Source organism: Rhipicephalus microplus, chromosome X, assembly GCF_043290135.1.
Source record: "Rhipicephalus microplus isolate Deutch F79 chromosome X, USDA_Rmic, whole genome shotgun sequence".
NCBI lineage: Eukaryota > Metazoa > Arthropoda > Arachnida > Ixodida > Ixodidae > Rhipicephalus > Rhipicephalus microplus.
The window spans coordinates 54237128-54381306 of NC_134710.1; the positions used below are offsets into that span (position 1 = coordinate 54237128).

Sequence of the window (144179 nt, forward strand, 5' to 3'; positions counted from 1 at the left end):
CTTTCTCTCTTTCCATGTCTTTCTTTCTATTTGTATCTCTTTTTCTTTTTTTCTCTGTATTTGTCTCGCCTTCTTGGTCTTTCTTTCTCTCTCTCTCTCTGCAGTTATTCTCCTACTGTCTGCTTTTCTCTTTCTTCGTTTTTTAAAATCTATTTCCCTTCTCTGTTTTTTTTTTATTTTGTCCCTCTCTGTAGTACTTGTCTCGCCTTCTATCCTTTTCTCTCTTTCTCCTCTTTCTTTCTATCCGTCTTCTCTGGCCCCGCCGCGGTGGTCTAGTGGCTAAGGTACTCGGCTGCTGACCCGCAGGTCGCGGGTTCGATTCCAGGCTGCGGCGGCTGCATTTCCGATGGAGGCGGAAATGTTGTAGGCCCGTGTACTCAGATTTGGGGGCACGTTAAAGAGAACCCCAGGTGGTCAAAATTTCCGGAGCCCTCCACTACGGCGTCTCTCATAATCAAATGGTGGTTTTGGGACGTTAAACCCAACAAATCAATCAATCTGTCTTTCTCTGTACTCATCTCATCCTTTCCCCCACCCTCATTTGCATTTTGCACCACTTGGCGGCCGCGGCGATGTATCGGTGCTCGGCTGCTGACCCGAAGGTCGCGCTTTCCATCCCGGCCGCCGCGGTCGCATTTCGGTTGAGGCGAAACAGAGGCCCGTGTAGTGTGCGATGCCAGTGCACGTTCAAGAACTCCGGAGCCTTGCTTCCTTCTGCGAATAGGTAAAAGAAAAAAAAAGCAGCCCATGCAGCATTGATTGAATTTTTTAAAGAAACTAACATCCGCTTTTCTGTAAATTGAGCAGGTTTTTACTTCGACGTCTTGTCACCCCTCGCGCGCGGCTAGAAACATCACATATATCGGGTGGAGGTGAACGCTTCAAATGCACTACACGTACTGTCAGCGTCAAATGAAACCCGAACAGCGACAAGCCTTTGCGAAAGCCGATAGTGTGTGTCGTCCAGTTATCACGATCGACAGGTGCGCGCATCCTGTTCGGCAGCTTTGCGCATATACGCGTGCCTCTTCGTATTGATAAGTGGACGGCGCACACTATACTATCGCGAAGGCTTGGCGCTGTTCGGGTTTCATTTGACGCTGATAGTACCTGTTGTAACCAGTGTTCGTCAGCGCCTACCTGCGGGGACGAGCAACGTACTGCGAGGCTGATGCGTAACAGCACGCATACGATAATAATTACGTTGGGATCATATATAATAGCAGATAGCCAACATTAGTCTATATCATTCATCAGTGGTAGTCAATAGTCAGCCACCACTAGGCAACAAAAACAAGTATTCCGCAACACTCGCGGGCACTGATAGCCCGCGTGCGAACGGCTAGTGAAGCCAAGCCAATATCAGCCAACACTGGTTGACAGTAAAACTGCGCTGGTATTAGAAGAATCGGTAGTTTACGTGCCATAGTATGTATGTCGCGTGATTCTTGTTGAAATGCGTAATCTTATAAGTCAAATCCTAGTTGACGAAATAACGATGTCACATTTTACAGTTTGTGTTATTGACTGCATGATAGTTGTTCACTATACATGCAGAGCATGAATAATTAAAGAACGGTTATAGATGCACTATAAGTGCCCTCAGTTAAAAAAAAATGCAGCTCATCAATTTACGAAATATTTCTCTCCTATTCGTTATGATTAATCCCTTATTTCTTTGTCATGGGCATATCGTCATCCTTCACTGCCTAGAACATTTTCTCAGAGGTGTTATACCCCTAAACGACAAGCTGTCATCTTTGAGCATTTCCGCAAAGTCTGCCCGAGCACAAGTCTGCCCCGGCACTAACGTCAGCGAACCCCCCCCCCCCCCCCCCGAAAAAAAAACTCTGCGCACACCTATGCGTATTCTTGTCCACCGAAGTGGCACCGAAACCGGTCATTGGTTTCTGACTCGGAGGTCGTGGATTTGAACCTGGCCGCGCTGGTCGAATTTCGACAGAGGCCAAACGCTGGAGCCTTGTGAACAGTGCGACGTCAGTACACGTCAAAGAACACCAGATGGTGTAAATTTCCGGAGCCTTCTACAATGGCATGCCTCTTAATCATGTCGGGGTTTTGGCGTGTTAAACTCCAGATACTATACTATGTCATATTCTTGAAATCCTGAAGTTGTGTGGGCCTTATTTGACTATAGAGCAGCATGGATGAGAGCGTCAAAGCATTATTTATGAAAGCATGTTCCGACATGAGGCATAAATAATAAAACCATCGTGCTTTTCACCGACACAAAAAGACAGCATATATATTATAGGGTTTCATGCGTCACTACCAGGATACGATCGAGGGGCACGCCGTAGCATTCGTAAGGATGAATTATGACCACCTGGGGTACTTAAACGTGCGCTGTAATCAAAGTAAACAGGTTTTCTTGCACTTCGCCTCCTTCAACATGGGGAAATATGGGCGCCCCTCCAGTGTATGAACGCAATCATACAGTATTTAGCTGCGGCCATTGTATTCTTACTGCTGGAGGTTGCTACATCAGGCGTAGTGTGCTCTGTTAGCACTGCTAGCGAACTGATTGGTGATGCTGATGAGTGTAATGATTTCTTCGTTGAAGCACGTAAACACCTTGAAATCAATAAATGACTGCTCGTTGGTACGGATTCATCTGGAAAACGCAAGGCTAATTCAAACACGGTCTAACAAACATCTCAAAAGGACTACCACTAGTGTACATATTTTGTCGGATTGTGTATTTATTGTGTTGATTTTTACTTATTACTGTTAATTACTAATAGCCAACTAATACATGTTTATTCAATATGTAGTAAAGAGAGAGTTTATTTAAAATAAAGGAGGAGAACTAAGCTCGATATGAGGCGCGAGGCTTTACAAGTGCGTTGATCTTTTCACTGGATTTGTGACTGACTGGAGCACAGTTAGCACAGTCACGCTGTGGTGAATAAGCGGCTTTCGTTTTCCTTTTGAGCACCAGGTTGATGGCTTGATTACCAGCTGCAGTGGCCATGTTTTATGCAAAACAAAAGACTCTCAGATGTCATGTTCGTTGTAAATCTTTGTTTTTTTCTCGGTTGATATTTCTCATAGCCGAGAATGCAGATTGGTGAGAGCAGTACTATCCCTTCAACCTAATTTTATTTCATGTCAGTATTGAATATGCACACACAGGAATCTGACGCTGACAGAAAAATAACGTACGCACTCAAGAAGTGATTTTCTAGATGCATGACATCTTTTACGAGGGCATATATATGGTACCACGGCCGGTGGATGACGAAGCGCCAGCGGCCGTGATAGTGGTGCAGTCTGACGAAGTGCTCTAAGGGTGGGTAGTTGTGGGCATGAAAAACTAACGTATGCGCATAACTTGATTTACAGTCCAGTAGACTAACAATAAAAGTGCAATATGGCATATTTAACGTGCTCATAGATGGCTTGCACGTGTCGTCATGGACGCAGCTTTCCGAAGGAGCGGAGACTCTTTGATGGCGGCTTTGATGACAAACAACTTGTGTGTAGGTGAAAACGCCACTTCAGGAACGTCTCTGTGCGTGAATAATGAAAGAACCTGCTTGTGATGTCTTGATAAGATTAATGTGAAATCAAAAACGTCCCGTCCCAGCATGCTGATGCTCTCACGTGGCGCTTTCAGTGACGTCAGTTCAAGCCATCTATACGCAAGGACATAGGACATAAAGAAGCGTGTCGGACTGGAAAGTGTTTTAAACGCGAGTGGCTCTCCCCGGTGCGTCTTAAGCGCTTGATGCTCCGAAGTAGGACGCCTGTTTTTTTGAGAGTCCTGCGGCACAGGCGGCCGCCACGCAGTTGCCAAAACACTAGCGGAAACGGTTTGGAAAGTTTTTGTTTAGCCGCCGGAAAAGCAATTAAAGTGACAAGCTAATTAATGAGTGGCCGTTATTTGCTGCCTTTACCGAGAATAAGCACGCTGCTCCCGTTTTCTCAAAATAAATAAAGCGGCAGAGGGCGAAGCCCCCCACCGCTTGTTTTTCGATTTATTAGTGACCACAGATTATGGCCGATGTATATCACTCGCTTCGTCACTGCTGCTGCTGCAGACTGCCCTACGGTCAACGAGCACCGTCATTTAGCACGTGCGATGAGAGCGAGTATAAACCACTCAATCATGCGTGTTTTGTTCTCTGCGTTTCACGTCACACGCTTCACCGTACCAATGTTTAAAAAGGCTCCATTGCACTTCCTCATCCGCTGTCTCAACCAGCTTCCCCACAAAAAATGACTGTGGGAACTTGGGCGCTGCGATCGTTCAGCAGAACCAGGCAATGACCTGTGCCTGCGTTTACTAACATTTGTGGCACCAGACCATCACCATGCGATTCGAATGAAATACAAAGTCGAGCCTGCATTTGCATAACTATCGCTTTTGTGCCAGTGTCAGTGGCTGGCCAGTGTTTCTCCGGGGGCCAGTAACCTGCAGCACGTGCTGACTCGCCTTGCTCCGACCGCAGCGTTACCCCACCACCCGCACGCCAACGGCGATCCCCGTCTCCGCGTCGCCGCTCGGGGACGCCACCACCTCTGGGAAACTAACTGGTGCGACCAATGGGGGCGAGGCCGCAAAATCATCTTCCGCAAGACCCCCTTGTGTTGTAATGGTTGAGAACAGAGTGAGTGTTTTTGTAGACAATGTGAGTACTGCTGCACTAGTTGATACCGATGCTGCCGTTTCCATAATGAGCATGTCTTTTAAAAATCGCCTTGGGACGAAAGTAATGTTTGCTTGGAATCGGAGTGCTACGTTCCGCGGCGTAGGGGGAGAAACGTTGAGCCCGGTTGGAGTTTGTTCTGTTTTACTTTCTGTAGGAAATCAAACGTTTAGAGCTGAACTAACGGTGCTTGCACGAGCGACCCACGACGTCATTCTAGGTATAGATTTTTTGCGGGAATGTGGTGCAACTCTAGATTGTGGTAGTGGTGGGATTAATTTTCGTCCCGTGTTGCCGTCTCTATTGACGAATAATACCGTTGATGACTGCTTGGAAGTGTTTTCCGTGTCTGAAAACGTCTGCTTGGCCCCGCATAGCGCAATGTTTGTGCGTGTAAACTCTTCGCGTTCTTGTGCGGGTTCTTACTACGGTTTAGCCGAGCCGAAATTCAGTAACGCACTTAAGAAAAACGTTATTGTGCCTCGTTGCTTCGTGCTCACCGTTGATGGTTGTGCCGATTTGTGGACTGTGAACGTTTCCGCGCAGCCCATATATTTGCCTGCAAGTCTTGAATTGGCAAGCTTTCAAGAGCAGAGTACTCTTACCATATGGTCACTCCAACTGTCGGTGGATGTAAAGAAACCCCACACCAACTTGTACCCCGACTATTCTGCCAGCATTGACCGTATGATTAACAAGTCACTTCCATCAACTGAATGAATGGTCGCTGCTGCAGGAGGTGATTGCACGCTACGCCTCAGTCTTTGACTTTGCCCAAGACGAGACGTCTACCGTTACGCCACCGTCTTCACGTACGCAACGCCGCATCTATACAGGCCAAGCACCACCAATACGCCAGAAGCCCTACCGTGTATCGCCTTCTGAAAGGAAAGCCATCGCTGAGCAAGTTGAAGACATGCTGAAGAAGGGCGTCATACAGGAATCGTGTAGTCCATGGGTAGCTCCTGTCATTCTAGTCAGGAAAAAGGATAATTCATGGAGATTCTGCGTGGACTATCGTCGCCTAAATACCATCACAAAAAAAGACGTATACCCTTTGCCACGTATAGATGACGCCGTGGACTGCCTGCAATCTGCCTCCTATTTTTCTTCTGTTGACTTGCGTTCTGGGTATGGGCAAATTCCTATGCATCCCTCAGATAAAGAAAAGACGGCCTTTGTAACACCAGACGGTCTCTTTGAGTTTAACGTTATGCCCTTTGGTTTGTGCAATGCTCCAGCGACATTCGAGAGATTTATGGATACAGTACTCCGTGGATTAAAATGGGAAATTTGCGTGTGCTATTTAGATGACGTGATTATCTACGGCAAGACTTTTCAAGAGCATAACCACCGCTTGTCGCTTGTTTTTGAATGCTTACGCGAAGCTGGCCTTGTTTTAAACTCAAAGAAGTGTCATTTTGGAGAACGTCAAGCCCTCGTATTAGGCTTTCTCGTGGATAAAGAAGGCGTGCGACCAGACCCACAGAAGACCGCAGTGGTTCGCAACTTTGAACCACCACGAACAGTGAAGGACCTGCGAAGTTTTCTGGGTCTGTGCTCATATTTCCGTCGATTTATTAAGAACTTCGCACAACTTGCCTCCCCACTGACGTCCCTTCTTCATAAGGACACACCGTACTTGGGGGATGATAAATGTGAGGCTGCATTTCAACAGCTGAAGTTTTTATTGACCTCAGGACCCACCCTAAAGCATATTGATAAAGCATGTTGTTTGACTGAACTTCATACTGATGCTAGTAGGCTAGGTGTTGGTGCTGTGCTGGTCCAACTCTGCAACAGCCGTCAGCACGTCGTAGCATATGCCAGTCGGACACTGACCCGAGCAGAGAAGAACTACACCGTCACCGAGCTCGAGTGGTTAGCAGTCGTCTTCGCCATTCAGAAGTTCCGACCGTATCTACATGGCCGCGAGTTCACAATAGTGACCGATCACCACTCACTATTCTGGCTTGTGGGACTTCGTGACCCGTCTGGCCGGCTGGCTCGTTGGGCGTTGCGCCTCTAAGAGTACAGCTTTTCTGTTACCTATAAGAGCGGACGATGTCACACAGATGCCGACTGCTTATCCCGCCTTCCTTCAGTACACACCACGCTGACGACGATGACATTGATGACTATTTAGTTTCTGTCTCGTCCGACTTCCCAGATACCAGCAGTTTCACATGTGAGCAGCAGCGCGACCCTATATACTCAGAAACCCTTGCTCGAAGCTGCACATAACTCCGTCGACGAGCACTTTAAAGTTTGAAATGTCTTGCTGTGTAAAAGAAACTATTCAGCCGATGGCCTCCCGTTGCTTCTAGTGGTGCCAGAAAGCCTGCGCCCGGTCATCCTTCGTTCTGTGCACGATGACATAACATCCGGTCATCTCGGTTTCACAAGTACGCTACATCGACTACGTGAGAGGTTCTACTGGCCGAAAATGTGGAAGACCACAAAACAGTACGTCGCCAGCTGCGCTATATGTCAGCGCCACAAGTGATCCACCACTGCCCTGGCAGGTTATTTGCAGCCCATCCCTCCACCGACATCCCCTTTTGAAAAAGTCGGCATCGACTTGCTTGGACCCCTTCCTGAGACCCCATCGGGCCACCGATGTGTTATAGTGTGCGTGGATTATTTAAAGCGTTATACGGAAACGGACGCACTGACATCGGCCACAGCAGCCGCTGTTTCTTCTTTTCTGTTACAACGGGTCATACTGCGTCACGGTGCTCCACGGGTTGTCATCAGTGACCGTGGACGACAATTTATCGCCGATGTGGTTGAAGAAATTTTGCGCCTCTGTGGCTCCTCGTATCGCCACTCCACCCCTTACCATCCGCAAACTAACGGTCTCAATGAGAGAACAAATCGAACTCTCACGAATATGCTATCAACATACGTTGATGCTGACCACAGGAACTGGGACGCCGTCTTACCGTTTGTTACTTACGCGTATAACACCGCCGAGCATAAAGTTACTGGACATTCGCCCTTCTTTCTGCTTTACGCACGAAATCCACCGAGTTTTCTGGACATTCTATTACCTTTCTCGCATCAGGAAGATCTGTCCATCGCTCAGACGTTGTGTCGCGCTGAAGAAGCACGTCAACTAGCGCGCCTTCAAACATTGTCTTCGCAAGAACACAGCAAGAGTCGCTACGATGCCAAGCACATCCCCGTAGAGTTTTCTCCTGGTGACTATACGTGTGACTGTGGACTCCTGTTCGTAGAAAAGGATTGTACAGGAAGTTTCTAGCAAACTATTCCGGCCCATTCGTGATAGTCACTCGTCTCAGTGACGTGAATTACGTTGTCGCCCGAGTGGCAGCCAATAACCGGCGTTCGCGCACTGCGCTAATTGTTCACGTAGCCCGCCTCAAAGAATACCATCATAGGCCTATTTAACTCGCTCGGCGAGCTTCGTCTGCCGCCGGGGAAAATGAAACGAAGATGTGCGAGCTACGGGGCGCGGAAGAAGAAGAGTAGTGGAGCGGCGCTTGGACTGTGTGTTTGGGTGAAGCGTTCTAGGCCTGTCTCAGAAATATATATATATGTGCAGCAAGGAAGTAACACTGGCCCCGGTAGAATAAGGAAAAATAGAGTACGACGCACGTTGGTTTTGCACGGTATATTCTGACAGACGTTTCGGCTGGTGGAGCAGACTTTGACAAAGGCTGGTCCACCAGCCGAAACGTCAGTCAGAATCATCATCATCATCAGCCTGACTGGCCTCACCCATGTTCCGCCAGTTTACCCGGTCCTGTTCTTGTTGCTGCCAATTTATACCCGCAAACTTCTTAATCTCATCTGCCCACCTAACCTTCTGTCTCCCCCTAACCTGCTTGCCTTCTCTGGGAATCCAGTTAGTTACCCTTAATGACCAGCGGTTATCCTGTCTACGCGCTACATGCCCGGCCCATGTCCATTTCCTCTTCTTGATTTCAACTATGATGTCCTTAACCCCCGTTTGTTCCCTAATCCACTCTGCTCTCTTCTTGTCTCTCAAGGTTACACCTACCATTTTTCTTTCCATTGCTCGCTGCGTCGTCCTCAATTTAAGCTGAACCATCTTTGCAAGTCTACAGGTTTCTGCTCCGAAGCTAAGTACCGGCAATAGATACAGCTGTTATATACCTTCCTCTTGAGGGATAGTGGCAATCTACTTGTCATGATTTGAGAGTGCTTGCCAAATGTGCTCCACCCCATTCTTATTCTTCTAGTTACTTCAATCTCGTGGTTAGGCTCTGCGGTTATTACCTGCCCTAAGTAGACAGTCTTTTACAACTTCAAGTGCACTATTACCTATCTCGAAGCGCTGCTCCTTTCCGAGGTTGTTGTACATTACTTTCGTTTTCTGCAGATTAATTTTAAGACCCACCTTTCTGCTCTCCTTGTCTAACTCCGTAATCATGAGTTGCAATTCGTCCCCTGAGTTACTCAGCAATGCAATGTCATCGGCGAAGCGCAAGTTACTAAGGTATTCTCCATAAACTCTTATCCCTAACTGTTCCTATTCTAGGCTTCTGAAAACCTCCTGGAAGCACGCGGTAAATAGCATTGGGGAGATGGTGTCCCCCTGCCTTACACCCTTCTTGATTGGTATTCTGTTGCTTTCTTTATGAAGCGCTATGGTAGCATTTGATCCCCTGTAGATTTCTTCCAGGATCTTTATATATACTTCATCGACGCCCTGATTCCGCAGTGTCAGTCAGAATATACCGTGCAAAACCAACGTGCGTCGTACTATATATATATATATATATAAGTTTCGAGAAAGGTGTTCGATAGTATTAGAAATTACAGAACGCACGTATCTGCGTGCTTCTTGCGGCGTTACCTTTACTGAGGCAGAGGGCATCTCGACAGATACAAACTTTAATTACGCCCTAATTACGCCCCCTAATTAGAGAAACCAAAACAATTAGGTTCTTAATCTCTGGAAATAGGCGGTCGAGTCAAGTGGGCGGATCCAAGTCCTTCCCGCGAATAGTCTTTAGCTGTTTTGACATTTCTTAAAGACGGCCTCTGGTATAATCACAGAGGAACGGTGAAATCTGGCTAATTCAGCTGGTGAAACCGAAACCGATGCAGCGATGAGCGCATCTGCCATTCACTTCGAGAACGCCCGACACTGTTTCTCTCAATGTTACTAGAACTTTGGTTTCTCTCGCATTGCGGGAGGGAAATAAGCGAGCGTCGTTATCAACCGTCAATCTAGATACCTATACTTTGTTTCGTGGAAACACTTTCCTACCGCATGGTCGATCGACCCTCGCTATCTGACGGCTGACCCGCTCTCTGAGCGCGCGAAGCTGCATTTTTATTTAAGGATGGCATTGCATAATACCATTGCATGCCCCCCTGACAGCAGTCACATCTTTAATACAGAACCAACGCAGCATTAGTTTGTTCAAGACATTTTCGATTCAAACCTTCCTTTCTGCCTGCCTTTAATCAACGCAGTGCGCAACAGTGATCGCGCCAAATAATCTGGGGAATACCTGATGGAGACGCGTGCTCCGGGTGGTTATTATCGCTTCTTCTGCAACTTAAGGCATCCGGAATGTAACCCTTGTCAAACGTAAACTTTTACATATAAAAAGAAGTGTGCTATCTGCCGTTCGCATCACACTACCGTGGCCGAGCTAAAAAAAAAACTTAACTGTACCCACAGCTTGTATATTACAAAACCTCGTCCTCTGAAACACCCACTGGTGCTGCGTGCGTTTTTGCTCCGCGTTAAATCGCGGGACATTAATAACTTATCATTATGGAAGCCGCGTCATGCCAAAGAATGCGCACGTTTGCACGAAGCTGCTGCTCAAAAGCGGTGCCGATTCTTCTGAATGTGCGCATAAGCAAGAGTGAAAGGAAATACTGACGGACTTTTAGATCATCCGCGAGCACAAAATGCGCGGGCCAAACGAAAGTGCGAAATCGCTGCCCGCGGATGCCCCGGCAGCGTGACAGAAATAAGTGAATAGGGCCTTCGCGTGAAATTCCGGGGCAGAAAGCACGGGGAGTCGAAGCACGTGTCTTTTGCCCTTTCCGCGCGCGAGCGGAGGCCCGTAAGTAAATGAAAACAAGAGGAAAGGCTGTTCGAGGAGTCACAGGATCTGGCCGCCAGCTCCTCCTCCGAACGACTTTCTCAGCTTTGGTTTTGATTCCGGTGTGACTACGATTGCCCCAACTGTCTTCTGAAGCAGCTCCACGAGATTACGCGTTCAGACACACGAAGGTGGGTTCAAGGCTGCCCCCATAAAAATATTAACTTCACATAAGCGCCTGTCAAGGGGCGAGCATTATAGATAAATCGCCAATAATTGTTTGCAGGTGCGCTGCATACCTGGAGCGCTGCCCCGGCGTGAGAGAGAGGGAACTCTGCGGTGGGGGCGAGGGAGCAGCACATTTCCTTTCCGCAAATGCCGAGCGCTTATCGAGGCTGCCCATCGGCCGCAAATAAAGCTCCGGTGTCCGCGCACGGGGGCAAAGCGGGCGAATTAGGAGGAGGAAAATGCCGGCGTCAAGATCCTTTTGCACTTATTCGCGGCGGTCGGAGATAAAGTAAACACCCCGTGCCAACTTTCGGGCCGCGCTCTCGGCGGCGGAAACTTTACGCAGCTGCGGGCGTCGATGAAGAGGACTAGATACGCAGGCCGGCCTTTCTGGGGTGGCAGCGTAGGGAGCCTCCCCGCGGGCTTTTGGGGAAGGGCGGCCGCTACGATGCGGCATTGGGTGACGCCACCATTGTCCCTCCTGACAACGTGGCCTGCATAGGGCCGATAATCATCGAGCAGCACTCGGAAGCAAGGCCAGGTGGGAACACCGGCTGTGGTGCATCTCGACCTTCTTCCTTTAATCCAGCCCGTGCTGGCAGTAAGCAGATGCATACCAGCGACGGCACCAAGCAACAGCGTGCGCTAACTATACCACCAGGACTGATTGGCCGACGACGCGCGCGAAGGTGACTCCCGCCTCCGGGGCCGTCGTGAAACGGCAGCGTACATCTCGTCTCCCGAGAAACAGTTGAAACCAAAGGCGGTGATTTCACCGCTGTTCCATATGGGCAGTCCACTGGCGGCCGGTTATGGGCCGGGACGGCGCACGAGCGGTGCGCGCTGTAATCTGGCCAGAAAGGAACGCATAACAAAGGGAGCCCCCTCCAAGCCAATCAACAAGTCTGCAGAGACTTGATTCTTCTCACGCTCCAGAGTTCGGGTGGCAGAGGAGGTCAACGCTGGCCGCTCGATCGGCAGGAGGCGTAACTGAAGACCACGAGAGCGCGACTCCGGACCTTGGGGAGGCGTTCGAATGCGCACTTCTTTGCCAACGAGCGTCTGTGCAGGTGCGCGCGGAGCGGAAATGGATAATTTAAAAACATGTGGGGGCCGGGTTCCCGCACTCTATGGACCGGTTCCATGCTTTCCGAGGAGCCTGGTGCCAAGCCACACTGAACTGCACGGCCGTATAAAAAATAAAGCTTGCTTGAAGCCACTTACGCGTTATTCATAGCATGTGTGTTTAGGCCAAGCATTAACCGCTATGTGGCTGAGTACAACTTTTCTAACTAATCAACTATACTTCCGAAACCAGCATTAAATTCTGAATTTATGGGCGCTCAACGAAGAAGGCTCGCCAAAAATCAAAACGGAAAGCGCATATCTCCACAAATCGCGGTGGAACCTTGAAGATTGTAAAGGTTGGAGAATCTCTGCATGAACGGGTGTGACTATTGCCACCGACATCAAGCGCTTATCGGTAAATATAGCATAACTCAAGTATAATAATATAGTAATGTACGCAGTAGCATGCTTTGACAGTCCGAGCGTGTTTCTTCTGGCCTATTGTGTAACGTTCGCCAACAATGGAAGGGTGCAAAACGGAATTAGCGTTCAAAACTTTCAGATGCTGTTGTCATGAATGTCCTTCCTTTAGGCAAACAGAATTCGTGGAAGTACAGAGGCGAATAACGAGTGGCGTTCCTTCACGCCTTTTGTTTCTGAACGCATTCCGCTGACTTCACTTCTGTGGTTGTGCACTGACCAAACAAAAAACATCAGCGAGACAATGGAATTCTTACTTGTAGCAGCTGCTGGCGACGTGTGCATGAATGGATCGGCATGCCTTATTAAGAGGCGAAATTCTGGCTCATAAGAGGCCAGCGCTCTCATTCGCATTGATAGAGGCCATGCATAGCCGCAACCACTCCTATCCGCAGTTCAACTGCACCCTGTTTTCTAATGAAGTGAAGCACTGTAGGAGTCCTGGCATTCCAACTTCAAAATCCACAGCTTTGGTGTGAGAAATGGGAATTTTCGCTCTAACACGATTACGTGCTCCAAAGACCGCATTTGCATCGATGTAACTTTTCCGAGACTTTGTATTGATGTTACGCTCACGCCAGGTTATATACGACCATGGCCGGTACATCGTCACCGTTGCAACAGTGACACGCAGGAAGTGACAGTTAACTCGCTTACTTTAGATTTTGCCGTGCATATATCTGAACCGTCTCGCCACCACCGCTCAACGGGCCTCAGGTCTGACCGACCATCCGACGTAGATCATTGACTGGAACAACTTGTTCCTCATGCTATACTTGTCCCAATCAATTTTCATCGCGTACATTCAACACTATTCTTTACAGAAATGCACCTGACGTACTAAACGCCCCACGCACAAAGCCATCGCATTAGATTTGCAGCATTTGTCTTTATTTATTTATGGGTTTTAGCGTTCCATAAGCAACATATGATAATGAGAGACGCCGTACAGGAGTACTCGAGAAACTTTGACCATATGGGGTTCTTTAACATGCACCTAAATCTAAGTATACCAGCCTCGAGCATTTTGGCCTGCACCGAAAATGCGACCGGAATTCGATTCCATGACCTGATGGTTAGCAGTCGAATACCATAACTATTAGACCACCATGGCGAGTCAGCTTTTGTCTTCTCTTTGTTGTTGTTCATGTTGTTGTTGCACACCATTGCTAAAATCTAGTAGCCAGTCATATCGTCAATCGACCATAAATAATGGAACGGTGCTGTTGGCTGTCTTGATCGTCGCTGAAATGCATTGGTGGGAAATCATAGGCCTGCTTGTTCGCTTCTTTAAAAGCACTACTGTACAGTGGCAAGGCACCGGTAAGATAGCACGATACCGCATTAAATCATATATAATTTTTAAAGTTAGGCAGTACCCATTGCATTTAAATTTAGACAGTACCCAATAATGATTGCTATTCAGCAATCATTATTAATCACTCTGAAGAATCGAAGTGTTACTAGGCATCTGTGAGGTCTTAGGCGCACTTTGTTAATTCTGTGCTAACAACTACGAAAAATTATCGCTGAACCCTGCGTAATTCGTGGTAAGCTTTAAGCTATACCGAGTTGTAAGGCGATTCGCGTTCTGTGACGCTTGCATGGTTGGCATTTTACTTTTCTATCACGCTTTATTGACTCTGTTAACGCGGTTCTTTGTCTGACATAATGCCTGCACATGGTATTTTTTGCGAAGGAATTGCAAGCAGCCCGGGCTGTATGGTCAGTAAACGGGGAAAAAACTTAGCAAAGTGCCTTTGTGGTAATACTTGACCACCCCGCAGAAGGAATTGGTTCAAATCCCGCTGAATCTTGGATTTGTATTTTTTCCATTGTGTGTGATTGCAGTTACGGACGCTGTGGTGGCAGCAGTGGTGATCTTTATCTGGTCTTTTTGGGACTGCTTCCCTATGTATGCGTGCATGTGTGTGTGTGTGTTTGTGTGTGTTTGTGTTTGTTTTGTGTGTGTGCGCGCGTGTGTGAGAGAGAGAGATACATCGTCAAGTAACTTTTTTTAGTCTCTAAAAATCATAGAACCTATATCGCGTTCTTAAGTTTGGAATTTCTCATCAGTGAGAATCGAAAAGACTATAATGTGAGTCCTAACACATCTATTTACCTTACGAAATAGAGTGTGACAACCACTTCACTGCTACGATCCGCTTTGTTCACGCTTCAATATAACGTACTTTCAAGAGAACGTGGTAGCCCTTAGGTTCGATAATCGGCTACACCAGCTGAAATTCATTTAATAAACCACATAATAATGTCGTCACTATTCGCGATATCATTATGGAGTGCGTCGAAGTAGGGGACACCAGAGTAGCTTAGGGCCGCTTGGTTTTTTACCTAAAGGAATATATTAGTTCACGTAAATTCTTAAACAATGACAACTAATGCTAGCCTGCTTACGAAAGGGAAGCAACAATCTTTCGGTTGTGCTTTTAAGTTTAGCGCAAAACGCCGTCGCCACATGAGTCTGCGGATCTCTGTCGTCCCTGTTTAGCGGAAGCGCCTATAGCGAAGCTTCCATAAAAGCTCATGCGTGCCGAAAATTATATTTTATGAGCACTTTATGCAACCCTGTCGCGGTGGTCTACTAGTTAAAGTACTCGGCGGCCGACCCGCAGGTTGCGGGATCAAATCCCGGCTGCGGCAGCTGCGTTTCCGATGGAGGCGAAAACGCTGTAGGCCCGTGTGCTCAGAGTTGGGTGCACATTTAAGAACCCCCATTGGGTCGAAATTTCTGTAGCCCTCTACTACGGTGTCTCTCATAATCATATGGTGGTTGTGGTGCGTTAAACCCCACATATAAATCAATCACTCAAGCTTAGCGCCATCTTTGTGTTAAAGAGGGAGTTTTGCCGGAGGCATAAATAAAACGGAAGTCAAAGCCTACTTGGTTAAAAGAAAAAAAAACCATGGTGTCACACTTCTCGTCAGGGACACTAAATTTGCTTTGTTTTTTGCTAGCTTGTGATTAGAGAGACATTTTTACGTATTTAAAGACGAGTCTACTATTTACCAAGCAGTGAAAATTTTAATCTTGACTCGATATGCATCGTATCAGGCTTCACCGACTTTTCCAATTGAGAGCATTATGAAACGTAGCCTTGTGCGCCCATAAGGCAGTTCAATTAAAGTTAGTTGCATGGAACTTTTCGCCTGGTTCTTAAGGCGAAGTTTACTAGAACTCTACGTTCGTGAGCGGACCGTTAGCTTGGCTTCTCCTCACAACTCATGATGGCGAAAGCCTCATATGCCTCGTGAGTAAAAAAAAAAAAATCTGGCCTCCAACGTTGACAACACGAACAATATACCAAAAGTCAAGTGTGGCGCATAACCACGTTTCCCAGGTGAGAATTAAATTAAGGTCCATTAAAGTGATGATTAAAAGTATGACGTGAATAAAATGTAATTTAAGGTGAATGAAATGTGTATGGAACTTGAAATAATGTTAAATTAAGGTGTATGGAATGTGAATAACAAGTAAAAAATATCTATGAGAACAAAGTGAATCAAACACTAGGGCATAAGCTTCCCCCTGCTCTCTCGTTAACGTCAGCTGAAGAGAATGTCTTTTTTTTTTTTTTTTTTTGCTAAGGCAGCCGGGCACCTAATGCATGTTTTCAATTGTTTCATTTCCTCTTGGCTATGCAGGACTTTTTTCTGGTGTAGCGTGTGCTCTGCATAGTTTAGGAGTTTGCAAAACTGATTTGTATTCACGAGAAAACTTCTGAAACACAACAGATCTTCGATTGGCTGGAAAGCATATAAAACATTGGCCCCGTATCTGCACGTTTCACTCCAAATGTGGTTGAAAGAAGATAGTCTTGCGTGTGGAGAGAGTGAACAAAACGTTGATGTTCGGCACGAGAAAATCGATGAAATGTATTCTGGAAGCAGTGTGTCAGTGAGTCTCGATCCGTGCAGTGAAGGCGAACAAGCGCGTTGAGGCACGTTGGGGCTCCTCGATGCACGCGCCCCCTTGGAGGGTGGAGAGCCGCCTTCGGATATGCAGCGGCCATTCGGCTTCCCCCGTCTCATTGCGGCTGGTTGAGTGAGACACGTGCGCGGCGTTTCCTCGGGCGAAATACCTGGGTGTTGCGTGCCACAGTGCACAAACCACTCTCGAAATGGCTACAGGGTGTTCAGATTTCCGAAAGATCCGAAAAGGCAACTCTTGTGGCTTGTGAAGATCAGGCGCGAGAAGTGGCATCCGACGGAGCGTTCTTGTTTGTGCAGCGCGAGTTATGCCGGATTTCAGCATTTCGAGAGTTCTTAATGCACTCTCATACGGGCCCTTTCTATCATGATAACTCCTGATGTGACTGACTCTCTTACACCAGCTGCAGAAGGGCTCCAGCCACTGCTGAGAAATTTGATTCCGATTGGGCTTAATTGCACACACCAGTGCACCTGGTGCAATACACGTTCATTTGCATAATGTGTACATGCGTATTTAACTCATTCCTTTTAGATGGCACAAAATGCGTTGTTCTTAATCACTTCTTGTATACAAGCAGCAATTGCGCGAAAATGTGCGCCTATACGTTGTGCGCTTGTTAACTGTTGCCGCCGCCTTCAACCATTTCTTTTAGAGGCAAAGCCCCTTACGCCGTGGGTCGTATGTCCTGTGTCATCGTAGTCGTAGTAACCGGTCGCATTGCATTGCATGTCAATAAAAACGGTGTCTCAGCATATCCACGGAGTGAAAGATGATGAGTGGGGCGAAGCGTCCGTCAATCCTCGCGTCTGTCCGTGCGTCCATCTGTGCGTCCATCCATTCGTTCCTGCGTCCATCCGTCCGTCATGTGTTCATTCATGCGTCGATCTGTGCATCCGTCCTTTCGTCCGTCCCTGGGTTCGTTTGTGCGTCTGTCCATCCGTCTGTGCGCCCGTTCCTAACACCTACGACATGAAATGCGCTTTGAAGTTTGCATGCGTCAACGAGTTTTTGCACACGCCGGAGAACTCTAGTAATGAAGATTATGACTCATCTGGTTGACATGATTGCCGAAGGGAAGATAGTGTGTCGTGGAGATGCTGAAGCGGAAGTTTATTATGGGAAAACTCTTTTCATTGAAACGTTGACTACAATATAGTGCAGCATTTTGCACCATATAGGTGGATTTCTTGTGTAAATAATTTGAAGAAAACGGACTGTGTGCAGTTCAGGGCTGCAATGAATAGCTTGGTGAGCCAATGACACGCATATTGAACTGCACTCAAGGAGTAGGTATGTTCAGGATGGTGAGAACTTGTGTTATCCGAGTGGTGAGGTTATGACCTCGCTCATATCTTGTTGAAAGAACTTTAAAGGAACCACATCCTGGACAGACAACCTGTTCACCCTGAAGCCCCCTCTCAAATCTTTAACTGAATAGTTAATCAAAAGGGCGAAGTGCAGCGTGCAGGCATGCCAGCAACACAAAGGGTCTTCAGGAAAAAAAAGGTTGATATCAAGTTATGCATGAGTAGTAAAGCAACGCATTCACCTGCGCCAGCTCGAAACAACGAGAACCAGTAGAAGTGGAAGCAAGACATGCGCTGCGGTTAACTTGCAGTGAGTTATATCGCTTGTTTTTGAAATATATTAAAGTTGTCGTCCAAATGAAGCTGTGGCATTCGAAAGCCGCATATTAAATGCAATTTGCTTGCTCATTGTTGTAAAGCTGTGTGATCGCTTCATTTTCAAGACATCATTGAACGCTTTATAAAAAAAATGCTAATTTACCATATACATTCCTTAGACAACATGCTAAACCAAGTTTTACAGTCAATGTCTGCGCGCGAGCCATGATTTATTGCTATAAAAGCCACATGTAGATCACCAAATAGTATGATACATTTTCTACATCTTTTTGCAAATCTGCTGTTTGCAGTAAGGTAAAAGAGATAACAGTAACTATAACGTGCCTTAGGTTTCCTATAGAGTTACTGTATACGCTACCTTTAAGTAGCAGAGTTGCGCATACCTTTTCTTTCGCCACTCACGCTGCTATTCGGCGAGCGCTGTCACGTGGTGCAAAGTGACGTGAAATGTTCCATTTTTCGCGGCAAAGCCAACATTAAATGCCGGATGGCGCAACACCCGTGCGTTTTCTGCCCGCGCCAACTTCATTGTGACAGCCTTTAGGAGGGGGGGGGGGGGATTATAATTGAAAAGAATAGAAAAGTGAGCCCCGTAACTGTCCCTTAGGGGGGGACACTTCAACTGTAGCTCATGAGGGGTGGGGGTAAGGAGAGATTAAAATGATAGGATTAAAAGGTATGGAGATAGAGGGAATGGAAGGAGAGAGCGAGGCGCAGGGACAGGCTCATACGGAAGTAAGGAGACGATAGAAAAGATGGACATGATCGCACGAGTCCGAGGACAGAGCACCACTCGGCGAGAGCTCTTGTGGGCGTCAGGAGATGGCGTAGGGTGAGCCAGTCGGCCAGAGCTGCGCTGTCGTCGGAGATCGCGGGGCACAACCGGTCGGCACGTAATCCAGCGAGCGAGTGGCTTTTAGCTTGTACGTATACTTACTTCTTTACGTTACCGTGTCACCGGATAGAATCTGTGCATGTTCGGGTGGGTCTTTACAGAACGTAAACCTTTACGTAACGTAAACTGCCTGCCGGATAGGCTTTACGTTGGCGGCGCTATCTCGCAAATCCCCATTTGTTCGTAGGAATTTGTGATATCCGCACTGCGGAGACTTCAGACATTCTGTCATAATAAGCAGGAGTGCGAGCACCCAGCGATTACATTGTTTCAGCCGCATTACCAAAACTAGAATGGCCAGAACACCGAAGCCGCAAACGGGTTTGCCCCCGACAGGCTGAATAGGTGGCGCCAGCTATTGGGGTCAAAACGTACCGAGCACTCAAAATTGTTATTTGAGAAACGTTGTGCATCGTATATTCGGTGTAAAAACTGTGCAGCGGCTTTATTTCGAATGAGTTGCCTTTTCATTTTCACCTAAGTTAAATAATTGTTCGGTTTAACGTCCCTAAACAACCACATCATAAAGAGAGACGTCGTAGTGGAGGGCTCCTAAAATTTCGACCACCTGGCGTTTTCGTAACGTGCACCTAAATCTAAGCACACGGGTCTCAGGCATTTCTTCTGCCCCGCGTGGTGCAGCAGCCAGCCCCACACAGAAGTGGCTCCTGCACCACACGGAAGGGATGTCACTTTAAAAAGTATTACATAAAGCTAGTTAGATGTATAAATTATTGATGTGTAATGCGTTAAACCTACAAAACTTTTACTAAGCAAGTGTTTAACGAGTCAATCAGCCTATGTTTGTTAATTAAACACATATTACACGTATTTTAAATACAGGGGACGCCATGGGCGCTGCGGCTGCGAAAGGTAAATACGAAATGGTAGCTGCCTGCGATGTGTGTAGGTGTTGAACACTCCGATGAAATCGTGGCCATGGCCTAGGCCGCCGACAAGGAGGACCGGAGACCCTGTGTCATCACTGCTTCATGTAATTGCTGGATGCCAAGTTGAACCTGGGGTTTGGAGCTAGCGCGGCCGTCCACCGTGCCACAGCTTTTTTTGAGTGTGTGTGCCATAAAGTTTCTTACTATGAAGTGCGGATTATTGTTGTTGGACGTACTGCATTTTCTAGGTTGCAGTGCCCAGCGCGGTGTTGTCAAAGGTGAAAGTTTTTTTGCTGCCAAGGTTTGCTTGTCGCGAAGAGCAACGTCGACGATGAAATAAATGCTTTTGCACAATGAACGTGTGACTGACCGGACGCACATGCATGAAACCCCACTGCGTCGGCGAAGTGTTCATACGATGAATGGAAACAACTTTACTGTAGTGTTCTTACGAAGCCTGTGATCTCCGAAGGCCAAAGCTACTGCATTGCCGGCTGTTTTGTTAAGCGCGAACACGTATGACCGTTCTCACCCGTTCCTACTTAAATGCTCCCGTGCTGTCACAGGCCGTGCGTGTTGTTCAGAAAGGCAGACAAGCTGTTTTGTAGTTAGATGGGCTAACGCTGTCGGCACTTCCTCTTGGGCATCGTTTATCAAGTGCTGATCGCCTAGACCATTGCGGTGGCACGTTGAAGCGGCCTGCCGGTTACCTCGTCAGGTGATGGTACACTGAGCGACATAAAAAAGTTTCTTTAGACTACATCGCAGTAAGCCTTTCTCTCATCAAAACTTTAATAAACCGTGGAAATCAACATTCCTGACACGTGTGCCGTAGAAACCAATGCAGCCCGCTGCATTTTAGTTTTTCGTGTCCTTTTGCATCTGGCCTATTAAAAGCAATAATTCGCAAAACACTTAATCACAATAAACATAGCGAATTCTGCGAGAGTCATCAAACGTCCAATATTAAAGGGCCTGTGGATAGGGCCACCACCACCAGCAGCAAGTCAGGCTGACGGGAGACTGATGAGGGGGCGAAAATGTTAAAACAATACATGCGTGAACAAAACACAAGAGAAAGTAACAAAACCTGCAATGGGGCTTGAATTACCGACCTCACCAGTTCTTGATGTGCAGCTCTAACCAACTACGCCACAGCTGCCGATCGATTTTGAATGGCAAAAAAAGCTGGTTTTGTATTGTTGTCACGCTGGACCTAACTAACATTTTCGTTTACTTTTACGTTTGGTCGTAACATAAACGGCTTTTATCGTTACGTTTAGACGTACCGCTAGACATTCCCGACTATTCAAACAAAGCGCCCAACCGGAAAAGTGCATGACGTCATTTCCGTGTGGCGCAGCAGCCGTTTTTGTGTGGAAGTGGCTCGTGCGCCGCGTGGCGCAGCAGTCTCTGCCCTGGCAATATACCGCCTCACTGCAACAGTGCAATCTTGCTCAGCGCGCGCGAATACGTCTGCGGCACGCTGCCGCGCCGCTACATCGCACCGCATTTTTCTCCTGCACGCGCGACGAGTGGCTTCACTGCACAACCATGGAACTTAATGGCGGACCTATGCGCAACTCTGCTTCCGTAGGGAGCATATACATGGATGGATGGATATGGCTGTACCCTTTAGATCGGGCGGTGGCTAGCGCCACCAAGCCGTAATACCTAATGAACCAAAAACTATATTTATTTTTTTTTCCTTAAAACGTGAGTTTGAGGATTCGTACTTTGCAGTGAAGAGTTTAATTTTCACTCGTGCCTTGACTTTAGCCACCAATCAGATAACCTCCTTCTAGTTAAGTCTACCCGCTTAAAGTTTATTTTGCCCTCCCGGTCCCTAAACCCCAGTGCTTTGAAAAACTCTGCGCCATCATACTGAACTATAGGGTGAAGCCCTTTACAGAACATTATCAAGTGTTCGGCAGTTTCTTCTTCTTCTCCACACGCACTGCATACTGTGTCTACCCCTTCGTATTTGGCCCCATATGTCTTGGTTCGCAGTACTCCCGTCCTGGCCTCAAACAGTAGAGAACTAACTACCCCGAGTATTATCATAGATCCTTTCCTTGGCAATTTCTTGCTTAAAAGTTCGATAGATCTCTAGTGCGAACTTCTTAATCATGCCCATTCTCCACATGCCAGTCTCCGTTTCCTTCACTTTCTTCTTAACCGATAGTTCTTTTTGGTTTGGCCACCTGCTGTTTTCTAAGTATTTACCAGTCAACTTCCTGGTTCGCCTCCTCCATTTTGTATCGACATTCTTCATGTGCAAGTAGCTGAAAACCTTCCTAGCCCAACGCTCTTCCCCCATTTCTCTCAATCGCTTCTCAAATTGTATCTTGCTGCTAGCTTCCCTGCCCTCAAATGATGTCCATTCCATATCACCTTGTACTCCCTGATTTGGTGTATTCCCGTGAGCTCCTAAAGCAAGCCTACCTATTCCACGTTGCTTAATTTCTAATCTTGCTTGAACTTCTGATCTCATGCACAAGACCACATTGCCGAACGTCAGCCCAGGAACCATGACCCCTTTCCATATTCCTCTCACAACATCATACCTATTGTAATTCCACAGTGCCCTATTTTTCATCACTGCTGCATTCCTGTTACCTTTAGTCGTCACGTATATTGCGTGTTCCCTGAGGTACTCGGTCCCATTGCTTATCCATACGCCCAGACATTTGTATTTATCTGTTATCTCTAGCGTGACCTCCTGTATCCTAAGCTCACTACCTTCGTTGCCAATGAAAATCATGACTGCTGATTTTTCCTTACTGAATCTAAAATCTAACCTATCTCCCTCATTACCGCAGATGCCCATCAATCTCTGCAAATCTTCCTTGTTGTTGGCCATTAGCACTATATCATCTGCGTAAATTAATGCTGGTAGTGCCTGATCAATAAGTTTTTCTTGTTTGAGTAAAGAGAGGTTGAAGCCCAGCCCACTTCCTTGTAATTTTGCCTCAAATCCTTGTAGGTACATCATGAATAATAAGGGTGACAGGGGGCACCCCTGCCTAAGCCCCCGTTTTACCTCTGCAGGCTTGGATACCTGTTTTTCCCACTTGATAACTACCTTGTTGCCTTTATAGATACCCTTTAAAAGATTAGTGACTACATGTTCCACGCCTAGTGTGTCCAGTATTCCCCACAATTCCTCTTGAACCACGCTATCGTACGCTTCCTTGATATCCAAGAATGCTAGCCACAGGGGCCTGTGTTCCTTTTCTGCTATTTCGATGCACTGCGTCAATGAGAACAGATTGTCTTCCAACCTCCTGTGTTTCCGAAACCCATTCTGCAGTTCCCCCAGCACCCCCTCATCTTCTATCTATGCCTGCAGTCTTTCCTTTATAATCTGCATCGCCAGCCTGTAGACCACTGATGTCACTGTTATAGGACGGTAGTTGTTTATGTCAGCTTTGTCCCCCTTTTCTTTATAGATCATGCTCATCCTGCTAAGTTTCCATCCATCGGGAACTTCACCATCGATTATTATTTTGCTCACTGCCTCTCTCAAAGCCTGCTTAGACTTCGGACCTAATGTCTTTATCAGCCTAATTGGAATGCCATCTGGGCCTGTTGATGTACTACTAGGAACCCTTTTTTCAGCCCTTTCCCACTCTCGTTGTGAAAATGGAGCCATTGCACCACTTGGTTCGTCCTTGTCTATTGTGGTGCATAAAGTCCTTCTTTGTTGAAATTTTTCTGTCACCCTTGTTCTCATATATTCAATAGCTTCGTCCCCTTCTAGCCCGGCACCTTGGGCTGTAGTTATAAAACTCTGCTCTAGGCTCGTCTCATTTCTTAGGGAGTTTAGATGGTTCCAAAATTTCGCAGCTGCCTTTCTATCTTTTTCATGTACTTCTGCCAACCATTGAGCTCCCTTTCTTTTAATCTGTTCATTGATCAGAAGGGATGCAGCACTTCTACAGCTTAGAAAGGTTTCTCATTTTCTTTCAACATCATCTGTCGGTTCACCCCGCTGCTTAGCATGTCTGTGTTCCCTAGAGGCTTTCTGACGTTTTGCTATGGCTCTTTTAACTTCCTCATCCCACCAACTTTTGGGTTTGTGTCTTCTTTTCCGGGGTGACTTGTTACGCCTCTTAGCAAGCTCTAGCTCAAAGAGTCTAATTAGATTCGTGTATGTCCACACTGTCTTAATATCCTCCGTGATTACTTTCTCAATTTGTTTAGTGACTATTTCAATTTGCCTTTCTGAATAAAAATTTTCCTGTAGTTGCTCATCTTGTCTCCTTCCCACTTTCACTGCTCTTCCAAAACTTAGCTTGATACGTTTGTGATCACTACCCAGACTTCTGGAGCCACCTTCATCTATGTGCATTCCCCTGAGCTTATCATACATCCTATGTGACATCAGTGCATAATCTATCGTCGACTGCAGCCTTCCTACCTCCCATGTTATTTGCCCTTCACACTTCTCGGTACTGTTGCAAATGATCAAATCAAGCCTTTCACACATATCCATGATCATTTTGCCTGTCGGGTCGGTATACCCATTCATATCTTCTATGTGCGCATTTATGTCTCCTAGTATAATTATCTCGCACTCTCTTCCTAACTCCTGAATGTCCTTTGATATATACTCTACCATTGCCTGGTTTTCCTCTCTGGCCTTTGCTCCCATCCACAAGTACACGAAACGAAGGAGTGTCATTTGACCTGCCACTTTACCTTTTAGCCATAAATGTTCCGTGCACTCCTGCTTGGCCCTTTGCCAGTCTGTACTTTTATGAATGAATGCCCAAATACCACCCCCCTTTCTGCTGCCTTCTGTTCTATTGCAATATTCCCACGCGTAGTCCAGATTGTTCGGAGGTTGTTCCATATCCCTGAGATGTGTTTCTACAAATACAGTAACTCTACAAGAGCGCCATCTGGCAGTTATCTTCGAAAACGAAGGAAGGCGTGCGCGCCCGCGTAGAAAGATGCGCCTGCTTCAGAGACGATAAGGTGTGGAATGCAAAGCGACGGGCAGGTGCCACTACCATGTCGTCTTAGCACAGCGTTGGAAACACGTGCCCTTTTGAGCCTCGTGTTGCACTGTCAGCGCAGCGTAATAAACGCTACGGTCCTTAGACTTACTTGTGGTGCCTTCTCTAGTATAAAGACAAACAAAACATCGGCGTGTTATGGTGCCGCAGATATGCGCAATAATTGCTTTTTAATTGACAATCGGAAGAGTACGAACGCAGAAACTTGAGCAATATTGGTGGACACTGCGTATGGGGTTGGCCGTTTGACGTATCCTTTGGTGCCGGTGTCGTGACCGCGGACAAACAGACAAATGTACAGAGAGACCGACCAAAATTATGGCGTCGAATGTCCCCAAGAAAAAATATCGTCTTTAAAAAAGCATTGCACACAGTATACAGTTGGCACTTACTGCAGCAACCCAAAACAAAAAAAAAAGTGCATCATAAGCACCACGCCGTCTCAAAAACGTCACACTCAATCAAAATGCGCGATAAACGTATTTAATACACGTGTACTCAATATTAGACTTGCCTGCCGGGTATAGTTTAGCAGGTGTCGCGCTGCTATAAGCTCGTGGTCGCAAGGTATCCTTACTATAGAGTGCAATAATTATGTCGTGATTTTGTCATGCAAAACTCCAGAAATTATAATTAAATATTAGACAAAAAAGATAAAATATTGCAGCGCATTGTAACTTAACATACCGATACAGCTGCCCGAATTCAAATGTCGCCCTCCACCTTAGATGTGCAGTGTAAATTTTTATCAACGGGAACAAGAAAGCGCATGACATGCGGTCTGTTGCGGTGGCCTACAGCACCATCAACCGACAGATAAAGTAAGCGCGACTGTTTTTCGCGTCATCTGTTGGCAAACAAAACAGGCCATGACCGTTGGACAAGCGCTGCTAAATTGTGCTCCCGCTCTGGTCTCGCAGCGGGCGATGCCGCCAAAAGCGGACGCGCTCTCTTTATCTATCGGCTGATGGGGCTGTATACGCAGCCGCCGCAGAGTGCAGGCCACGCGCTCGCGCGTTGAAAAATTGACACTGTACGTCTTATTTGTGATTGACAGCCAAGTAACAACGGTCTAGATTTATGTTGAGGGACAGCGTATAATGTTCCGGATGATACAGTTAATTTTACTACGCTTCAGAAAGGACAAATGCGTATTGCGAAGCGGAATTTTGTACTCGACCCTCCTTCAACTTTAACAAGCGATGAATTCACGCGAATCTTGGCGCGAGCACATGGGACTTCGCATCGTGAGCTTTCAATTGATTGCCGTCCAAGAGGGTGCGCGTTTTACGGCTTTGCACAGAAAGGTGATCGTGCAATCGATCAATACGTACCGATATCCTTGCATTCTTGGACACGTCATTTTTTCGAGCACAAAGGAAAATGTTGACTGCTCAGGGCAGAAATCCTCATTCCTTTGGCCACCGCACTCACGCGAAGATGCGAAAGCTGAAGACTACGTGTCCAGCTCACTTCACTTTTCAATCAAGTCCTTCCCTCGTGACGTAGCACACCTTGGAGAGAGCACTGTCGGCAAGCGTAAGGTCCGGTCCACCTATGACACACTAGAGCAAAACACGTAATTTGAAGGGGGCGTATGGCAGCGGACTAATTCATTGAGCGCGCTTTTCTTTCAGCCTGGGTGCGCACCCCCGTCCCAATCCACATTTTTTTTTTCCTTTTCAAGGGACCCTATCACAAAAAAGATATAGCTTTATAGTAAGAAAGTCAGAGGCAGTCGCATTTTTTTCTTGCATCAAATCAATTTAAAACTACCTAGCAATGGCATTTTGATTCTGCAAAATAAAGCTTGGCGTGATCTTTGTGGCAGAATTAATTTTTACTGTGTTTGTTTTCTTTTCCCCTAATCGCGGTTCAGTCGCGGCTTATAGGCAATTGATCTTGTTCACAATTTTTTATCTGGAATGCTTTTTTGTTGGAAGAGTTGTGATAAGATAAATAGTCCGCATTCACGCGCGAATGTTTCGAGGAATGATTGCTAGATAGTCGAACGCTGCAATTCCTCGTGACAGCAGATTTCTTGAGGGTGACACGCTGGGGATGGTGTGATGCGTGGCCTGACGACGGACAGCATGAAGAAAGCAGTATAAGCGAAAGCACGGATTTGCGGTCGCCGCAAACCCTGCCTAAATCATTCGATTGATGCCACATTAATATGCTCGTGCTTCTTTAGGATACACGTCAAACAAGCCCGAGTGGTTAAAGTTAATCCAGAACCCCCTAAACGGAGTCCTTGATTTGATTGATTGATTCGTGGGGTTTAACGTCCCAAAACCACCACATGATTATGAGAGACGCCGTAGTGGAGGGCTCCGGAAATTTCTACAACCTGGGCTTCTTAACGTGCACCCAAATCTGAGAACACGGGCCTACAACATTTCAGCCTCCATCGGAAATGCAGGCGCCACAGCCGGAATTCGATCCCGCAACCTGAGGGTTAGCAGCCGAGTACCTTAGCCACTACACCGCCGTGGCGGGGTAGACGGAGTCCTTACTGTAGCGTGTAAAACTAAACAAATAACTTAGATAGATAGATAGATAGATAGATAGATAGATAGATAGATAGATAGATAGATAGATAGATAGATAGATAGATAGATAGATAGATAGATAGATAGATAGATAGATAGATAGATAGATAGATAGATAGATAGATAGATAGATAGATAGATAGATAGATAGATAGATAGATAGATAGATAGATAGATAGATAGATAGATAGATAGATAGATAGATAGATAGATAGATTTTAACGTGCCAAAACCACCATATGATTATGAGAGACGCTGTAGTGGAGGGCTCCGGAAATTTTGACCACCTGGGGTTCTTCAACGTGCACCCAAATCTGAGCACACGGGCCTACAGCATTGTCGCCTTCGTCTAAAATGCAGCCGCTGCAGCCGGGATTCGATCTCATAACTTAGGGGTCAGCAGCGGAGTACCTTAGCCAATATATACCACCACGGCGGGCGAAACCACGTTATAATGATAACATTGCAAAGCTTTTTACGTACCAAAGCTACAATATGATTATGAGGCGCGCCTTAGTGGAGGTATCAGTAAGTTTCGACCATCTGGTGTTCCGACATCAAACGGGCCTCTAGCGTGTCACCTTCTTTGAAATGCGATCACCACGTCCCAGGAAAGAAAGGAGCCAATAATGTAAGCTAGAAATGTCGACTTGCACCCTCGGGGTTAGCTTATTTGTAAGCTTTCAATAAACATCTCTCCGTCTCTAACGCGGTGTCTTCAATAAATCGGTGTCTGTACTACGGCGAAATGTGAATCAATCCGCTTTTTTTTTTTCATTTCTATGCCCTTTACTACGCAGGCGAAGACCCTCGCAACCCGTCCTCAACTCCCGGCCACCGTGTGGCCTTTCGCTGTTTGGTGTCTGTTTTTAGCTGCCGAGCTGATGACAGCGTTTCCCGTAGTGACGAGCAGCCCCCCGCTGCGCTCGCCAAGGCCGTTTCCCTTCCTGTGATTCACTACAGCCGCGACAGCTATCATCACAGAGGTGACGTGAGACTCTGCACCACGTCACATGCGAAGTTTACATGACTGGCGATAGCGATCGGGCGCAAGTGGCGCGCGTTGGGCGGCCGAGAGGGAAAGCTGGCCAGTGCGCCGACCCTCCGCTCGCCGGCGAGCCGGGCGGGCCCAGGCATGCCCACGTGCTGCGTGACTCCCCCAGGCAGTTTCCGTCAAAGCATCCCGGGAGGCAAAAGAGACTCGCCGACGATTGTTGTGTCAAATGTTGGGCGCAGATGATTGTTTTACTCTCCAAGAGCCCACACGGCATTAAACACTTCCCGAAACAATGCGCGAGTATGAATTCGAAGCCGAAGCTGTCTATCTCCCAAATTTAAAAGCGCGATGCGATTCCACGAGCCCGGACCACTCGAAATCCACGGGGCGGACGGAAACGCAACGCTCACTTATTGTATTACCGAGCGTAAAGCATCCTGCGTCCTCGCCAATTGCTACGTGCGGCCATCAACTAAACGCTGCCGTTTGCGTAAAATCATGATAGTTATACAGCGGTAATGCGGCCCGTTTCTGCTAATGTACACTGGCACCGGTAGCGCGTATCACGCAAGCCACACAACAGGTACGTGTTTGGCCGAAGCTTTGCGGGACAAGGGCTTCGTCAGATTCAAAAATTCGCTTTCTAGTTATGCAAGCTATAGCTGCCCAGCGATATATATATATATATATATATATATATATATATATATATATATATATATATATATATATATATATATATATATATATATATATATATATATATATAATTTAACACAGTTTAACAAAACATCGCCCTGTAGTGGTGCCGAGCCTGAAAAAAAAAAGCGGAGCTGGGCAGCCTTTGTTTTTTTTCTTCAGTTCTTTCTGTATTTGCTGCTCTATACCTTTCTTGGTAATCTTTTCTTTTTTGTGTTTTCTTTTTTCCTCTTCATTTCGATGTATTTCTATTTTTCTTTTTCTTCATTTTTGTTTGTCTCCTTTTGCATTTCAATTTAAATACGTAGTTTGTGTTGTGTTTCTCAAGTCATCGCAGTGTTGACCGCGCACTTAATGTCGACATCAAGAAGTCACTCGAACAACAAGCGAAAGAACTTACTTCTCTTTGGTTCGAGCGCGCGCTCAATACACTACAGCTCGCTATATGATATACGCACGGTTTTGCCTGCGTTACGCGAAGCTACAGCAAACGACAGCCCGGAATCCGAGCTTTAAAAAAACAAAAAAAAAACAAAAGAATTTCTCGAGGGGCACTTCGACTTCGGCTGCAACGTCTGCGACCGCGCCTGTGGCAGCACGTTTCTGCTTCGATGGCTAACCGTCTGTACAGTGTGCTTCGGCGGTTTTTCTATGCGTGTAGCTTGAGTGTGTGTAAAATGCGTGCAATCGGGGAAAATACGTAGTGTTTACTTTTATGGTGCACCTTCAACTGGAAGGATTGCTGCAGATGTGCAAATTCATGCCTTTTCTTTCCCTTGTCGGCGCTTAAGAGCATATACTCATACATTGTTGTAAAGTACACGCGCTTCTGTCCAATACAAAAGTATTCATCGGCGATGAAGCAGCATGCGAGGCACTTCGTCAATCATGAAACTACGTTCGTGGTTGCACCTGATTATTACCAGCGCCCCCTGCAAAATATGCACTCGTTCTCGGCATTAAGGGTGTATCACATAAAAAGCAGAATCAGACACTGCCATGAACGCCAAGTCATTTTATACATGCACCCGCCTTTCTTTTTTTTTTTTGTTACTATTATTATTGCAACCGCTACGGGTACAAAATTAAGGACTATTCCGCTGCAAGCTGTTGTTAGAGCTCTCCGTTTCTTGGGAATCAGCCATCCAGTCTTGCAGATCGCTTTCATCGCCGACTGGCTTGCTTGTCGATGGCCCTATAAGGAAAAGACAAATTACACTTTAGTTGTTTGCCGCTCTCTACCTACTGCCATGATGTTTAGGTGTAAAGACATGTATAACAGAAACTTGCTTTCTGTCTATTTGGATGTTTGGTTTCTTGTAGTTTTGGGGTGCTTTAAAATTTGCAGGTGGTGAGTGGGTGCGAAACACACACACACACACAAACACGCGCGCGCGCACACACGCACACACACACGCACACACACACACACGCACACACACACACACACACGCACACATACACGCACACACACACACACGCACACACACACACACACACACACACACACACACATTTACACACACACCCATCCAACCATCTCCGATCCTACTCAATACTGAAAAAATTGTGCAGGCGTATATGACTGTGAGAAGTAGGTATTTAGGTGTTATATTTCGCAAACAAAAATTTTTGTTGCTTAAAGGGTGCTTTGAAATTTGAACACCCAAGTGACACTGTGTCGCGCAAGTTACAAAATATATGTAATATTGCTGGTCTGAGCAATTACAACGAAACATTTTTTTATTTATTTTCAAGGAACTGATACTTAAGGATTATGATAGTTTATTCATTTTTCTTTTAAATTTCTTTAGTTTTGGAATTTGCGAAAATTGCAATGTGCTGCATGTTTAGCCTTGTTTTATAAAAAGCACACATATTTTCATGAGTAATATACTCACAATATGTGTTTTGTGGGTTTCTATAATAAATTTTGCAAATGCTTCAAGAGCGTATGACGCAAAAACCTTGCCACAATATTGTGACAAATTTTCTTAATGTAGCGGTACAAGTTAAAATACGGCTTTTGTATTGTTGCATAGTATGATTTTTTACTAGGGCATATATAAAGTTGCGAAAGAGTAGTTTTTTTTTAGGGAAAAAAACATTTTCCAGCTGAACAACTACAAGGTAGGAAAAAGTTTGTCTTTACTTCGCCTTCACTGCATAGCTCGTCAGCCTAAGATTAGAGCGGGGGCTTTTAAGCAGCAGATAATGCATGTTACGCAACTTCTGTTCACTTGTTTTGGTAATACTGTTGCATAGCACGTCAAAAAAAAAAGGAATAGTAATAAAGTTATGGAACGGTATCCTTTATCTTTCTGCTTTGGACCCTCAAAAGGCAGGTTCTATACAACCGTTTGAAGTACCAAGGGTCAAAATAATAATCTAGTCGACGGCCTGTAGGACAGTATTAGGGCGTTGTGTTTCGCTTCTCATAATTAATGCACATTGTCTTAATATTATTTAACGACTCAAGCAAGGTATAATACTTTATTTAAGGTGTTTTCATGGTGTTTCAGGTAGAGGCACTGGTTTGCATGATAAAATGATGTATCCTAGGTGTATGCGTTAGACATGATTCGAGATCGTCTCACAAAATTAGAACTATTTCCGTTTCGCCCCTTTTCTGTTCTTTTGCTTCTATTCTGGAGAATAGAAGCTCTTATTCTGCAGCCTAAACCCACGAGGAACGATTGCTCTTTCGGGCTTTTAGCTTGTTCGTATACCTCTTTACGTGGGTTTAAACGTGGGTTCACGTGGGTTTATCGGGTTTAAAAGTTTACGTTTCCTGCCATATAGGTTTACGTTTCCTGCCCTATCTAGAGAATCCGCCTTCGTTCGTAGAAACTCGTGGTATCCGCATTGCGGGGACTCGACCGTCGAGCTGAAATAAGCCAAAGTGCGAGCACCAATAGCCATTACATTGTTTCAGTCGGATTACCCAAGCTAGAATGGCCTAAGACATAGACCTCGTAAACGTGCAAACTTCCAACAAGCTAGGTAGGTGGCGCCATCTATCGTGGTAATAATGAACCAGGTAATCACAAAATTGTAATTACAGAAACATCGTGCATTGTACGTCTAGTGCAAAACAAAAAACCGCGCAGTGGTGTTATTAAAAATGAGTTACCTTTTCAACCATTTTCACCCCAAAAACATTACGCGTAAGCCAACGTGTTCATGACTGTGGTTGCACGAAGTATCACAAGATGCCGACACCATCGTTGCGGTAGCCTTGTAATTTTAACGCTTTTGCGCATACGAGGATACTGTACGCGATAAAAGAATGTCTCGTGATTTCGCCACACTGGTGGTCCAATCATATGTAAGTGAAATGCAGTTTATATACAGTTAGCATCACCATTTATAGTTTGCGAAAACGCAAAGGTCTACACGTTTAAGTACGCACGCAAACGTTCACGTAGGAGGAGCTAAAACGCTGAAAAATATCCGTTCCGGTATGACGGTAAGCGCAAACAGGTATCCGGTAACACGCTAACGTAAAGAAGTATACGTAGAAGCTAAAACATCACTGCACGCGTCCGGTAATTGTTTTTATAAATAAGCTCGGAGAACAAAGCGCCAACCGCTTCTTTTTGTTTAATATTATACTTTATTTCAATTACTTAGGTGCAGCTACCAAAGTGGTATATTTATATCAGAATGCAGAATGTTCCAGCACTAAATGCTTAATCCTAAAAATGGGAAACTATTGCTTCAGAAAGTTTTTCCGTAAAGTAATGCATACGTTATACGCATACGCACGCCCATCACTTTTTTCAATTCTTTTTTTCAAGTACTGCAGCACTATACAGTGCTATGCAGCCATGGTGAATATTTAAACGAAGAACTAAAAAGAAGTAGCATAATATGAAAAAAAATGTAGTAACCTTACAACAGAGTTGCTATGAAAGTTCACACATGCATATACACGGCTTTTAAAAATTTATTATTATAGATCTGAAGCAACATGAAGATGCCTGATAATCGTGCAAGTAAAACCACAGTAAGGTAGAGAGGTGTGTGAGTTGGAAACGATGCATGCTTGGAAAAGCCGCACGAACACGACGGAGATGCAACACCAGAAGGACACGGTATACGAGCGCTGTCTATAAATTGAAATTTGTGGGAAAGAAACTGAACGAACGAAAAATTCTTGCTCACACCAAGCGTGAGCTAGAATATTAGATCATGTGAGATAATTAGCTAAAGGCCTTCTGTTTTGTTGGCTGCATTGCGTGGTACGTAAATTCAGCAATTTCTTTCACGTGACCTAAAATTCATGCGCACGCATGGTGTTAGCTTTGCATGCATCAGTTTTGTTTCAATAAACTTCAGTTAAGACAGCACTCGTACTTTATCCTTCTCGTCTGGTTTGATTGATTGATATGTGGGGTTTAACGTCCCAAAACCGCCATATGATTATGAGAGACGTCGTAGTGGAGGGCTCCGGAAATTTAGACCACCTGGGGTTCTTTAACGTGCGCCCAAATCTGAGCAAACGGGCCTACAACATTTCCGCCTCCATCGGAAATGCAGCCACCGCAGCCAGGATTCAAACCCGCGACCTCCGGGCCAGCAGCCGAGTACCTTAGCCACTAGAGCACCGCGGCGGGGCCTTCTCGTTTGGTTTGATTTTCAAGTGTAAATAAGACTGACTCCACAGCACAAATCCATTCTGAATTTCTGGCCCGTAGGTGCACCCTGCAACATACTAAGATGTTGCTCAATTATAAAAATCTGCCTATATTACAATAAATTTACGCATATTTAACAAGCACGATTTCAATTTAAAGTAACACAAATGTAAGGCAAAGAATGTGATTCTCGCAGCTGGTACCAATTTGTTAGGGTTTAACGTCCCAAAACCACCATATGACTGTGCGAGACGCAAGTAGAGGGCTCCGGAAATTTTGACCACCCGGGGTTCTTTATAACGTGCTCTAAAATTTACGTAAGCGGGCCTCAACAATTTCGCCTTTATCGAAAATGCGGCAGCCGCAACCAGGATTCGATCCCATGACCTGCGGGTCCACCGAGTGCCTTAGCCCCTAGACCAGCGTGGCGAGTCGCACCTGGTATTGGTGATGACATTGTGGAAGCAGCGTTCAGAGAGAAAACTTCCGCCTTAGGCTCCTTGTGGTCGCCATCTTTGCTTTGGTTGTCAACTGTAATCAAAATAACGCGACTTAGTTCACAAACTTAACGTAATCCTTATCTGATTATTTTTGTGTATGAGTTCAATGCGAGCATTGAATAGAGAGGGATAGAGAAAAAGAAAAATATAAGCCAGGTAGAAGATATATATATATATATATATATATATATATATATATATATATATATATATATATATAGAGAGAGAGAGAGAGAGAGAGAGAGAGAGAGAGAGACAGAGAGATGTGAATCACGAGGAGAAAACGTGAATGTCTGTAGACTTTTCACAGATATATTGTCAGGTTCACTCTTGTACAAAAAAAATTGTCGAACATTTTCAGAAAGTCGAACTGCTGAAAAGGATCAGAGTAAGTCTCCATCAAAACATTTTTCATAATACTTTAAATTTACAAATTTCGACAAAAGTGCCGTTCACCATTCTCCTATATATATATATATATATATATATATATATATATATATATATATATATATATATAAAATAAGGGAAAGAAGTGTATACCTAAGGGCTCGTTTTTCCGTGTTTTTAACACAATAATAATGAGATATAACAGACAGTAATGCCAAGGAATGTACAGGGGAAGTTATTAACATTAATGGAATGTAAATAAGAAGAAAGAAAAGTGGATGAAAAAATTACCAACTGTAAGCAGGAATCGAACCTACGACCTTCGAATTACGCGTTCGATGCTCTAACCACTGAGCTATTACAGCGGCACTCCCTCCATCCACTTTTTTGGGTTTATCTGTGAATTTAGAAGTAGGAGCGACAGTCAGCGCCATCTATAAGCCAAACAACGAGTGTGAAAACACTCTTATGCGCATGTTTGGCGTCACGTAGCACGTGAACTTATATATATATATATATATATATATATATATATATATATATATATATATATATATATATATATATATATATATGTATATATATATATAGGGGATACTGCCGGCTGAAAATGGAGACCTTGCAGGAGTGGTATTAGGGGTGAAAGAATCACAAACACTTGTACAAAAAAAAAGATAGTAATTTTCAATACACGCACAGGTATACACAATATGCTCACGTATACACACATATAACTAATATAGTCATACATGCACATGTACATAAGGCAATTTTCGATCAATAGTATTTTAAACTCATAATTTATTAGCAAGTATAATTAGGACAAGCCTAAGCACACGCATAACTTCAGACACTTATATATATGCTCATACATAAACTTGATTACGCAAACACATGCGTGTAATCGGTTGTAATTACAAGTGCACAAGAATATCTATACTTAATTCCGAGAAATGAAGCAGTGTTTTTTTATGATTTAATGGAGTCGAATGAGGGAATGTTTTGTACTGATTCAAGCCACTCAACTGGAAGAGCGTGCCAGTGTTTATGGTCCGAGAAAAAAGAAGAGCTTGAGTGTGTTGTGTTTGAAATGGTGTTATCAATTCGGCATGGCGATTTCTAGTTAGTTATGACGTCAAAGGTGATATGAACGGAGAAGCCTGCAGTGCAAAATGTTTCTTTTTTAAATGAAAAATGACCCTAAATATTAGGACTTTAAGGTGAAGTTGAAGTTCCTGTATTTCATTTTCTTGCATGATGACTGTCGGCGAGTCTGTCATGCGGTACTTAGACAAGATAGACCTAATGCATTTACGTTGAATCATTTCAATGGCATGGATGTTCTTTTTAGAGCATGGGTTCCAAATAATGCAGCATACTCTAGAGTACGTCTAATTGTGGTTTGATGGGCTAACAACAGGCTTTGGACGTCACATCACGGACAGACGCACAAAAGGTACTCAGTGGCCTCAAAGGTGCCACGTACCTCGCAATTTGGACTGTCTGTGCAGCTTGGAATGGGCTAAGGTATTTATATTTTTACTTTTTATGTCCCAACATACTACTACGGGGCGCCACAGAAGAATTCGATAGGGGAGAACACGATGTTTAAAGAGGCTCCAAAGTCAAATAACTATTTACGTCATATTGAAAGCTCAATGTATGACAACATCCAAAACGACGATAGTATCAACAGCAGTGCCCTACTTACCAATAAATTAAGGTAAATGCACAAGCATACATGCGCCTCAGTAGGTAATTCTCCAAATGATCCCGATGACGTCAGACGAACCGCCCACAATGAATCACTAGTAATTGATCTTGCTGTAGTAAATAAAGAACATTCCATGCATCAAGAGACGCAATTTAACGCTGCCTGTTCGTTTCTGTTTCATTCATGAAAAAAAAAACGGACGTTCTCATAAGGGATGTCGTGAGTGTTTCTAAAATTCAATTTTCGCGTGGTTAAACTGGACAGGTGATGCCATCTAGCAGAGCCCAGTTGAAACAAAACACGTCTGCTACCTCGGAGCCAGTGGCAGGAAATTGATCAGTGGTGGTTGCTGTGGCTCCCGCTGCTTTTGTTCTGCTGCTACTAGTGTCGGCGGCTGCGCAGTAAAGCCGGGCAATGTTGTGCACGGCAGCAGTGACGTGACACGTTATGCTTTTTGAGGTGGGTAATTTGAAGTGCGATAACCCGATGCGGATCACCAAAACCTAATTGTGTTACAAAATAGGCCCTTCCTGGCACAAAAGTAACACTACGAGGTTTCTGGACCGCAATTTCAGCAATCAATGTCGACTTCATAGTTGCCTTTAGTGTCCCTTTAATATCTAGTGCAGACTGGGCTCCATTTTGTACGCCTGCCTGTAAATCCATAGTAAATCTTCGCAGACGCTTTTATGTCCGCAACATTTTAATGGAGAGTGCGGATCCTCCCAGAATCAACATCCACGACAATTCAACGCAGCGGATGTTCCTTAGCTGCCTCTGCGATGGCTGATCACGACGAGAACGAGGATTCGTAGGAAACTTCACCAATCGTGCCTTTTTTTTTTAAATTAAGTGTATGTAAGGACAGGTTGGTGCCAATACATGGCGCCGGCTACTCCGCTTCTGCACAAAAGTCGACATCGTACATTTTGTAGCAAACACAAGGCTATACATATGTGCATAGCACAACACTTACACAATGAGTTCACGTTTTTCAACACTGAGTGTCCACACCACACATAAATGTGTCCGCACCACACTGGGTTTGTAAAAACACAAGTAATCGCGCCAATTTAAGTGTTCACAGAAAACGTGAAAGTTCAATAAGATGTCTAAGGTGATCTTGTCGCTTAAACACTGAACTGTTTTCAGAAACGTTTTCCCAAAAATATCGTACTGAAACACGAAAATACTGTTATGAAACATACCAGTTAACAGTGAAGTACATTTGTTTTTTGTTTAGTACTTCTGGACTATTTCTGATTCCTCCAGAAAGTGAACAACTGCATGCGCTGCAGAGGCTTGTAGCTTTCCTTTTTGGCCATGGACCCAAGATTTTTGCAATTGATGGAGGCCGCTTATCCAAAGAACTGAGTTGTTGAAAAGATTCTTTGGAAGTACGTCATGATTTTCACAATGCACAAGAATGTGCTCCACGTCTTCTTGAGCTTCTCCACATGAGCAGGTAGGACTGCCAACTTTTCTTATTCTATACACGAAAGCCTTCGTGTAGGCTTTACCAAGACGAAGCCTATAGATGACTGTTTCTACTGATCAGCTAACCTTTAACGGAATATTAAATTCTATACCGAGATTAATGTTATACAACACAGAGTTTTGCGCACCATTTTCGAACCAGGTTTCCGTAGACAGTTGACAGCTCAGCTTATTGATTAGACACCGTGCATCGCTCATCGACAGAGGTAGCAGTGATATATTATTTTCTTGATGTGCTGCATGTGCAATGGGATCAGCTGTGTCATTTCCTGTGATTCCACAGTGGCTTGGCACCCTCTGGAACATTAACTGTGGTTTATATTTTTGCTATAGCATACGTCCTCTGTATTTCATATGCGAGCTCACTAGCTTTGTTGCCCAAGCTGATTCCTTTTAAAGAAACTAATGAGGACTGTTAGTCACTGATAACTACCCATTGAAGTGAACCTGGCTGTAAACATATGAAACGATAAGCACAGAGTATTGCATAGAGTCCTGCCATTGTGAATGTTGTGAAATGGCTGAGTTTAAAAGCTCTTCTCACTTGGTATGCCAGTAAAAAGAATGCCGACGTAGAGCTTTGATTCAGACATAATAGTCTTCAATATAGTCTTCATAATTGGTGTAAAGGTGTGTTAAAGTTAATTGCTTTATTACAAATATGGGCATATCATTCTTAATATTTAATCCCGGAATCGAAGTTGTAATATCTAGGATAGAGAGTCGCCATGGTGAGTGGGATGCACATGGAGGCCAGTACTCGTGTGTAGGCAGTAAACTCTTGAATTCTACTCTAGTTTTATGTATTCTCGCAGCTTATCTCTCCTGAATAGCTCGGTATAGTGGATGATTAGCATGTTGAGTTGCGAACCGAAGATAATGCCGGCAAGTTTCCGTAAATCTCATAGCATGGACAGTCGGTTGAGGAGACCCCGCCATTACTAAAGCACTGGCAGATGCTCGCGGTACAACAAGACATATACGAAGGCTTCTGGCCAACAATCTTTGAATCCTCTCCTCTAAGTTACGTGATATCCCATGTAAAACCGGAGCAGAGTAAGCTATTCTTTTTCGAATGATTGCTGAATGTACACGCAATAAAGAAGAACATGAACTACCCCATCTCACTCCGGTCAGTCGACGTAATATATTGATTAGGGAGTTGACTTTGTCTTCTAATGATTTTATCTGTGGTGCCCAAGACAGACGTCTGTCTAAGATAACCCCTAAAAATTTGTGCTGTCGCACAAGTTGTAAGCGCTGAGAGTCTATCTGAAGTTTGAATTTCTTAAGGCATTTCCTTGTGAATTGAAGGACAGACGTTTTCTCATGAGAAAGAATCATGCCTCTGCTCTTAAAGAAGTCATTGATTATTGTCAGCCCATCTTGAAGTTTTTGCTGAACTGCTTGAATGCTCGTGTGTGATGCCCAAATGCACAGATCGTCTGCATATATGGAATATTTGAAGCTAGTAGGTAAGATATGGGATATTTCAGCCATAACGCAATTAAATAAAAATGGGCTTAGTACGCTACCCTGTGGAACTCCTTGACTAACTTCATGCTCTTTACTTTTACCGTCAGCTGTGTCAATGAAGATTTTCCTGTCTCTTAAGAATTCTGCAATCCATCTTAGTGTTCTGCCAACTATTCCCAACTGAATTATACCGTGTAGTACATGAGCGTGGCTGGTTGTGTCAAATGCTCACTTTATATCTAGAAATACTGCAACGACGATTCTTCCACAGCTCCTCTCATGATCTACATAAGTTACAATGTCTAGAATGGCATCCATGGTGCAGCGGTGTTTACGAAAGCCTGCCATATTTTCTGGAAGCACGTTCGTACATTTCACCCACCACTGAAGTCTAGCGTCTATCAACTTTTCCATAACTTTACATGGACAGCTAGTCAGGCTGACACGACGGAAATAATATATGGATAAAGGAGGTTTTTCGGGTCTGAGAATTAAGACCGCTCTTGCAACTTTCCAGGAAGGTGGAAGGCACTCTGTTGTCCATGCATCATTAAATATCTTCAACAAAGTATATGTGGCCACAGGACCCCGATTTTTTAATGCTGCATATGTTATCCCATCAGGACCAGCTGCTGCCCTTTGTCGGCACGCTGCAAGAGCGTTATTTAATTCTTGCAATAAAAACGGATGATCTAGGTCATCATGATGTCTATTGAGAGAAGACGTAATCAATGCTTCAATATCCCCAACAGACTTAATATATTCAGGCTTGTGCCCGGCTGCACTTGGCCGCGTAATATGCTGACAAAATTCGTCCGCAACGGTCGTTTCCGGTACATTCTTCACTAAATCTAAGGCTCTAAATGGTTGTTGATGTGTTACTGTCTCACTTAAAGAGCGTAGAACATTTCATTATTTTGACTCACGTGTAAGTGGCGTTAGTGAAATGCAGAATTCCCGCCAGCGCTTTGTGCCTAGTCTATCCAGTTGTCGACTCATGGGGTCATGCGTTTTTTGACAGTCGCGGTAATCTTCAAGTAGACCCCTGCGTCTGTATTTTCTTTCAGCTCTGCGGCGAATGGCCCTAAGTCTTTCGTATTCAGCGTCTACTCGAGCGTAACCTTCAGGAATTTTAACGAACTTGGAACACTGATTTAATTTGGTTTCTATGAGTGATACTAAGCTGTCAGTGTCAGTAACAGTATCAGCTTGGTGTGATATATGATAACGAAATGTTTGCCAGTTAGTTATCCTTGCTGAGGGGCTATATTTAGAAAAGCGTAGTTTTGGATGCTGTATTTGGATAGGTAAATGATCACTACCCATTGTTTCAATGTCTGTTCGTCATGAAGCCTCAGATGCAATATCATATGAGCAGAGCGTGAGGTCTAGGACACTCGAGTAATTGAAACCTCGTAGGAACGTCACTGAACCGTCATTTAACAAGCGCAATGAACTATCCTGAATTGCTTTTTGTAGGTCCTTTCCGCGACGATCGCAGTAGGCACTTCCCCACATGACATTGTGAGCATTGAAATCTCCGCAATATATCACAGCTTTCGTGTACGTCTGGAAAAGTGCTGTCAATGCAGAAAGCGAGATATTTGTGGAAGGCTGGAGATAAACGCTCACTACTGTTATATTTACTCGACCAAATCTAATCTCACATGCTACATATTCTGGATAATCCGATGATATAGCATTCAACTGTACTGATGGCAGATCTTTTCTCACACATATCATCGCTCTGCTCGGTCCTGTAGATCTATATAGAGGACATATACACAACGTAGTTCGATAACCGAAAAGTAGTGTCTACCCTGGCCTCTGTAATACATAACACTGGAAAGGAGCTCTGAAACACAAATTTTCTGAAGTCTGCACACTTAGTGTGAATACTATTCGTATTCCATTGGAAGATCGCGACATTTTGATAACAATTATTCATGTCTTGCCTGCGCAGTGACTGTTGTGGCTAATTGTAACTCTACATGTTCCATCGACAAGATGGCTTTGACCTCAGGAAGGTTGTTAGCCTGTGAGATCGCGGCTAGTACGGCTTTTGAAGCCGAGAATAACATTGGTATGACAAGATGAGCTATCGACACAGAGGAGTTTTCTGGTTGCGTTACACTTACTGGACGCGATGTGCTCGTGCTTTCTCGTATGTTAACCACATGGTTACTTTTCTCTCGAGGTGCCTCCTGAAACTCTTGTCGAGCTTGCTGCTGGCTTGTTGATGTCCCCGCACTTTTCTCTTGCTTTCGTTGTCCTCTTGCAGCTTGCGCGTACGTCATTACAGGGTGCTGATGTTTAGGTGCTTGCGGTCGAGGTGGCCATGCAGGGTTCATGATGTTCACGTTGGGCTCAGGCGCGTCATGCTGTTGTGTGCGACCGTAGATGATGTTATGTTGATATTGAAGAGAAGCCGCCTTGTTCTGCGGGCATCCAGAAAACGAAGGAGCATGACGCCCCTTGCAATTGGCACACTTAGGTTGTGTTATCGATTTGCAGTATTTGTGATGGTGGTCTTCGGCGCATATTTTGCAGCGCCTTGTTCCTTGGCAGTTTTTTGCCAAATGTCCGAACCTCTGACAATTATAGCAACGTCTTGTTGGGCCCAGATATTGCTCAAATAGATGGCTTGTAAATCTAAGGAATACTTTCTCTCGAAGAGGTCTGTCATACCTGAATTGTAAAATCACACTTCTCAGTGGGAGCGATGCTACAGTGCCATCTTCTTGTCGTATGTAACGAGTCTGGCGTCTAGCCAATATCACTCCTGCCTCTCTTAAATATTCTGTAAGTTGTTCTTCTGTGTACTCTAGAGGCACATGTCTGATTTTGCCTACATTTCGCATGTAGGACTCCGGAATGAATGTCTTCACCAGCAAGCCAGCCACCTGCGCACAAGACAACAAGCTTTTGGCTGAAGTAAGAGAGCTCACGGTGACTGAGAAACTTCCATCTTTGTTCAGTCAGAAAGAACGCACTTTCTCTTTAGCAAGTGCAACAATATCCGAGGCTACAACGTTTGGGTTTATTTTCCAGAAGGTTCTCGTTTCCTCTATCGGTCGGAATACCACAGGAATTCTCTCAAATCTACTCTTTTTAAATGTCACTTGAGTGAAAAACTCTGCTTCCTCATCAGGTTCAATATCTTCATCAATAAAGGAGTAGGTCGATGTCCTCTCTTGCATGTTGTCCATCTGTTCTTTCACTCTCACCTTTTTCGCAGAGCTTACTTCGTTCGACATATCCTCAGCTTTCCTCATCGCCTCCAAAACGAGTGTTGGTGCCCTGATGTAAGAAACCCTGGTAGAACCAGGTTGCCTTACATGCTCGTCAGTTCCAAAGCCACGCTGTGGTAAAGGTGGCCCTTGCCACACTTGCACATCCTGGCTGGTTCCGTCCGCCACGGTGACGGTGATACGTCGGCCCTCAGTACCGTCACACCACTTCCTGCTGTCAGGAGTTACAGCTGATGTTGTCCTCAACACTGTGAATAGCTTTTCACGGCTGTGAAAACCTTCACGGCTGTGAAGTAAAGAACGTTCTTCTATCACTTCGTCATCTTCATTTCGTGCCTTGTTTAACCACGCAGCAACCAACAGCGCCGTATGCAGCCGTCACTAACCGCACCGTCGTTGTAACCCTACCGCATTACCCAGGCGCCTTTTCCAACAGTGACGAGGATGTCAAAAAAATCGCTTCAGCTATACGAACGGGTGAGCGCACTATACAACTGCGACCCAACGCTCATGTTAGCCAATACTCTTTTTCACTTTCAGGGCACGGCCAAAGTTTGGTTTCCTAACCATGAGGAAGAGATCACAAGTTGGGACATTTGCAAACGGTAACTCATTGACCTCTTCGGCAAGCCAATTGGGCGTCATCGTGCGCCCCAGAAAGAACTCGCGTGCCGACTCCAGTCTTGCACCGATTCATACGTGCCATACATTCAACAGTGTGCTCACCCTCTGCCGCACGGATGACGATAAGATGTCAGAATCCGAAAAGGTTGTCCACATACTGAAAGAAATCGCGGATGATGTCTCTGCTCTTCTCGAGTTCCGCAACTCATCGACAGTGTACGACGTTATTAATTATTGCCGATGCTTTGAGGAAGCCAGAAGTCGTCGTATTATCATTCACTTTTCGCGTCTTCTTAACGCGGCTGCAACATACCTGCGAAGACGTCCATTCACAACTAGCCACTGCTCTTTCCGACAATATTGTGTGCATCGTCCACCATGAAATTGAGGCCACGTTTCCTATTCCTGATCAAGCCCGTGCCACTGACGATTCTCACGCAACAATTTCGTTAATCCACACCGTTGTGCGCCAGGCACTGGTCAACGCCGAACTTCAGACGCTCTGCCCAGTTAACAGACCCGACTGACTTCGCAGTGTACCTGATATGTCCTGCGGTTCGTACAACCGTCCACGTTACAGGAACTCGGCTGAATGGCATACCTCCGATGACAAACCGATCTTTTTCTGCTGCAGAGAGTCGTCCACATATCACTTCGTTGCCACAGTTGCTGGAATTGACAGCGATGGACGCACTATGCCAACAACCGGCACCCACCTAATCGTTCCCGCATACCGATACGCTGACCAGGACGATGATTCGCTATCCATGACCACTCAAGCAAACCACTCACCATCGCCATCCGGACGCCTGCCCCACTCACCTAAACATCACCGCTCTGCCTCACCACCGCCAGTCCTCGGAAAACTAACGGGCGCAGCTCCTAGTGATGAGCCTGCCTTGACGACCCGATCATAAATTCCTCTAGACACGCTACCAAGACACAATACCTTCATCAACGTAAATGTAGACGGCACAACTGTAATATAGCACTCATTGACACCGGCGCTCACATATCGGTCATGAACTGCAGCCTTCGGGCTCGGCTAAAGAAAGTGATCACCCTTGCTTCTGTCACTGTAGCCCGAGTAGTGCCACATCAGCTGTCACTGGGATGTGTGCCGCCCGCGTCACTGTTGCTGGACGTCATACCTCTGCTCTGGTTTACATCTTGGACAATTGTCACATGAAATCATTCTGGGACTAGATTTTCTGTCAGAGAATACCACCTTAATTCACTTTTCTGTTGGTGTGTTCTGCTGGTGTTGTTCCGAGATAGCGGGCGCGATCTCGGAGGCCATGTCTCGCTCCACCTAGATGCTGCTAGAGCTTGCAGAGGCCGCTGGTGTGGCCGTGTTGACGGGATGCCATGGCTGCTTCCACCGCGGTGCAGGTGGTGGTCTCCTCAAAGGCGCGTGGCATGGGTGACTGCCTGGGGTCGTTGTGGTGCTGCCTTCCGATGCACTATAGGTCGGCGAATGGTAGCTTACCAGCGAAGCCTCGTGATACGCGCTGCCGGACTTCTTAGAAGCTCAGGTTCAGTTGGAGTTTGATAGTGCGAATTCCTTTTTTTACAGTGAAAGCTGTTATGAGATCGAAATTCGGGTCCCGCGTGGTGCCGTAGCTGTCTGCATCCACAGCCTGTGTCCGTAACCACTGTCGCACGAAAGAAAAAAAATACCTAGTACAAAGGACACAATAAGGCTCGAAGCCGGGTCCGCTGCGTGCCAGCCCAGTATTCTACGACTGACCCACGCCGGAGCTTGGGACTTGCTCGCAAACTTCCCTTAGCTATACTTGTTGTCGGGAAATGAATCGCGTTACTTTGAGTAATGAAACATTTTAGAACAGCAAAAGAACAACCAGGCGTCACACAATGCGAATAGCGTAACGAGAGTCCAATGCTCTCACCCATTACAAAAGCTAGTTCTTGATCACCAATTAACTGTGGTGCATACCCACTTCAGGAATAATTCCTCATCGTCGTCAGTCTCTGCATCAACAATTGGCACGAAATTCCTTGCAAGTGTTAAGTGGATTCTACGCTTCTCAGAAGAATGACGAAGGATGGCATAGCGAATGCGGGCCTACTATACCGTATTATAATTAATGCCGTAGCGGCTACCCAGCAAGTGTGCTTGCAGCAGTTACCCCATCAGTGCTTAGAAACGGCTCTGAAAGGCCGCTGTGACTGTGCTGCGCCTTCCGCGCAGGCCTGGAGTTTTTTTTTTTCTAGCAAGGACACGATCTGAAATGCGCGGAAAGGGCTCTATCGCTGATGACAAAATGGGCCTGAGCCTCAACATAGCATTCATCAAAATAGTGTTTCACTGTGACACATTTTGTACAATTGAAATGCTCATGGCAAACGTATACATGCCCGAACATACGGTACTTGAAACAGCGCCGATGGTTCGGGATGTAGGACCTGGTACACCATTTGATATATCTTGTTTTCAGTACGCCTGGTAGTGTACTAGTTCCAAGGGTGAGCATTGCCGCCATTACTCAATCGTTGCGTGACCAGGAATGTAACGCAAAGGATAACTCTTCATTGCGTCCTAAAAAAAATATTATTTTTGTATTCCAGTGTAACGTGAGGGTCATCTATAGCCAGCGAAAATTGGGGAGGCGTGGGGGGGGGGGGGGACCCTTGTTAAATTCGAGTAAGCGCAGCAGGCGTCTGGTCGGTAGTCACCTCTCCTCATTTTCATCGGCTGCTCATGTACGCAATTTTTCTCCTTCCATCCGTCCAACAGTTCATTATCACAGAGACCTATGAAGTTATCGTCTGAAACGACACCGTTATGTTCATTGTGTGGTGTGCCCGAACAGAGATGGGGTTGTCGCTAAATGCCACAAAGCTTCTTCACTTTTCATGTTTGTCTTTGACTTCAGTCAGCAGGCCTCCACTCGCCAATTTGATGGCCTTGAAACCACTTCCAGTGGTTCTAAGTGAAGCATCTAGATAATAGGAATTAGGAGATATTAGTCATTTTCGTGACTGTATTACCTGGATGAATCACGTGATACATTGGATAGATTTCATTTTTGTTCTGCGGAAAGAATGGGGCTTCATCGGCGCTCCCTCTTCTACCAAAAGTATGATCAGGGAGGAGTGGAAATGCGTTCAAACCCACGAAAGATGATTTGATTTTGGCAGCGACTAAAGCCGCCCACCATCGAGTCCAACAAAGGGTCGCTACAATGCTGCAAAACTTGCAGGAATCTCAGACACAAGTTGTATGAGACCACCATAACCCCACATAGCATGTCCAATATTGAGTAGTATACACCAATTGAGGTAACCCTTGCTACCAGAAAAAAAAACAGAAACTGAAGACAATAGAAGAAAGAAAAGGTGAGGTGAAAGATGATAGACGAAAATATCAAGGGAAAAAAGAGACAGGAAAAGGTGGCTGCCAACAGCCCTTGGGTGGATCAGCCCAGGGGTGCCGTTTACGTGAAGCCGGGGCCAAAGAGGTGCGTTGGCTCCGCCAGGTGGCCTTATCGGATTAATCACCCGACATCGGCTTAACCCACACAATCCCCTTTTTTCAGGATACAGCAAAGCCACGCATGGCGAGGAGTGGGAGGATGTCGACCCTCCCATCCTTCTGGCTTGGGTCCGTTGTGACACCGCTCATCAAAAACCTGCTTGCACAAACGCCCCTGAGGGGTGGATGAAAAAAAAATATATACGTTCACATCAGGTTCCACAAGACACTGCTAGACAAAATATCTAATGCGAATAGCACAAGCATTTAGAGTGTCCCGCATCGTTTTTATGAGAGACCACAACCGCTTTGAGACTGAAAAAGGCATAGCCGTGAACTTGCTCTAGAATACAAACCAATGCGCCTTTCAGTGAGACGTATTGTCACCTAATCATTGACGAAGAAATAATCTGCGCTTTACGATAATGCGCTTCCCCAAACTAGTTGGCCGTCCTTCGTAAAAAGTAGCCGACAGCACGGTTCTCTTCCTGTTTGCAGATATCGTGGACTAAATTAATGGTACGTACAGTGAATATAGGTGCTTTCGGCTATAATATAAACATTTTTTATAGTGAAAGCCTCTAATAAAGGTGGCCTTTGGGCATTGTAGTTGGAAGCATATATTGAGACTCTTCAAACTTTGTTGCCGTCAGCGACATACCTGGTGCATCTAAAAAAGCAAAAGATTTGATTTTTTTGGCGTATTTACTGCAACAAGGCGGTGCTAGACAAGACACTACACGTCACTCAAGCATTCTTAGCTACGAATGAACAGCCGTCTCGTAGGCCTGCCGAATTATTCACGAATATATCACGCAGAAAAGCTCACCCTTGCCACTTGGCAGGTCATTCTGCGACAAGCACCGACCGTCAAGCACCTTCTCGAAGATGATGGCGATGAGTTGCTTGAGCCGGGCAACGTCCTTGAGAGGCGTCAGCTCCTTGGGCACCGGTGGCAGTTCATCGTCAGGCTGGCCCATCTGCAGCTGGTAACAGATGGCCGCCTCCAGCTTCTCCTCCCATCCCTTCCAGAGCGTACATAAACGGACAGGGGTTTTCGATGACATATGCAAGAAAACAACGTTCTTTAGGGTTAGGCCGGCTTCTCACCGAGGGACATGCAAATGCAACCTCACTGCGTTCAAAAAGAATTCATTGATGGGCTAGTTGGTACGTGTCTTGATATATAGCGAGTCCTCGTGCCTTAGCTCTGCAAGTACGCACGATATATCTGACTGCGTGCCTTACTTTTCATCCAATTTGGGTTAAATTTATACAGTTACTTTTTTTTCCTCTTCTCTCCATGAGCAGTGATGTTTTACATATGGTTGCGAAGCAGACAAATGTAGACGTCTGTAAATGTTCAGCTCAGAAGTATGCGCAGGTCCATATAGCAAGCAGCCTTGATAAAAGTATGTTCAGGACAAGCCCTTATTCCAACCAAGAAAATGCGACGCACTAGATAGAGTGATAGATAATAAGCTTAGAAAACTCAATGTACAAGAAGAAAGTAAAACATCATTATCGAAAGATTGCATCATGAGGAAAAGCGACAAAACTTTATATAGCCCTGGCCACCAGAGAAGCAACAACCCACGCAACTTTTCACAGTGATCTACAGCCGTCGATCTCCCTCTATCTCCCTCAAGGCTGTTTCAAATGTCACGACTGCTGCTGCAAAAAAAAAAAAAAACCATTCCGTTCGCTCTGTTCACAACCGCCGCTAATGACGGTTTCGTTTCACATGGGCTGCGAATGGTCGGCGATTTTCGCTCTGCGACTGGCACGGCGAAGAAAATTACCTGCTGCTGTTCATTGTGGCAGACACACTGCCCAACTTTTCAGACATAATGTGACAATGTGCTCATTATGGCATTATTGAGTTTTCAACGGTGACGAAAAGCACGCGGGTTTTGTCGCTTAAAAACACTTTATCGTATAAATATCATTTTTAAGTGCGCAACAACGGCCAACACCTAAGCAAACATGTCAACGCAGTTTTAAAGGCTTGGCCCGTCCGGCACTATTTCAACGGCTTCCTACCAAAAAATCTCTTCGCCGTTGTGAACAGAGCGAGAAATTTCCAACATGTTCATCGCTCACTGCTGACCCTGCATGCGGCAGGAGTGAACGTCCCTTCTTGTCGCTGCGAGTGAATTGGCAGCCTGAAAACCGCTATGTTTTGTGTAATGTGAAGCGGCCTACACTCTCTTTCCGGAGTGAAAAATTGACGGTGGTTTAACTCAGTTATGCCAAGCGTGCGTCTTGTTCTTCCTCCGTCTTCTCAGCTGTCTGGTTGCTTTCGGTTTCGTTCCGACGACGAAACATGAAGTCAGTCTCTGCGACTCACTTTCCGTATGTGCCGACGAATTCCAGCAAGCCCCTCTTTCTCTATTTACACGATGCAACGCCAGCTCCTAATCTGTTAATCTGTTGTTGCAACGTGGTTTCACCGGCTCCTCCTCTGCCGTCGCGACGGATGGCACGGCGAGCGACTCTGCGCCAGCGGTGGTGCCGAGCCGCTGGCGCAAATACTGACAGTGTCTAGAAATATTTCTAGATACTGACAGTATCTAGAAATGTTGCGGTCAATGTAGCTCTCGCTGCAAAACTTCACAGCTTTTTTATGGAGCCTTGGCTGCGACGCCCTTTATTAGTCATATTATTATTATTATTATTATTATTATTATTATTATTATTATTATTATTATTATTATTATTATTATTATTATTATTATTATTATTATTATTATTATTATTATTATTATTATTATTATTATTATTATTATTATTGTTGTTGTTGTTATTGTTCTTGTTGTTGTTGTTGTTGTTGTTGTTGTTGTTGTTGTTGTTGTTGTTGTTGTTGTTGTTGTTGTTGTTGGTGGTGGTGGTGGTGGTGGTGGTGGTGGTGGTGGTGGTGGTGGTGGTGGTGGTGGTGGTGGTGGTGGTGGTGGTGGTGGTGGTGGTGGTGGTGGTGTTGTTGTTATTGTTGTTGCATAGGAGAAGCTGTTGTTTTCTCCCAGCCGGGCGTTGAGCTATGGTATACCTCTATGGCTGCAAAATGCAGTGTAAATTTTTACTCTTTTGCACGAACTACCCCACATATTCCCTCATAACATGGTGCTTGCCTCTAAGCACTGAAATTATTGACACTACTACTACGGCTCAGCTGATTGACAACGAAAAGGCCGTCATTTAGCCGGAAGTGACACAACATAGTATCATGCGTACAAGGCCGTACCAATGTTTCTTTAGTTTTGAAGGGCGTTTTTCAGTCCCGCTACTTATTATTTTGTCTGAGCACGAAGACGATGTCTTTAGACCATATTCTGGAAGTGTAAAAGCCCGGCTTTTTTATTCAATTGACATAGCCTGCATGCAAATTTAACGCTGCATTTGTAAGAATGGCAGCTTTCGCCCAGAAATTATCTACGCAGGCATGAGAAATTGAAGCCATAGTGCATCAGTGTGGGGCATTTTTGATAGTGTAACTAAGCCGGTAGTTCATTCAGAGCAATACAGATGAGGAAGGGGGGGTCTACTTACGTAGTTGTAGAATACTCACTTTTTCAAAGATATCAAAAGTTCAGGGACAAGACACAGCTCATAAACTCCGAAGTGATGAATAAAGTATTGGAGCTCGTTTCGCAAAATTTCTACAAATTATATAAAGCAACATTAATTTTCATAACGTGTGATGATACAGCGCAGCCGAAGCCTTGTTGTGTACATAATAATACCCAAAAATTTTTTGTTTGACTACTTTTATTCATCATCTGCTATGCACATGCTGGTATCATATTTCATTCTGCGTATATTATCTATTAACAATAAGTATGAAACGCTGGTGAGTTTTGTGAACCATAGAAGCAAAAATTGACCCTACACCATTGAACACACTCCCGATTAATCAACTTAGACACCTGAAAGTTCTATTGAACTCGGACACTTCGCTTAATTCAAGGTACTGTCTGTAAACACCCAAAAACAACTGTGTTCAACTTGTGGTTCCTTACTTCATGAGGATTTCGGTTCTTGTGGTTAGGAATAAATATACGCGGTTACCCGTCTTGAAGTTGGCGCTGCCTCTAAAGGGATATACGCTATTTATTAAAAAAATAATTTTCTTTCGCCAAATGACACTTTCCATACCCACAAATTTTGTGCGCCCATCATGTCCTACAGGGCAGAATTGCTCTAATTATTAGCGTTTGACTCCTTGGATGTGTGTTCGCACCATTTCCTCACAACATGGTACACGTCTCCTGGTGCTAATAGGACCAGTGAGTGCAACTGAGCTTTATCTGATTCTCAACAAAAATATCACCATAACAAGCGCATAAACAAACACTCTGCGAATCACGCAGACAGTCGGAGAAACATCAGGCAAAAGTAGGGATGCACAGGTGCTATATCGTGGGTCCTCCAAGCCAAGTAAATGTCCTTATAAAGTCATCGTTTTTGTATCAACTCTCTCTGGGATAAACGTGGAATAGTTTTTTTTTTTTGTTTACCAGATTCCTACCTCTGTAATGGTTGCGTCCAGGTCTACATGAAAGATGTCTTGTAAGATCTTGTGGTCTTCAGTACTCATTTGGGTTTTCAGCTTCAGTAGTAATACAACCAGTTGACTCGCGGAACTGAGCTTCGAGAGCATGCGCTGGTATTCGCCCTTTGTCTCCACCGCGCGCTTACCCAGGCCGAGAAGCTGAAAAAAGAAGGGCGAAAGGTATGTATCGCAAATGTGTCATTTCGTATTTACAGAAGTCAATTGCATGTGATGGCTACAAGCATAGAACAGACCGATGACTGCCGTGCACGCTGTTTCGGGGAAAGAGAAAGAAGGCGGTCCGCAAGACAGACAGCCGACCATGTGTAACTCTCACCTCTCTCTGCGTAACTTCCAACAAGGAGTCTAAATTGTTCAGTGGAGTGGGAGTCTTGTCCTTGAGCTTGGTGAGAACACACTTTTGTACTACGCGAAATTGAGCTGCTCTTTGGCTTAGTAGTTCTTCAACTTCTAGTGCTTCCTGTCTCACCTGTGAGAATAAAAGAACCAATCACGGTTATTAGCGGTCGCTACCAAAGTCATGGTATTTACGATAACGATCAACCCATGACTGCGTCGTGCACCGCCTGGTGACACGGCCACAGTCGTCTAAACATCGCCCATTTATCGGAAGTCCCCATACCACCCTACTAAAGAGAGTCACAAAGCATCGCAGCAGCAGCCTTTTTAAATGCGATCACTACAGACTTCACCAATGTTTATGTTCTCACATAAGTCGCCAAACTCACCCATGACTCGACTGTCTCAGATTGAGTCAGATTAGTGCGAGCCGTGAGTATGAGCCTGAGGGAGTTTGGGTGAGCAAAATCTTCGTGGACTTGAGTTCCATTGAGTCCCGTTTTTGGTGAGGCTGAGTCAAAACGAGTGCAGGTTGAGCGAATTTGGGTCAGTCTTAAGTCAGACTAAGCCTTAAAGGCAAAATATATTTCTTGAGTGAGTCTGAGTGAGCTCCACGTTTTAAGGTGAAAGGCATTATTGTATCATGTTCAGGTCCGTCCGTTGGTCCGTGCCCTAGCACGATGCCATGGATGTGGCCACCGGGCGCACCCACGGACGTCGGGCTCTACAGTGCTTATGCCTTGCTTGCGTAGCGTCGCTGTGACCAGCGTGTCCAATCATGCGAGAAAGGAGAGTCGCGCATCGCGTTCCATTCTGACTGAGTCCGTCTCAAGGGACATAGGCGTTCGCCGAACACACTTCGGGATATACAACAGGTATTTCAATTTTTAGGAATAAAAAACGTTTATTACAGAAAAAAAGGAAATAAGGGTCAGAAGCAGGTGGGTGGAGCCCCAGTCAAGGGCTCCACTGGCCTCACCAATCCGCTGCTCCTGGTTCAGGAGCGCCACTTGCGCCTCCTTTTCTAGCTAGCGAGCAAGGTCTCCCACTGCTCCATCTTGAATTTTTTCGCCGGAATCTTAGGCATACTAATTTTGGCTGGCCTTAACTCACATTCCCATGTAATGTGGGCAAGTGCTGGCAGTCCTCCACACCATGGTGCACGGGCAAGAACCGGCGTATGCGGTTGGGTGCATCACATGTTTTAAACGTGGGTGCAGATATGTATAGATGACCTATGTGTTGTAACGTCACCAGTGTATTTACGATTACACTATGAATGACACAGCGCTGCAATAACAGCATACAACCGGACATCAGCTATCTAAAAAAAGACGCTTTCAAGCAGGTACTCAACACGTTTTGTCAAATATTTCACGTTGGCTGATCATGTATGCACAAATGCCGTAAATCGCCCCATTTATAGCAGGCATTGCAGAAAGCAAACAGCTTGTGACAAAAGCGCATGCCCTTGTTAACTTGCGGTGTGCACCAAATGGTAATCTAAGTTAGGGGTGGCTACACTCTTTTGTTTACAGCACAAGTAAAACTTACATCATATAGCGAAATGTTAAAAGATTGATATTAGAGACGTTAAAAAGTTATTTGTTAGTAAACCGGTACAAAATTGAATACGCTTGCACAGGAAGGAGTGCGTTGGGGATCACAGGGAGAGGCCTTCGTCCTGCAGAAGACATGTGATAGTCTTATTACGATGTTAATGAGCGTAATGATGATCATAAGCATACGGGAATACGGTGACGCGCACGCAGGTGACGACGCGTATCACAAGTCAGAATTGGTGCTTTAATCGCCAAATATGAAAATACCGCCTTTTTTCAGCCACATGATATCTTCTCACGCTCTCGTCTGTCGTTTTCTGCAGAAGCGACCGTGAGTTCACTGATTTATTTTGTTTTTTTTTCCAGCAAAACACATTCCGCTATTCCAATTCCATAATTCTAAACCATCATTCTGCTTCCATTATTAAGTTATTCCAAACTTCGACATCCGTAGAAAACGTACCTTCACATAATCGTCGATGACAGAAAAATACTCCTCAAGTGGTAAACTTGAGCTGTAACTGCACTTGAGTGGGTCGTCATTCGAGGAACGCTTATAATACTGATGCAATCGCCTCATGAGCTCCAGTAGAGGAATCCAGAGAACAGCAAAGTTGTCACTCTGTATTCTGTATTTTTCTGTTGAAAAATAAAAAAACAGCGTGAGAAAATACAGAATCGCAAGAAAATAAAATTAACGCTGAATTTTTATCGGAAGCGCTTAGAAATGAAATGAAACGTACAATAAGAAGTTTCTGTTTTTTTCAGCCTCTCGTGTATTGTATATGTACACCGTGAAATTGTGAAATTTCGCAATAACCATCCCCATATCGTGCCGCGCTGTACGCAACGACACAAAACATGTTTACAGTCCCTATGCGCATTCGGAAATTTTGAAATCTGAGCGCCTGGAAAGACCCCCTGTGCACCTTGAAGTGTCGAGTATATCTAAAAAGGTTATAACCTGTCGTCGCAGTGCTCAAGCAGGTTTCATTGGACCTTTTGCATATGTCGCATGCTAACTTAATCTATGCTTACACAGAAGATTCTGTCTCGGCAAGTTCGATGGGCTCCTTTGTGGTACCATCTCGATATATCATCTTCAAGTTCAAGGTCTGACACATCACGACATCTACAAATTACGAGCTCGCCACTCTTCAAGCCGCAATAGAATTCGTTATAGATACAAGAATTCCCTTGTATGTGGGCCATATTCTGCCACTCTTAAGGCAGTTCATGAAAGCTTGCGAAGTCTATAACAGTGAAACTACCATAAGCTTGTCCCTCACATAAATGAAATTTATCCAGAACAGGACGTAGCCTTACAAGAGCGGCCGGGACAGGATAAATGGTAACCACCTCGCCGACAACGCTGCCCGATTTGCTCACGGTGGAGCACCCACACTATTCATAGATTTGCCAAGAGTAGTCACTGCAAAAGAAGTCCACCACGCCACGCTATAACGCCACGCTATAACGCAATAACATTCTGCGCTAGACTCCGATCGCCGCCCAAAAAACCTTGATACACTGCTACAGATACAACTGCCATCCAAGATTTCTCAATGGGACTCTACAGTGCTACGTAGACTGTGAGTGTCGCAATGTGGAGAGAGCAGGACACAACACCCCGTTGCGACAAGGAAAGACAAGGTCTGTATCGACAGATTAAAAGAGCACACGCTAGAACGTCCTCTTTTTCGGAGGAACAGTGTTGCGCATGCACCTCACTTTGTTGCCCTCTGTCAGCCTGCCAGCTTTTAGTCATGACAACCATCTCCTTTCCAAGAAAAGCATCGTCCCGATGCTTCGTAATCACAGGGGTTTGTACAGACCATAGCAGCGCAAAAATTTATTCGAACAAATAGTATTTCATGCGAAATACGTGCGCGAGCTCTGGTGCATTAATTTGACGCCTTAACCAATGTGCGCTATCGGGAACAACCTCATGGTTTACGGCAGTGAGACGTCAGAGGACTTTACATGACCCGAACTACCGCTTTAACACCTTTTATGAAAGGTGATGGCGGCCAATGGGAGTACGAACAAAAGCTTTCTCTTCAGAATTGAAGGAGACTGGTCAGTAAAAAAGATTATACTAGCACTTCGAATCGTCGTCCTGCTAGCGACGAATACGTATGCGCGCAAGTTGTTGGGCTTCTTCGGCATGCTGTGTGATGTAATACCCCCTTTATTGGTGGTGCCTTTGCACTGATGTGGTAGCATCGCATCTATAGCATAGTTGTGATTTCGCGACCATGAAGAAGGAGAGATAGTGTCACTCGTGTAGTTTCTTGGTGAGCCATGTTTCATGCGATCTTGATATACGGCAAGATTTCGTCCCAGTTTTTTATACTCCACATTGACGTACTGTACGTGCAAAGCATATCCACAAGTGTCTTGTTTAGGTGCGCCGTCAGGCCATTCGTTTGCGGATGATAAGCCATTGTTCGCCGGTGAGATACGCCACTGAGTCTTAAAGCTGCCTGTAATTCCTTGGCTGTTAATACAGTTCCTCTGTCACTTATTACCACTCACGTAGCCCCATGCATCAGCACCACAGTCTCGACGAAAAATTGGACTGCTTCTGTTGCTGCGCCTCTCTCCACAGCCGCAGCCTTTGTTTCGGCGTAGCGAGTGAGGTATTCTGCTTATTCTAATCCATCGGCGGCCCACCAACGAAGATGGAAGTGGGCCTAGGAGATCTATTCGGACTTGAATGGAGTACCAGGTACGTCAATAGCAAGGAGGGGGCATTTACACATTAATTAAGCTATCGCATCGCTATGGCAGATTCATCCATGTGCGAATAACTGCGACTGCGTAGGAACTATTGATCATCTGTCGTGCAACTGTCTCCGATTTGAACAAGATCGTCTGGCACTCCAATGTGCCTTGAGGAAACTTGGTGATCGGCCCTTGACTGCAGCAAACATCTTGAGAGCCTAGTATCGCAGCACATCAGCCCAGAAAGCCACACGAGCCCTCTTGCAGTACTTGAACGCAAGAGCATTGAGCGAGCACCAAAACCCTACACTGCGCGTGTGTGTTGTGAAATGTCTCTCTCTCTCTCTTTCTATTTTACTCCCGTATTTTATTCACGTATTACCCCCATGTGTGGGGTAGCTAACTGGATTTAGTATAGTTAACCTCCCTACCGTTTCTATATTCCTTCTCTCTCCCTGAAACTGAAAATTCCTGTGACAATTGAATAAATATTGCGACAATCATTATTCATTATTTCGGCAACACGGAAAAAGAAAGACCACACCTGTGCTACGTGGTTGAAGCAGGGAACTCAATTCCTCGTAAAGATGAATCTATAAATCTGCGAACGTACAACATCTCCGCCACCACTCATGCTATCTTGGCCACAGCAAGCTTACACATGCTATAAGTACGGACTCTTCCGCCATATGTCCCTACCTCTACGTTTTAAAAACTGCTCTTTCATAAAGAATCTCATACGCTTTGAAAATATGCATGACGCGTCTTCTTTTTCTTGTTATTGTTGTTGTGAGGTTATGAAGAAGTGCAGTGACAGCAGTGGCATAGCTGGAAATGTTTTGCCGAATTTTTTTTCTAACTATCCTTCATGCATGCTCGTACGTGCGTTTGAACGCGTGCGTGTATGTAAAATTCTCGGAAAACATTTCCTCTCCCCGAAATTTTCAAAAACAGGAGAATCTCTCCCCTGGCTTCGTCACAACTTCAAAGCATAGCGGTCACATTATGTCAAAATATTTAAACACCGTATCCACGCAAGGTATGTTGGAATATAAAGTTCACCCGAGTAAAGTTTTTTTCTTGGTATAAACGACTTTATATTCTTTCAAATCGCCTTAAGCAAATCACATACTTTCGACCAAAGAAGATTTTCTCGTTGCTTCGCTGCCACTGGGATGCGCCACTCACCAGCGACGAGCTGGCAGATCAGCTTTAGGCCGTCCGACAAGCCAAAGATGCCGCCCGGGTCCAAGGACTTCGAGTGGTCACCTCACCTTAGGTACCGCAATCATCATCGACGGAGGGTGGGAAGAGACAGTAGTTAATCCCCTCTTCCTCCACCTCACCTCAAGGAAACTGCCGGATTTCAAATAAAGTCTATTTATTCATTCGTTGTTTTTTTTTTCCACTCGCCTCTTTATCTTCTTGCGCATCCTTACTATGGCCATCCCTCGCGCTTGCGTGCTACTGACTGCGCATTCCCTATACTTTTTAGCTCGAGCTCATTTACACACAATGGGAGACAAGCGCTGGTTAGGTGGCGCGCCGAAAAAAAAAAGCACCTGGCGGAGAGTCGGGACACAACTCAGCCGCTCGCGCCCAGACAACCGGCCGCGGTACGCGGTGAGAGCCCGTGCGTGCGCCGTTTCCCCGTGGCTCATTTTGGTACCAACAGCTCCAAAAGCAATTGCGCCAGTAATACAGCACCGTAGTTTATAAAGACAAAGAAAAAAGTCACAGCTTTGCCGCAAAGGCAAAGCAATGAACGCGATAGCAACCAATTGGAAGATCACGTGCAGAATGGCAAGCAGATCGAAACGTGCCCCGCGTTTCTCACGCACAAATGACGTACGAAACGTACTCACAGGTACAAATTAACGCGAATAAGCGTCTCAGTTGTTACTTCGCTGTGCCCGAAAAGCGCACCCTTTTTGCAAACGGAGGCTGTGCAACGATTGCAGTGGCCCGCCAGGTAATGACAACAGAATCGTTCCGGCGAAACCCAAAGGCTAGCCAAGACGTACGATTCTCCCCACTGCAAGGGCGCTCGATCAAGCGTACACCCCCTTATTCTCTACGCGGGCCAAACTACGCGTGAGAGATGAGAGCCGCCGCGCGCTCACTGCGCCATCTTGCTGATAATGCTGAAAAACCGATAGTTTCCCCCTCCCCCGAAATGCCCGCTAACAGCGGTAAGTAGTAGATATGAATAGCTTGCCGTTTGAACGTTGAAGGAGGTGGCTCTCGGTGGCGCAGTGGTTAACGCTTCGCATTCATGACGCGCAGGTCCCACATTAGATTCCGAGCTACGGAGTCTTCCTCCGTGGTTTTTTTTCTTGTGTTTTCATGTATATAGATACGTATACATATACGGTGCATGACATCAACGCCCACGCCGGCGGCAAAATCCAACCGAAAGTGTCCATATAATTGCTATCGCAATAAAAAAAACTTAGTCTGAAGGCTACTCTCACACAAAAGGACATAGGGAAACGGAGAAAAGCTCTGCAATACAGACTGTGCCTATGCATATGGCATCGAAGGAACAGTGCTGTGCCGTGATGGCGACTCCCTCCTTCTCAATTTTTTGTTGCGTGCTAGGTTTTGTATTAAGCTAGTGCAGGCTGACAAGCTCCCATTGAAGAACCCGCGCTGCGACGATGCTACGCTGCCCACTTATGTAGTAAAATGAAAAAAAGACAAAGAAAGAACAAGTAAAGGTTTAGCTGCGTCAATTTTTTTTTTTGGCGTCGAATGTACGTCCTGTCCGCGGTATGTATGCACGTGGACGTTGATCAAGCAAACCACCACGGCAGCATAGCACGTGCGGTGTCGCACTGCTATGCTTGGGAGCGCGGAATATATTCCCGACCATGGCGGCCACTAAGAACACCCTTGAACCAAGATATATGTTTCCATTGAAGAACCCCAAGCGGTCACAATTAATCTTGACACCCACATTATAGCGTGTCTCATAGTAATATCTAATTGTTCGGCACACGAAAGTCTAGCAATTCTCCATGTTGAACAGACACCTTTATTTTAAGCCGACAAAGGCAAGGGAAAAAAACTAAAACTGTGCGTTAAACGAACTAAGTGACGCGTGAAACTCGAAGGGAGTTTTTATATTTCTCTAGCAAAGCCCAAATTCACTTGCTACTTAGCCACGGCAGTCAGTGAAAAAGAAGAAAACTTGATTGATCTCTTTTTTTAGGAATTGGTTTAACAGGAAAGTGAAACGTGTTCTCACTGTTTTGCACTCATTGTGCATTGTTTCGCCGCAAAGGCACAAGAATGAATGCTGCAGTGGCAAATCGCAATGTCACACTAAGAACGGCAAGCAGGTGAAAACTCGCAGCGCACACCTCAAGCAGAGAGCACGGACGAAATGAGCATACACACGAGCACGGACAAGCAACTGTCACAATAATTACTTCGTGTGAGAGCCGCGCGTTCTTTTTGTATACACGGCAGCGAGCGAACTGCCGTTCGTGCTGTCTTGAACTGCTGTAACTTCCAAGCAAACTTGCGGTGCAAGCACAAGAAGTACAGAGCACCCGAATCCCGAGATAAGTGAGCCACTACGCTAGATAACGTATATACGCACTTTGACCACGCCATGTGGAGGCGCATGCGCACAGAGACGCGTAAGGTGGCTGCAGGCGCGACGTCCTCTAGAGCACACGCGCTCAACGCGCGCCCGCCGTGCCATCTCGCTACTGATTACGAAAATGCGCTGAAGTTTCTGACATCTGAGGACCGCTAGGGGTACACAGTGTATATAAATGGCCCGCCGTTAACCTGATCGAGAAGGGTCGCTCTGTAGCGTAGTGCTTATCATCGAAGACTAATAAGCGCGAAGTCAATGGTTCGACGCCCCTCTGCGGAACTATTCTTGTCAGTTTTGTTAACTTTGCAATCCGTACGTAAACATTTCACAACGCGTCATATCCGTGACGGAAATACGTCACGGAGCCATGTTGGGCCCCAGATAAAACACTCTCATGTTTAAAAAAAGTTTGCGGCATCAGCTGACTTCAGAAAGCTGAGCTTCGAGTAGTGAGCTGCTTCATTCGTAACAAGAACACTGTCTTTAGCACAAATTAAGTTGAACACAGTCATATCAGTATCGTGTATTCATCGCGAGTGTATCTTTTACAACAGTACAGGCCGACATGCCCCCGAAAACTTGTGGACAAAAAGCTTTCCTTCTCAGTAACTGTTAGCAAATAATGTAGACTACATGAAAATCATATTTACTTCACGCGGGGGCATCAGATGGAGTGCGGTGGTCGTGGTCAGATAAAAACATTGTTACGTATGTCATATGCTACATAATACGCGAGTTTTATTTTCGGCAAAACACCAGTTGAATTCGGCTGTTTAGTTCTCGTTTCCACTGGTGGCCATCCTCACTTTCGAATAAATTAAGTTGACACGCGCAATTGGCTTTAGAAACCAGACCGACACCACTATATATACAGGAGAGCGCGAGCACGACATACATAGCGCATCTGACCGCTTGGATGCAACGCCACCTCCTTTCTTATTGAAATGATTGAGAAGGAAAAACGTACGGCGATACATCTCCTTCCCACCCCCTAATTTCTACATATTGTCGCACATGACTACGCAGCAGAAGCACTAGCGCGCTTTGTTTTTGTTGCCTCTACCACCACCGCACTCATCTGCGGCCTGCCTCTACCAACCGCCGGACTCATCTGCGGGAGCGACTGTGAAGTGCGCGCCTTGACCGCCAGGGCATCGTGCAAACTGCAGCGCTGTTTTTCTATACGGAAGCTGACTTTTCAGCCAATACACTGCGAAAATTCTCTGTGAGCTGTGATAAATGAAAGTTGATCACATAAAAAATATAAAAGGTCGGAAGAATTCGCATCCCTTAAATTTACGCTTTATTTTATGAAGTCACACTTTTCGTAACATCTTGAAAAATATAACACATTCAAGTCTTGCAACGCAGAAAAATTACTTTCCTGGTCTTTGTTTTGTTTCACTTTTCACTATTGAGAGGGAGAATGGGGTGGGGGTGAATACCACGGTTTGCCATGCAGTCACGAGAACAAGCTCCTTTTGGGTGTGCACTCAAAAGGAGTTTGTCCTTATCTGCGCTTATTTATTTTCAATTGTTCACCCGATAGTTGCAACATAGTAAAACCGATACATTTGCTTAATGTTCGTAAAGGGGCACTGAAGGCAAATATCAAGTTGATGTTCATTGCTGAAACAGTGGTCCAGAAACCTCGTAGTGCAAAGAAAGTGCTTATTTTGAAATAATATCATGTTTTAGTGGTACGCATCGCGTTAGCACACTTAAAATTAGCCGCCTCAAAGTGGAAGCTTTCACGTCCCTGTTGCCGTGCACAAGGTTGTCCGGCTTTACTGCACGGCCGCTGACAGTATTAGCAGCGGAGCGACAGTAGCGAGAGCCAGAGCAGCAACAACGGCCATCGAACAATTTCTTCCATGGCATGGCCTCCTATAGAAGACGGGCTTGATTCAACTAAGCCCCGCTAGATGGCACGACCTGCCCAGGCAAATTTGATGATTGATAAGTGTGGTTTAATGTCCCAAAATCACTATAGGATTATGAGATACGCCGTGTTGGAGGGCTCCGGAAATTTTCGTCACCTGCAGTTTTAACGTGCACCCAAATCTGAGCACACGGGCCTACAGCATTTTTGCGGTTTAACCAGGCTAAAATTGAACTTTCAACCATCCGTGCCATTCCCCATAAAAAGGTCCGGTGGTTTTTTTTTTTTTTTCGTGAATCAAACAGAAACGAACAAGTAGCATTTTATTACGTCTCTTGATGCATGGAAGGTTATTTATTTAGTGCAGCTAGTTCGATTACTAGTGGTTAATTGTAGGCGGTAACTCTGACGTCATCGGGATAATTTTGCGAATGTCTTACTCGTGGCGCATAGGTTCTCATGCATTTACCTTAATTTCTCAGTAAGGAGGGCATTGCTGTTGATAATATTTTCGTTAAGACGTTGTCATACATTGAGCTGTCATTGTGACATAAATTGTTATTTGCCTTTAGCGTGAACCCTGGTGCATTCTTGGTGCATTCTTGCAATCAATCACTCGCTCAAAACGGTGGCAACTATCTCAGCAACGACGAATACGCAAAAGGACCACTTACGAGAGGATTTAGACACCAAGATGCTCGCTTGAGGGCCATGAAGGAACTGTATGCCAATAGTCTGTGACGTAATGTCGCAGGTGAAATCTGCAATTGGGATCCCATCAGAAGGTGACGTTAACCGTGCACTAATGGAGCTTCAAACAACACCACAATGAAAAAAAAAAGCACTAACCAGGAAAGAGCTCGTTAGAAGGAACAGAAGGTTTATTCGTTTCAATTGTCAACTTGTGCTCGTACGTCCTTTCGGGCACGCACGGACGTGCGATGAGCGCGAGGGGCAAATGCATGGACGCCTGCACCAGCTGCGACGCCCCTGAATCGAAATAGAGTACAAGAAACGGGTAAAACTTTACATCAAGGAAGGCTGCGATGTTAATAGAGAACCGGCTAATAAGGCTAAAAGGAAGTAAGTGCTCAGCACCGAGTCACTGAGTAATTATCTGCCATCAAAGAGTTTGATTGAAATTATTGACAGATTATTTTGTCTGCTTTGTGTACGACACTAATTATTCACTGCTACAAACGGCCTATAAATTTTTGTTACCACTTTGGCAGAGCACGGCAAAAGCGTTATTCACAGAGGGTTAAATAGGTGTGCAGCGGGAATGGGATCCCTACATATGATCAGACGTCTGATGGCGCTGCATGCAAGATTTAATAATGCATACCTTAGTTGCATACGCGGTGTGATGGAGACACTCCTCAGCTGGTCATGCCCGAAATATTTGAAGAATGCGGATAGCGCTTATTCGGCTTTCAGACGTTCAGTGCGTGTGTACAACGGTAGAAATTAACATTCGCCTAAAAACAACCCGTGTATGTCTAGGTTGCACCCAGGTGGTCTGCACGCAGTTGCATGCAGCCCATAAAATAGCGTGGCGACGGTTTTTGCTCACTCTAAAAATAAGCAGCGTGTTTTCTCGCGCTTTCTTCTGTCGAGTGCTCTTGGAAATGCGTAGAGCTGATGTTGCAATGAACGTTGCCTTGTCGTTGTGAAGCACGAATTTCACCAGCACAGGCAGGCGTCGATCGCTGCCCAGCTGCAAGCGACGAATTTCACTGTCGGACACATCTGGCATGCTTTTCGCCCACATAAAAGCAAGCTGATGATATTTCACCATGCATGGTTATTGGTAACCACAAACGCACAAATATTCGTCCTGTGTCGCAACTACTTCCTTCTGGTGGTTAAACAAATTTCGTCATATTCTAAGTTGCAGGATCTCAGTTTTAAGATTTGAGACATAGGAAATATGGGAAACTTAGAGACTTTCTTTAGTATTTGGTGTCGCTATAGCTACATTGCCACACAGCATTGCGTAATTTTCATGCTGTGTCGCACGTTCTTCAAGCGGCCCTTGAAGTGGGCTAAAGTTGCAAAAGGATTGATTGATTGATATGTGGGGTTTAACGTCCCAAAACCACCATATGATTATGAAAAGTTGCAAAAGGAGGCAATATATTCGTGACCGAATACGCGAAAACATACCAAACGAATTCTGGTAGAAAGCCGCCACTCTAAGGTCCAGGGAGCTCGGTAACATTGTCTCAGCCTGCTTCACTGTAAATGCCATTTGGTGGTGGTCCAGTAAAGTGGTGAGTGTGACGTCACTGTTCATAGCAACCAATGGTCTGGCAACATCCACCATGACGCGAACATCGCGCAGCGGTGCGGAGGCCTCGAGGTGGACCTGCGGGGGTAACCGTACAACGAAAGCATGCGGGGTTAAAATGCACATATTGTTGCCGACACGTCTTGAAAGGTTCTTGTTTCCTTATGCTGTACAGCGTAAAACTTTTCGTTTTAGCCAATAGAATAAAATAAAAGAGCCAATAACTATGCGCCTCAAGTTCTAGCCGCAAGCAGTTTCTAAAACCTATTTTAAAGGCTGCAGCCCGCAAATGCTGCTCTGGTCACCGAACTGCTTGGCATTTCCTGATGTTGCAAAAACAAAGTGGATTCATCTTCGAGAACAGTTGTAAGCATGAGCTCTTGATGCACGGTACAGTGTTTCACCAAGAACAGATTTTTAAAATTATTGACACATCCTATATCACAGCGGTGCCATGAGGCGCCCCGATTTTGACAACGTGCGGAACGTAGTGGCTCTCAACACAACTCAACACAATATATATATATATATATATATATATATATATATATATATATATATATATATATATATATATATATATATATATATATATATATATATATATATATATATATATATATATATATATATATATATATATATATATATATATATATATATATATATATATATATATATATATATATATATGCGTGTGTGTGCACGTGTGTGTTTGAGAGAACACGCCCTCTGATTGCAAGCGAGAATTCCACTGTCATTTCAAAGAAAGCAGCCGCGAAAGCGCGTGCATAGATAGCCTCGCTTACGTGCCTTCGACAATGTTTTGCATGCGACAACCTCAGTCGCTGCCCTAAGGGCGCGCACCGTGCGGGAAAGTTTGCGCAGCGCGCGTTTTTGCTTCGCTTTCTTTTTCTTTTCTTTTTTTCACTTGCGACGGCCAATTCGCAGTAAAAGGCGGTTCTCGGCACGGGCTCGAAAGCGAACCTGGCTTCGCAGCGGAGAAACTGCGCCAGAAGGTTGCAGTACAAGGCGCCGGCCGTTTGTGCTGAGCACTGCAGGCGTCGATGGCTCGCGGAGACAAAAAATAAATAGCGTGTGTGTGTGTGGGGGGGGGGGGGGGGGTTGAAGGGATTTGACGTCGCGCTAGCTCAAGAGCCGATGAAGTGTATGCAGCGCGAAAAGCTTAGTATTTAGAGCGGAATAAATTTATAGTGCGGTACTTTATAAAAGCAACTGGAACGCCAATTTCAGACATCCAGATGCAGTCTGACAGCGCTTATTCTAAGCCCGTTCCGCTTTTTATTTGCTACCTACAGCTTCGATTGCCCCGAAAGCTTTTGCCGAGGTGAGCTCTTGAAAACCGGAGAGGTGAAATCCGGAGATGCAGTTCGGCGTTGCACGTCGTTTTGCTACAACACGCAGACACTTTCGCACGCACGTGCCAATAGAGCTGAGGAAGATGCGGGCGTGCAAGAGAGCCGTAATTTCAAGGAACTACGGCCTAAGAAAGAAAAGGTGCTTTTATCAAGCCTGGATCAGTACCCCTTGTGCAATAAAGAAAAACGTTTCAAAACCTGCGCACACTTCGTTCTGGGCGTACTATAAATGTAAATGAGCTGTGTATATATCACGCGCACGAAAAGCGCTTTTCGCAAGAAATTCGCTTGTCTTAAAAGCTGGATCATGGAGTGGGCGTGAGTTTTTGTTCTGTTTTGTTTTCTTTAGAGGTTGTTTTTTTTTCTTTTTGTTTCACAATTTGTCGCATTGCTCTATGCAAAAAGAAAGGCGAACAAAAACTCAGCATATTTAAAAGAAGCTCTGCCCAGTGCCTAGCTTGAGCAGGGAGATTATACTAGGATCATTGTTTCTCAAAAGGTGCACAAAAGTGTGGGATATAGTACAAAAGCGTCACTTGCCTTCACTATAATCGATGGGATAAAAGTGCTACCATCTTCTGTTGACGCAGGGTTCTCGTCAGATTGCTTGAGCATTGAGGAGAAAAGACGTTGTAATCATCAATATGCTTCCGGCTCATGTCTCGGTTCTTTGAAATTGAAGGAGATCTAAACTATACGATGAGAAAACTAAAAGTGAGCACTTACGTAAGGGATCTCAGACATGGGTCCAGCGAAAACCTTCATCTTCAAATCAGTCTCCGTCTTTTTTCGCCCAAGGAGAGCTGGTAGAAAAAAAAAATTGAAAGTACTATCTTATTTCTGGTTAAAATTATCCGTATCACAAAGCCTATCGTCGTTCAATACCCCCCTCCCCCCTCAATATTCGTGCACACGAAGACGGCCGGTGCGTTTCCTCTCCGTTTTGGCCCCTATTGTCAAATGCCCTCGTACTGACATACAGAACAAAGTGCGGGCCAATGTTATCGCTTTTCTTTACGCGGTACTTCGCAGTGACCACGACGGCGATGGCTGCGGCAAAAAAGAACCTGGCGTGTTAAATTATAAAGGAGGAGGAGGAATAAACTTCATTATAAGAAACCAGCAGGTTTAGGTGGCCGGGCCTAAGCCTCCCATGAGGGGACGTCAAGGGCTTGCCTCGACGTTGCCTCATGGCCGTGCTGGGTCGCCCAGGTTTGGTCGTCAAGAGCGGGGCTCCGCAGAGTCTCATCGAGCTTCGACGACAGGGTCAATAAAGGAATTTACTGAATGATGACGAGTTGGTAAAGCTGTGGGTATCGTATTATATTTAAATTGTAAATTTAATTCGCCTTCCAGTCTTTAAGGCAAATCAAAGGAGGATTCGGAAATTGCTGGAAGAGAGAATATGCCTTGAAAGGGAATCCCAGAACCAACCTATTTTACCAGCGGCAAGATACCATTTCAATACGGGTAATATGATGGGACATACAGTTCTCGATATGTGTCTTCGTGTTACAAGTTTTCTTGAGAAGCCTCAACATACACACACCTTTGAGGCACATTTTGGTACAGGTAAACTCCGTCATCTTTTTCTCGATAGGTTATTTTCACCTGGAAGAGTGATTTCTCCCATTATCCGATATTGCCTGCGCTGAAGTCTATTGTAAAACCTTTTTTTTGTGTGTGTATCTCACATGTTTCGACTATATAGCAACGATTCTATACCATGAACACAATGAAAGATAAGGCTGTAAGTCCTAAGTAGCTTCGCCCCTAAAAAATGCGAAAAAAGAACCAATATTATTGCGAAAGAAGGAAACAGCGTTTAACAATTTCATTACCACGCCTATTCAAATCAATCACCGGCGATCAATGCTTTTGCATCATCGGTTTTCGCTTGTTAAATTTGTTTCTTGTGCAACCAGCACCTTACGGTAGTTAGTCCAACCGTGCACTCAACTTTTAGAATCAATTTGAATTTGCCCGTTTTGGCAACATAGTGATTTTGACAGATGTGCGTGCATTGTTGGAAAAGTGCCCTAGACTGGCGATCTTGACAAAAGTGCGTGCCCCTCGGGGTCATGCTGCAATAATATGTCAAAGTCATGAAAGGAAAGGAGCCTTTGAAAGCCAAATATCGAAATAAAGCGTCAGCTTCGCAATTTGACAGTGTTGAGCAGTAATAACTGCCAAACATTTATCCCAGCTCTTCAATAGAAAGCTGTTCCTAGGAGTCATGAAAAACTTGTTCTACAAAAATATTTACAAAGGTCCACACCGTGTTTAAAGTGCCGAGGTGACCTTCTCTGACATTTTCCAGCAGTTTTGGTCTTGCTTGCATCGTTACATCCGACGCAGGGTAGCATCTAGTGTCACTAGTCGCTCCTATGACGCCATCGTCACGTTTGTGCGTGGGTGCGCACCAGCACTGCAAAACACATGCGCTGCTCGAAACTGTCTTGAAACCCCACCTGGAATGAGTGACGAGCTTATAGTTCGAGGATGATAGCACCTCGGCTTGAAGATTTATGGCAACGACGTTATGCGCCAGCTTGAGAGATCCGCAGCAGTTCATGGGTTTGCTTTATTCACATCCTCAAGTTGCCTCCTCCACCGCAAGTGCGTATAGCGTCTGACCTCTGTGCACAATCGTATAGCTACTCTGGTAACGTACATACGTGGTCCGCACTTCGCTGGGGTGCGGTGTGCTGGCGCTGGCTGCAGAGCTTTTCTTCACGACAAGGAGGCCCCCAAAGCACATCTTGGCCCTGACTACGGAGCAGTGCGACATGTTTTAGAAGAGTGCACAATGTTGTCCTTTTTTTAATAAGATATGCGCGAAAATGCAAAGAAGTATGCTTGGATGCACATATTGAAACGCCAACCTATGCGGAGTGAAGGGGCTGATGGAAAGAGGTGACGGTAGGCGAAATAGCGAACTTCATTGGACATCTAGTTTATAGCGAGATTATTCACATCACGGGTATACATCTATATTAGAACACCTGGAGACAAACATTTACTGAGAAACGTGTACGAGTACACTTGTGTCTCACGAAAAACCAAGCAATGCTTCCCCGCACGGCACGAGCAACGAAGCAGCACCTTGGTTCCAATTTTCTTTGTCTATGTGAAGAGAAACATCTTGTACAACATTCATTATTTTTTATACTGTTTCTGGGTCATTTACCTACAAAATATATATTCTGACTTTTCTCTGTTTTAAATATTTTTGCACACATAGTGTTTTTATTGCCCTGTTTACCAGCTGGCAACCGAAAATTCTACACTTTTCACATTATTGTTAATTTTAAATGATTTTTGGTGTTCTACAACAATATGTGTTTTTAAAAGAGCAATTCAATGTGCAAAGTATCGTATGCTTTAACGTGTGCTGGAGTACTTTTCATACTAACAACAACGACCTTCCCTAGTCATATGAAGAGCAATCATTTTCGCGCGGTAACGAAAGAGTTAATGGATCGAAGATTCAGGAATAGACAATAGATGCACACGTATTTCCACATTTTGCGTCAGTGACCCGGCGTACACGCGCATCGATGTAAAATCAGACTATGTTTGATTGATTGATTGATTGATTGATTGATTGATTGATTGATTGATTGATTGATTGATTGATTGATTGATTTGTGGGGTTTAACGTCCCAAAACCACCATATGATTATGAGAGACGCCGCAATGGAGGGCTCCAGACTATGTTTATTGTGCTCTTTTTCACCAGCCGATAAGCCCGCTCGAATTCCAACTTGCGCAACAATCACTGAATCGGGGCGTTTCTCAGACAAACAAGCGTACGCACGCGCGGTAGGAGATATGAAGATAACACGCCGACACAACGACCGCAGTTCTCTTTTTTTTTTGTCGTTTTGCCACTGATGTACGGCTGCGACACTGGCAAATAGAGACGGTAAATGCTCTGTCTATTCGTAAAACGTTATCAGAATTTACTCCTTTGCAACGTTTCTTACTCCGCGTGCAATATGCGGCCTACGCAGAGTAGATGACGTGTCCTCTGCGATGAACCTATTTCGATAAAGGAATGCAAATGAAGTCAATAACCATGACTGTTTTGGAACAAGGAAAGGCAGAAAGAAAGAAAGAGAGAGAGAGAGAAAGAAATAGAGAAAGAAAGAAAGAAAGAAAGAAGGAAAGAAAGAAAGAAAGAAAGAAAGAAAGAAAGAAAGAAAGAAAGAAAGAAAGAAAGAAAGAAAGAAAGAAAGAAAGAAAGAAAGAAAGAAAGAAAGAAAGAAAGAAAGAAAGAAAGAAAGAAAGAAAGAAAGAAAGGAAGAAATGAGCGAGTGCACTTATTACGCAATGTCAACGCTGTGACATTTTGCGAGCAGCACTGTCATTGGCGAAAAAAGATGGTGAATATACCGAAAGCGTCATTGATTCTAAGAGCTTCGCTTGCAAAAGCTGTCGCCCGCGTCTCCGTGCACCGACCTCTGTCCTCCCACGTTGTGCTGTTTTTGAGCCGCAGCAGCCGCGTAGACGTATTCGAGCAGCAAAAACGTGGGTGTCACACCAATGCATGAACACCAAGTATAAGAGTTGCAGTGTACATCTGCACAAATCGAAGCCCGACCACGAGTAGTCAGACCAATGCGAACAGCACATTTACCTCTTCCACACGAACAAAAAAAAAAGAACTTTTTTTGTAAGATGTCATACACGAGGAGCCATTATCCTTAACGCAAAACATCGTGAGGATGAACTATCTCCCGACACGGTTGGTTGTTCCAGAGAGGCAGGAAAAGAAAACGTAACAACTATACCGATGCCGGGAAGCTTTCTATTCGCTGACAGGTCAGAATTTATAAGTATACCTTAATATGCAGGGGTCATACATTCCCGCAATGGCACAACAACAGCGCTAAAAAGCAAACTAGACATCGTACGGCCCAACCTTCGGAATATCTTTGCACTAAATAACTAAATATTTGTGCTCCATATCTGTAAGAAATAAAGCTTTCACAGAACACCGCAATGTCGCTTTTTATATTTTTGAGTGCAGTGGTTAGTGTTATTGCGTATGCACAGTCTGATGCATGCATTATACATCAGTGTACACGGACATGTGCTGGCGAACGCTGAATGCCAAACAGCCGGTCAATGATGAAGACCTCTTACAAACGAAAATCTTCGTTATGAGATTTCCAATTTATTCTACTTATTTTAGCCATATCGTTCAGGTCAAAAGAACCAGGAGGGGTGGGGTTACGTCATTTCAATAACTTATATCGTATTAGCCAATGCAATTTTTCGAAAGAAATATATACACAAAGAATAGGTATACGCCCCATTCTTGAGCACACGTACGTCAGCTAGATCTGAACGAAACTGCTAATAATCAGGGATGTAGAATGAAGTTGAGATTGAGAAACTGCTGATTGAGTAGGCTTGTCGTTCGCAGCTGCAATGAATGGTCATGGTGCTCGTTCTTATGAAATATTCTTGTGCATTAAGGCTTTTGTTAAACAAGGACCCTATTTTGCAAGGATTCTCCTTGATTCTGTTCATCTCGTACCATCCGTGACGGTGGTGCAAGACTCAATAACAAATGAATATATGTAAAACAGATGTTATTTATTACCTCCGGCCCATGGCAAAAGATTTGCCGATTACGGATTTAGTGATAGCACACACTGCCATTAAGCGACTGCCCTGTTCCCATTTGCGCACAAGTAAGGTATAAGTTCTGTTGTTTTTAATTTCCCGCAAGATAATGCTCAAAACATGTCACATTCGATAAGCCAACTGCGTCCATGTTAGGTGTCAGTCAGCTGGGGAACAAAAACTTCTGCGAAACAAACATAACTGCGTCAACCTCACATTCGGCATTAATGTTTTACATCTAGACCTTCTATAGGAAAGACGCAGAAACAGATTAGAAGTGGCAAACGAGTGTGTTTTTTTCTGTTCTCTTAATGGCCGTATTATCGAGTGTTATATGACCAATCATGTAATGGAAGTGACGATACTGTACTAGTCTATACTGCATTTTATGCACCACGTGCAATGCAATGTAAGCGTAGAAATAGCGACCGAGTCAATGTAAATACACACAGAGCTATAGAGGTCAATAAAATGAAGAGCAGATTAGCACACCTAATAGAGGCCAAGGAATTTCTACTGTCTCAATGGAAAACCCAGAAGCTCAATTGTACACTTAGGAAGAGACCAGCCGCGCGAAACAAGATAATAGTGCGACATTGCCAAGAGCTACACAGACAGCAATGGTATGAGATGTGTAACATGGTGGTTGAGCAGATGCGAATATCTGTGGGGAATGAGACCTGCTCAAGCATCCACTCCCCGAGAATAAGACAAAAAACAAATGATAATCAGGTGGTAGATCGAGTTATACATGCGGAAAGGCAGCACCATAGGGATGAAGGAATAGTCTCACGCTTGTTGCAGTGGTATAGTTTTCTGGCGGGCGATGTTGGGCCCATGGGGCCGGACTTACTACGATACGAGCGCCAATCGACCGAGGACCCAGAGAGGCCGTTTCAGGAGGCGGGCATTCGCGACGCCCTTCAGAAACTCAATGGCCGGTAAGCCCGGGACCGGATGCCGTGACCAAATGCTGCGCGATTGAGACGATAGGTCAAATAAGGGCATCACGGCAAAAATCAACCGTGTTTGAGACTCAGGTGTATTTCCAAATGAGTGTAAGGGTGAGTCCGTGATTCTCATTCCCAAGCCAGGGCGCAGCCCAGGGGCTGAGAACTTCTGGACATCTTCCTCACATCTTGTTCGAGCAAGGTGGTTGAGCATGTGATAAATGATTGATTCTCTAAGCACATTGAGGACAAGGGTCTTTTTCTAAACACGATGATAGGCTTCCACACTTCTCCACGCAGGACGTCATGCTTCTTACCAAAAATGATATATAAAGATACCGGAAACACGAGGGTCATTCTTGGTCTCGATCTGAAGAAGACTTTCAACAATGTACCACATGTACATATTCTAGACTAAATCTCCCGCCTTAACGTGTGTGAAAAATTTTACAGATTCATAGCTTTTTTTCTTGGAAGTAAGAGAGCCGCAATCAAACTGGGTGACATTAGATTGGAGCCTTACGATCTTGGACAACGGGCTACGCCACAGGGGTCTGTTATTTCGCCGCTATGGTTTAACGTACCAATTCAGGGCTTGGCCATCGAGCTTGAGCAGATGATGGAGGCGGAAATGTTGTAGGCCCGTGTGCTCAGATTTGGGTGCACGTTAAAGAACCCCAGGTGGTCTAAATTTCCGGAGCCCTCCACTACGGCGTCTCTCATAATCATAGAGTGGTTTTGGGACGTTAAACCCCACATATCAATCAGCTTGAGCAGATGAATGGTATTGGCTACTCAATATACACGGACCCTCCGGTTCTCTGCCGAGTCGAGTGGCCATGCTGAACACAAGATCCAAGGCGCAGGGCATTGCGACAAGAAACGCGTCAGTAACATGGGTCTCCCGCTTTCGCCTTCTAAATCAGAGTTGCCACTCTCTCGTCCCACTAGAAGGGGACCCAAGCCTAGAGGGTGGAGGCTTCCCAAGGAGATGGGTATTAGGGTGCGAAAGTCATCCGTGTGCGAGATCGCCAGGGTTCGTTCTCTCCGGGTGCTAGGCTTGATTATTAAAGATAATGGTGAGCACGGGCGTACTGGATAAGCTTACATGGCAGGCTACAAGAGTAATCAAACCCGTAGCAAGGCTTTCTAATAGAACCAGAGAGCTTAATGAAGATAATATGCTGAAGCTTTTTCCCCATTTCTGCTACAATTCTGGTTTACCTCCCTGCCTTTCTCTCAGTTTATTCTCTCTCTTGTGAGTCACACCCTCACACATAGATGGCTGAAACACAAAATTAACAAGCTGAACATGCTCATCAGGAAGAGTATTAAGAAAGTTCAAGGCTTTCAGTGTGCCTAAGCACAAAGAGGCTATCAAACCTCGGCGTCCACAACACATTATACAAGAACTGATCGAAGCACAGCAGATGACATATATTGCCAGACTATTGCGTACAGCGGCAGGAAGGCGTGTCCTGTCTAAAATCGGCATAAATTCGATTACGTTAAATTACAGAAGCGTGCTCCGCCATGGTGGTCTAGTGGCTAAGGTACTCGGCTGCTAACCCGCAGGTCGCGAGATGAAATCCCGGCTGCGGTGGCTGCATTTCCAATGGATGCGGAAATGTTGTAGGCCCGTGTGCTCAGATTCGAACGCACGTTAAAGAACCCCGGGTGGTTGAAATTTCCGGAGCCCTCCACTACGGTGTCTCTAGTAAACCATATGGTGGTTTTGGGACGTTAAATTCCACATATCAATCAATCAAATTTTAGAAGCGTTCAGCTTTCGGATAACATGTGGCAGGCTATTACGGTCGGCCCAATTCCGAGGAACATGCATCCAACTTTCAATACTGGCAGGAGGACGGTTCTCGCCTCCACACTTCTGCATTACGTGCATACGCATGAGGCAGATACACGTTTTGTAGACGCTGCCCAGTACGAAGGCGACTACAGTCGCTTTGTTGCTAACGTTTTGGACATAAAGGACCAAGTATTACCCGCCGCGCATCATTCCGGCCATCATCGGCTTCCAAGGCGGAGCAGCTGGCCGTTGCACTAGCGCTCCTTAAGTTGGACAGGACAGAAACGTATCCGGACTCTAGGTCAGCCCTTCGAGCTTTCCCGGCTTTGGATATTTGTGAGGAGGTTGATAGGACATTTGCGGGTAATGTGCTTAGTCATCACATTATTACATAGTTCCTGGCGCATGCGAGTGCTGAAGTAGGCTGGCTGGCGAACGTTAATGAGTTGGCCCACGACCGAACGCGAGTTCTCACTGGCCGCGCCGGTTACTGGGAAGCCGGTGTGCCGGCTAGGACCGCAGACAGGCTTGGTCCAGCCTTTTCAGAGGCCGGCCCACCCCGCTCAGTTCAGGGACATTTTTTATACTTTCAGCGAGATCACCAGCCCCTACGAAATGAGTTGCAGGGCATTCCCCTTGCCACATAAAAATCTCGCGAGGCTCCAAGCATGACTTATAGGCACCTGAAGACAAAATCATACAACAGTCCCCGTCTTCAGCAGGTACACGGAGCGGTTAGCGATTTTATGCATATACTCTGAAAGGGCCCCTTTTTAGAGCACTACACGGACCACGCATTGACAGAGGAAGAATTTTCTTCATTCCTCAAGAGCCACAACTGGTCTGTCAAACTCGGGGCTGTATAGAAGGCTCACGATGCAGTGGTGAAGCTTGGCCTTCCTGACCTAACGTGGAAGCGGTACGCAGTCTTGCCCCTAAAATCAGGTTGAAGATTCTCCTGGACCAAAATAAATGTTACTTTCTATCTATTTCCTTGCTCTAATGTACAATTCTTGCTGTGTGGTGGTGCGCTAGTGTGTGTCCAGAAACGCATAGTAAACGTGCATAAGAAATTAGGAAAGCACATAGGTATGGAATCAGGTGAACCAGAACCAGACAGAATTCGTTTGCCTTCCATAGTCACTATAAGGTTCAGAGCCGTTAGGAGGTAAAACAGCCACAAGTTCAGATCATTAAAGAAACATTGGAAGCCTGGGTGGAGAAATATAGGAAACAATATACGGGGATAGAGCCATCGCAGGCATACAGGTAACTTTACAAAATGAAGCAGACATAGGCGCGAATGCGGACTTGCAACAGTAAAAGTTGAAGTTGACTCAAACAATGTGCCCATTCCTCAGTGCGCCAACACGGTAGCTACTCCATTAGCGATCATTATCACCATCATTAGCATAGCATTTATATATACATAGAAAGCATCATTTATAATATGTCGCTTTTGTTTTTTGTTTTTTTTTGCGTTCACGTTCAAGTATACTTTCGTGTTTCAAATTGATTAATGGTTAGCCCAACCTACTGTAGATTCTACAAATTTCTGTCCTACACGTTAGACTGGCAGCGGGCAAACGCTTCCGCGATTATTGTTCTCCTTCGGTGAATTTAATGTTCGGCGTCAAGTTACAACGTTTCCATCAGATGGCCCTTTATAACGTACCACGGCCATTTATGAGATGAGGCACTGTTTTAGGCTGCAACAATATCCTGCATTTGTATGTACGAATTGTATACTATATATACAGCTTGGAAGTTGTACCAAATCCTACAGTAACGACACGATTGCTATTTGCAGAGCGACGACCTCCTCAAAGCAATCTTATATTTATGTCCTTTCCTCTCTTGCTTAGTTTTATCCAGAACAATGTACGCAAGCTGGAGAACACCAAGACGCCGTGGTTATTGCTTCTTTCTTGGCATGTCTATTTTGAGTACCGATTCCCGCGATGACTACTGAGGCAAGCGACGTGACGAGGAATCACAAAAAACAAGCGCGCAGGAAAGGCTCCTTTGATGCCCAACAGAAACGACTGAATTTCGTGAAAGTAAATAGCATGACGACCCGTGTACAGTTGGGCCACACGACACTCGCTACGAGGTATACGTACATACACGCCCACGCATACACACGCACACAGAGAAGCCGATATACGTCGCAAGGACAGTGCCGGGAGTAATACGAAATGCGAGAGATGAAACTGATTTCTCTTCACGTTGTAGGCAACGGAAAAAAATTACGGTAAAAGACGGCACGTCACTACAGCGGAAGCCAACTCCATGGACTAACCATAACGTGACGCTTCACTGGGCTTCAACGGATGTCTTTGCGCCACAGGCTTTTTGTTCGAACTGCGAAGAGTTTTTTTTCGTAGGTTGGTTGAGCCAACCTTTTTAAGTCGGCACAAAACCTTTATTTCTGAAATCACTGCATCAATACATATTAAGGCTAAACGAGTTCTGTGAAAAGAACGCTGCACTTGCGCAGGAGCACAAAGTTCAGAGCGCTAGCAGTTCCGTGACGTGGCCGCCCCACAGCCTTTATAAAACGCATAGACCCAGGGTTTTACGCTACGCCCCAACAATTCAAAGTTGCTTTCAACGCTCTGAAAGGTAAAAGGTGTGAATAGTTGATGACTTGAGTTAGGCAATATAATTCGGACAGTTATTACTACCTTGTCGATATATTTGGCACAAAGTGAAGCATGCACGAAATTTATAATTCTCTAAAAACAACACGACGTATTTATTTGGTCGAGCTTTCTGTAAACACATCATTTGATTCCCCAGTATTAAGGCGCCTCGTCTAGCAGTGCTTTGAGTTCTGCGGCGCGCAGATGAAGGAGTCCATAGTATAGCGCCATACCCGGTAAACCCAAACGACGGGTTAAGAAGTCGCTCCGCTTCGAGAAGCATGCCCACAGGATTGTAGAGACAAAACGATGTGAAACGCTAGTGCTAGGTTAGCCTTCAGCATGAAAATAATGTCCACTTTGTCTCTTCTGCCACACGGAACGAAGGTCATGTTTTATCCAAAGCAAGGCAAGGCAGCTGGCGTTCAGCGTTCTTGAAGCTGTCAGGAAGAAGTGGGGTGCAGGTGCGAGCTAGGGGCTAAGAAAACAGGCGGCGTGGTTGGTCTATTGCTCTTTGCTTTTTCAACACCCACTGAAATGTGTGCACCGCATGATAACAAACATACGAACCAAGTGGCCCCGCCGAAGTTTTTGTATACAGGTCTAGTTCACTACAGCGTGTTTGTAGTATGCATACTCAGTCCGATGGCATTCAGGGTGCCCTTCGTGTCGCAAAATTTTATTGTTAATCAGACATTTCCCTTTGTTAAATTAAGCTCATCATTGTGCTTTCTCTTTTCACTTTTCAACGTATATACTTAATTTTTTTCGCTCCCTTATCAGTGTCCCCATTCAACGCCACAATCTTGATTTAGCGGAACAAAAAAAGAATAGCACCCTATCGCTTTGGATACCAGCTGGTGTGTACAGTTATACTATATATGAAAGTGCTTGTCAGTATCAATGAAACAGATTTGCCTCATTGGTTAGGTGCTTATTTATATTTGCCATCGTGCATACATACAGTGAGTGGCAAGCGTAATACGGCTGAGAAATTTATTCTCGCTATTAGAATGCTCGATAAGATTTGGGCCCGCCATTTCCTCGTTGTAGGAGCCCTCTACTCAGGATTCCGGGGCAACCATTCTTTTTTCCAGCATTTACATTTCCCCCTTCAGTTCGCTATGACCATCTGTAGCTGTACCTCGAGATGATAGCTAGTCCATGATACTCGCCGCCCTTCTCCCTGCACGTTATATATACATACACACACACACACACACACACACACACACACACTTACACATATATATATATATATATATATATATATATATATATATATATATATATATATATATATATATATATATATATATATATATATATATATATATATATATATATATATATATATATATATATATATATATATATATATGTCAGTCAGAACACCAGTTTATTCTGACCCTTCGTCTTCCTCCTCTTTCTTCCCCACATTCACTTGTGAAGCGTCACACGTTTCCCCCTCCCCCCGAGAGAGCGTCAACTTATTGGGACAATAGTAGCGACGCAGTTTGTTGACGTGCACAATATCAGTAGTTCTGCTTAACGGAGCTACACATCGGTCGATCTCATAGTTCACAGGAGAGACACTGCGAAGAATTGTGTAAGGTCCTTCCATGACTGAACTGAGCTTTCCTTTGTTCGGGTGCCAAGGTGTTTCGTAGAGGACCAATTCACCAGGTTGGAGATCTTGTGGTAGGAATTTTTTGTCGTAGAATATCTTGTTCTTCTCATGATAGGCAAGCGTGTTCTTGATTGCACTTTTCCTTGCTTCTTGCACACTCTCCATTGGTGCGTCTAAAATTGTGTCGTATGAAGGAATTCCATACATTAGGTACGATGGTGGATATCGTGTTACTTCATGTGGGGTTCTGTTGTATTCATCGACAACATCCGAAAGATGTTTGACCCAAGACTTCTGTGGCTGCTCATTCACTTTGCACTTTAGCCGGGTTACAATAGTCTGATTTGTACGTTCGTTCATGCCATTACATTGAGGGTGTTGGGAGGATGTGAACAATCGGTGGACACCATTGCGTTTTAGAAACTGCTTGAATTTTCCATCTGTGAAAGCTGGTCCACGATCAGATAGGAACTTCTTGGGTTTTCCTGCTGCAAAGATGGCGGTGATGCACGAAATGTATGCGTCACAAGTTTCGTTCTTGTGGGGAAACGCCCAGACATACCGCGTAGCGTGGTCGATCGCCAAGTGAATAAACTTCTTTGTCGAGCCATATCCTGAAAAGCCACCTATAGTGTCCATTGCTAAAAGATCGAAGGGTTGTTCTGCAGGTGGTAGTGACTCGAGAGATCCGAATCTCTTGGTTTTCGGCTTCTTGCAACGCTGACATATGTCACAGTGGCGGATGTAGGATGAAACGTCTGTGATGATTTCCGGCCAATAGTAGGATGATGACAACAAGCCCAGAGTTTTCTTTACTCCTACGTGTCCGAACTGACAGTGTGCTTTCTGCAGAAGGCCCAGTCGAAGCTTGAGAGGAACGTACACTTTGCGAATTCCCTTACGTGTCATGATAGTGACCCCGTTTTCTGTTGTGTACTTGCAGCGAGGGTGGTCATCCTGGTAAGTTTGAAGTTCTGGTAATGAAAGGAGTTGAACCATAGGGCTTCGCGAAAATGCGTCCGCCTCGATGTTTTCGCTGCCTTTTTGATGTCGAATGTTAACGTCATACATCGACAGCTTCAAAGACCATCGAAAGAGCCGGCCATGTGGGTTTTTTTATGTTTCTGAGCCATTGTAAAGCAGCATGATCGGTGACAACAGTGAATGGTCGTCCATGTAAGTAGCAGTGCCACTTGTCAACAGCGTCAATTATAGCGAGGCATTCGAGCTCTGTAATGGCATAATTTAATTCGTGCGCGAGTAGCTTACGCGAGTGATAGGCAACGGGGTGTTCTTTACCATCATGATCTCTTTGCTTCAGAACTGCACCTACGCCTACGTTAGATGCGTCGCAATAAAGAATGCATGGTTTCTCGCAAGAAAAAATTCGTAAAATGGGTTCTTTGGTCAGACAGTATTTCATGTTCTCAAAGGCTTGTTCACATGAGGAATCCCATTCCCATGGTGTGTCCTTCTTCAACAGCTTCGTAAGTGGGAAAACTATGTCACTGAAGTGCGGTATAAACTGGCGGTAAACGTTGGTGGTGCCTAAAAAACACTGAAGCTCTTTCAAGGATTTCGGTCTTGGGAATCGCAAAACAGCTTCTATGTTTCTTCGTATAGGCGACACTGTACCGTGCGACACTCTGTGACCCAGATATTCAATAGAATCTTGGGCAAAATGGCATTTCTTCAATTTAAATTTTATATTCTCCATTTTTAGGGCACGCAAGAGAGCTTGGAGGTGCTGTAAGTGCTCAGTAAATGTGTCGGAGAAGACTACGATATCATAAAAATAATTAACGACATTCTTTAAGTTATGTTTTCTGATAACTGATTTCACAGCTCTTTCGAATGTAGCAGGAGCATTTCTCAAACCGAAAGGCATAACAAGCCACTCATAATGGCCATTCGGCGTGACAAAAGCTGTTTTTGGGATGTCCTCTGGGTTCATTTTGACATGCCAATAGCCTGATGTGATATCCAATGTCGAAAAATATTTCGATTTTCCCAGGTAGTCTAGAACATCGTCTATACGCGGAATAGGTTGGTAGTCAGGCACAGTGACAGAGTTAAGCTTTCGATAATCAATGCATAAACGTGTGCGTCCTTCACCTTTTTTCTCTGCAAGAATGACTGGAGCCGCGTATGGGGAAAAAGATGGACGCACTACACCTTGCTTGAAAAGTAAGTCCACTTGCTTGACAATTTCCTCTTTGTCTGCCAGGGAGCATCGATACGGTGGTCTGTGGATAGGCACGTTGTTGCTGAGGGCAATGCAGTGTCGTTCCTCCGCGATACATCCGAAGTCCACCTGAGACTTTGAGAAAATGTCTTCGTAATTGTGAAGCACCTCTCTCAAAGCAGCTTGTTTCGATGGTGGAAGGTGCGTGACATCAACGGCTTGGAGAGGGGTTGTATCGGCGCTGAAGACACACTTTTGTGTTTGAAAGGAATTCTGCAAAGCTTTGTTGTCTTGAAACAAAGTCATTGTGTTTAAATCCAGTGATAGGTTGAAAAAGGAGGCGTTGTCCAGGCCTAGCAAGAATTCAGTCTTCATGCCTGGTAGAACGTGTGCTTGGACTGCCCGCTTTAACTTCCCTATTTCCAACTGTATGCGTACGCGGCCCAAAGTTTTTGTGGTTGAGGTGACTTGTTGGACACTAATGCATGAATCCTTGAGCAACTGCAGCTTGAGTTTTTTGAACACAACTTCATTGATACAGGTAATAGTCGCTCCTGTATCCAGAGTTGCGTTCACCATGTGTCCGTTCACAAGTGCACCAAAACGTATTAATGAGCCTTTGGGCCACCCTCTTTGTTTCCCTGGTTGTCAGTTAGAGCAGACACCATTTCACGACGAGGGCACTCATTGTGCCAGTGAAACTGATTCGGCAAACCAGCAGATGCACAATGTCGGCACTCATTGTGAGGGGTGCGCATCAATCTTGTAGGGAGCCATGGTCGCGTAGAATGAGGCTCTCGACGCATGAGCTGCCGTTTTGACGAGTGTTGGGAAGCATCTATGTGGACAGAGTCTTCCGCTTGAAGCGCAGCAGTAAGCCACTTGGCTGGGGTGGTGAGCGTCAATCCAGCGAGGCGCCTTTCGATCTCCTCAGGTACACCATCAGTCAATCCTGATACTATGTGAACGTCTTTTAAGTCTGCGAGGCGACCAAGGTGTGTCTTCTCTTCGTAGTAGTGCCTGATGCGCTGTTCTCTTTTGAGCCTGCAGTGTATGAATTGGCGGAAAGGCTCGCTAACAGGTGTAGAAAATCGTGATATCATGCTTGTTTTGATGCCTTCCCACGTATCTTCTGCGTCGAAAATCTCGGTGAGGTACCAGCGGAATGCCTCACCTTCCAGGTACTCGCTGATGCAGTCGATGCGATCTCGTTCGGACCAGCTGACGTTGCTCGCCTTCGTTTCGAAGAGGTGCAACCACTTGTCAACAGGGACGTCGTCTTCAGCTCCGGTGTATTTCGGCAGGCTGATCATCTTCTTTGGTGGGCTCATGATGTTGCTGCGGTAGATCCTGTCGACTTAGTGTAACGGATGAGACATGGCGTCAGTCAGAAAACCAGTTTATTCTGACCCTTCGTCTTCCTCCTCTTTCTTCCCCACATTCACTTGTGAAGCGTCACATATATATATATATATATATATATATATATATATATATATATATATATATATATATATATATATATATATATATATATATATATATATATATATATATATATGGCGCTGCCTGACAATCCCACGTTTAAATTTACATATAAACCCAAGAAAGTGGCTGGGGTATAGCCGCCATGATAGCTCAGTGGGTAGAACATTGAACACGTTATTCGAAGGTCGTAGGTTCGATTCCTGCTCACGGCAAGTTATTTTTTCACCCACTTTTCTTTCTTATTTACATTACATTGGTTCTAATAACTTCCCCTATACATTCCTTGGCATTATTGTCTGTTAGATCTCATATATATAGCGAGCGCAACAAGCGAATGACTCTTCATTCTCTTTAGATATATTCAACACCTGTACATCTTCATCATCTGTAAATATCATCACCAGTGTTGTGATTTAGCTCGAGCCTGGTTAAATAAACCGGTTCCTCAGAAGGGATGGACGGTGCTTTTCGTTCCCTCAAGTCCTCTCGCTCGTTCTCGCTGGAGCTCCGCTCGGGTCGTCACATAGAACCCCTAGCCATGGCGGCCCAAAAAAACCCTGGCCCATCCAACGTCGCCGTCCTACTGCAGCCACCGCCACCCGCTCCGCCCAACAACACTCGCCTGCGTGATCCACCTGTGTTTTCTGGTCTCCGAGGCGATGATGTCGAAAACTGGATCAAGAACTACGACCTCGTCAGCTATTTGAACAGGTGGGACAATCTACAGAAGTTGCGCAGCGTCCCATTTTACTTGTCCGACGTTGCGAAAACTTGGTTCTGGAACCACCACCCGGATCTTCCCGACTGGGACACTTTCGAGCAGCAAATTCGCCAGATATTTGGTGCCCCTGCAGTTCGCACTGAGGCAGCAAAGAAGAAACTCGCTGAACGCACGCAGCTGCCGGGCGAATCTTACACCTCTTATATTGAGGATGTCCTTGCACTGTGCAAGCGTGTGAACACCGGCATGTCTCAGAACGACCAAATACGCCACATTATTAAAGGCATTAACACCGTCGCCTTTAACGCCCTCGCCACGCAAAATCCTGCCACCACCCAGGACGTGATAACCATCTGTCAGCGACTTGACGAGCGTCAGTCTCTTCGCATTTGCTACGATGCCACCGACGTTCGTTTGCCTGCACCCCTCGACTTGCGTGCGCTTATTCGCGACATCGTTCGTGAAGAGCTTCACGGGCGCTGCTCTTCCTGTGCTGCGGAAGTTACTTTCCCTTCTGAAAAAGATAGCTTGCGAGACCTGATTAAACAAGAGATCGCCTCCGCATCGCGTGCAACGTGTTCCAACAGTCCCTGCGTGCGCCAGACGCGCACGTACGCCGAAGTTGCCGCGCTCTCTGCCGCACCCACCGTTTCTGTGCCTACAACAGCAGACCATACGCCTGTGGCTTCGTTATCACCGCCAGTGCGTGCACCACCTTACTACGCACCTCAGCGCCCACCTCAACCGATCTGTTACTACTGCGGCTATCGAGGACATATCGCTCGGTTTTGTCGAAGGCGCCAACAAGACGAGCAACGCGGCTACGCTCCCGAAGAACATAGAAGCTTCCGTCCGACCATGAACTACCTACGACCACTCTTCCGATCGTCCTATTACCGTTCACCGTCACCTACTCACCATACGGACATTCCTGGGAATTCCCGTACGTCTCGCCGCAAGTCGCCTTCGCCAGGTCGCCGTTCAGTGTCGCCTCTGCGGCCCGCCTCCCATTCCACAAACGCCTACGCGGAAAACTCCCCAATGCAGTTTTAGAAGGGGAAAATGCATCCATCGGACAGCTAACAATTCCTCCAGAGCGGCCATTGAATTTGACAGTAGTGTTTGTAGAAGGTGTACGCGTTGAGGCTCTTGTAGACACTGGCGCTGCCGTTTCGATTATTCGTGTGGATTTTTGTTCCCGCCTTCGAAAATTCACCACGCCTTATGGCGGCCCACCTCTCCGTGCGGCGACCAACGCTCTTATTCATCCACTTGCACAGTGTACCGTTCGTGTCTGCATCGAAGGCGTTCGTCATCACATCGTTTTCTCGGTATTTTGTGAGTGCACCCACGCTCTCATTATAGGGTGGGATTTCTTGTCTTCTGCGTCCGCTTTCATATCTTGTCATCAGCGCCTCCTGCATCTAAATGCCACTAACTCTTCTCCGCTTGAACACTATGAACGCATCCGCCTTGGCGCCACGTCAGATTATGTACTTCGGCCATACATCAAAGAAATTATTAGTGTTAATTGCATCGACATTGTTGATGGTGACGTACTAATTCTTCCTTACGGCCCTACCCTACGTAGGGGCATTGTGATCGCACCAGGGCTTATTCGCTTCTTCGATGGGTCTACCTACCTAACCGCCATAAATCAAACATCCGAGTGTGTACTGCTCCCCTGTGGCTCAACAGTATCTTGCGTGGTCGACAGTGAGCCTGTTGCGATTGTTACTCTTCCGAACAACAACCACAACGATGTCCCAAAGTCCAAATCGCTGCCATTCAATGTCTGTTCCACTCTGTGTCGGCAACCAGAAGCACTAACTTAACACCTGATCAAACTGAAGATTTGCTCGCCCTGTTGAATAGACACCGTTCTGTATTTGACGTGAACTCGCCCGCCCTCAGCATGAGTACCACCTCTACTCACAGCATCCAGACTGACGACTCTCGTATTGTACATCGGCGTCCATATCGCGTGTCTCAGGCAGAATGCAAGATCATCGAGGAAAAATTAAACGTCTCAGACATGCTACGACGCAACATCATACGTCCTTCATCGGGTCCCTGGTCATCCCCAGTTGTTCTCGTTCAAAAGAAAGATGGGACAGCGCGTTTCTGCGTCGATTACCGTGCGCTAAACAAAATAACGCGCAAGGATGTTTATTCTCTCCCTCGGATCGACGATGCGCTGGATTCATTACAGGGCACAGAGCATTTTTCTAGCCTCGACCTTAGGTCAGGCTACTGGCAGATACTAATGTCGGAGTCCTAAAAAGAGAAGACCGCCTTTTCAACGCCAGATGGGTTGTACGAGTTTAATGTGATGCTTTTTTGGACTCCGTAATGCGCCCGCCACCTTCGAACGCATGATAGACGGCGTATTGCGTGGTTTGAAGTGGAAAACGTGGCCCCGCCGCGGTGGTCTAGTGGCTAAGGTACTCGGCTGCTGACCCGCAGGTCGCGGGTTTGAATCCCGGCTGCGGTGGCTGCATTTCCGATGGAGGCGGAAATGTTGTAGGCCCGTGTGCTCAGATTTGGGTGCGCGTTAAAGAACCCCAGGTGGTCGAAATTTCCGAAGCCCTCCACTACGGCGTCTCTCATAATCCTATGGTGGCTTTGGGACGTTAAACCCCAAATATCAATTAATCATATCAATCGAAATGTAAAACGCGCCTGTGCTATCTCGATGACATAGTAGTGTTTTCATCCACGTTCTCGCAGCATCTACAACGTTTTGACGAAGTCCTCACATGCCTTGAAAAAGCTGGTCTACAGCTCAACACCAAGAAATGTACCTTTGCTAGCAAGACAATCAAGGTTCTCGGCCACCTCGTCAGCAAAGAAGGAATTCACCCGGACCCCGAGAAGCTTGCCGCCGTCGTCGATTTTCCTCGTCCACTACGTCAAAAGGACCTGCGCAGCTTTCTTGGTTTATCTTCTTACTTCCGGCGCTTCATACGTGGCTTCGCGGAACTTGCGTCTCCGCTCCATCAACTCCTCGCAAGCAACGTTCCCTTCATTTGATCCGAAGACTGCGAAAGCGCTTTCACGGCATTGAAGCAAGCCCTCACGTCGGATCCAGTACTGTGCCACTGCGATTCCACCACACCCACCATCTTTCACACCGACGCAAGTAGTCATGGTCTAGGTGCAGTACTCTTGCAGCGTGACAAAAACTCACGCGAACGCGTCGTTGCTTGTGCAAATCGCGCTTTTACCGCTCCAGAAAAGAACTACACTATCACCAAGCAGGAGTGCCTTGCTGTTGTTTGGGAAGTGCAAAGATTCCGACCATATCTTCACGGCCGTCATTTTACAGTCGTTACCGACCACAACGCCCTATGCTGGCTTTCATCGCTGAAAAACTTATTGGGTCGCTTCGGTCGCTGGGCGCTTCGCTTGCAGGAGTATAATTTCGATGTCGCCTACAGATCTGGGAAGAAGCATCAAGATGCTGATGCTCTGTCACGCTGTCCTTTGCCTAGCGGAAGCCACTCACCATCGATACTCCAAAACGACAGCACCTCTCCAATAGCAGCGCTAAGTTTATCACCTGCCACCCTATCAGTCCTGGTTTCACAACAACGTGTCGACTCATACTGCCGCACCATTGTTGACCACTTGACCGGCTCTACTACTCCTCCAAACGCCAGACTCCGTCGACAACTTTAACAACTTAAGCTTGTCGGTGGTGCTTTATACCACTACATTTCCCCCATCGATAGCAACAAGTGGGTACCCGTCATCCCACGTTGTCTGCAACGTGAAGTTCTGGAAGCCTTTCATGATGATCCAACCGCCGCTCATCTAGGCTATCACAGGACTTACGACAAAATACGAAGTCGTTGTTTTTTGGCCTGGCCTCTCTTCAGCCATCGCTAAGTACGTTGCCTCATGTGGCCATTGCCAACGGCGAAAACTACCGACAACTGCTCCGGCTGGCTTAATGCAACCTCTTCCTTACCAAGTGGTTCTAAGAGAGAAAGGAAAAGTGAGCCCCGTAACTGTCTGCTTCAGCGAGTGACACCTCAACTGTAGCTCCCAAGGAATGGGGTGAGGAGGGATTAAAAGGGTAGAAATAAAGGTGTAGAGAGAGAGAAAGAGGCGTGAGTATATAAGTCAGAGAGCGAAGACATATCGAGGGGATAGGAGAGATAGGAAAGATGGAAACACGTTCACAGGAGTCCGAGGACGGGGCACCACTTGCGAGAGCTCTTGTCGGCGTCAGGAGGTGGCGTAGGGCAAGTTCAGTCGGTCATAGCTACACTGTCGTCGGAGGTCGGCGTTAGGAGATGACGTAGGGCGAGTCCAATCGGCCAGAGCTACGCTGACGTCGGACATCGTGAGGGCACAACCGGTCGGCATGGAATCCAGCGAGCGATTCGTCCCGCCTCGCCTTTTGATGTCGTTGGAATCGACTTGTATGGTCCTCTTCCTAAATCATCCAATGGGAATCGCTGGATTGTCATGGCCGTCTACCGCCTTACGCGCTACGCAGAAACGACTTCTATACCATCTGGGACTGCCACTGAGGTCGCCGATTTCTTTCTTCGCCACATCTTTTTGCGTCATAGAGCTCCACGCATTCTCCTCAGTGATCGTGGCAAAGTCTTTCTCTCTTCCATTGTCGAGCAAGTTTTTCGTGCCTCGAACACTGTTCACAAGAACACTTCTAGCTACCACCCGCAGACCAATGGATTGACTGAGTTGTTTCATCAGACCCTATTGGACGTGATCTTCAAGTACATTCACCCCAACCACACGAACTGGGATGAAATTCTACCCTTCGTGACATTCGCCTATAATACGGCTGCTCAACGCACTACCGGCTTTTCTCCATTTTTTCTCGTCCATGGTCGCTCGCCGAGATTCGCTCTGGATGTCTCTTTTCTTTCGGCCCCTGCCCCCTCGACGGCTCCTTTCTCTGAATATTTTTATCTCGTCTCTCACACTGCCGTCACCGGCCTCTCTCAAGACACTCGAAAATCTCGCTACGACTCGTTTCACCGTGTTGTGAGTTTTTCCCCTGGTGACGAAGTTCTTCTATGGACTCCACTACGCGTCCCCGGCTTATGCGACAAATTCATCAGTCGCTTCATTGGGCTGTACACGGTGGTCGCACAGACATCTCCTGTCAATTACCGCGTTTCTCCTCTATGCGCTAATCCTGATCATCGTTGCCGAGGAACAGAGATAGTGCACGTATTTCGTTTAAAGCCTTATGCGCGACGCATTTCATAATGCTGTCAATCGACCAGGCGGCCACTTTCACCACGCGGGGGAATTAGTGTGAGCGCGACAAGCGAATGACTCCTCTTCATTCTCTTTAGATACCATCACCAACACCTGTACATCGTCATCATTTGTAAATATCATCACCACTGTCATTTAACTCGAACCTGGCTGAATAAATCAGTTCCTAACAATATATATATATATATATATATATATATATATATATATATATATATATATATATATATATATAGTGATAACTGTCTCTAGAATCCAACAAATAAGCAAATATGCTCATGAATGTTATACAACTTACAACTTTCTGACATTCATTCAATACAGTGGTCCAATCAAGGACTAAAATAGTAACCTTGTAGATACTATTTTTAAACATAACTCAAGTTGTCAAGGATTTCGCATGTGTCACCACAAAGCAGCTAGCTCTTAGTTTCTGCAGCGCAGCACATTGATTAGTCCACTTAATGCACTGAGTACCTCAAGCACGAGAGTGCTACATTTCATTGTCGCAGCTACTTGCTTAAAAAATGGGTAAAATGGTAAAACGCATTCGTCATAATTCTGATTAGGTCATTATTCGGAAACCTGGTGAGCTATAGATACCCCGCAGAAAGCTCTACTGGCCAAGAATCAACTTCAACGCTTACCGATTGGGTGCTGCTGAGTTATAGTGGATCTGCCCCCTCTCCCTTGATTTATGCCCTCGTTACCCAGTATAAACTTTTTGCGCACTACTAGGAAACAAAATCGATGAAGAAAGAACGATATGGGACAACACAAGCGTGTATCATGTATTGGATGTCCCAACAAGCATATTGCCACATTCCTTCCTAAGTTGTGTTACCAACCCGTTGCACTGTCAGTAATTCTCAGCGCAAACCGCGTCTTCAGTGTTCGATAAGCTTCATGGCTGTAGTAGACCGCTTTGTTAAGATTACGCCCACATCGCGAACAGGTTGTTCTGGAACATACGTGAGTGCTAGCGATAACGCTAGAATATTCGAGGGCACGTGAATAAATGCCGACGCGCTTCACCGCTCGTCAGTTGATCGATGGCCAACGCTCTGTTCACCGCTACCAGTGGCGCTGTATTGCAATAATCTGACTTTCAATTTACGAGCCACGAATTCGGCCCAGTCCACATTTTTCCACCTTGAGTTTTCATCTACATCCATCCTGCTACCTTCGTCAAGGTCACGACCCCGTGACCATACGTTGTCCTGAAGTACATCATCTAATATGAGGTGCTGGCAGCCACCAGCACAGCATCGCAGCAGTTTTCTGTAAACCCGCACAGGAGTGGGCAATCGTCATAACTCGCGCCCATCCCTCGTGACACCGCATGAGCACAATAATGGAATTTCTTCGAAACATGAAGAGAAGCGGTGCTCACACTGACTGCTGGACTTGATGGCATTTTCCAGCCTGTTGAGTTCCTGTTCCACTTCCCTGAGCGAATACTCGCGGCTCTCCGGCGCCACGGCCACACTCAAGCACGGGTCTGTCCCGAGGTAGCTGCAGCAGAGCTGCCCTTGCTCGGTGAGCGTCACTATTGCCCCTTGCAAGTTCCTGGGAGAGAGACAAGAATCGTCATCGCGTTAAGTTCACTTTAGTGCTCACTCACTGAACCAACAAAGAACAACGGGAAGAACCTCTCAAAGTACAAAGTACATCAGGGCGAACTTTGGTGGCGTCTAGCGTATCTATCTATCTATCTATCTATCTATCTATCTATCTATCTATCTATCTATCTCTCTATCTAACTATCTATCTATCTATCTATCTATCTATCTATCTACAAGTATTTGTATCGTTAATGGGCTTTATACCTAAATTGCTATGGCGTAAGATGATTGAATGACGGACATGACTGACTGGTCATATCATGAAAATTGCGACTAACTTGTCTTGAACGCTATGATTTACACGCCATAGCCGTGGCGCATCTGCGGCCGTTCCCTTCTCTTGATTTCACAAAAAAAATGGCATCATCAGACATTTCTGCATGATAAACATAAATGACAACTGGAAATTAGAAAAACATGACATTTCATGAACAACACGATTTGCATGTTATGCTCATGATGCACTGATGGCAGTTTCGTTAGTTTGATACACAACAAAATTGGTATTGCGTAACGTGACAGTATGAAGAACATATATGACAGGTGGTAACATGAAAAACATGACATGCATGTCATTTACAACGTGATTTGCGTGCCCGTTTCACTCAGTCTATTTACACCAAAATTGATTTTGCGTGAAGTGACTGAGTGCGAACATCAAGGAGAGGTCCTAAAACGTAAATCATGGCATCTTTGTTATGTACAGCATGATTTGCTCCTTGCTGGCGGCTTGCATAACACCGATTCTCAAAATGAGTGCGATCAGTCATTCTTTTTAATTTCTGTTTCAATAAAAATGTCACAGTTTTGCTGCAAGCGCAAAGCAATTAATGCGATAGAAACTAATTGGAATTTTATAAGAACTAACGCGCACTCTATTAGCAGGCGACTATAGAAGTAGTCGAAGAAAACAGTGGCGCTGCAACTGTAGACAAATTCCACTGGACTGACGTCACGAAAATGCGGTGGCGCTGTCTTGGTAGGCAAGAGACGCTCTGCCTATCGCAGTTTCTGCTGCCTTTTCAATGATGCATTTGGTGTACTCAGTCAAGCAACGAGGGGGAAAAAAACAGTATGCCGACGAGCTGCGTCGCGGTTGGATGTGAGTCGCGTCTCACAACTTAGTTTTGTTTGTTGGCGCACATCGCAGCTCTCAGCGCTTATGGCGGAAGTTACGTGTGGACGTCGCTATAACTTTACTCATAATGTCGACAAAGGCCTACCTGTTTTTACAAACATGGAATGGCTCTATAGACCAAAGCGACCGCCTTGTTGTTTATGGCTTCAACGTATACACTGTGCAATGGCAGCACAACACATACAAAGGTATGAACCACCAGTTCATTACTTCTAAACATACTGCACACGTGACCGCGAGCAACCACGCCCGGCAGCTCATAAGTATGTATTTCCTGCCGGGCCAGGTAAACCACTTCCGGTACCAATGTGTCTTTCGCAAACAGAAATGACCGATATGCTCTCTCTGCTTCAGCCCGAACTGTCATGAGCCCTCGCACACTTTAACTTGCAGATAGCCCAAAACGCATACGATGCGCTTAGCAGAGCTATCGTCATGTACTTCATACAGAACGCGACGCCGATAACAACAAAAATGTGGCTGAAGTGTCCATGTAATTGCACGGAAATGGAGTAAAAGCAAATTTATCATTCATATTCAATAAGGTAACCGGCAAGGGCTGTTACGAACTCATTCCACAAACTCACAAATCGTTCCACTGACACCCAAACCAGTCCACTCTCGGTTGAGTAGAATTTTGGTGACTCCAAATGAGCTAGGCTCAGTGGAATTTTGTGTCCGAGTTCCAGCTTGAGTCTAGTCGAAATCTAAGCAAACATGCAATTCGTAAGAGAGCCTCAGGAATTTCTGGTAATTTTGTCAACATAGCCTGACGAAGTCACGATCATTCCTGCTACTTATCCTTTTTTTCTGTTTTGTCTTCGGCCGGCAGGACGAAAACAAAGCGAGGTAGGCGCGCGCTGGTACACTTGGATTGGTTTTAATGCAACATTCGTTAGAAGTCCACACCTGCATACTGATAATCAATAAAGTTTTATTCCTTTGTGTTCAAAAGTGAAGTGCACTTCATCTTAGCTGCTGCACACAGCAATTTGCCGTTTGAAATAGGGCAAAGTGCCGTCTGGCTCCGAAAACGTGGCTCTTCTTGCGATGACGCCCAATGCTGCCAGAGCACGCTGTACTACTGTGTCGCCACCTGTAGCCGCCCACTGAAGTACTTTATGAGAAGATGAGATACAGAGCCTCAGAGACCAGCAACTTTAGTTGCCGCGCTGGTCGTGCGTGTACCAGGCTAACTTGTTAACTGTTCCCCATTGTGTCTATAGAAGCTCGATCGATCGATCGATCGATCGATATGCGGGGTTGAACGTCCCATAACCACCATATGATTATGAGAGACGCCGTAGTGAAGGGCTCCGGAAATTTCGACCACCTGGGGTACTTTAACGTGCACCCAAATCTGAGTACACGGGCCTACAAAATTTCCGCCTCCATAGGAAATGCAGCCGCCACAGCCGGGATTCAATCCCGAGACCTGCGGGTCAGCAGCCGAGTACCTTAGCCACTAGACCACCGCGGCGGGGCTGTCTATAGAAGCGTTTACGAATTTGTTTGGCTGCATGGCACACTCAGTGTTTGAGGATGTCTGATGCATTCTAGTTCTTGCATGACGAATGGAATTAAGGACCTTTTTCTTATAACGTAAATGCAGCACCCTGAAAATGTGCATTAATCTGCACTTCTGCACTTTGGCGCCTCTTTGAGTATTAAAATACCTGTACAAATGCAGAAGGCAAGCAGCATTTGTCGTTGAGCACCCCTTTTTCTTACATTTACATTACCCTCCTGGCTCATACTGGTGAGGGGTGGTCGTAGAGCTCACCTGATTATGTTCACGTTGTCCTTCCGGACATCCTCGTTCGTTTCGTCAAGTAAACTCAGGTTAGTGTGACAGCTAGGCGGGCGTATATATGCATGGAATGAACAGCTAATTGCTTTTTTTATTCCTTCTGCAAATAAAACAGTAAGCAAGCCGACGATCTGAGTCACTGTACTGCAATAGGAATAGTGCAAGCTCAGACGACGCAGGAGCAACTTGATTTATATCATTAATGCATAGTAATGTGTTGGATGTGTTTTGACCTTGCATACACTTTTAGTTTAAATCGTGTGATGTGGCTATTTTACTCAAAAAACGGCAGAAAGTTGCGCAATAAAAATTTAATTTATGCTTGCTGAGCACACCGTTCGATCATAGCGCCCTGCTGGTGGCATCATCGCAAAAGTGACCACCGCTCTCCCATTGGTTTGCTGTAAAAACGACATACTGCCCCATTTCAGTACACCATACAGGGGCATAGCCAGAAATGTTTTTCGGAGGGGAGGGGGGGGGGGTTCAATCATCATGTATGTTCGTGCGCGCGTTTGTATACGAAAGCAAAATTTTAAAATTTCGGGGGTGAGGTAGTTGCCCCCTCCCTCTTGACTATACTCCATCGTCTGCACAGTCACATCGCTGCGTCGCATCATGACCTTGCTAGACTGATGGTCGAAAATGTGCCTAATCTGTGTAATATTTTGTAATTAATCAATATGTAGGATTAATTACTATCATAGTCATTCAGTCATACAGTTTTATACAGCATTGTGAGCTTCAGTGAGTTCCTATAAATATTTTGTAAGGGCACGATTGCACGTCTACATGATCTTGCATCACCTTGATGAGAAGAGGTGAAATGCCGTTGTTAAGACATAGAGTAGATAAATCTTCGCGAGTTGGAAACATTCCTAAAGAACGCGCGACAAGCCATCCGGTACCGCTTCGCAAATCTGGCACATGGCCACATGCCATCACGTTCACGATGAAGAAACAGCGCAAAGTACAGAAGGGCGGAAGCGCATGCAAAAGAGCACTGATTAAGCGAAAGATGGACCAACGCGCTCGTCCCTCTTTCACTTTCTCAAGCCTTGCCTGCCTTTACTTCCGCCCTTCAGGGTGTCGTGCTGCTCGTTTTCATCGTGAACTTTAACCAACTCACCCACATCGCCATTCTTATTCTGGGCTGAAGTATGTCGTACTTCCGTTAGTTGCATCGGAACGCAATGAAACGAACAATAAATCTTTGAGACCGAAGTTGTATGCGTGTAACTCTGCAAACCTTCTCCGGTTACAATAGTAGGCTTTCGACATCTTTGTCACTCCAATGACAATTTAATAAATTAGCTCATTTATCCTAAATATAGAAAGTGTTCAACATTTTTTTTTATGTGGAACTGCTATCTGTAGCTCTGTGGACATACAAAGTAGTTATGGCTATGTTTCTCATAATGTAATACTAAATTATATTCAATGAGTTGGCCTGGTCGAGTGCGATGGAGGCGGAAATGTTGTAGGCCCGTGTACTCAGATTTGGGTGCACGTTAAAGAACCCCAGGTGGTCAAAATTTCCGTAGCCCTCCACTACGGCGTCTCTCATAATCGAATAGTGGTTTTGGGACGTTAAACCCCACAAATCAATCAATCAATCCTGGTCGAGTGTCCCCGCAGCTTACGTCTTCCACTAAGAGCAGAGTGATGACAGTCCGGCCGGTCAACGCTGTATACACACATCGCCGTCATGGCCCAGTGCCACTGGGCACCTACCGCTTTTTCATTAAATAACGAGAGGGGTGGCCCGACATGGCGCTCGGGTCTTGTCTCGAGTAGGGGCCCCTTTTTCCGCTATCTTCTTTAGTTCCCTTGATGAGAAGGGGCACGAGGTGACAGTCAATGATTTTTAAAAATCTGCCGCTTTGACTTCCAACCTTGTTTTCGGAAAAAAAAATGGCAGGCACTCTTTACGCTTCGTTCGTTGGTTTCACCGTAGCCGACGCAACGAGTCAAGACCACAGTGGCCAGGCGCATTTCTTCCTTTAACGACAACGTATGCATGCCTCTTTTGAATCAACGTGCACGCCTAGGTGGTGAAAGCCAGGCCGTGTTGAAAGCACTCTTCACGTGGCGTCGTAAAACAAGACCACGTGTTTTCCCGGTTAAAAGCGAACGAGGTCGCCGCACCTGCACCTGTCGGTTCGCGAGTGCGCCCATGTGGCTTTATTTTCAATCGTCACTTCGGCGGTTCCGCTTCGTAGAAACTTCATTTATGGCTCACCGGATTTTGTAGGCGCGAGTTTAACAAGGTGCCACCATGCTGGCACGCTTACACACAAACGTACCAAGCACGACCTTCTTTTTTATGATGTAAACACATTCAGCACTACCCACAGTAGCTAACTGAAAGTATACGTCGTCTCATATTGGCCAGATGCAAACCGAATATCAGGAAAAAAAAATTAAGGCTATTTAACCTAGGGGTGCCAAGCCTGATGGAACTGCTCAGCCTTCTTTGTTTGGGTGCGCTCATCTGGGAAGTGAAACAACTGCAGATGTGCGCTATGCATAAGTGGTCATCCTAAATATTAACAAGAGGGCAAAACCCACAGAAGGAAAAAAAAACAACCCTAACGTGTATATGCGTTTTGAACATGCATCCTATCTTGTTCCATAAAATAGTATACTGGGTGCATCTTATATATATATATATATATATATATATATATATATATATATATATATATATATATATATATATATATATATATATATATTAAAAATTATGTGACAGCAAAGCTTCTGTCGTCTTCGAACATGCACTCGACGCCCCGGTGGAATTCCTTTGCCCCAACCAAGATGACACTGTTGCTACCAATCATGAAGAACGCGTTAATTACCTTTTTAATTACTCAATTTTTGCCATGCTTTCTGTCTGTCTGCCAATATGGGAAACTCGCAGTGTCACAACAGTTGCACATGATTTGTGATGTAATAGTCGTAAATTAACGATTACATCTAAACTGATCGCACCATGCGCGCAGGAAATGTGACCACTGTGTCACGTCACACCGGAATTTCCCGTGACAGAGAAATGACGAATTTTGAGTGAAGGCTTGTCGCGGCCGTATTTTTTCGTGAAAAGCGATGAAGTTTGGACCATCAACCACCTAGCTGGCAGCCAGTGTAGGTAGAAAATGCTTGTTCTTGTTTTTTTTTTTTTCTGACTATACGGTTATATGTGTGCCACTCCTTGAATACACGCCAGGTTGGTCGTAGTTCTCATAGCTTTAAATGTGTACAAGGAAAAGCATGCGTTGAAGAGTTCGTCACGCTTAACTGTACACTCAAGCGGGCACCGAATGAGGATTTGTTCACATTGCTCGCGTCACATGCACGTAGGCGTAAGCAGACTCGCGGGCTCGTCACAATCAAACTCAGCATGTGTGGTCCCGCAACTACTTGGGCCTGAAAACTGAAACAAAACCTTCGCAAGAACAAACTAGAAAGATGAGAAGAGAAGATAATGAGAGAAAAGGCTTCCCGACCGGGTAGATCTCTGTACACTTCCCGCTTTAAATATCGCTCATGTTTCCTTCTTTTTGTTTTCTCAATAACGCCCCGCCGCGGTGGTCTAGTGGCTAAGGTACTCGGCTACTGACCCGCAGGTCGCGGGATCGAATCCCGGCATCGGCGGCTGCATTTCCGATGGAAGCAGAAATGTTGTAGGCCCGTGTGCTCAGATCTGGGTGCACGTTAAAGGACCCCATGTGGTCGAAATTTCCGGAGCCCTCCACTACGACGTCTCTCATAATTATATGGTGGTTTTGGGACGTTAAGCCCCACATATGAATCATTTTCTCAAAAGCGTACAAGTGTTCTTCTCCAACCCCAGTGCTTTCTTTCTTTCTTTCTTTTTTTCTTTCTTTCTTTCTTTCTTTCTTTCATTCTAGAGACGTAGAGTTTAAGAGGTAGCTGCAGAGGCACAACTCGTGACGGTGGCGGGCTATGACACAAATCTTTGAAAGGTGAACCTCAACTACATCGACAAAGGCGTGCGTCGCCGAACTTGAGATCCGGCTAGAGCCTGGAAAGAAAATGAGAGAGGCTGTCGTGCCCGGCAAGCGTAGCTCGCCCGCGGGCACGAGTAACCACCTCAAGTGGCGTGCGCAGTACAGAAAGATACAACGAGACTTACTGTATCGTCGTCCTCGCCAGAGCAATCGGAGCCGACGAGAGCTGGGCAGCCCACTTGAGAACGGTGTCGTGGTAGACGAGCAGCGTGCTCCTCTGCGTGGCCATGAGCAGCATCAAGCTGCCTTCCGTCGCTGCGTAGAAGCGCAAGAAGGAAAAAACGGTAGCTACACGAAACGATGTCTTGCCTTCAGCGTTCACGCTCAACATACTTCAGTGGTCGTCAAATGTGTCAAAACTCCTACAACACCCGTGTAGATAGGTTGCTCGAGTTCCTATACGCTTGTTTTGCAGCCTCGGCAGATGTGCGCGTGGCACGCAGTACGTTTAAAACCTCCTATAGCGTGATAGCACATGTCATGTAAGAGTTTATCTTGGAAGCATAAAATGGTATAGAAGAAAAAAAAACATCAATCACACCTTATGTAGCGAAAAAAAAAACAACTAAGAAGCTTGAACTCTAACAAACGGGACACAAAGACATAACGAGGAACGTGGCACGAAATTCAGTGCGACGACATCGCGTTATGTGCAGCTTTTCATCATGCTTCTTTTACATGCACGCCGTCATCGCTTTAAACGGCCTCACTCATTGAACGAAGTCCGATAGAGACAATAGATGCTGTAACGCGAATGACGGTGTCATCAATTCTCTGGTCTTTCAGTCTGTGGCTAGAAAAACGATACTCTGCCCGCGTCACGGAAAGTCAAGCTGACAAGAAAAGCGTTACGATAAGAGCATAGGCATGGTGTAGTGATGAGTCTGATGACATACGCTAGGACTACGCGGTTTTGTCGAGCCATGCGTGGAACTCATGCCGTATTATATAGACGCTGTCCCAACTATCACGCAGCGCGGTTTAAAAAAAAAAAGACGAACGTCTTTACGTGGAGCAGACCTATAGTGCATATTGTTCCCAGTATATTCCAGTAGCCACTGCTAATTTTGTTCGTTAATGAGACTTAGTTAACTATTTATATATATTTCTAGCATGACAAATACTTACCTACTCATTAAAATGTCAATGAGGCATGTGTACGAACGTTCCAACGACATCTATAAATAACTGTCCTATTTTCAACATCGTGCTAATTGCGTGCATATATATATATATATATATATGACGCTATGATGAGTGGGCGACGTGGCCTGGCTCATACCCCATGTTTATTCTACTCTCCACTTCTTCCTTCTCAGCTTCTACCAATCATCGCTTCATACGTCACACGATTCCCCCTCCAACAAAAGAAGGCATTGATTACTAACAAGAAAAAGTAAACAAGGCAAGGTTTAGAAGTCATAAATGTCAAAATGCACAATTGGTTTCATGTCCCAGTGGTGTTCCGTAAACTCACAAAACTTCAGAAAAGAGTGCGGCAGTCCGGTGAATGGGGGAGTTCTGGTGGGCGAGGTTGGCTGTGGCGTTCTGGAGATGGTAACCGCGTCTTGCAAAACTGCACTGACCATGACATGACTTGAGCAGCTGCGAGGAACGAACAAGGTTGGAAGTCCTTGGAGCACTTGAAGGCTGAATGTCGTAGGCGCCGAATCCTCTGTCGTACGCGTTGTATTTTGTTTCGCGGCTGAGACAGAATTAGTGCTTGCAGCCTGCTTGTACAAGAACTGAAGTTCAAAGAATTATGTCTATGTTCGTGCGTTGTACAAATTATAACGATCAGCCTCTTTCGTAGTTTTCTGTGGTGTTGGCTCCGTTGTCGTAAACTAATGGGATGGTGTCTGAATATTTGCGTGGTAGAACTGGTCACTTCTTGTCTTGTTCGGTGTTTCCTGAGGTTTCGGAGCTGTAATCTTAAGCGCAGTCTTGATATTTTGTGCCAAATGCGTTTCTGGCGCCGATCCTTTGTGCGAAGTTGCCTCGCTTCTTGAATTTGTTTTAAGAGGCTCGCTTTGCGTCGTCGTCCTTGTTGATGTGTCCGTTGGAGTGTATGCGATTCACGGACTTGCTTTTGCTGGCGTTGCTGACGTTGCTGTGGACCATATTGCGGTGGAAGCCCTTCTTGAACATTGCGCTGGTTTTCATGACAACCTGATGGGGTCTCCAGTCGGCAGCTGGTAGTCCTTGAGCAGTTGTCATGAAATTCAGCCAATGAAGATGATTCTTCAGAGTTGATAGAAAGTTCTCCAGAAGCTTTTTCTGCACTGTTCACTACGAGAGGCTCTTGCGCATGGCAGCGTCTGACGTTCGATGTGCCTAACCCTTCGGTGTTGCTTCGACTGTCGAGTGTGTATGCACCGGACGGTGATGCATGAACCCGTGCTGAAGGAGCATGGCTCGACTGGGTATTTTCTCGGTGTGTCATCTCGTCTATCGTGAACATGGTGTCCTTATGAGGCAAACAGTGAGCGTCAGGAACGCTTGAAGAGCCGCGTGATGGAAAACCGGGTGGTGGACCACGTATTCGAAAAGAAAAATGAAGTGCATGAGGTGGGTAAGCAACGTCTCGTGTCGTGTGCTGGAGCGACGACTTTGAAAATACCGGCTTTCGTGAAGGGAAACCTGGTGGAAATCTACGTTCCTTGAGAAATAAGCGTGGACTGTGGTGGCCGCGTGTGGTTGTATGCAGATGGCCGGTAATGAGAAAGTCCTTGTCGTAGTCGTTAAAACGGGCAATCATCTCTTCTCTGATCTTTTGCCATGATTCGTCGTTCTCGAATATGTGTATCAGATAAAACTTAAATGCCTCACTGGAGATGTAGTCAGTGAAGTTGGTGATCATTTCCCGTTCCGACCATGATGCAGCGGTAGCGTGGAGCTCGAACAGGTTGAACCAGTCCTGTACGGGTCCATCGTCCGCTGATCCGGTGTACTTAGGGATGTCAAGGTCGTCTGATGCTGCTGTCATGGTGCTTGGTGGTCTTGGTGGTCCGCGTTCTTCTGTGGTCCGCGTTCGGTCACTGCGTCTCGCTGAGGTCTTCGATGATGGTGGCCGGGCGATGAAGTGGTTGTGAGGTCTTCATCCTGTCCCCCAATCTGTCAGCACCCCCTCCTCTCTTCTTCAGTGCTTGTTGTCCACCCGTTATCCTCAATCAGGACAAATGGGACCACTTTGAGCACACATTAACAGTATTTATGCTATGGGAGAGTTTTCGGGGTAGTAAAAACAAAAAATAATGACCATGCCCCCCCCCCCCCCCGTCTCCAATTTTATTGCAAGCGACGATTGGGTAAAGGTTGCCATCTTGTGGTGTGTTAAGGCGTCGACAAAAAATGCACATCTATTACTGGAAGCGCACCGAATTGGACGGACGTGTATTTAGCAACGACGCGTTGGAGAAGCTGGTCCCGGAGGACATGGTGATGATGTATTACTTCACTTTATCGCTCCCACGGGCGAACACCACCCTTCCGACCAAGAGTACTGCGAGATGAAAATGTTAGATATAAAAGGCGCGTTTGTAGAGCCTTCATAGTGTGTGACCCTGGCACAATGGATAGCATGCGACGGCAATGAACAATTGTTGAGCGAGCTGTCGCGGGTTAGGCTCCCATTCACAGAACGTTTTTTTTTTTGTTGTTGCCATCTGATCATGTTAATTTTTCGACGTCATTTCCGTCTGATGTCTTGGTGCACCATGGCATAAAACACTTTCGTGTTAAAAAAATGTTTGCCTCAAGTTCGGCGTCAATTTCTTTATATTCTCTTCTCATTTCTTGATGTGATGTGACACTAAGTTTACAAGGTAAGTAGACCTGTTTACATTAGTCTACGAACAAGGTCCATTATTTTAATGCATCGTCCCTCTTCACTTCACACACAAACAAAAAAACGTGCAATTTTATAGGACATTTCTTTCAAGATTCCATGCGAGTCGCCATGATAGCTTCGCAGGTAAAGTATCGCGCTGCTATGCTTGAGGACACGTGTTCTATTACCGGTCATGGTAGCCACATATTGATGGGGCTGATATGCAAGAACACCTACGTACTTATATGTCAGTGCACAATACAGCACCATAGGTGGTCATCACCTTAAGTAATTCATAGAACTCCTCTACGGTGTGACTTAAATCACATCGTGATTTAGCCACGTAAGGCCAAATATTAGGGGCGAAGCTCCTTAAGGCGTGGGCTGTGCGTCCCCTGTATGTAGCCACCTCTCGTTTAGTTTTTGCAGTGTTCACTAGATGGCGGTGCCATACCTTGTATGTAGCCACCTCTCGTTTAGTCCTTGCAGTGTTCACTAGATGGCGGTACTTGTAGCTGATGATGAAAAGATGCAAGATGTTATAAACTAGACGGCAGTACTTGAAGTTGATGACGAAAGATGCGAGAAGTTATAAAATGGGAAGGATGTCACATATGGTGCGTGTCATTTGTGGAAGGCAATCGTTTGATTTAGTGCGGCGACGTACGCTAGGGGGAGCGTTTTAATACAATCAAGTGGGCAAAACGTACGGAGGATTCATGGTTTACGAGGTTTACCTTCAGAGCTTCGCCCACTCATCATCATTCACTTCGTGAATATGGCGGCACTTTTTTTTATTTACATATTACAAGTAGCACGCTTAAGTCGTTTGTTCATTCATTTAAGTGCATTTACATTCATATAGTAATTGTTACAATTACCCATAAAAATTACACAGAATGTCCCTATGCTTTCATGTCTCTTCGTTTATTTAGGTTGTGTTTAACGGATAAACGAGCCCTTAATCACTTGCCCAAGATTCGATATGATTACACAAAATTGTCGGATGTGAAAATTACGTGCTCTATGCATAGGCTTCACTGTCAGGCTACCCAGCTACCAAAGAATCACTTACAACTTGGATAGGGAAAGAAACATGCCGCCGTGAAGTCCAGCACTTTCAAAAAGTGAAGCTCGCCGCTTGGTTTAAAGGCAAATAATGTGTGTTCACCTGAAAAAAGATATGAAGGTAGAAATTACGGCGGCTCTTGTGTTTATTCTCCGCAACACTCACCTAGAACTAATATGAGTGATGGACAGTTCGAAAAATTTGCCACTTTTATATCGATGGCCTCTTCACCGATTGAAACAGACCAGTCAGCCTGTAGAAAAAAATGAATAAGCCATGTTGTACTAATCATGCGAAGTTGTTTTTGTGGTACAAATAAGAGAGTAACATCTCGTAGACTTACAACAACGCGTTTCCCTTTCTGAAGCCCTTCGACGTTGTCTGGAGGTTTCTTCGACGCCTCAGTAGCCACAGCCAGAGTCTGAAACCTAAGTTATGGCTTAATGAAGCTTATGCCACGTACACTTTGGCTTTATGCGCTAGTAAACGGCGGCAATGAAGTTCGCGTAATGTAGCATTGTGATGTGTGAAAGCATACAAAATTCCTAATTGATGAAGCGTGCGTCCTATGTACCCTTATTTCTTCTAGCCATGTTTAACGAATGCTACAGGGCACGACGTGTCTGACGTATGAAAACTAAGAAGCGATCAATATCGACGTTTTCAGAAACGTCGTACGCTGTTTCGCTACGCATATGCTGTAAAGTATTCGACAAAATAAACAAGAAAACGACGTCAACAGAATCATCTGCTCGAGTGCCAGGCGTCTTGTCGAAAGCCTGTTCGCGAGCAACAGAATATCTTGTTCACGTTTGTCCCTTATGGCTGCCTCCACATACACGAACCAAGGGTGCGAGAAATTTCTGCAGCGTGTTGAAGCGCGGTGATACGCACCTAAAATTTTCCAAGTGGAAAGCCGTGTTGACGGTAACGAGCGAATCCGTTTTCGCAACGTACGCAAGAGGACAGGGCAGCAAAAACTCCGGCAGGTATCGCGTGAATGCAAAGTTCTCTTGCTCGAAAAACGTCAGTGAGCCGTCCACACCTTGAACACAGAGAAAGTCTTGTCCTGAAGAGAGAGAAAAAAGAAAGAACCATTGTGCCACTGAATGAAGCTGTCGGCGCCAGCCAACAATTACGGCCGATCAATTCTTCGACAACTCTCACCTTTGACGCCCCCGAAGTGCCCAGCGACACAGCAGTAAGAAGGCGCACTCAGTGTGTGCTCGTACATAAGGCTCAGCTTGTACTGCGTTCCGGGCTCCACTTCACCGGTGTCACCTTCGAACAATACCCTCAGATTATTCTCACAGTACTGGTGTACGCTACAGCCCCGTAAATCAAAGGGCATCTATAGCCATGTCCTGAACTTTGACTATCCGGAAAGAGCAAGGGGCTGTGACAAGTTTTTGCAGATATCCGCAAAAAAAGCTTTCTTAATGAAAACGTTTCGCGGAGTACGGACGGTTTTAACAGCGAAGCTGTTTTTGGTCTACCATTCGCCGTGAACACTCGGAACGCACAACAGCAGTGACTGCAACGCCACTATCTTTTCAGCGTGGCCATGCATAAACAGTCAAGGCGTCATGTGGGCCAGTTGGTATCGTTCACTTGCATTCATATTTGTCGGGCAAAACGGGAAGAAACGGAGACACACAGAAGTAACACATAAACAGGACGGGCGCTAGTCCTATTTACGTGTTACTTCTGTGTGTCTCCGTTCCTTTCCGTGTTGCGCTACAAATATGAATGCATGCATGAGCATTATACGTCGTGCTGGGTCCACATGGCTTACGTTGCATGACACACAGTAAGGCGCACGTGCACTGGCTTGGTCTTCGCAAACCTGGGACACGGTGACCTGAAGCTACTAACCATGTCATTGGCCGTACATCAAAGCCACAACAAGGCTGTGACTGCGAAGCGCCAACGGCGTCTGGAGTCTGCTCAAGCCGATTGCGCATCCCAATCCACGAAGTCAAAGCAGCCCCAACAAATACAAACCAGGGAACAATGATTGAGAAGACCAGCAGATGCGAACGGAGCACAACGATCAATACCGCCAGATGAAACAGTGCAACGAACCGCTACTGCCACCACGTGGCATAGAATAACAAATAAAAAACAAGGACGTGCCACACAAAAGTACTTAGAAAAGACGTACTGAAAACCAGCAAATAATGAAGAGGTTGTAGCTTAAGTCCCTATTGGCGGCGAGCTGTCTTTTAGTCCACTCTACTTTCTTCAGATCACCCCGCCGTGATGTTCTAGTGCCTAAGGTACTCGGCTACTGATCCACAGGTTGCGAGATCGAATCCCTGCTGCAGCGGCTGCACTTTCGATGGAGGCGAAAATGCTGTAGGCCCATCGCTCAGATTTGGGCGCACGTTAAAAAAACTCAGGTGGTCCAAATTTCCGAAGCCCTCCACTACGGCGTCTCTCATAATCATATGGTGGTTTTAGGACGTTACACCCCACATATCATCCCTAATGTTCGTGAAACATCAATTGCGGTTGACGTGCAGGCTAATCGAGTTTATAAACATTACATATGTACTCTTACGATACAGCCGGCACGTCGTGTTAGCGTAAATTGTAGTTAGGTGCCACGCGATAAGGTTGGTTTATGTAGCAGCGTCTAGGGATACCATCCTCGAGAGCACCAGGGCTTCGAATCTGTTTATAGCTTCTAATGTTGCCAGTGCTCATGTTCCTGTTAGCATCACAGCGCAAGTGCAAACTGCATATATAAACATCTGCAACTCTTCAACTTATGTCTGTGCGTGCAACATTTGTACATATATTTACCGTCATTTCATGACGTGTCACCCAATCAAAAGTTGCAACATGGTCAATTTGCTTCCGCATGCTTCTCATAACGTCGATTCCGAAGGTACGTGAGATCTGCCGAATTTCATTATTCAATTGCCACGCTTACCTTATAACAAACCTTCATTGTATTCCATTCTGTAGCGTCCTGCTGCTGTTGGCTTAGCGAAAATTTATGTTTCCTTTGATGGAATTTCATATATATTGCGTGTTTCCTCATTACTCATTTGCCTCGTTCACTGTCCTTGTTTTGTGAGTTATTATGGTCAACTTGTACACTCCGAGTCATTCTGCAAGCACCGCGGTAAGCTTAGGACGGTAGAGACCGTTAATTGAAAACAATAGTCGCACGAGTAAGCCCCCAAACAAATGACGAATGACTTCGAAGGCCTCCTCGTGCGAAACCAGCAGCACTTTAATTTAGGAGCTTCATATTTCTAACCTCACGTGTATGGAATCTTTTTTATTATTATTATTTCTACGACCTCTTCCCCCATACATCCCCCTGATTGTCTTCTTCATCATTCTCGACGAGAGAAAATAAGTGCTATACACACACACACACACACACACACACACACACACACACACACATATATATATATATATATATATATATATATATATATATATATATATATATATATATATATATATATATATATATATATATATATATATATAAATGTCTAGTCTCTCTCTATCTCTCTCATTTCTGTGTATGTAGAGGGCTCTACGCGTCTCAATAATTATTTGGTAGCGAAAGCTCCTGCTTTGTTGAAGTTCCGTTGTGATACTGTACCGTACCCGCTCAGTGTATCGATGCACTAAGAATCAAACAACACAGTAAATTAAGTAGTTATCTCGGTGGTTCTCAAATGGAAGTACGCGTATCCTACAGGGTCCTCGAAGCCTTTTGTAGGGTTGCGAAAAACTCGTTCTCGGAAAACAAAAAGTGTCCCGCGACAGCGACCCTTTCTTATTTTTGGTATGGGTCACTACAACACGTATTTTAATTTTGACGGAGCTGTTTTATGCACCTTATTTTCCATTAAACGGCTATAAAGCTTTAGAGCGACGTATGCCCGCGAGGATGCTTTTTTCCAGGCTTGCATACTTGAAGAGCAAACACAGCTAGAAACAAGCTGGATGCGAGTGCAGACCACACAACTTATCGACAAACTGCGGAGATCGTATCAGTGTGGCCGTTTACTTTGACCACTGTTTGCCAGGGAGCAGTGGCGTTGCCAGGAGGTGACACTTCGGGCCCATGTCTCCCCCCTCTCCCGAATTTTTTTTCGCCATGCATATGTATACATAACGCAAAATGACCATTTGCCTACTTGGCCCTCACTTCAGATCAAGGTGGTGCCCCCCCCCCCCCCCCCCAAAAAAATATTTCTGCATACAACCCCGCCAGGGAGAAATATAAGACCTTTGTCACATAGCATGTTGATAATTTATTACCCCTCTTCCATTTTATCTCACAAAATATGATTTCCCGTCTACGTCACTTTTGACCGGTCCACAAGAGGTTCGCCAAACATACATGGCTGAGAATAAATGAGTTACCTATTACGCGACTATACCTACTTCACCGAGTGCACACAACTGACATCATGGTTGTTACGTGCAGCCTCGCGGTTGTTTGATTTGCAGCTGCAAAATCGCGTGTGCATGAAGAAAATCGCGTGTGCATGAAGAAAGCATGAAGAAAGCATGAAGAAAGAAAGTATCGTGTACGTGGTCAAACAACACACGAGACGATAAAATAAATCCACAAAATGATCTAAAGGTGTGAAGAAAAAGGTCAACATCATCAAAAGCCAGACCTGCGAGGTTGTGGACAGATATCCTTTGTGGGTGCAAGGTAGCGATGAAGAGTTTGTCGGATGCCCTGGAAGATAAGAAACAAACAAAAAAACGTAAGACGGATATTTTCAATATAAACAAACTCTGCCCCGCCGTGGTGGTCTAGTGGCTAAGATACACGGTTGCTGACCCGCAGGTCACGGGGTCGAATCACGGCTGCGGCAGCTGCATTTCCGATGGAGGCGGAAATTTTGTGTAGGCCCGTGTGCTCAGATATGGGAACACGTTAAAAAAACCCAGGTGGTAGAAATTTCTGGAGCCCCCCACTACGGCGTCTCACATAATCATATGGTGGTTTTGGGACGTTAAACCCCACATATCATCAACAAACTTTAATGGTCACGCTTTCACCTGACACTTGCACTGAGTAATCTTATTGCTGCTGATAATGCTGTGTGGCCGAAAAGTTATTAGAGTCGTTTTCGAGAGACAGCAGTCCTGAAAAGTGCAAGCGAGAAACAACTGAGCCCCACGAATCGAATAACAAAATGTGAAAAATATAAATAATGCGACCTGCTTACTAAAATTCTTGCTGATCATCATAACTTTCATAAGTTCGACTGAAAACTTTTGTATCTGATGCTGGGACTCTATTGAGATAGAGCATTTAATCGTACAGACCGAAATTGTTGTGATGATAGGTGTATTATCTGCGGCCGTGGTATATTGAGCAGCATTAACAGGCATTAATCACCTCCAAATAACAAATTACGTAAGCATATAATAAAAAATATATCCGCATCGTCATGAAATAGCTGAAGTACGTGCACTGTGGTGTCCCTCTCACTTTAAGTTTTTTGTTGTTGCTTTCGTTTCCTAAGAAGCGTATATATTTGTGCCCCTATGATATGAACACTCATGTTGTTAGCCAGCGCCAAGTAATGTCACTCTTTCTTGTCCAGTGTGCATGCTCTGTTGCCTGCTATGAAGCGCATATTTCAATTTGAATGACTTCGCGAGTCATGTCCACTTGTGACACGCATTCTGAGGACCGCATCAGTTTTGAGATATGCAGTCTCAATGTTAGCGATAAAAGTAATTGGTATTCCATAATAAAGTTATATATGTCATAGAACAGCATCGTAGAACTGAAAGCAATGAACAACTTGTGAATCGGCAGTCTCGTCTAATATGAATTCACGAACTATGTTGTAATTAATCGCTCACTTGTTTTTCTCAGATGAAATACCGAAGACATGCAAACATCGAAGAGCCCCCCGAAAATTCTAATTCGACCGAAAATTGAGTTCCCGTCTGCCATCTCAGACGGGAAGACGCATGCATTTTTAACGCTACACAATTCTAGCAGAACCTTACTGTTTGTTCATTTCTCGCCATTATTCGCACAACGCAAGCATTACTGCGTTAAAGAAAAATATTGATTGATATGTGGGGTTTAACGTCCCAAAACCACCATATGATTATGAGAGACGCCGTAGTGGAGGGCTCCGGAAATTTCGACCACCTGGGGTTCTTTAACGTGCACCCAAATCTGAGCACACGGGCCTACAACATTTCCGCCTCCATCGGAAATGCAGCCGCCGCAGCCGGGATTCGAACCCGCGACCTGCGGGTCAGCAGCCGAGTACCTTAGCCACTAGACCACCGCGGCGGGGCTTAAAGAAAAATATGGTGATAATGAAAATTTAACGCTACGGTACGAATGTTCACGATGATCGCTCATTCACCAATTTATAATCACGCATCGATTTATTACTGCTTCGTTCCTCCAGCAGCTCTCTTAGCACTGAGGCTATCCAAACTTAAATGTACCTCTATGTCGCACATCATTATACGCTTGATCGTTTACACTATATACGAAAAATAAGATATTGAATCTTTCCATTCGATAATAAACAGTGAAATTTCAGAAACTTATGCGCATTCATAACACGCGATTTTTTTGCTTTGTAATTGCTCCTGCAAGGTCATTTTCTATTTCTTACACTATCTAATTCTTCTATCCGTTCTCCGTTAACACTCTTTATGCAACCTTATCCTGCTTTTTTTATATTGCTGCTATTGTTGCTTTATGCGTTCGATCGTTCTTTCATCGTGAACCCATGGCGCTATGTATCCTACCCTACCCCCATGTATTGCTATCAGACTGACAACATTCAGGGATATTTCAAATAAATAAATAAAATGTAGATTTGTGAGCTTATAACTACATGTGTATAGAGCGCTTCAAAACCGCTTTGTGTACTTGCGAAGCACAACAACTGTCTTTCTTTTGACAATGACACCTATTTGTTCATTAAAGCAACTTCGTTCATTTGATAAATGGTTAATTGAGAGGCAAACAACGTCCACTAATACCCCGATTAATCCTTTCGTCCAAGAAATTGTACTCACGAAACAAACTGTCCTAGTAACACTTGAAGTATCGCTTGGGCCGTTTGAAGCTCGAGAAGCATGTGCTCTGGCCGGAAGCCTTCGAATGTACCATCCTCCGTTTGCACACATATGGGCTGGTACACCCGCAACACACCCGAATGACTTCCCACGATGATTTGTTCTGCGTAAAAACGAGCGAAACGGAAACGGTATAGGTTGTATCAATCTTGTCACTGAGTTGGCACTCGGCTGTTTCGTGAGCTATTTCTACTGGCCGTAAAGCTCAAAGAAAAAAACGCGAAGAGCTATATCAAAGGTTATGTACACGACGGGTACCTATACACTGGATGCTATCTTTTTATATTTCAGCAGCCAACGATGCCGTGCGTCTTTGCACACAGCTACAAAAACCTAACCGAGGTCGTTGTAGCGTCCCTTTCCCTCTGAGTTCTTTTCGGTTGCTGTGAAACACATCAGGAAAGCGGGCCGAGCTACCCTTTATTCTCCAGAACTGTGAACTGTATCGACTGCCCAGATGCTATCTGGCGCAGAACTTATTTATTCTTCAGGTGCAGAATACGACTGACCGGCGCCTGAAGTATGATCGAGTTGTGTCTGAAGTATGGCTAGTTTGACGCCTGTCGACACAGGCATCAAAGAAACAGCGAGCCCGTGTCAGCAGTGTGTGGCACGCATCGCGGTTAGCGGCAGGGTTGCGCCTGGTAGTGATGAATACGTGAGCTGTAGTATTACCGCGTAAATTTAAATGCCTGAAAATTTATTAAAACCATCCAAAATGTTGAATAGTTATTTCACGCTGTAATCCCACCGGCCAATAACTACACACTCTTCTTTTCAATTTGTCATGCTTTCTTTCATATGTATTACCTGTGTATGCTTGTTCTTTGTATGTACATTCATGCATCTACGTGCATACACTGCGTAATACCTTTTGCAGTACAATGCAAGTACTTATACCTATCTATCATCCATTAAAATCCCACTGAAGTTGGCTTTACAACAAGCCTTTCTGCTCTACAGAAAAGCCGACAGTCGTCACGGAACGAGTGATCAACGTAAGAATTCTGTCCCGAATCTCAATAATTCGCGGCAGTAACAGAGGTGGGTTGTGTTACGACCGAATAACGTAATAAGTGCTTCGTTTTTTTTCTAGTTTTTTTTTTCAATCATATGTGGAAAGTAATTGACAATCCCATTTTTACGTTCAAATCACCAACTTTTTCGCAACATACATAGCTGATACCACTGTCCGGCCAAGCTGTATATCAAAAACAAACCACCGTCGACACAGTTCAACCATATCTTTGATAAAGATGCGAACAAAATCAATAGAGGCTAAAAATAATGAATATAACATTCTCGCGAAGAACTTGCGATTACATTGTGATCTGAATCACACCAGAACGACCTGTTTCGTTTCCTAGTAGCACCAGTTTCGTTGCAAAAACCTCGTTACAACATCACCATCTGAGCACGCTTTTTCGAAAAGTCGAACGGGTAAACCTTTTTAAACTCCCTGTCTCCCTGGCATTTGCACCAAGTTGTTATAAATCTACAGGTAAGCAGGCGCGCCTACCGCTTTCGTTCTCCAAAACTGTCGACCCAGACGATTTCTCAGAAAATCTAAATCCATGGGACACGATCCCGTCATACTTCAGGCCCCGCACATGACTGACCAGCGTGCTGTTGACCCAGGCGTCCAAAACACTCGATGTGCGAGGTCTTGGGCGCATGCTACGTGACGACATCTCGTGGTTGTTTTGAGCAGTTGCGCATGCCAGTCGTCAAACTAAAAAATAGATGTCGCTTTAAATTCGTAAGTACGTCTACAAACATAAGAAATTATTTAATTATTGACCGAAGAAAAGTCGCGCATAACTGTTCAAAGATAACCACTAAATTAACATGTGATATGTAAATTTAAAATTTAACAATTTAACAACTTAGAAATTGTTATTCTAAGTGAAACCATACTTGGCAGACATGTGCCCTATCTGGCAAAACAGTACATAACAGGCCACCCAGGGAAGCCTTGGCGACTGAATATCCTACTACATTGGTACATATAACCCCCAATATTCCAGCATGAACTACCTGTGAACTTGGAGGGACCAATGAATGAAATGTGGGCGCTATAGTTTAACATGCTTTATCAGTCAGCGCCAACCACACATATGCGTATGGTGGATTGCATGATAACACTCATCGTCCCGTTTCGTGGGAACTTGCGCGGGTCTAGAATAATTGTAATGAATTCTGCCTGTAAAACGCGTAAAATTTGGATGGCCAACAGAGAAAGACCCGGAAGGTTGGAAAAATAGCATGCCCATTTCTACTCTCTCGTCTCGAATTGAAACATCAGTTACAACAGCATACTGCACATTTATATGATTTGGGTTTATTCCAAAAGTCATGCAGAGAGCTTCAGATGAACAACATGGCCTCTTTGAGAGCAATATTGCAGAAAATAATGGTAAAGAGTGTCAACTGCACAAAAATCACATGTGAGCCTTAAACTTTCTACCACTAACCCCCCCCTCCCCCCTCCCCCCACAAAAGTCATTCCAGTAACTCATGACAGTGGCGTAGCTAAAGAGTGGCACACGGGGCTTGTGCTCCCCCCCCCCCCCCCCTGCCCCGAATATTTTTTTCGCCATGGCATACAGAGCGAAAAATGATTACTTCAAGGGAGTGCCCTCGCCGAAAAGGGTGCCCCTTCCTTCCCCCAGAAAAATTTCTACCAACGCCCCTAACTAATGCGCAACTGTATTGGTCATCTGTTCGCCGATTCAAATAGTGTAGACACCTTCTCTCTTTGAACACTTTTTTGAAATAAATTATTGCAGCTAAAAATGCACGGATTGTAAGTCCACTTCAAACGTGTGCAGTTATAATGTGTTGGAAGAAGCTGTGCTAAAAAAATCAAAACAAAAAAAGCAAAGCAAAAAGGCAACATTATCATATACAACCTTGCGTGATACATCAGAAAGTCCTAACGCCAATACTATAATGAATACGAAGACTGGCAGTCTGTTTCATATGTAGTAGGTACTGACGCATGAATTCCATACTGGCTTCGCTAAAATCGTATGAGCTAGTGTATGTGCAGAAACACAGACACAAACTTTGACTAAAATGTCTGTTTAACATCATGAATTGTCGAATATAAATCAGCAAGAATTGATACCAACAATCCCCAGGAAAAAGATCCGACCTTTACAAAGAATAGCAAAGCTACCCAGCCTTATTTAATGACCACTGATGTCTTTCGTTTCTCCTATCTACAGTTGGTCGGACGCAGTTGTAAGCACTGATAGGTCTGCCGATTGCAAAAATGCGTTAGATATGTATTTTTTGTAATGACGCACAATAAGTTTGGTACGAGCATTCCTTCGTTGATTTTCGTTGTACGAATGCTTTTTTTTTGTTCTTTGTAATTCTGCTATTGGTTACGAAAAGTGTAAGTGAATATGAGTGTTATTTATAGCCCCACCGTGGTGGTCTAGTCGGTAAGGTACTCTGCTACCGACCCGAAGGTCACGGGATCGAATCCCGGTTGCGGCGGCTGCATTTTCGAGAGAGGCGAAAATCCTGTAGGGCCGTGTGCTCAGATTTGGGTGCACTTCAAAGAACCCCAGGTGGTCGCAATTTCCAGAGTACTTCACTATGGCGTCTCTCACAGTCATATGGTCGTTTGGGGACGTTAAATACACATGTCGATTCATGTGTGTAATTTATAATGTTACTCTTTATCCATGAATAGTATGCACAGTCAGCATCAGTGTTTCGGAACCACGAGACGCAAAACGCCGAATATTCTGGCTGCTTCAACAGTAAGATTTGAATTTATAATTTCCACCTCTTCTAAAACGCGCTAACAACACGCTCTGTGTAGATCGACTGAATGCAGTCACAAATTACCGCGCAATTTAAAGTTTTGTCAGGCCTAGAGGCCTCTTAACGTTTGACACCGACTGCAGATTACGCTCCCTGTAATGATTTTGTGAATAAGGCAGACAGTATCAAATTAACTAATTAATTATTTTGTTTGCGATATTGGTGCCTTTGTTTTCTTAGAGAAAACTTTAGGCTTTATACCATAAGATCGACCACACGAAAGTAACCAGCAGAAACGCCTTAAATGAAAAAACAGAGTCAATATGACAGGCTTGTGATGAGTTCTATAATGTACTCTCGAGTCACGTGCCCGGAATTCGAAAAATGAATGAGTTTAAGAAAATTTTAAATATTTTATTTCAACGCAGCCCACCTTACTATTGCACGCTTTTATGAACGACAAACGTCTTGCATGCCCGCCCGAAAACAATTTCATAATCTCGAAAGCAACGAAAGACAGACGAGAATTGCACCTCATCTTATTTGCTTCTATACTTTGAACATTTCTTATTTTTTGGTTGGCCGAGTTTATGTCACAAACATGACTCGCACACGACACTGCAGATTTGGTCGGCCGAAGAAAAAAGCAAAACGAATTAAACCCATAACGACACACTATACCAGGTATATTATTGCGTGTACTTAAAGAAATTCACGAAAGCTATGGAACCAAATAGGTACGCAGACCTTTTCTTTGGCCGCATGCATGTGTACGCCGCGTATGCGTGTACATCCATGCCAACTGATCAGGTGAAGCTGTAGTAACCTCCGTTTCCTGAAGTGACCTTGGTTGAGTATAGACGACTATCTTAAAAACTGCTAGTGAACGTCGGGTCGCTGATAATGCGCTCTAAGCCTTGCCTAGGCTCTAGTACCGAAGGTAGCGGAGCCTACGCAAATGATGGTTGAGCAATGCATGCAACAGCGACGTTTCCGGATAACCACCGACCTGATTGAGACGAGCCGTTGCTGGCATTACCAATGCAGAGGCAGCTAGCGTCGAACGTCTCGTTGGTCCCACAGGTAACAGTCCACCAGTCACGCGCTTTAAATAGTGACATCTGCGATTTCACCAAAGCCTGCGAAACCAGTGAAAAATGAAGCGTTTTGCCAGGGAAATGCGTGTCACCATAGAACTTTCAGAGCTGATAGCGGCCTTCTTGGACAGGAAACCGGCAGAGCTATCATTTTTTTGTCGGCATTTCTCGATTATTAAGGGCAGTGTGTACAAACAACAAGCAAGAGTAAGATAGTTATGCTCACGAATACCATCCCTAAAACATGAAAACATTCGTCACTAAGGTGACAGTACAGTTTAGAGGGCGGTGCTATATTTAGCCGCCCCTGATAGTTCCAACTGGCGAGTCTAAACGGCGGAGATGTATTTTCGCTTCGGCGTGTGATCAAAATTTGGCATGCAAACATGGCAGCTTGAACTAACCGCTCATTCGTACAGCTACTGCAGTGAATCATGTCATTAAAAGCGTGGCTACTGTAGCAACAAATCCAGCTTTATGGACTACCGCGGCGACCAGGTCGCGAATAAGTAGACGTACGGCATACCTGCAGAACACGGGCGCGTGTCAGTTTTGTCGGTCACCTAGGCAACGAACATCGTGCCAAGTAATGCCACGAGGTGCCGCCGCTTACCAGCTGGACGCATGACTCGCGCTGAGAGGCTGAGCTTGCCGCCTCGCCGCTTGTGATCGAATGTGCGCAACACGGTGCGCGAAGGACTGGCGCGCATTTTCACGGGCTGACACTCTCAGCCAGGGATCCAAAATGAATGGAAGTGAAACGAGACCACTGCAACGAGCAGGGGTGGTGCCAGCGGGGGATGGGGGTGCATATGTTCCCAGCCTGTCGCCCCCCTCAAGGTAGTCGAGTCATAACACTCACCGGCAGCTAGGCCGCCGCGGTGGAGCAGTGAATAAGGTGCTCTGCTGCTGACTCGAAAGTCCCGGGTTCGATTCCGGCGGTCGCATTTCGGTGGAGGCGAAAAGGTTGAAGCCCGTGCTCTGTGCGATGTCAGTGCAGGTTGAAGAAAACCAGATGGTCCAAATTTCCGGATCCCTCCACCATGGCGTCTCTCACAATCATATCGTGGATTTCGGATGTAAAACCCCGGATATTATTACTATTACTAGCGACAGCTAACCCATATCAGCGAATGGTTAGTCAACCTTACAGCCATTGTTATCCAACACAAGTCAAACATAGCTCGTGTTATGTCAGTGAATACGGACATCTCTTGGCATGCATGACATGTCATTCATGCTAACATATTTTGATACACCAGGTAAATAAACGACCGCAATGCACCTCCTAGTAAATGCTTTTAAAATAACAAATAGGAGATTCTCTTCACATTTGTCAGACATACATGTCATACCATGCATATTCATATCAATAAGGAACAGATGCATTCAAAGTGCTTTTGGTTCGCCAAAAAATGCCCCTCATTTACAAATTATATCGTAACTGTTTAAGAATATCGGTATTTCAGAACGATGCAGATGGCAACAGGCATATGTGTTTCAAAAGAAGACTAAAAATATTTTCGCGTCTACACTATACCGAAAGCATCCCTATAGCCAGAAGATGACGCTTGGTAAGGGAGAAAACGCGCGAAAAGAAAACGCGGGTAGAGACGTCACCTTGAGATTTCTACACCAAACACTGTGACGCTATAGATTTCGACTGCGTCTACTGTGTCGATAAAAAGGGGGCACATTGTCACCTGTGTGCATAGGTGAGCAAAACTTGTGGAGCTCACTCAGACACACTCGTGAAATGTATTTTCCGTTTAGGACTCATTCACCAAACTTGTTCACCACCGGACTCACTCGGTCTTAAACCAGCGAAACTTTTCTTCAGCCGGACTCATTCGGACTCAGACTGAACAAACAATACTCAACCTGGCTCACTGTTCGATCTGAGTCTGAGTGAGTTGAATCATGCGTCCGTTATCCTAGAATTGGCTTTTTCTGTGTCAATGTTCTTTAACACCAATATCTGACGTAATCAGGGCCCTTCTTGGCGCTGTGTGATCTAGTGCCTTCAAATAACACCTATTAAGTAAGTGCTCGCAAGCCAGTAAGGTCACTTTTTTTTAGAAAAGATAACAATGTAAGCTATATTAATCAAGATCTTCTCTGGAACAGTTGAAGAGAGAAAGTCAAGGCACTCTTCGAAGTATTTCGTGCCTCTTCTTGCTTTTTGCGAGGTTTAACGTCCCCGAACCACCACATTATTATGAGAAACGCCGTGTACGACTACGGAAATTTCCACCACCTGGGATTCTTTAACGTGCACTGGCTGGTGCACACCGGCGACTAGCCGCGGTCGCGCGACCATTTGCGACTGGTCGCAAGCAGTCGCGAACGGTCGCAAACGGTCGCAAAGCGACTGTTTTGGCCAGTCGCTCCTGACCGATTTTTTGGTCGCGCGACTGCAGTCGCAAAACAGTTTAACCAATCAGCGAAGACCAGAAGTGACGTCAGCCTTTGTTTACATCCGGCCACCTCGTATGTTATTTTTTTTTCTCGTTGCGCTTGCCTACTGCCGTGAGGTACGAACGACTCGTACGTTCCTCCGTGGATTTTTCCTCGCATCAGGCGAATGCCACCACGGCCAGCTTTGGGTACTCGGCCGAGCTCCTCATCGACGCGATTAAAATGTACCCATATCTGTATGACAAGCGGCACCCTTCTTTCAAAGATCGGACAAAGAAGGACCGGGCTTGGGCAGAGATCGGAAGCATGTTCGGCATGTCGAGTAAGTACCGAGATTTTTTGTTTGAGTAGCTATATAAGCAAGAACAGGTGTGTACTGCATGGCTGGCGTTGCCAATGAATGAACAATGAAAATATTGGTATTTGTACTGCAAGGTTTTAGTTTGCATGAGATGTATTGACTGTGATGTATGCGAGCGCAGTTGTGTGCACGTTTGTTCTCGCGACTTTCCGAGTTTAACATCGAAATCGACATCACAGAACATTGTATAGCTGATAATAAAGCTCAGACGTTCGAAATACTGCTCGCAGTTGCCAACTCACCTAGCGCATGCTCCTTGCTGTGTTTGTACGTCATCGTCTGGCCAAGGGAATTTGTGCTTTTGTGAACGTGCGGCATTTGCAATGCATAATATCTAGGGCGCGGTGAGGGAGGGGGGGGGGGGGTGTTACGCTTTAATTATGCCTATGCATTGCAGTTGTGCTGTTTTAAAAAAGAATGCAAAGTAGCTTCTGCTTTGAGCGCATTTTGTGCACTCCATAGAGGAGCGTGTAATTAAGACATACAAAACATGTTTAGCAGCACTCTCAAATGTCCGGATTTGGGAGTCAGACATGCTGTTGATGCCAAATGACATGCAATCGTAAAAAAAAAGATATGGTAGTGTTCTAGTGGCTGGGCGAACACTGAAGGAAAGCACAGATGGGGGAATTTATTTCTCTCTAATGTGGCCCATATCTAATCCTCATTTCTTCACGACTGTTGCTTTCCTCTCCTGTGTTTTTGTCTATTGGTGCCTTTATATTTCGATTATTCCTTTATTCCCAGAGGTTATATCTCTCCGCTTCCAACTGTGCCTCGTTTTTGTTTGTTTTCTTTGTTCCTATATTTTAAAGTCAATTTTTCATATCTGCTTCTATGTGTTGGTATGTTTTCATGTTTTGGTCCCTTTATTTTCTTATATTTTCCTTCCTCTCTCTCTCTCTATGTTACACTTTGAGTCATATACTATGTTTGTTGCATTTCTTTCTCTCAAAAATTGTCATCTTGCTCTAGTTAGTTTCATCCTTCTTTTCAAGTTATTTAACATGTTTGCTTTTGTTTGACAACAATCGCTCTCGCTGTACACGACAGTTTCGCTTGTCCGATACCAATGGTATATACTCACCTGTGGAGTTTTGCACAATGCAGTAATGCTTAGAAAGTTTCACTCTGAAGGTGATAAAGACATCATGTACTGGTTCATGAAGTAGACTTTCTGCAAGTGAACTTCAATTGCCGACAGTATAAACAGCCTCTTTGTTACAATAGCTTGGCAGACATGCTTACCTTCGAGAAACAGTGTACATAACTCTTTGCGCAACTAATCATTGCGTCAGCTGTGATGTCGTGCACATGTAGGTGGACGGTCGAAAACACTAGGTGGGCGGCATTTCTGGAGCGCTCGGCTGCAGGTTCCCTCAATCATGGGCAGAGATTTTGCAATGTTTAAGCCCCTACCAATACTTAAGTTTAGATGGCATGTGATTCATTTTGATGCCCAATATTCAGATTTCTAGGGTGCTGCAGCCGAAATGATCTGAGCAAAGAAAATAAAGACCGCTCACAATTGTGCTGAAATAAAGTAGAAAGTTTATTAGCAATACAGTATGCACAATACATTCTTACAGCAAGGGTTTTGTTTTCAGGTGTCCTTGTTGAGAAACGATTTAGGAACCTGCGTGATATCTTCAAAAGCAAACAACAAGACATACGTGAAAGACAAAGAAGTGGAGCCGGAGCAGCCGACATTCCAACAATTAAATGGCCCCATTTTGAGGCCATGTTTGAATTAATGGAAGGAGAATCTGAGCCTGTGGCTTAAGTTCAATATTAGCTGATTATTGAGTACTAAACAAAAAAAAAGTTGATTTAATTCACATGACTGTTTTACATACACATAATTACACACATATCAATACACATAAGTACACTGCACATAAACATAGAAGTCCCAAGAGGTAATTCACAGTGGGCATGCATGTGATCATGAACATGGTGGCAATGGGCTGTTTTGATGTCGAGTAATTGTGGCTACAGCTACGAAGAATAACTCTGTGCATCATTCTTTCAGGGTACTGTGCAACATGAGTGCCATTGACCAAAGGTAATGAATAATGCTTACCCTCCATTGAACAGAAAATGAAATGTTTTGGTTAGCATAGCACAATGCAGCGGCACAACGCAAAAAATATAGCATACTGTACAAGTAACACATGGACAGCTTCACAAAACAGAATATTGAAGACAGAACCGTAAGAATGAGAGAATTGAGTGTACTTTCTGTGTCATTCTCGGTTCTCATTTACCAAAAGAAGCAAGGCTTAATACAAAATCTAAAAATCTAAAGAGATTGGTTATTGCATGTGTCATGAGGCTGTTTATAGACAAGCATTGCACATATTCATTACAAGAATGCAGCATAAGTACTTATATTGTAGCAAAACCGTGAAAATGCTCTAAAGATGCAAACAATAGCACTGACAGAATCACATATTGCATGTTCTCTTGCAGCAGCCACATCACAGCAGAAGAGGCTAACGAGAGGTGAGCATGCACAAAAATTTTCGGTACCATGTGCATGCACTTGAAGCTGTACACGCATGGACTTGAACCTAGAAACATTATTTTTTATTACTAGGTGATTGTACTTTGCAAAATTATGAAAAATACAAGCACGCTTGAAAGGCGGTGTTCAGGTCGTTAGCTTGCCCAAACCACTGCATTTTTTTAAATACATTCAGCACTCAACACTGAACAAAAGCACACAGGAATACATTAGGGCACAGGCATTGTTTCTGTGTGAATATGGTTATTGTACATCGTCAAATATTTCTGAAAAAGCAAAGTATTCATCAGCGACAGGCCGCAATTAAGCAAACTAATGCATTATCTGCATACACTGGCAACGCATTCATGTCAATTCGTTATGAACAAGTGCCCAGCGCTGATTGCAATACAAGTGAGCTGAATAATGTGAAGCATTCACTCATTCCTAGCAGTAAAATGATGCTGCAAAAGTCGTATGCAGCATGTGTTCAAGAAACATAATGACAGCAGGCACAGTTTCATCAGACACATCGTTTGCACAGCCATTTAGGATTGACTGTATAAATTTCATTCACATAGCCAGTGAGATATTTTTACGGGGTTAGAGACTTTTGTACAAAATGCGTTTACAGGGGAAAACCCACAGGCAAGATTCACAATGGCTGATTAACACCCTCGCGTGCTTATCAGCTGCTTGAGTTCTTCCTCTACCTTTACTTCATCTCCGTGACAATATCTCTTGTTCTCATTTAGATGCACAGCCTACATAGCATTTTATTAACATAATAGGCACATTAAACTTCTGTATGCACACCTTCCATACAGCAGTGCTCAATCAAGAGGTAACGCAAGTGTAAAATAAACCTCGTGTTGAGTGAAATTATAATGGCATTTTAACTCCCGAAGAATGCCTAAAACTGTTCATGTACTAGTGGCATCATCAAATACATAGAGAGAAGTTTTCATCACTGCAGATCACCACCTCGGCCAAGCCATGCAGCGGAACCGGAACGTACCCCTGATACGGCTGAGGAGACTGGTGTCGACACCTGCAGCAATGAGTAAAACCTTTATGAATCCACCTAAGTAATGACAAATGAAGGGCATGCATAGATAGCCAATCTATTAAATCTTAAAAACATGTTTTGTAACCTTCTTCATGTTCTAGCACATTTGGAGAATGTGCCTAATGTTTTCACACCAGATTCTGCTGCATGCAATTGTAACACTTCATAAGTTGTATAATAATACTGCCTCCTTCTGCAGTGATGCTTCAGCAACCACCTCAAGAGAGCAGCCACCATCAAAACGGTGTGTAAACGAAAAAATTATTTTAGGTACTCCTGGCAAGAGATCACAATCACAACTTTTCGAAAAGGATCTCTTTCTGTACATTTAAGCAATATGTATAATTCACTGCAGGTCGTGCTCGTCAAGACGACAACGGACCTGCGAGGGCGCTAGGTGAGATATACCGCTAACTCTTAGAGGATAAACTTGCAGATTTTTTTTCTAACAATCCTGCGCATGCTACAAAATACAAAACTATATAAGGTTAACGCTCGGTCAAGTTGGTACACAGACATAGTAACAAAAAAGAGTGTGAGAACGACAAGGTAGAAACAGAAGAAACAGGATAGAGCACTTACTTTAAACTGATGTTTTTATTGTGGGCACATTTATACTAAGGCAGACAGAACCCATTTAACTACCGTAATATTTAGGCGTTAATATCAGAACATCAGCACCCTGTCCCAAAACACGAGTGTCCATTTCAAAGATCAAAAGCCCATTTATTTCTCACAGAGAGATAGACGCCCTATTGACACATTTATCTTCTAAGTGTGCTATTTAATTTGCTTCAGTTCCTCTATATTTTTTTCTTTCTTAGTGCCGAAAAGCACAAACATCAGTTGAAAGTCAGTGCTCTGTCTTGTTTCTTCTGTTTCTACCTTGTCGTTCTCACACAGTTTTTTTTTTTTTGCTAAATGGTGCTTCATGAAGTAACAATGCAACCTTAAAGCATTCATATGCATGAATCGCAGATCACACTTGCTTTGCAGCAATGCAGGAGAGGGCACAAGCCATGAAGCTGTGGCGCAAGCGTGCATGGAGCACCTTGAACACATCATAGCGAACAAGGGGGTCATCAAAAAAGATAACATTGGTTTCTTCGCTCTACGTACCGATGCACGCCTCAGAGAGCTACCAGTGCACATTGCAGAAGATGTAATGCATGCAGTAGAACTTATGCTGTATGAAGCAGAGGCAAAATTGCATCAGAGCAGTGAATCAAATTGAAGTGTGTAAATAATGTCAATGACACCCATCTTTTTTTATCTTGTGTTCACGTTTCTAGTCTAAACTTAAAGGGGTCATGACTGGTCACTCAACAATTGACGGTTGTCAGCAAAAAACAAAACTACAGAGTAAAATGTGCTAGTACACGTGTGAAAAGGGGCCTTAAGAGTTCATTTTAATCAAAAATATGCCGTAGAAGTGCTCGGCTCTTAAAACTAAACCTACCACAAGTGACCGCCATTTTGTCATGGCATGCGAGACGTCACAAGCCGAAGGAGCAATGGCAAATGGTATACGCATTGCACATTCACAGGACCCATTTTGACATCCGAAATTATTTGCTGCAAGTACCAGCGCCACATTGCTGACACATGTAGCCATGTTTCGACCCCTGGAAGTCATTTAGCTTTAGTGGAGAGTTCAACAATGCGAAAAAATTTGAATGCAAGCGCAGTTGATGACGGAACACGACCGTCTGCCAGAATGCACACTGTGCAGCAGCTTGTCGAGCAAGCGGTTCGTGATGTCATGGATAGTGAGTGCGTCAGTATTGCCCAACTGTCAGGCGACTAGCTCGTTTATAAAAATATGCGACTAAAAATTAGCAGCTTGACCGAATCGCTCGAATTTTGCCAGCTTGTATGTGAACATACAAGAATCAGCTCATACAACACACATTATGGTTGAAAATTGGGTGTCATGACCCCCTTTAGGGCAACTTATTTCTGTGATAATTGTAGTGATAACCATGCAATAACTCAAATATTTTAACATGAATTATTTATTTTTGTGTTTTCATGGTTATATTTGGACATGACAGTTTTCCCTGTAATGTATCTGTTGTGTCACGGGTGATTTTTCTCTTGTTTGTTTAGCTTAAGAAGATGCTATGTACATAAGTTCTGTAAGCAATAAAATGCATTTACAACCCACCTTCACCTTGTACGCCTCAAGTGCTGTTCACCACTTTTTCCTGCCAAGGCACCTGACCGTCTGTGACGAAGTAGTGCGCCAATTTATCTCGCACTTCCTTGGCATACCTAAAACGCATAAGTGCCATGTGAAATTTCTGTCGGCACAGCCATGATGGAAGACAAACACTGTAAAAGGAGCATGCTGAGCTTGAATATCTCACGCATAGTTGCATTTCAGTGTCGTAGTCATGACGCTACATTGCCAAAGTGTTCCTCATTTTTATGTATTAATGAGCGCTACCTATGCTGTCTATTTTCTACGGCATCATCACAGCTTCTGATAGAATGCATATTTACTGACCAACTTTAGAAATTTCGATATGTCAACTTCCATGACAGCCAAGGTCAGCAACTGCTCGCATTTGGACAAAACCATTGTACACTTTTGAGAGAACGATTGCGCTGTACAGTTAAACCTAATTAAAGCTGGTGCACACCGGCGACTAGGAGCGGTCGCGCGACCATTTGCGACTGGTCGCGAACGGTCGCGAACAGTCGCACTGCTTGTGCACTCCGCAAGCTGTCGTATATGCAGTGAATATTTCTGTGCCTACACATTTTGGCGAATCATAAGCATGCATCAACCTTTTCATGGAAGAGCGTACGTGCTCATATCACTCAGGTTGAAGAAGGGCAACCTAAACGTACCTGTAGCAATTTGCTTAGCATGGATTTCTGAAAAGCTGTAAATTCAAGGAGAACCTATTTCGCAAAACGTACATCACTCAAGTCTATTGTTTAAATTGCTTTCACAGAATGTGCTACCGTCCACAATACGTTTTGCCACTGCGCTACTGTCCACAGTGTATTGCGTCACTGTCAATTTAACAGAACATACGTAAAATTGTAGCAAGGTGCAGGGGTTAAACGCTGCTCATGTTTGTGAGAAATTTTGCATGTGTACTTGTGCAAACACACACCGTCGTGCATGCAGATACATAAAGGGTGGTTGGTTGAACCTCCTCCCTCCTCGATGCTGAAAAATATTTTTGGCATGAATACTCTTTGAGTTCCTTGAAGAGCACATCAATTTGTCCTAACAATTTGTGCATAATTGTACTCGCAAAGCTTAGGATTGTGTTTCACTTATTTTATAACATCATAATTGCGCTCTATATAGTACCTGTGCATCAGGATAACAGAAAACGGGAACTGACACGTCCACAATGGAATGTCATTGTGTAGCGCAGAATCCCATTTTTTGTGATTTTACAAGCGGAAACCACGTACTGATTACGCAATAAGCCACAACAGATGGTTTTGAAATATTCACCACCTGAGATTCTTAACGTACGTGCGCAACAAACGCGCCAACTTAAGTGCATTTCGCCTCCACCTAAAGGCGATCGATGCGGCCGTAATCAAACCCGTCATTTACGCCTAAACTGCCGACCGCAGTAACGACTGCACCATCGAGCCCGCATACGTCATAAATGCAATTCGTTCTATCCGCCCAAGCGAAACTTCCTTACAAGCGAAGCGCAGCCACAAGCCACAGCATATTAATCTTCAAACCACACGCTCTTACCTAATGGTCATGGCCAGGCAGTCGTGCGCCGAAATTGTAGGCCGGTGGTTTGTGTCCTGCTTGGACATTGCGGGGCGCAGCAGTTCGAGCAAAGTATCGAACGTTCGTGGCGGCATCCGCATGAAGCTAACCACCAAAAAAAGAATGAGATAACATGTTACGCACTACCTTATAAGCACGTAAAACAACCATAAACTTACTCCCGGAAATACTCCTCGTCGTGCGAGCGCAAGTCGAGAAGCAGACGCCCAGTGTGGCCAGCCACTTCTCGCGAGCGAAGGGACGGTCTCACCCACCACCGCCTTGCTTGCTTTGAACGTTTTCGTGCTGCCAGCGCTGACACGTTGGCTGAGCACATCAGCACCGCCACAACCTCTTCTTCATCACTCGACTCGAAGTCTATGATGCTGCCGGGAGAACGCTACGCAAACAGGGGGGCGCTGGCGTCGATCGACGGGAGCGGTCGCATACCACGTCGGCTCTGTGAAATATCGCAATTATTTGCGTCACATCAAGTCGTTCTCCTGCAAGCCTTCTACCACCGTCTCCAAGAACGTCAGCCGCAACCGAAGACATCACGTCTTGTCAAGGTGGGCCGTCTTCTGGCCCTTTTTTGGTCACTTGAAGCTTTCGCCAAACCACCGCGGAGTTAAGCTTAACCGCAGTAAGGGCCGCGCTGGCCCTGCCCGGGGTTTCCCCGGTAATGGCGTCTCCAAATCAAGTCACCGGCTATGATCCGGAGTCCCTACAGATAATACAGATGGATACCGCTCAAACCGAGACACCTCTACCAACCGAGGAAGAGTACCTCAAGGATATGGTCCGCGTCTGGCGTGGAAGGAAGAACACAGCAGTGGCGTCGAGAGACGCCAGGGCTCCTGCAGCCAAACAACAAGCAGCGTCTCGCCCTCAGCAAGCACAGGGCAAGAACGCGCCGAGCGTCGCCTCACAGCGCGCCAAGCAACTCCAGTGGCGGCCGAAGAACACGCCGCGCATCGAAGAAGACGACATCATAGTGGTGCTGAAACCGCGTGAGACGCTCGACCTCAAGGCCACGTTTGGTCCTGGACAAGCCGGCGCTGCAGTCCGCAGCATCCTCAGAGCCGACGCAAGTGTGGGACTTGCGGTGTGGCCCCTCTGGGATCAAAATGTACTTGTGTGCACGCTCAAATCAGTGGACGCCGCCGAGAGACTCCTCCGGGACATTAAGCTGCCAGTCGGGGGCCGCCAGCTAACATTCCGGGGACATCCCAAACTCTCCGGTGAGTTCTGTCGGGGCATCGTGCATGTCTCTCAAGACGAAACGTCCGAAAATGTGAAAAGCAAGCTCAGTGCTGAGCCAAATATAGTGTCTGTGCGCAAGCTTGGGGACACCCCGGTTGCGGTGATCACCTTCGCGGGGACCAATGTGCCACGGACGGTGTTATACAACTGCGAGCGGCTCCCTGTTCGCTTGTATAAGAAGACAGTGCCTGCATGCCCACTTTGTGGCACAGTGGGCCATCGAGCAGATACTTGCCCGCGCCCGCAGCCCGGCCGCTGCACAAGCTGCGGCGTTCAGGTACCTGCTGCTACTCCTCACGGCCCTACGGAACACCAGTGCATTCCGAGCTGCCTCCTCTGCGGCGGTGGCCACAAGACTGGAGCTCCCGGTTGTGCTGGACGGTTCCGGCAGCCGGTCAAGTCGGGATCCCCACGCGGATCCAAGCCGAGGACAACGGGGGGGAACGGGGGGAACAAACAGGCTCCGACTCCCAAGACTTGCCCCAAGAAAGCACCAGCCGCCAAGTCTAATAAGCCAAAACTCAAGAAGACCGACACCGGGCACTCCACCAATGTAAAGCCTGGGACCCCGTCGGAGCCTCCTGCCTTGGTCAAGGACTTTCCACCCTTGACACCCGTCCAAGCACAGGTGAGCTGTTGGGGTGGGGCAGTCTCGGGACCTTCCTCTTCTCCCTCCCCTACCGAAACCGCCCTACAGCAGCAGATAGGGGAGCTCAGGCGCCAGAACCAAATTCTTGCGCGCAAAATTCAGGAATTAGAAGCGAAGCAGGTTGGGTCATCCGAGCCAGTGCAGGAAGCCGAGGCAGAGGACGGGAATGACGGCTCTTCCGTCACATCCCGCCTCACTAGCGTCTCGCGGCAGGACGCGGACACGGTAGTTGGACCAGCTTCCATTACCGGATCCATCGGTCGCATCGAGTCCCTAGAGCATAAAACCGAGCAATTAGAGGCGAGCGTAGCAGCCCTCCCCACTCAAATCATGTCGGCAGTCCTCGAGTCCTTTCAGGACATGTTCACGGCAGCCTTAACGCAAGCACTTCCCGAAATTGTGGCGCAGGTCTCTCAGTCTTTAAAGCCATGCAGCCCTGGGTTATCGCCCAAATTAAAAACACCACTCAGAGCGACTCCCCGCAGGTTAAGCGCAAGCCGGCCTCCCGTCAGGCAGCCGAAGAAGGCTTTTCGGGGCCGGCTACAGGTCCGGACCGGTCCTCTGCACCGTAAATAAAATACTAAAAGATGGCTAGCCGATCTAATAAACAAGCTAAATATCTACAAAAATTTGAGATTATACAATGGAACTGCAGGGGTTTTAGAGCCTGGAAAAAACGGTCGCACCTCCGGCTCTACTTGCAGTCCCTCGGAAACATGCCCGCCTTGCTTGCTTTGCAGGAGCCCGGTTTGGACGTTAAATTCTCTGGCTATAGCACTTTCCAGGGGTGCCCTCGTCATGCATCCTGGTGAACAAGGCATATACCGCGATTCAGGTCGATTTAAACTTAAGTACTGAACAAGAATACACAATGGTCAGAGTACTGCCTCTCAGACGTCGCGACCAGTCAATACACATCCTAAATATATACAGCCCCCCGCATAAGCCCCGCGTAGCTTTTAGCGAAATCTTCCTCCGGGCGATCAAGCTGGCAGACAAGGACCCCTTAGTGATCGTGGGAGACTTCAATGCTCCCAGCCTTCACTGGGGCTATCACTACGAGAAGGCCAGAGGACGTAAGCTGGCGGAGCTTATCTCCACCCTTCGCCTCACGCTGCTCACGGATCCGGCGTACCCCACTCGAGTGGGGAACTCGGTAACCCGTGACACGTGTCCGGACCTCTCTCTCGTAAAAAACGCTAAGTATGCTACCTGGGAGAACTTGGGCGATTCTCTAGGCAGTGATCACTGCCTTCTCCGGGTCACACTCCAGGAAAAGTCAGCTCATAAAAAATGCGGTCAAGCCAAGTTGACCGATTGGACCCAATTTCGCAATCAGACTATCCCTCCCGTACTATTTTCTGGAGGCTATGCAGAATGGGCTAAACACGTAAACAACATTCAGAAAAGACTTACTACTACCCTCCAAACCAACGAAGAAATCCCCGCAGTTGACAATCACCTCCTACACTTGTGGGAGGCGCGCCGAAGCTTAACAAAACGTTGGAAAAAGCAGAAGACTAATCGCAAATTACGTATCCACATAGCCCAACTCACGGAACAAGCTGCAGCGTATGCTGCCCAACTCTCAGATTCAAATTGGATAGCCCGCTGCGACGCCGCAGCTCGTCAGATGAGCTCGAAGGGGACATGGCGTCTCTTTCGCAGTCTCATAGACCCCTCTCAAACGAGAGGGGAGGCGCAGAAGCAGCTCCGGCGAGCTCTGCAAGGGTACCAAGGCACTCCGGCACAGCTTGCGGATGCTCTGTGCGATAGGTATCTCTGTCGTACGGAGGACCCGCCTGGGCCGGCGTACACGCACTCTGGTAAGCCTAACCACCAACTCGATGCCCGTTTTGAGTTGCATGACCTTAAAGCGGCTTTAGCTAAAATGCGCAGGGGTATGGCTCCGGGGCTGGACCGCATAACAGTAAAGCTGTTGACAAACCTCCCTGACACAGCCTACCTCCATTTATTGGAATACATGAACGAGATCTGGAACGGCCGTGCGCTCCCTTCCGAATGGAAAACATCACTTGTGACTTTTATCCCCAAAGCAGGCAAGGCCGTGAATACGGAAAATCTGAGGCCCATATCACTGACTTCGTGCGCGGGCAAGCTTATGGAGACGATGGTACGGGATCGCCTATCCCCATACCTTGAGGGCAAGGGCTTCTTTGCAGACACCATGTTTGGGTTTCGCCCACACATGTCTGCACAGGACGTCCTTCTCCAGCTCCATAGGGCCGTCATACAGCCCATAAGTATGCAACACAATGATAAAGCCATCCTCGCCCTTGATTTGAAGGGGGCTTTCGACAATGTTAAACACAGCAGCATCCTGGCTAACTTGAGCTCCACTGATTGCGGGGCTAAGGCCTTTGCATATGTCAGAGGTTTTCTCTCTGAACGCCAGGCACTTCTTCGGATCGAGGACGAGGAATATGGCCCGTACATTATGGGAACACGGGGTACCCCACAGGGAGCAGTGTTATCACCACTCCTTTTCAACATTGCTATGATGCGCCTTCCAAGCGAATTGGCCAGGGTGGAAGGCACACAACACGCTGTATATGCCGACGATATTACAATCTGGACCACTGAAGGGAGCCTTGGTGAAATGCAGGAACGCCTTCAGCAGGCCGCATCCATAGTCGAGGCGTATGCCAACGATTGTGGACTCCAATGTGCTCCAAACAAATCAGAGCTTCTGCACGTTATAGGGAAGCCAAGAGATAAGTCAGCCATACACATCTCCCTGTCTGGGGTTCCCATCAGAGAGGTGGAGGGGCTCCGGATTCTGGGCCTGTTCATTCACCACAGACTCAGACCGGACTCCACTATAGCGAAACTTAAGAGAATAGGCGAACAGGTAGGGCGCATGATCCACCGCGTTTCCAACAAGCGGGGTGGTCTGCGGGGCAGGGACGCGCTTCGGCTCGCGCATGCCTTCGTGACTAGCCGGATCCTCTGCGCCGTCCCATACCTTCGCACTAACAAGCAAGAAGACGAAAGAATAGATGCCATCATTCGTAAGACTACTAAACTAGCTCTGGATCTTCCAGTGGCCACTTCCAACGCCAAACTGAGGGCGTTAGGTGTGCTCAACTCCTACCAGGAGTTGCGGGAGGCCCACCTTATGAATCAATATACGCGGCTCGTGCAGACGGCTCCCGGGCGCCGCCTGCTAAACCGCTTACATATACAGCACACTTGCACTGCAGAGGAGGCGGAGCGTATTCCGGAACTGTGGCGGCATATGCTCTCGGTCGCTCCACTCCCCAGTAACATGGATAAGCACACGCACGAAAGCAGAAGACAGGCGCGGGCTCGGACGCTTGAGAGGCAACACGGCTCCCGACCTGGTGTATTCTACGTAGATATAGCAGGGCCTTCGCCCACGGGATTTTACACGGCCTCTGTAGTTCACCGGGAAAAGCATGTAAATGGGCTCTCGTTCCGAGAACAAAACCCAGAGCGCGCTGAGGAAGTCGCGATAGCGCTTGCTGCTGCGGACCCCAACTCGAAAGTTATCATCAGGGACTCCAGGAAAGCATGTACTCATTACTTGGTAGGAGAGATATCCCCCCTAGCCAGCCAAATTCTAAAACGGGCTCTCACTGATCCAGCCCCGAAACGCATCGTATGGGCTCCTGACCATCAGGGCCTACGAGGTAATGACGCGGCCGCCCGAGCGCTTACCCACCGGGCTCCTCACCTTGGCTCTTATGACTCGGAGGCCAATACACCGCTGCTGCGGTTCAAAGAAATTCTCACCTATTATCGTGACACTCACCGCCTTTACCCGGCTCCTGCAAAGGGGCTGAGTAAGGCGGAAGAGCGAACTCTAAGGCGCCTGCAGACGGGTACTCTACTCTGTCCTGCAATCCTAAAGCATTTCGATGCGAACACAGATGGGTGGTGCCCACACTGTGGGGAGACGTGTGATATCTTCCACATGGTATGGGCATGTCCGAAAAATCCCCACCTACCCCCTTCCCCTCCCCTTCCCGAGAGGCATGGGAGACTGCCCTCCTCAACTGCTCATCACTAGAGTCTCAACGGGCTCTGGTGAGACGGGCGCGAGTAGGGGCCTCGTCATGCGGTGTCCCGGACTAAGGACGCCGACCATGTAGCAGGGTCATGCTTTGGCCCCGTACCTCTCTCTTTTATAATAAATGTTTTTCATCATCATCATCTACGCAAACACAGCCGTCAAAAACAAACGCATCGCGCTCAGCGGGCTCCGTATCTGATCAGCTGATCGTCGCCGGTCGCCCAAGTTCTCGTTGATAACGAGATCTGTACGTGACTCTCCGGGTTTGCGACTTCCGGTCGCTCGCATGAAGCCTTGCCGGTGTGAACGTCGCTCGCAGTTTGGTCGCCAGTCGCAAATGGTCGCGCGACCGCGGCTAGTCGCCGGTGTGCACCATAGGCGCCGAACACTCAGTTTGATTTTCGACGAGTGCATGACAAAGCGGAGGAAACATAAGACATTACGTACTTAGTCATTTATCCGCATTAATGACACAGTCGGGCTCGAACCAAGGTCTGCTGGGTGCATTCCCAGTATTCTACCACTGAGCCACACTAGTGCTTGGGACTTGTAGGCAAGGTTGATGTCGGGAAAACAATCGCGGTAATACGACTTATAAAGCGTTTTAAAAGAGTGAAACAACAATTAACCAGTCGTCGCGCAATCCGAATAGCGTAGCGTGTGGGTCGTCCAATGCTCCAACCCATTACAAAAGATTGTTTTTGTTCAGCCAATAACTGTGGCGCATACTCACTTCAGGCACAATTCCTTATCGTCGTCAGTCACTGCATGAACAATTGGCACTAAATTCCTCGCAACTGTTTAGCGGATACCACGCTTCTCAGAAAAATGACAAAAAATAGCAGAGCAAATGCCAGCCTACTATCCAAAATTTGTATTATTAATGCCGTAGTGGTTACTCAATGAGTGTTTAGAAAAGGCTCTGATAGGCCGCTCTTCTAGCTCTCGCTGTGACTGTGGTGCGCACTGTAACCGGCAGGCAAACTGATTGCGATTCGTTTGCTAAACGGAAGAATTAATAAAGGACCGATAATTTACTGGCTACAGAATAAACTGCCAAAGAAAGCCAGCTTTACTAAAAAAAATCTAATTGGTGCGCCCCTCGTTTCCCTCCCCCCCAAAAAAAAACACCAGCTGCGGCGGCGCGCTGATCAGCTGGCGTCGGCAGCGGTGGCGTAGCGAAAACTGTCGGCGGTGGCGCGCCGACGTCTCGGCGCACACCTCTATCCTTGGGAGAGGGAAGGGCTGGTGTGGTTTGAGGGAAGTGCCCCTTTTGCACCACCCCTGCCGCTTTAGTGCTTTTAGAAAGTTTCTTGTTTGTATGTTTTTTTGTGCGGAGTGCAGACGCGGCGTTGCTCTTGGTTTGACTCTCTGCCGCAAGCTTTTCTTTTTTTTTTTTTGCAAAAACGAACTCACCCAAAGCAACATTCCGAGCAGCGTAATTGACAACGGCTTTTCTTTTTTTTTTTACTACAAAATTGCTCACAGCCTCTCTGACTCGTCAAATACATATAAAATTTCAGTATCTTTCGATATCGGCTGGCTTTCTGTGAACAAAGGAATTATGCTATCATAGCATTTCTCTCATGAGAACAACCGAGAACGTAAGAAATCTAACCTATTGATATTTGACAATTAACTGTACAAGCGTTTCATTATGTGAACTTAGCCTAAGAGTCTGCTGTATCAGTGCAGCTGATAAAGTAAAATTTGAAGGATGGCATGTTTCTTAAAGCAAAAAGCAGGTCTCGGATTATACGGCTGCCTATATTTTAAGCGTCTAATCTTGAATAATGAGGCTCGTTAAAAAAATCATTATAAAGTAAGACATCTCCATCAGGCTGAACAAGCAGAGCAGTAGCAGCAGCAGTAACAACAAAAGCGGGCGGTGTCACAGTTCTTATCAGAAAAACCACTTTAAAACAAAACTAAATATCACTTCATATAGATGAGAGCGCTCCATCATCTGCTGGACTATTGTGTCCCACACACCATTCTTTAGGTAAGCTTTACTATAGTCATCGGAAGCGATGTCCCACAAGCGATGATATTCTTCCATGAGAGAAAAGGAGAAAAAAAGTTGCTTCATCATCCATTTTCACCATCACGGTGCACGCAAATCCGGAGCGTAATTTGGAACAGCCGCCGCCGCCGGGTTCTGCAGGCACTGCTATGGTGCCTAGAATTGAGAGGTGACGACAGCGCCCGCATATTCGCCGAGTGCGCGCGATCCTCCTTTTCAAGCGCCGCCGCGACGGCGACCACGGCGCTGCTGTCGGCATAGTGATGCGGGCGAAGCGCGCGCTCCGCGTTCTCGTCGGCTCGCCGGTTCGCCTCTGAAAGTGTGTCTGGGGGTGTGCAGTTTCCCGCGCTGTTGTCTCACTTTTGGCAAAACGTATTTAGTTGCTGACACCACAGAGTGAGTGCCGAGCTTAGGATGAACTTCAGCACCCCGAAAGCGAGGCAACGCCACTGCTTCGCACCTGGCTGCACGAGCGGCTATGTGTCATCGAGGGAGCAAGGTCAGCGTGCTTCTCTCTTCTCTGTTCCCAAAGGCCCTGCCCTCTTCAAAGCCTGGCGACAAGCCGTACCCAGTGCCGACAAGTCGTTGGACGCGAAGTCGGCGCTCTGTGAGCTTCATTTCGACGAGCAGTTTATTGAGCGTTTTTACACGCACGTGATAAACGGCGAAACTGTTCAGATTCCCAGTGGGAAACCGGTGCTGAAATCTGACGTGGTGCCAACCATATTCCCAAATGTTCCTGCGTATCTTTCAAAGAAAGTGCCGAAGAAAAGAACGTCAAGAACATCCCCTTGCGGCCTGCCATCGAAAATTCGACGTCAGGAACCAAGCACGTCTGCTTGTGAGGAGACAGCTGGCTCGTACAGCACAGAAAGCGACAATCACCAAGTACCTGTTCCGAATGTACCTACAATTCCTGACGTCCGCAAGTGTGGTCTTCCCTGCGCTTACTGGGCTCGACATCTAAATTGCTGGAGCCGACAACGCCACGGTGTTTACAGAGTGCGCACTAGATGGTGACAAGTTGACTTTTGACAAGTATGTGCTAATGACATCAAATGAAAACGAACTTCAAGCGACAGCTTTTGTGCAAGCCACAAAAATAAAGAAAGATCCTTGACATTACCGACATCGAAATGGCAGAAGAGTTGCTTCGCAACGTCGACTCCATGATACCATGCAGAGGGTTTTGTAAAACTGGTGAATTTGGAGTAAATTTAAAGTACAAAGAGAAGACTTTTGATTACAGAACCTTCAGCCCATCTTGCCGTGGGGTCACTCCTACGCCAAAAAAAGCCTGCCCACAATGCAAGCACCTCCGAAGACTGCTCCTGAATCGAGAGTCTCACAGGCGAAGAAAATGCAAAAATGTGGCCCAGTCCCAAAAGCTTACATACAGGCTTAAGCTGCGAGCAGCGCAAGCGAAAAGGAGTCGCCTGAGTGTCCTGCAGGCTAAATCACTCATCAAACAAACAAAAAAAGAATGCACAGAATGACTCTGCAGCATTTGAAGAAGCGGTGAAGGCCCTACCTATTAAGCAACAGCAACAAGTCAAGGCGTGCTTTGCAGCGGCTAAATGAAAATCCACAAGAGGAATAAAGTATGAAAGTGAATGGGCTCTAGAGTGCCTAATTATGTCTAAGAAAAGCCCACGCCTCTATGAGCACATACACAAAAACAACATCATGGCCTTGCCTTCTCGAACATCACTACATCGATATCTCAAGCGTTACATGAGTGGGTTCGGCCTGAGCGAAAAAGTGTTTGCTGCTGTGGCGAAAAAAAAAAACAAAATCTATGTACTTGTTCCAGCGCCATTATGGGGTGTTAATTGATGAGATTAAGCTATCGGAACACTTGAGCTTGGGACCCGATAGCACTATCGAAGGTTTTGTGGACCTTGGTAAGTTCACACCAGAGAGTGAGCGCTCCCTAGCATGTGACCATGGCCTTGTAGTATTGTTTGTGCCTGTTACAGGCACGTGGCACCAGATTATTGAGGTGTTCGCATCACGCAGCAATGTGAAGTCCGAGATGTTAGGCAAAATAAATCATCGAGGCAGTAGTCATGTGCGAAAACGCCGGTCTGCACGTAGACTTTATCACCACTGATGGAGCTGCGTGGAACAGAAGCATGTGGAACTCATTCGGCATACACGGCAGGAAAGGAAACAGAGTCTGTAGAAGGCAGCACCCTATAGACCCAGAACGTTTTCTTCACTTCGTCTCGGACTTCCCACACCTTCTTAAATGTGTGAGGAACACTTTTGTTCGAACGGGCGGGAAACTGCCAGAAGGCCATGCCAGCGTTGACGCTATTGAATGTGCCCGGAAGCTTGATGAACAGCATTACACGACTCTCAAAGCCATGCCTCATATTAGCAAATCGGTTGTGCATCCCAATGGCTTTGAGAAAATGAGGGTAAATTATGCAGTGCGGCTTTACAGTGACGAAGTCCTCAGAGGCATGTTCTTGTACAATGCAACCATCGAAGAAAAGCATGGGAGCACAGCGGTGACAGTCAGCTTTGTGGAAAGAATGAGAAGGCTCATTGAGGCCATGACTTCAAGGTGCCGGTCAGGTGCACTTAAGCCTGGAGGGACGCACGAGAAGTGCATTCAAAGCTTCTTGACTTACCTGGACGATTGGGAAACAGCTGCTGGCTCAGGAGGTTTTCTAAGCCGCAGTACAGCCGAGGGGATTCATGTTACATTATCAAGCACGCTATACCTTCTCCGCTACCTGACGATGAAGTTGAACTTCAGATATATGATGACATGCCACTTGAGTCAGGACCCCGTGGCGAGGCTGTTTGGAATCGTCCGACAAATGTCTGGATGCAATGATCATCCGACTGCCTCCCAGTTTTTAAACTCGGCCAGCACTTTGAGCTTCCAAAACTTGGCAAAACCACCGAAAGGAAGCAATGTGTCCTCTGGACTACTGAGAAGTCTGCTGGGAGCTGACAACGGAAAGGACCCCACTACTCGGAGGAAGTTAGACGAGCTTCTTGACGTAGGAAACCTTGCTGAAGCACATGAAGTGCTCAATGAATACGGCCACGGCACTGAGCATGCAGAGATGGTCGTGCAAAGCAGCGATACCTTGCTGAAGCACATGAAGTGCTCAATGAATACGGCCACGGCACCGAGCATGCAGAGATGGTCGTGCAAAGCAGCGATGCCAGACTCATATTTTACATGGCTGGATATATGGCAAGAAAAAGCGTTGCAAGCACCAAATGTGCAGAGTGCAGCCAGCAGCTCCTACAAAGCATGAACGATCTATCTCCAGCTGCAGCATTCCTCATGGCTGCTGTTGACCGTGGAGGCCTGCTGTACCCATAAGCCAAGCTCAATGAACTCGTGACCACTCTCGGGAACACTTTTACTCACTGCTTCAGTGTGATAGAAGTCAAACCTGACAGCATCATGGACTTGGTTTCCTTCTTGCAGCTAAGAAAGCTTACACTTGTTGACTGCCCTGACCACAGCATGTCCCTCACAAACAAAATTATCCAGTTCTATGTTCTTACTAGGCAGGAGTCAAAGCTCAGAACAGTCAAAGCTCAGAAGAGCAAGCGAAACGCTAAGCAGGAAAGAATGAAATTGCTGAAGCTGAGACGTGTGCTCTGTGTTTTATATTGTAACCTTAAGCTCTATTGTTTTTTTTCGCCGAGTGGAAAGTGATTGTATTCCTCTCATTACTTAGTGCTAAGCGATGCGCTGTCTGTGTGCAATGTTTCAATGTTTTTAACTACTCCCGGAAGTATGTAAATGTGCGTATTTTTTCATAGTTTTACCCTGTCTTCTATGATGTGCAATAGATTTTACTAATAATATGATGCGCAATAAATCTTTGTTTTACTTTCCTCTCCAAGAACTGGGGTAATATTTTTTTTTAAGTAAGCAGTCACCTTGCACTCCAAAACACTGCAGGGATATGCGAACGAAAGCTTTTAGTTACGCAGATTCAATGTCACAGAAGTCTCGCAGCGGCAGCCAATTTCTTTTAATGCTTGAAATGGCGTTCTATCAGCCATCGTCACAGTGGGTTATCTGAATCGTGCATCTTTAAAAGGTCCGTGCGCTCAAGGCGCAGCGCGCGTAACTAGCATCACCATTCCACCGACAGCGCCACCGCCGCGCTGCTCGAAACGGAGGAGCGGCTCCGAGCTCCCGTTGGCGTCACCTCCAAATTCTAGCCACCATAGCACAGCAAGAGAGAGGGCTACAATGTGGGCAGAGACCCACCTGAAATTCCACTACATCCCCCACTGCACGGGGATCGTTTGACCGGTCGGAGAAACTACTATCCCCGCCTCCCCCGAGGAGCCGCGAGGAGGTCGCGTCCACACACTAACCCGTGACGTCGTTCTCACGTGATGCGCCATTCTCGCCTCAACTCCGCGGATGTCTCCCTCGTCTGAATCACGCTTTAAACACCACAAATCAATCATGGTGTCAATGCTCTTTAACATCAATATCTCATGTAAACAGTTCTCTTCTTGGTGCCATTTGACATAGTACCTAAGAAAACCAGTTCTGGGCGCTTCCAAACAAGTAAGCTAGGTTATTTTTCTTGGAAGAGATGAAAGTATAAGATATTTTCGTGGCGTGAAGATAGAGGTCGTATTTGAAGACGCCGAGAAAGCAGCAGAGGGTCGGTCTTTTTATTTACCGCGCGCCAGAGAGTTCCTCGTCTTTCTCGTTGTTGCGTTCTGCATAAAAAACGTGCAGATGCGCGTATGTCCTCTCGCCTTCGTCTTTCTCGCAGGACGCACGTGACAATATAATCATCAAGGAATTTCTTAGAAGAGTTGGTGGGGAGAGGTCAAGGCACCCCTCCCATGTGATTCACGCCTCTAATTATTACATATTGAATATTGAAACGATGTATGACATTGCTTTCGAATACCTGTGAGTAGACGTCAATATGAACGTGAATCTGGCTGAGGATGATAATAATGCTTAGGATGACTACATTAGGTTGGCAAAAAAAAAAAACGGAAGTCACTCAAGAAATGAGACGTTTCCTTTTGTAAAAGAGCCAAATGCAGAAACCGAAACTACACTAAATTTCAGTGGAACGTAAAGCATGCCTAAGTATCTTCAATTTCTAAAACAGTTTTGTTACAAATGGGGCAATTCTTTAGTGTAACATGAGCTCGAAAAGGCAGTTTCTAATAAAAAATGAGCCAAGTACTCCAACTGTTTCCATCAAAGTGAGCCACATTCATTAAACCAGCTCTGCGCCCACAAACATGATCAAAATAGCCAACATGGTCCCACCCAAAATGTTTCATTTGTGTCTTAGTTGCTTTGTTATCATGTTTACATTCCACAATTAGGTTGTCTAGCACGAGTTGGCAGTTATTGAAGGACATGATGTTGATAAAACTCGATAGTAAAGAGTAAGAGGCTGATTTCCCTACTTATTTTTGCATCTTATTGATTCTTTTTTACTTTAGCACAACAGTATCTTGTCATCAGTTGACTCCAACACGGTATATTTGAAATAAAATAGGTATGAAATAAAGACATCGGGCGTCTATCTATTTCCTAAACTAGAAGAAGTGGTCAGAAAACGAATGGCATAAAACTAACTGGAACACTTTGCAAGGCCTTCATTTGATGCCCGGAAGAACAAAACACTCATGCCAGTCCAGAATAGTGCATTTTTTGCCAGGAAGGATCACTTGCTCTCCAAGTCTAGTAATCTCTATTATGCCCACGCGTCGAAGCATGGCAGCGATGGAAGCACAAGTATGATGTCAATTTTTCGCGAAATATTGCTATACCGTACATTCGAACCGTTTTACACTTATTTCACTAGCTAATTCTTGTTCAAATTACATATTTCAATCTATATGAGCCAAATGCAAAATTCACTCCCCAATACTGACGATATTTGTCTATGTAAATTTTAGCCACATAAAAGATTTGTGGTATTTAGGGGAGAGGAACATACTGGCTAAAAGTTATTGGAGTGGGCCCAATTACATTTCCAGCAGAAAAAAGTGCGCTTTTCTCGGTTTTATTTAAAGTGCATTTCACTATTACAAAAAAAAAACCGTCTCAAATATATTTCGCGCTTTGGACTCACTCAAACTCGCCAAACTTTGCCTCAGCTGAACTCGCTCGGAATCACGAAAATTTTGTTCTACCGGACTCACTCAGACTCGCGAAAACGTTACTCAGCCGGACTTACTATGATCTCAGTGAGCCGACTCATCAGCGAATTCGCCGACTTATGCCGTGTTGTGTGCGGAGAATTTCGCCTACATTGAAACACAATGTTCGAGTGCGTGAGGGAACGAGATCTCACGTTAGGAAGATGGAAAGGCGTAAAAAAATCAGAAAACTACGAGCGCATTTCATTTTCAGAGTAAGAAATGGTTTACTATTGTCATTCGCTACATTGAACGTGGGATGGTGTCTCTGTAACAGAAAATCAAATAAATAGGTTTACGGGTAATCAGCTTGAAAACAAACGGACGGATAATTTGCGGTGCTATGATGTCAAGAAAATAATTGTACGTGACAAAAGATGTGTCTTAACACCACTTGCAGCAAAACAACAAGCATGAGTTCGTAGGTGCATGCCACTTGAATGAATAAATGCCCACTCGCACGATTTTAACTATTTAGTAGTAACTACAATTGTAACTCAGCTAAAATGCATAGCTCTTCAATGTATCATTATGCAGCAGTCTGTGGGAAAAGGGCACCGCGAGTGCTGGGTGGAACACGTAGGAAGCAGCGGAACCGGCTAGAATGCTCGTATGCCGGCACGGCAACTCGATCCCGAAGTCCATGCAGCCAGGCGCCGTGAGCCCACAATTTCTGTGGCCGCAATTGTTTGCGTGAACCACGATTGTGCTACGAGACTATCATTTGTTTAGACAAGGTTGGTATCTACTTAGAGTAAATGGTACTCCACTATGGGAGAGCACTGTGCCGTCCTGCGGGCAGACCAGGGCTTAAAGCTCCTTCCTACATAACACCTAATCGTATAAGTGCTTCAATAGCAATGCTGAAGTAGCACACGGCGCTGACACGAATACAAAAATGCGGCCATCAAATGTGCTCAAGGCGCTTGCACGCTTTTACGCGCTTTTTTTTCAAAAAAAAATAATGTTTTCAATTGAATATTTATCATTTATCAGCCGGTTTTGATACGTTAACTTGACCTTTTATTGAGATAATTGTCATTTTTTGTAGTTACCTGTAAACCATATTTTATTTAGTCTTGTTGAACACCCGGGGTAGGGTGCATAGAAGGGGGAGCTGTGTGGAGCGCCGCGCCTTTCCTTTGCCTAAGTAAGCACGACGGCGTTGTAGCCTTCGAAACGTCCGTCAATAATATGGCGGACACAGTTTTTGTAAATTGTCTCCTGCTGAGAGGGGCACCTGAGTGCAAGTTTTCTCGGATCCATTTTCGCCGTAAGTAAGCACGACGGCGTTGTAGCCTTCGAAACGTCAATCAAGAATATGGCGGACACAGTTGTTGTAAATTGTCTCTCCTGCTGAGAGGGGCACCTGAGTGCAAGTTTTCTCGGATTCATTTTCGCCGTAAGTAAGCACGACGGCGTTGTAGCCTTCAAAACGTCCATCAATAATATGGCGGACACAGTTGTTGTAAATTAACTCCTGCTGAGAGGAGCACCTGAGCGCAAGTTTTCTCGGATCCATTTTCGCCGTAAGTAAGCACGACGGCGTTGTAGCCTTCGAAACGTCCATCAATAATATGGCGGACACAGTTGTTGTAAATTGTCTCCTGCTGAGAGGGGCACCCGAGCGCAAGTTTTCTCGGATCCATTTTCGCCGTAAATAAGCACGACGGCGTTGTAGCCTTCAAAACGTCCATCAAGAATATGGCGGACACAGTTGTTGTAAATTGTCTCCTGCTGAGAAGGGCACCTGAGTGCAAGTTTTCTCGGATCCATTTTCGCCGTAAGTAAGCACGACGGCGTTGTAGCCTTCGAAACGTCCGTCAATAATATGGCGGACACAGTTTTTGTAAATTGTCTCCTGCTGAGAGGGGCACCTGAGTGCAAGTTTTCTCGGATCCATTTTCGCCGTAAGTAAGCACGACGGCGTTGTAGCCTTCGAAACGTCAATCAAGAATATGGCGGACACAGTTTTTGTAAATTGTCTCCTGCTGAGAGGGGCACCTGAGTGCAAGTTTTCTCGGATCCATTTTCGCCGTAAATAAGCACGACGGCGTTGTAGCCTTCAAAACGTCCATCAAGAATATGGCGGACACAGTTGTTGTAAATTGCCTCCTGCTGAGAAGGGCACCTGAGTGCAAGTTTTCTCGGATCCATTTTCGCCGTAAGTAAGCACGACGGCGTTGTAGCCTTCGAAACGTCCGTCAATAATATGGCGGACACAGTTGTTGTAAATTGTCTCCTGCTGAGAGGGGCACCCGAGCGCAAGTTTTCTCGGATCCATTTTCGCCGTAAGTAAGCACGACGGCGTTGTAGCCTTCGAAACGTCCGTCAATAATATGGCGGACACAGTTGTTGTAAATTGTCTCCTGCTGAGAGGGGCACCCGAGCGCAAGTTTTCTCGGATCCATTTTCGCCGTAAATAAGCACGACGGCGTTGTAGCCTTCGAAACGTCCGTCAATAATATGGCGGACACAGTTTTTGTAAATTGTCTCCTGCTGAGAGGGGCACCTGAGTGCAAGTTTTCTCGGATCCATTTTCGCCGTAAGTAAGCACGACGGCGTTGTAGCCTTCGAAACGTCAATCAAGAATATGGCGGACACAGTTGTTGTAAATTGTCTCTCCTGCTGAGAGGGGCACCTGAGTGCAAGTTTTCTCGGATTCATTTTCGCCGTAAGTAAGCACGACGGCGTTGTAGCCTTCAAAACGTCCATCAATAATATGGCGGACACAGTTGTTGTAAATTAACTCCTGCTGAGAGGAGCACCTGAGCGCAAGTTTTCTCGGATCCATTTTCGCCGTAAGTAAGCACGACGGCGTTGTAGCCTTCGAAACGTCCATCAATAATATGGCGGACACAGTTGTTGTAAATTGTCTCCTGCTGAGAGGGGCACCCGAGCGCAAGTTTTCTCGGATCCATTTTCGCCGTAAATAAGCACGACGGCGTTGTAGCCTTCGAAACGTCCATCAAGAATATGGCGGACACAGTTGTTGTAAATTGTCTCCTGCTGAGAAGGGCACCTCAGTGCAAGTTTTCTCGGATCCATTTTCGCCGTAAGTAAGCACGACGGCGTTGTAGCCTTCGAAACGTCCATCAATAATATGGCGGACACAGTTGTTGTAAATTGTCTCCTGCTGAGAGGGGCACCTGAGTGCAAGTTTTCTCGGATCCATTTTCGCCGTAAGTAAGCACGACGGCGTTGTAGCCTTCGAAACGTCCATCAATAATATGGCGGACACAGTTGTTGTAAATTGTCTCCTGCTGAGAGGGGCACCTGAGTGCAAGTTTTCTCGGATCCATTTTCGCCGTAAGTAAGCACGACGGCGTTGTAGCCTTCGAAACGTCCATCAATAATATGGCGGACACAGTTATTGTAAATTGTCTCCTGCTGAGAGGGGCACCCGAGTGCAAGTTTTCTCGGATCCACTTTCGCCGTAAGTAAGCACGACGGTGTTGTAGCCTTCGAAACGTCCATCAATAATATGGCGGACACAGTTGTTGTAAATTGTCTCCTGCTGAGAGGGGCACCCGAGCGCAAGTTTTCTCAGATCCATTTTCGCCGTAAGTAAGCACGACGGCGTTGTAGCCTTCGAAACGTCCATCAATAATATGGCGGACACAGTTGTTGTAAATTGTCTCCTGCTGAGAAGGGCACCTGAGTGCAAGTTTTCTCGGATCCATTTACGCCGTAAGTAAGCACGACGGCGTTGTAGCCTTCGAAACGTCCATCAATAATATGGCGGACACAGTTGTTGTAAATTGTCTCCTGCTGAGAGGGGCACCCGAGCGCAAGTTTTCTCGGATCCATTTTCGCCGTAAGTAAGCACGACGGCGTTGTAGCCTTCGAAACGTCCATAAATAATTTGGCGGACACAGTTGTTGTAAATTGTCTCCTGCTAAGACGGGCACCGGAGTGCAAGTTTTCTCGGATCCATTTTCGCCGTAAGTAAGCACGACGGCGTTGTAGCCTTCGAAACGTCCATAAATAATTTGGCGGACACAGTTGTTGTAAATTGTCTCCTGCTGAGAAGGGCACCGGAGTGCAAGTTTTCTCGGATCCATTTTCGCCGTAAGTAAGCACGACGGCGTTGTAGCCTTCGAAACGTCCATCAATAATATGGCGGACACAGTTGTAAATTGTCTCCTGCTGAGAGGGGCACCCGAGGGCAAGTTTTCTCGGATCCATTTTCGCCGTAAGTAAGCACGACGGCGTTGTAGCCTTCGAAACGTCCATCAATAATATGGCGGACACAGTTGTTGTAAATTGTCTCCTGCTGAGAGGGGCACCCGAGCGCAAGTTTTCTCGGATCCATTTTCGCCGTAAGTAAGCACGACGGCGTTGTAGCCTTCGAAACGTCCATAAATAATTTGGCGGACACAGTTGTTGTAAATTGTCTCCTGCTGAGAAGGGCACCGGAGTGCAAGTTTTCTCGGATCCATTTTCGCCGTAAGTAAGCACGACGGCGTTGTAGCCTTCGAAACGTCCATCAATAATATGGCGGACACAGTTGTAAATTGTCTCCTGCTGAGAGGGGTACCTGAGGGCAAGTTTTCTCGGATCCATTTTCGCCGTAAGTAAGCACGACGGTGTTGTAGCCTTTGAAACGTCCATCAATAATATGGCGGGCACAGTTGTTGTAAATTGTCTCCTGCTGAGAGGGGCACCCGAGCGCAAGTTTTCTCGGATCCATTTTCGCCGTAAGTAAGCACGACGGTGTTGTAGCTTTCGAAACGTCCATCAATATTATGGTGGAAGCAGTTGTTGTAAATTGTCTCCTGCTCAGAGGGGCACCCGAGTGCAAGTTTTCTCGGATCCATTTTCGCCGTAAGTATGCACGACGGCGTTGTAGCCTTCGAAACATCCATCAATAATATGGCGGACACAGTTGTTGTAAATTGTCTCCTGCCGAGAGGGGCACCCGAAGCCAAGTTCGAATGTAAACGCCTTCTTGCCTGCCATGTCCACCAATGGAGACGCTGAGGATCCCGCGCGCATGCAGCACTTCGTGGACACCCCAAGGAGCCGTGGGCTTTTTCATAAAGCATGGCCGCCGAGGACGTCGATGACTCGCGAGCAGTACAGAACCAAGCTGATGCTGATGATAATGAATCCTCTAGAATAGCTCGTACGCACTCAGGGTGATTAGCCGAGAAATGATCAAATAATTTACTGAGACTTGTACAGGAATTAGAATGATTAAAAAGCTTTTTTAAGTTTAAATATTTTTGCATTTTTAGTACTCATGGAAGTATACTTAATGTGTTTAGTTTCATGAAGGTAAGTACCAATGGCATGAAAATTGTACGTGTGGCAGGAGGCGATGTTCAAAGCACCAAGAGAAAGTATGTTCTAAATTGTCTTTCTTTTTTATTGTTTAGAGATCTTCTTTCACTTTCTTCGCCTTCTAAATTTGGCACATCATATTTTGAAATAAAAAAACACAATATAATCTTGAAGCTGTGCAGTTGCACCACAGAAAACTAATTTCTTCCTGCTGGCGTACGAGCGCGTTTGTCACGTGGTATTTTTGTATTTCGCGGGTATTTGTAATTGGAAGAAAAACACTACTATGTAATAGATGTAAAATTCAAGACTGTCTACTCGGACGTTTTGCAAACTGATTTACAGTTAGCTTTCTCATTGAAAATTTTATCTAGTTTCCTTCTTTCAAAAGTTAGTTAAGCATATCTAATTAAAGAATATTTGAAAACAAAAGAACCAGTCCGACTAACTTCAGGCAACGGTGAGCAACATGCGTTTGGTCGCGTCGTAGTTACGTGTTCCCGCATATTTTTAAACTCTGGCTAAAGTTACGTGGGACACCCTGTATACTATCCATAGTAACATGAAACTTACCGTCCATAGCGGTATCGACAGTTGCTTCTACCGTCGTTAGTTCAATAGTGACTCATTTATCGATGTTGCAGCGAACGTAGTAACCGACAGCGACGAAGCGACGTCTTGCTTGCCCTCAGACCAGGACGCAAAAGCCCTCTTCTTTCTTCACTTCCAAGGCATTCCACGTACAGTTGATGGCTCATACCCATTACCTGTGACATTACTCCCTCTCCTCGAAACGCATCGGCTCGATGCTGGTAATGAGTGTTGAGAAAAAAAAAATGAGAACGAAAAGATGCTACCATGGAACCCAACAACTCCGTCGTAAGGAAAAAAATGGGCTGGTGTCATAGAAGTACTCAATAAAAAAAGGAATTAGTACACAAAACAATAAAAAAAACCAAAGTGACAAAAAATAGTCATTGCATGGTAAGTTAGTCCACGTTCGATGGATGACGCGAGAAATATGGCTTGAGTCTTGACACGTGCACCACATCACTTTGTGGAAACCGACGGGAACGTCTTGAGGCGCCCTCAGGGAGAACTTCATACGTAACGTCACTGAGTCGGCGCAGAACTTTGTAAGGGCAGAAGTAGCGCCGAAGCAACTTTTCAGAGTGACCACGCTGTCGGATGGGAGTCCACACCCAAACTTCATCGCCTGGTTGGAAGGTAACATCTCGGTGTGTAAGGTTGTAGCGGTGTGCGTCGGCAGTTTGGGGAGCCTGAATACGGCATCGGGCGAGTTGAAGGGCCTCCTCGGCGCGTTGAGCGAACAATGCAGCGTCCGCGTTGAACATGCTCAAGTTGTTGGGAAGGAGCATTGCGTCGAGCATTGTAGTGACCTCTCGACAATGAGCTAAGCGAAATGGGGTGAAACCTGTACTCCCTTGGACTGCTGTATTGTTAGCAAAAGTTACGTAAGGGAGTATATCATCCCAGTTCTTGTGATCAACGGCCACATACATTGACAGCTCATCTGCAATGGTCTTGTTCAACCGTTCAGTGAGTCCATTTGTTTGGGGGTGATAACCCGTGGTTTTCCGATGTTCTGTACCACTTAGTCTCAGCACTTCTTGAAGCATCTCTGCGGTGAAAGCTGTACCACGATCAGTAATTATCACAGCTGGT

The 144179-nt window shown here is 45.6% G+C and overlaps 2 protein-coding genes and 1 non-coding gene across 3 annotated transcripts; all 3 read right to left on the reverse strand.

The window, feature by feature from the left end:
* Positions 1-30159: 30159 nt before the first annotated feature.
* On the reverse strand, positions 30160-113440 carry BBS9 (Bardet-Biedl syndrome 9). Its single transcript, XM_075881195.1, has 22 exons — positions 113335-113440; positions 112843-112972; positions 107994-108156; positions 105599-105663; positions 102105-102218; positions 101832-102006; positions 101281-101365; positions 101103-101190; positions 100944-101039; positions 96165-96294; positions 88826-89001; positions 65834-65910; positions 65648-65713; positions 63605-63806; positions 62288-62428; positions 62113-62199; positions 53683-53858; positions 51635-51787; positions 51274-51456; positions 47578-47773; positions 34239-34331; positions 30160-30355 (listed from the first exon to the last, which is right to left on the reverse strand). Exons 2-22 carry the CDS (start codon positions 112952-112954, stop codon positions 30246-30248), a joined length of 2688 nt encoding a protein of 895 aa, XP_075737310.1. The 5' UTR covers positions 112955-112972; positions 113335-113440; the 3' UTR covers positions 30160-30245.
* On the reverse strand, positions 34983-35055 carry TRNAT-CGU (transfer RNA threonine (anticodon CGU)). Its single transcript has one exon. It is a non-coding gene; the product is annotated as a tRNA-Thr (tRNA).
* Positions 113441-118651: 5211 nt separating the features above from the next.
* Positions 118652-123445, reverse strand: LOC119176051 (uncharacterized). Its single transcript, XM_075876629.1, has 4 exons — positions 123221-123445; positions 123021-123146; positions 121452-121558; positions 118652-119266 (listed from the first exon to the last, which is right to left on the reverse strand). The coding sequence occupies exons 1-3, from the start codon at positions 123376-123378 to the stop codon at positions 121468-121470; spliced, it is 375 nt and encodes a 124-aa protein (XP_075732744.1). The 5' UTR covers positions 123379-123445; the 3' UTR covers positions 118652-119266; positions 121452-121467.
* Between the last annotated feature and the right edge of the window lie 20734 nt (positions 123446-144179).

What these genes read in the sequence shown, in the direction of transcription:
- BBS9 (XM_075881195.1), bottom strand. Translation starts at nt 112,954, where the DNA reads ATGTCACTATTTAAAGCGCGTGACTGGTGGACTGTTACCTGTGGGACC. An exon ending in ATCTGTCCACAACCTCGCAG is followed by an intron (nt 102,219 to 105,598) that starts GTCTGGCTTTTG and finishes TATTGTTCGAAG; the next exon opens with GTGACACCGGTGAAGTGGAG. An exon ending in GCACTTCGGGGGCGTCAAAG is followed by an intron (nt 102,007 to 102,104) that starts GTGAGAGTTGTC and finishes CTCTCTCTTCAG; the next exon opens with GACAAGACTTTCTCTGTGTT.
- LOC119176051 (XM_075876629.1), bottom strand. Translation starts at nt 123,378, where the DNA reads ATGTGCTCAGCCAACGTGTCAGCGCTGGCAGCACGAAAACGTTCAAAG. An exon ending in GACGAGGAGTATTTCCGGGA is followed by an intron (nt 123,147 to 123,220) that starts GTAAGTTTATGG and finishes TTTGGTGGTTAG; the next exon opens with CTTCATGCGGATGCCGCCAC. An exon ending in TGCCTGGCCATGACCATTAG is followed by an intron (nt 121,559 to 123,020) that starts GTAAGAGCGTGT and finishes TATGCGTTTTAG; the next exon opens with GTATGCCAAGGAAGTGCGAG.